This window comes from Myxocyprinus asiaticus, chromosome 4, assembly GCF_019703515.2.
Source record: "Myxocyprinus asiaticus isolate MX2 ecotype Aquarium Trade chromosome 4, UBuf_Myxa_2, whole genome shotgun sequence".
NCBI lineage: Eukaryota > Metazoa > Chordata > Actinopteri > Cypriniformes > Catostomidae > Myxocyprinus > Myxocyprinus asiaticus.
The window spans coordinates 31,308,447-31,430,342 of record NC_059347.1 but is presented as its reverse complement, the minus strand read 5'-3'; the positions used below and the strand labels follow the sequence as shown (position 1 = coordinate 31,430,342).

The window sequence follows — 121,896 nt, the reverse complement described above, 5'->3', positions numbered from 1 at the left end:
TATGTATAGTTATTTTGGGTATGCATTCATAGGTAACCTATTGCATAAATTATGTGAGACTAGGCTTTTGCTATTTACAATGAAGACAGCTAGAGGTGAAAAAAATCACGCATTGTGAAGGTGTTGCATTCAATTCGGCATTTTGGTCTTTGATTAGACATGAAATAATCTATACTGTAGACGATCCGCTGAGTAAAATATTAGCACATTTCTCCATTAACAGTCCCTCACAGAGCCTCAAACAATTCATTCACACATCTCGATATCAAGCCAAGTGTTAAACACAGAGACAGTCATCCGTGCCATCCCATCAGAGAAGAGCGTGCACGGAACGCAACTCGTTCACACCAATCATGACAATGGGATGGAGTCGGACAAACACAATGTTCGGTTGTCAGACAGGCGGATTGGGCAATAACAAACCTCCCCCTAAACCTACGGCGAGTCACGAGAGTTTGAACTTTATCATCAGTGTGACTGGGGGAGTTCCAGAGCACGAGGAAGCGCTCCGATAGATCAAAAAAGGAAAACCGTCCCTGCTCGGCTCGAAGTATTTTTTGGGATTATTGGTTGTAGTAATATTTTATCATACACGGTGTCTTCTTCATGCAAATAGAGGAAGCCAGTCAGCTAGCGAGCTGGCTATCTAAACTATCCGAAGGGGAAGTGGCAGCAGTCATCGTTTCAGAGTTTCACCATCTGGCTCAACGGCTAGCCTAGCCTTCGCCTAACACACCCACTGTCTGCCTGTTTGTCGTTCACACTGGTTTCAAAAACCTGGACTTCAACCAGCTCCGGTTTTTAACTCAACTTAAAAGCATGGTTTGGCTAAAAAGAGCATTTGGCTGTTGTTAGCCAGCTAGCGAGGCGAATGGTCTATACAGCTCCCACACTGACTTGCTAGCCAGCCGAAACTAGAGTCGGCCTGACAATACAGCGGCGTGGACTGGATCATTCGTGCTGTTGTCACTCATTAACAACAGACTGCTGCTCTAACGGGTTACTTCTAAGCAGTTGCTTCACTGGCTTTGGGAGAAATAAGAAGCATTCAGTTACGCCTTTCTGTGACTGGCGCATCTCCGGAGAGCAGATCTCTCTCAGCATGCAGGACAAAAGACTGGAGATGAGCAGATTGGAGTTTTAATCACCTTTGGCTGTTTGGAACTGTCTTAAGTGACTGTCCATTTGGGGGAAGGCAGGAACACGGAGGCAAGAATGAAGAAGTTTTCGCGTATGCCAAAGTCAGAGAGCGGAAGTCTCGGGGGTGGGTCTGCATCTGGCACTGGAAGCAGCAACTACATTGGAAAGGTGTTTGCTGTCGGTCGATACCAAGTCACGGTGGAAGAGCTGATCGCTGAAGGTAATGGATCAGTCGCATTTGGGTAGGCCATTTAAAGTGTTTTAAATGAGATGGTAAGCAAATATTGCTTGTGAAGTTTATAAGAGACGTTTACACATTTGCTCCCAACACCCCAAACATCTGTCTGTATCATGGAGTCATAAGCTGTTCAGTGAGTATCGTTCAAGGTACATCAGGCTGTTTACTGCAGGTTGCACCTCGGCTTATCAAGGGTTTAAAGGAATAGTTCACCCAAAAATGAAAATTCTCTCATTATATACTCACCCTCATGCCATGCCAGATTTGTGACTTTCTTTCTTCAGAACACAAACAAAGATTTTTAGAAGAATATTTCAGCTCTGTAGGTCCATACAATGCAAGTGAATGGTGACCAGAACTTTGAAGCTCCAAAATGTGGAAGTATGAAATTTTATTAGTTTGATGTTTTGAAAATGACCTCTCCTAGAGAGCTGTAAACACACAAATCTGGATTGAATTAGAGCCACTCTTGATTTTTTTTTAAGGTTCTGAGTTACTGCACATTTTCTTTAATAAAAACACACATTTAATTAAGGTTAAATATGTACTAGTGTATAGTATGTATTGTTTTACCCTGCTTCAGTATTCAAAAGTCTTGGATAATTCTGTTAATTCTGTCATTTCATGTGACTGTGAAACAAATGATAGATTGTTTGTTTCTCACACAAATCTGAGAGTTTCACTGAAGAGCAACTTGACAACTTTTGCTTTATTGATTTTGCTTTAAAAATGGAATTCATTTATTTAAATACGAAAAATGTAAAAGACATTTCTAAATTCAAATTGCACTTTAAAAGAAACGAAAAAGCAATTAAAATAATGAAATTATCAAAAAAATCTTATTTAACCACCTCCCCAAATCTAAACATTTACAGACAACGGCCCCATTTGCAATCACGAAAGCATCCGTCAACGACAACAGGTGGAAAATTACTAATAGACTGCATGTTAAGAACTAAAGACAATTATAAATGTAAAGATAATAAGCATCATAATAAATAAGCCTAATAAATTCCCTTGTGTTCCCAAAATAATGCTGCCAAATGTGTGTTCTTATCGAATATGTGTTTGTATTGCATTTTGGTAATACAGTTAATGCTGCCTAAAGAAAAGAAAATAGAACTCAATTTTAGGTTCAAGGTGTACGTGTCTTGTATTATTTTATGATTTAATCACTTTCGTCTTTGTTTCTTTAATACAAAGATATATATATTACTGAACCTAAAGAGTTGCGTTCACAATGCATGTTAACCGCCTGGAAATAAAGCGAACTAAACTCACAGCACCTCCTGAGATGATCGGAGATAATTTGCAATATTCTCATAGACGACATTATTCTTGCAAACAGTTTTCAGACGAATGAAACAGAGAAAAAAGAGTGAAAACTCTTTACATGTGCTTGTTTCACAAGAAAGGCTCGTGCTGCACGCCTCTGAACAAACAGCAAATCTGACACAAGTACTGACAGCTTTTCTTTTGTCTGTTCTTAAAAATATAATAAAGTGTGTTTCTTCAAGAGTGTGTCTTTGTGTCTAACAGTATTTCTTGTCATGTGTCACTCCGAGACGTCTCACAGGTCGCCTGCATGTTGCGGGTAGATGAACAAAATTACCCACGCATGAAATACGTTTGGACGAGGAGCTTGTGAACTGGATTCAGCCTCCTCTCATTTGGTGGGTAGCAGGTGCTAGTTTCACAACCTGGGCCACTGTTTAATATATTTGGCGACTTCCTAGATCCATGGTTTTGCTATTTCCCAATATTGTTGATCATCGTCTGTCAATGAGTGTCACAGTTGGCATCGGGAAATTTGTAAGATATCGTCGAATCCGATTACATCGTCCTATCGCCCAGCCTATTGAGCACTTGCTAAAAGAGTGTTGGTACTATGCAGTGCACTGTCCTGTGATGAAAGTTGCTTCTTTTGTGCCTGCTTATTGAGCCTGACTGTTTTTCCCTCTTGTATGACCACCGTGCTCTCTTTATAATATTACAATATATTATTTTAACCAATTCATTTGAGACAGATGTGGAGTTGGCCGAGTGTGGGCTAGAATTTAGATGAGGGACTCTGGTTCAATTGTGGAACAATTTTGTTTTTTCATATACCCCATCAATAGTAGCTCTCAGAGAGCTAGTCTATGTGAATGTAATGTAATGATATGACTACAGCTTTTGAGTAAATCCATTTACACTTAGGTTGAGCAGAAGTGAAATCTGCAGTGCAATGCAAATCAGCTGAATTTCACCTGTTGTGTCTGAATAAAGATATTTTTTTCCTTGAAATTGTCAGTGTAATCTATACACTGTTCATAGAGCATTTTGCCTATATTAAAATGTAAAAGGAGTCATCAAGCTTTGTGTGGTCACTAATGGCCGGCCACCTGTTCACATTTCTGTCAACAAACACTGTTAGGACTGCTTTCTTCATGTAAACATTACCTGTCATTGAGTGTTTTGCCCTGTTTTACTTACTCAGTATGTGACTGTCAGATTCAGCCTCGATCTTTGATCTTTACTAAAACACTAACTGTTAGAGATATTTGAAACCAAACCGGTTCAGAGTACTGCTTCATTGTAATGTCAGTAAGTACATTCCACTGCACTTTTGATTAGAGGGCATATCAGTAGTGGATAATGCAGCATTACTGGACTGACCTTGAATGAGCTGTTTGCTGAGGTGTCACCCCACTCACTGAGCATGTGCTTGGGGAGTGTCATTACCAAGAGGCCCTCTGATTTCCTTATCTTCCTTCAACTACACTAATCTGCTAAAGCGCCTGAATGGCTTATTGGCAGTTGAAGGGGATTTGATGTGTGTTAAGGAGAGTTCAGTGATCTCTCATGCTTTGACTGAATATCTATACTTTTCTACAATGTAGTGTAACATGAACTCTATTACAATTGAGTAGTATGTCCGAATCCTCAGTATTCATCAAGCAGTAAGCGAGAAATACCCAGAAGGCCAACTCTTACCGGTGAGATTCTGAAGTGCAGATCGACTGGGCACTTTTAGATCCCATAATCCCTCGAGAGCTGAGGCAACGTCACGTCCAAAACACTGTATATAAAGAATGGCAGAGAACTGCCATTTGGGCTGCTCTTCTCAACTGTAAGTGATATATATATTTTTATATATATATATATATATATATATATATATATAAAACAAGAAAGTTGTTTATTGTGCTTAAAGGTGCTATATGTAAGATTGACAACAAGCGTTTGAAATGGGTACTGCAGTCCAAATTCAAAATATTGGAGAGTTGTCTGCCCCGCCCCAGACTCGAAGCTCATGCGGGTTCCCAGAATGAGGACACGCAACAGAATCCGTTTTAAAGGATTTCTGGGCTTTAAGCTGTCTCCATCTTCCAAAGGCATCTCCAGTATTTATCCTTGTTTTGCTATGCCTCCGGTCATGGTGGTTTTTAGATGGATGGCGAGGCTTTTTAGGTCGGGTGGAATCTGTTATCTCTGATCCAGTTTGTTTGCTGGCTTCCATGGCTGCAGCACGCTGTGTTGTTTGCCTGCAAACTTGTTCAAATCTGGCAACCCAGCGGTGTCAATACTATTGGTGAGAGGGATCACGCAGGCCAAAACATAAACAGAAATTCCGGCCCGGAATGGAAACTTCAAAGTAGAATATACTGGCTGTAGCATTGTTATCGGAGAAGCCAGTATTTCAGCTTAGCATGTTTCCTAATTCTATAATGACATATTATGGTCATTTTATGATTTAGTACAGTAAAAATATTACATATAGCACCTTTAAATAGTACTTGTTTAACAAAACCAGAGCAGATTATTTCTGCGGTTGTTGTTCTTGCATAGTATATTTGGGTCACAGGTCTCATGAAATTTATGAGAACATGACAGCATTTTTGCAATTAAAAATTTACATGCTGTATGTCACGTTTGGCTGCAGGTTTTCAGTGAAATGTCCTGCTAGGGGAGCCAAAACCAAGTAAAATGGTGTCGTATTCAGACGCGGTTTAAAGGTGAATTTTAGATAATTGTTTTTAAAACATACCTCCCTAACCTAAAACTTTTGCCTGAACCTAACCAATAGTGTTTTAAAATATAAATGAGACATTTAAAAAAGACATCCTTATCAATGCCTAAATCTAACCATTAGTGTTTTAAAATGCAGAAGTGAAATGAAAAAGCTAATTTTCTGAAGCAACCACCTCATTTCGTGCTGCTTCTATGACTCTGTAATGTCACGTGTCAGCTCGAGTTCATGGCTGGACTTGAACTGTGGTTCTCTGACTCTAAGTCCAGCACCCTATCAGGTGAGCTACCACACAAATTATCCATGTTGGAATAGGGGTCGGCAACCTATGGCACGTGGAAGGGTAATCACTGGCACGCCAGCAACGGCGAGAGAGGAGTAGACTATTTTATTTATATGATATGTCACACCTGCATTCCAATCTACATCTTGATGTAATCCTTCCTCATGAACACGCAGCATGTTTTCATGAGCTGAATGGGAGGCTAAACAAAAAGTTACAATGTGACGAGACTGTCAGTTAATCATGCGAGTAAACACGCCTGCTTTGCTTCGGTCAGGCTGTGCGGATGACAGCCTACATTCTGTGTTTCATTTGAGTAAAAGTCTGTATCATAAAATATCAGGTTCTGAGTAATAGAGAGAAAAATAAGTATTTATAAAGTCATAGTCAGCCATTTAAATCATGATTTGAGTGAAAGTGAATAAAACACACAGTTGTTGTAGCACCTCTAGTGTTCATTTCTCCTGGAAACTGCAGGGTACTGAACCTGGAGACACATTTAACAAGTTTTGCAAAAATGTATATAGAGTCATGTTTTCACTATGGGACCAGGTTGCAGCAGTCATACAAGCCTAAAAGAACATAGTTTTACTGGATGTGAAGTGCGTCAAAAACAGTACATACTGTGACAGTACGCTGTTTACGCAGGGTCAGACTCTTCAATTATGGTCTCCTGACATATGTTGATGTTAGGGCCTCTGTTGTGTTTAGTAATTGACAAGTGTTCTCTCAGTTTCCCAGCAGTCAGTGTTCTCTATAACCTGTGTGTGTGTGTGTGTTTTGTATCATGCATAGGCATCTTTCAGTTTCAATACAGGCCTCAACAAACAGCTTCTGTAGTAGTCATTGCAATTCTTCCTTCTCAGTTTTTTTTCTTGACCAGTTTCACATGTATGCTTGTTAATGTGGATTTATCTCTTGCTTATCGGTTTGATAGAACTGCCAAAAATGTTGCTCACAATGTAGGCTTAATACTTAAAAGCACCTTAAAGGGATGGTTCATCCAAAAATAATTTAATCACACTTATGTTATTCCAAACAAGTATGACTTTCTTTCCTCAAAAAGATATGGTAGACAGAATGTTAGGGTGTTTATTCTCTGTCACCATTCACTTGCATTTCATCTTTTTCCATACTGTAAGTAAATGGTGACACACTGTCTTTCTGTCTAACATTTCCTTTTGTGTCCCACGGAAGCCATACTTGTCCCACCTTCAACAAGAGGGTAATAGTATTATGATAGAATTAAATGTTTAAATGTACAACCTAGGGCTGGGATCCCAATCCTGTGGCTTATTTAATTTCATTTCAGGCCGCCGCCTCTAAACAATGCAAGTGAAGGTGAATATCCTCCATTTTTTGATGGTCCAAAATGCATATTTAGGGTGCATCAAAATAAATAAATATGCTTTTTGGACCATCAAAAAATGGAGGAAAAATCACCTCCAATTGCATTTAGAGGAGGAGGCCTGAAATGAAATCCTAAAAGTCCTAAATTCTGTTTTGATGAAGAAAGAAACTCGGATACATCTTGGATGGCCTGAGGGTGAGTAAATTATCAGTAAATTTTCATTTTTGGGTGAACTATTCCTTTAAGCGTCTATACAGCATGAAACTGATCTAACGGTCGCCCGGTGTCAAGTTTCAACACATTCAGAATATATATATAGGATATTAAAATGAATAAATGTCTATTTTTCCAGCCTGTTGTATTAGTATGTATCACCCCTCATTTATTTTAGACACAGTTTCTATATATTATTTACACAGGGCAGATATACTATTTATTAAATCTACTTTTATTACGTATCCTATTTTAATGTCTGGAAAACCAGACTTTTAAATATTACATTTTATAAATGCAAGGACTGGAATTGTTCGGTTGAAGGGGGTACCAAACTGTGAATCCTGAACAAAACAGTTTGGTGAATACATGTTTACTCATTGGCTTCCACTCAGCTGACAACAATGAAAGTAGCTACGTGGTTAGCTAGTTAGCTATAAGCTCTTTGTCATGGAGAGTAAAAGATGGACTTTATTTACTTTCCAGCATTGTGTCTTACCAAGTAGGTAACAGCGAAGCATGAAATCAACACTCAACAGACACAATCCACCACCACACTGTTGTCTGCTGAGCTGCAAAAAGATGCTCTGTTGTTTACCTTTCAATCTGCTACATTACTGATTGCACTGACAAACTATAGCTTGCTAACATAACAAACAGATGCAATCAACATGAGTGACATGGTTGTCAGGGACATGGTTAACGTTATATTAGTTATATAAAATGATGGGGTAATTTTTTTATTAACTTTCCAGTATGTATTTCACAAACTAGTTAGCAATTTAAGGAGAAGAGATTGTTCAAATCCACACCATTTAAATCCGCCCTGTCTGCAGAACCACAGTCAGTTCAGAGTCAGCTCTGTAAATAATGGAGTCAGAGCACGCTCTGCTGGACAAACTACACTGACACCAATTCTAAAGCATTGTTTTCTGCATTATATGTTCTGAAAAAAAGTTTTCATATCGGTAAAATATACGCCGATACGATATATCGGTGAAAGGCTAATATCGGCCAATGAATGGTCCTGAAATGGTCTTGTCTCTTTAAGAAAACCGGCAGCTCTGCCAGCAAATGTTTACAGTTGAATGAGCACAGCACACATTAATGAAAGAGAAGGTGTCTGGTCATTTTTCCCTCATCTGTGCAATGCATGATTAGAGTTGATGTTTATTTTTTACTTTTTGAGGATATTAAATGAGAAATTATGAAGTTAAAATGGAGTGCATGTGGATCACGTATTTGGACACAAAATACACGTAATGAGTCAAAGCAAACTTTACTCAGTGTGTATTTACTTGAGCGTACAAATATTATTATATATTTATTAGGGCTGCCCCCTAATAGTCGGCCAAATGTTAGTCGATGAGAAGAGTCTTGGTTGACCAAGTTTTGATTGGTCGGTTGGTCGCAGAAAAAAAAAACTCCACAGGAAACCGACGAACACCGGTATTAGCGTTGGTTGGACGCTAGGTGGTACTATGGGGTAAGCCAACACAATAAAGCAAGACACCTTGATTTCAAACTTTGAACTTTATTTTTTATTTATTTTAACTAAAAATTCAAATGAAACTAGAAAAAAATGAAGTGCAATTAAAATGTGTTGTTCAACTTTTTGAAAAATGGCTTTACAACAGTTATGAAGGGTAACATCTCTTTGGAAGCTAACCTACTTTGTGCATTCTCTACCGGCTGGGAAAATACATCTTGTGTTAATAAGTTTGTTGCTCCCTCCTTCACGATATATATATATCTCACAATATCCATGTGTGTGTGTATATATATATATATATATATATATATATATATATATATATATGTGTGTGTGTGTGTGTGTATACACACACACACACACACACACATATATATATATATATATGTGTGTGTGTGTGTGTGTATATATATATATATATATATATATATATATATATATATATATATATATATATATATATATATATATATAATGATGTATGTAATCTTCCATTTACCGTCAGGCAAGTATCCGTCTAAACATGCAGGTGGAAAATGACTTACACAAATGAAGACAAAAACAATTATAAATGTAAAAATAATAATTATAATGATGATAATAATCACTGAACTATAAATCATGGTTGGAGGTGTTTTTGTATTATTTATGTTTTAATCACAGATGTATAGGCTGCAGAGTTGCGTTCACAATGAACTGCTCTGTGGAAATAAAGTGAACTGAACTCAAAGCACCTCCTGAGCTGAGATGTCTGAGGTCATCTGCAGCACTCATAGATGATACTATTCTTGCAAAAAAAAAATAAAAAAATAAAACAATTCAGAAGACAAAAGAAATAGTGAGAAACTTTTACATAACACGTGTTCCACAAGACTGCACGCCTGCGAACAAACATCGTGTCATACATGCCCATAGATGGCTTTTCTGTCATCTTTTCTTAATAATATAATAAAGTGTGTTTCTTCAAGCGTGTGTCTGTGTGTCTACGGGCAAATTATTTGTAATATTAATTTGATAATAATAATCATTTAATGCAATAATGGGAAAACGAGCCAAATATAGTTTTGACATCATCAAAGGGATTAGCTATTGGCGATCATGCTGACCATCGTCGATCCCCGAGATCATCGTCTGTCAGCACAACCCTAAAGTGCATTTCTCTCTATAAATTAACAAAATGTTCAGACAGTCTCCTTGCTGGTTTTTCCGACACATTCAGAATCATTATCACTTTTGCCGGTGTCACTGCGGCTTGCTTCCTGCGTGCGCTTGTAAAATTTATATTTTAAAGTATGGAAAAAGATGAAATGCAAGTGAATGGTGACAGAGACTATAACTCCCTAACATTCTGCCTACCATATCTTTAGGAGGAAAGTCATACGGGTTTGGACTTGGAAAATCGTTGGTTGGGGACAGCCCTAATATTTATTGTACAAGTTCTTAAATTTAATTATACATGCTCAAGTTTTTCAGCACTTTTAACCTTCTAACCGACATTTAAAGATAATTTAAGATGGTTTTGAACTAGGTGTTTGTAGAGTTGAAACAATTTGTCGATGTTATCGACAGCGTCGACAATAAAACATTGTCTAACTTTTTTTCCGTTGTCAAAGTTGTTTGATCTCATTTAACGTAAAATGAGATCAAATGAAACTAATGATGGTGCGCGAGAGGAGCACTGCAGCTTGCGCCTGATTGAGGAGGGGAAGAAGACAGCTCACAGTCCAGACACACTCAACTTTCCAAAGGAAAGGAAACACCCTGGCATTATATCTTTAATGCATCCTTTATTAAAGTTTAAATAATAAGGAAGCGGGTCATGTATCGGCCTGATCAGCCCATAGGTGGCGCTATAGTAAACAAAACAGAAAATCACATAACTCTTGAACCGTAAGGGCTAGAAACAAAAATATGATTTTTCCAGTAATTCCCTGCGTCATGGCAAGTCTTTTAATCTCTGGCCAATTTTGGCTCCGCCCCCTCGTTTTCCCACTATTTTGGGAAACTCAAAATGAACTTGTCCTAGGCCGTTCACCCAATCGGAACCAAACCAGTGCAGAAAGATTCAGCAGAGTCCCAATATGATAAGTTGTTAAAGTAATTTTTAACTTTTGATTTATCGTCAAATGGTACACCAAAACATATGTAGTGGGCGTGGCCTCTTTTACTAAAACAGTTAACACTTATGAATGGGGTCATTCTGAAGACGCACCAAAACAAAATTGCACGCCTCTGCCTCTTGGTGGCGCTATAATTAAAAAAAACTAAAAATGGCTTTAACTATGGAACCGTTGTCCAAGGTGCCATCAAGGTTTATTAGGACAGTAGCATATCTTGAGAAACATGGCCGCCATCGACATTTGAAAGGCGTATCAAAACGAAACGTGGTAGGCCTATTTGTCTCTTGGCCCTAGAGGTCTGTGCAAAATGTGAAAACAATTGGCCACCAGGAGGTGCTATTGGGTTTTAAATGCATGTAAATATTGTAATATGTAATGCATGTATATACTGTATATGGCTGTCTTTCACAAAGAAACACGTTATTCATATCATATGATAGACCTCCTCTTTCCGAACAACTTTGCCTCAAGAACCATTGGTGTGAATCAAACTGTTCATTAAATATTTGAGATTATTTAACAAAACTACTTTTTCGAACTAGTCCTAGGCAGTTAGACTGATCGGAACTAAACCAGTGCAGAAAGATTCTCTGGAGTCCCAATATTAATAATTATCAAAATAGTTTGAACTTTCGATTCATCATCGCAAAGGTAGTGCGTAGGGGGCGTGGACTCGAATTATCGTTCTAATAATCGTTAGATTAGTCGATTATAGAAATAATCATTAGTTGCCCTAGATGTTTGAAACCAGCATACAAAGCCACTGCTAGAGAAAACAGATTAGTTTTTAAATTAAACTTTTAACTAGGGCTGCACAATTCATTGAAAAACTAATGGCTATTACGATTATGGCTGTCACGATTATGTAATCGTGAAAACTGAGGATTATTCAATTTAAGTCTACTCCTGTTGCATTAATGGTTTCTATTTAGAACGTGTTTTTACAGCGGTTAAATTTCTAACCAATCCCAGACGTACGTTGAGCAATGAAACGACATTGGCCAATCAGAGATGCAGTGAGTCTACAGTCCAATCAGTCATGACAATCAATCCTTATGCGCAAGTTTTAAATGGTCTGATGTCCAGATGCTTGCTTACACTATGTTCCATCTCTGTTTGTGATGACACACGAGAATTAGTGTTAAAGAAACATCATCTGACACTCGAAAAGAAGCAGTAGAACAAAGGTGTGCAATTTAGAATTATTTTGAATTCGTTGCATGTCGCGCTGTTTTATATACCATAGGTAAACAAACCGCAAATGAGCAACGCAACAAAACTAAAACGATCCCGACCGTTATAATCAAGGTACAGACAGTCTAAACAACTGATTGATTTATTGTGTTGTTTAAATGGCTATATTTTTTATGTGAGCATTTGTGTGTGCAGAACTCTGTGTCAGTGAGCTCGCGCTGAACTGCAGGGCTCAAACAGTGAGTGACAGCTTCAGTCATTATAATGGGAGAGTTTGAATAATTGTTGCGTTGCTAAATTTTTGTGTACAATTTATAGAAAAATAATAACAGTTGTATTTATGTGTTAAACAGCTATAAAGTGGCTTGTTTTGGAGTCAGCTTGTTTTGGACATAGAAAAAGTCTTGAACGTCATATTTCACGGACCATCTTCTTTATCGCATCTGCTCAAATAAATACCTATTTGACCCACAACTGCTGTTACGTTACAGTAATTTCATCAAATAATCATCATTAATAATCACGATTACAATATCAAGGGCAATAATTGACAATTGATTTTTGTCATAACTGTGCACCCCTATTTTTAACTCTATTTAGTTACTAAAATATAGCCCTTGTGATATCTTCCCCATGTGACAATTAGCCCTGGTCTCCTATATCAAATTAATCTTGCTTCAATCCTTTTAGAGAAATAATTAAAATATTTTACATATAAAATTGGCAATCTAAAGTCGATGAATAGATCACACTATTAGGCATCATTGGGGTAAGGACTGGGAAAGACAGAAACATGGGACAAAAAGAAACCAAATATGTGATTAATAATGACAGGTATGTAGAGCATGAGCATTTGTCACTCATCCATTTACATCCAGTTTCCGATGAAAAACGCGGGGTGGATAAGACTTGTATTGGAAACCCAAAAGATTTGACTGTATTCTGAAAATAGACCCCCGAATAAAACAGCTACCCCCGAGTGCACATATATAAAGCAACTTTATGAAAAAACGAGCCAAAAGTTGCTTATAATGACTTCGCAACTATGCCTGTCAGATGCAGAAGCACTGTGCATGCGCTGCAGTTGTCAAGCACGCAGTTGGCCGCCGCTGTAATCAATCATGCTGTCGGCCGTGAGAGTCAAGGATCAATGTAGTCATTTTTGTGTTGAGACAGTTCGACATAAATAAACTCTTACATAATGACAGCATGAACTATAATATTCTTACATTTTCATTTTGTACGTTGGGATCCCAAATACTGGGGTGGCAGGCTGCAGTGCTTTTTCTCCGCCCCTGCATATCATGGCTCGACTAAATCGATGGTAACACCACAGTCCACAACAACTCAAGACCCACTGCAGCCAAAAAAGGTTAATTTACTTTTAGTGCGTGCTCATGAGATGCAAAAGGCAATAAAGACCAGGCTGAATCCAACTTCTGAATCGTAAAAGAATTGCGGTGCTTCACCACCACGCAACTCAATCACTGGTGAGTGAAATCTAAACATTTACTAGCCAGTGGCTGATAACAGACATAATTTTAGTCGCATTGCGCAAAATGTGGTTGCAAGTGATTTACTGGCAATGTAGATGGCTGGTATAGCGTTGTTAACAATAATGATACAACTATTAATTCTGCTCCTCTAATCGGGTCATCTGTCCCATTAAAACCACCACCTCTACAAATATTTAATATATAATAATCAACTACCACCCTGACCGAGTTGACCACCCTGGCACATCCCCACTTCACATGTTCATCTCCACAATCTTCTCTTGCCCGTCCCCTCATTTAACCACTCGGGCAAGTGCAGATGGAGATCTCTGCCAGATTTGGTCTACTGGTCACAAGTAATGGTGATGATTTATAATGAGTACACATGACCTTATATGACACTTCATGTTCTTTATGGCCTGGTTGGATTGGTGTAATCCGAAATGCTGCCAGTGGCACTTGTGAGAGATTGCAAAGACGTGATTGTCAGGTTTTCCACTCTCTCTTCAACATAGCTGTACCATAGACACGCAGACAAACATTTCTTACACTGCTTGGAGAAAATAGGTCACTCAAGCTCTGTGAGTAAGAGTGGGGTTGGCATTTCACATCGTGTGTCAGCTCAAAAGAGTTCCTTAAGCAATTTCTGTCAAAACACTAGTATTCTAAGATTATCTAACTGCGATTTTTAACACACCGCTCTAAATCCCTTTGTCTAAATCAATGTGTCACTGGTTGTTTCCCAACTTGTTGTGAATGGTCTTTAGAAACTGGTTTGTCTGGGATCTGACCAGGTCCACTTGTACTAAACAGTGCAGTTGTATTTGGCAGACAGAATGGGATTACAAACATAATGTTGGATGTCTTTTACATCCAATATACTCTTGCTAAATGATAATAAACATAATTTTAAAAGTGCATAGTAGGGTAAGGCAATATGGCAATATATATTGTTGCTACAGTATAAAGTGTCAAGCGGTAGAGATTTTTCTGTACTGTCTATATCATGTTATGTAAATATCTGTGTGCCCAATGGTCCACCTGGCTGCATGTGAGACTGATAGGAGGAGAGATGAACAAAAGATGAACACAGAATGCAGGACAACTCCGAAACAACAAGTCAAACGCAGGAGGAGGAATTAAGTTTTTTATTTAAAGGGTCTTTTTCTTAGATTTTTGGATGAGAGCGCTCATTCTGATGCACGTGGAGCGAAAAAGAACCTCAGATTCTAATCACTTTATATTCTGATTGAAAATGAGGAAGAGCTTGTTAATAAAACGTGTTCTCTGTGGTGTGAAAACTGACCCTCCGCTATAAGCCCCGCAAACACAAAGATAAGCGATTGCGATTAGGGATGTCAATTTTCAGAGATTTTTATAATCAGTTGTCATGGAAATTAACGATCAATTAATCGGTGAATCGTTAACGTTAATATTGCAAAACCCACGTGGGGGACCCCAAATAATATGTGCATGTATGCTGTTTAGGTATAATTAAAATTAATACATTTGGGGTGTGTTCACACGTGGCAGGTTTTGTTTGATTAAAACGAACTCTGGTGCGATTGCTCTGTTAGTGCAGTTCATTTGAATAAGTGTGAACGCTGCCATCTGAACCTTGGTGCGCACCAAACAAGTGGACCAAGACCCCCTGAATAGTGGGTCTCAGTCCGCTTCCAAACAAACTCTGATGCGGTTCGACTGATATATGAACGCAGCATGGACCAAAGACGTCTAAACGGACCATTAACAGGATGTGATGTCACAAGATGTGACCCTAAAAATCAAGTGATTTGATAACATAGAGCGGTAAGAGCGGTGTACACAAAACAAAATGAGCAGAGGGCAAACATGGAGCAATGAGGAGGTAAAGTTCCTTATTATGATTTGGTCTGATGAGCATTTTTCCAGTATACTGGAAAAAATGCACAAAAATGCTCAAGTGTTCAAAATATTCAGTGATAGGTTAAGGGAAAGTGGGTCCAACGAGCACATTTAGCCCAGCAGCCAGCATTGTTTTGGATGTTCGGCAAAATATACTTTTTAAAAATATATTTTAAAAGATGCACCCAAATTGGGATCAATCAGCAGTGGAGTGAGGGGAGAAGGGTGAGTGAACACCAATAACTTGTTGGTGCCAGATGGGCTGGTTTGAGTATTTTTGTAACTGCTGATCTCCTGGGATTTTCACGCACAACAGTCTCTAGAATTTACTCTGAATGGTGCCAAAAACAAAAAACATCCAGTGAGCGGCAGTTCTGTGGACGGAAATACCTTGTTGATGAGAGAGGTCAACAGAGAATGGCCGGACTGGTTCGAACTGGCAAAGTCTACGGTAACTCAGAATAACCGCTCTGTACAATTGTGGTGAGAAGAATAGCATCTCGGAATGTTATTCTGAGATGCGGGTTGGTGTTGTTTTGGCGGCACGAGGGGGACATACACAATATTAGGCAGGTGGTTTTAATGTTGTGGCTGGTGTGTATATGTAGTAGGCTATGTAGTTGCTAGAAAGGTTTCCACCATCCAGTGGAAGGTTAAATCCAAAACAAACACTTGATGGAGAGGTTGCTTCCTAATCAACGCTAGATCAAATATAACTTTTAATATTTATTTACTGATAAAGGTTTTTCATTCTAATGGACATATTGTTAGGCTACTTTGGACGTCGTTTTAAATCAAGAATGAATTTTAAGTTGTTACGTTTTTGCATCCCTTTCCATCAAAATGTGTGGGCTATATCGTGTGTGTGTGTGTGTGTATATATATATATATATATATATATATATATTTTATTGACCAAAAATGTCAAGATTTGATATTGCTATATAATTTCACCCACTCCTATAACATGGTTATTTAATGTACAAACCATTTTGTTTTTTGGTTTAAAAAACACACAAAAAACACCCAAATAAATAAACAACAAAACATATATTGTTACCGTGATATAAAAATGATCATACCTTGCCTGATATAGAATTATTGTCATATCGCCTACCCCTAGTATATACAGTTGATGTCAGAAGTTTATATACACTTAGGTTTAAGTAATTAAAACTAATTTAACCACTCCACAGATTTAATATTAGCAAACTATAGTTTTGGCAAGTCTTTTAGGACATCTACTTTGTGCATGACATGAGTAATTTTTTTCAACAATTGTTTACAGACAGATTGTTTCACTTTGACTATATCACAATTCCAGTGGGTCTGAAAACACTAGGTTAACTGTGCCTTTATGCAGCTTGGAAAATTCCAGAAAATGATGTCAAGCCTTCAGACAATTAGCCAATTAGCTTCTGATAGGAGGTGTACTGAATTTGAGGTGTATCTGTGGATGTATTTTAAGGCCTACCTTCAAACTCCATGCCTTTTTGCTTGACATCATGGGAAATCGAAAGAAATCAGCCAAGACATCAGAAAAAGAATTGTGGACCTCCAAAAGTCTGGTTCATCATTGGGAGCAATTTCCAAATGCCTGAAGGTAACACTTTCATCTGTACAAACAATAGTACGCAAGTATAGACACCACTGGACCACGCAGCCATCATACCACTCAGGAAGGAGACGCATTCTGTCTCTTAGATATTAACGTAGTTTGGTGCGAAAAGTGCAGATCAATCCCAGAACAACAGCAAAGGATCTTGTGAATATGCTGGAGAAAACAGGTAGACAAGTATCTATATCCACAGTAAAACGAGTCCTGTATCGACATAACCTGAAAGGCTGCTCAGCGAGGAAGAAGTCACTACTCCAAAACCACCATAAAAGCCAGACTACAGTTTGAAGTGCACATGGGGACAAAGATCTTACTTTTTGGAGAAATGTCCTCTGGTCTGATGAAACAAAAATGTAACTTTTTGGCCATAATGACCATCGTTATGTTTGGAGGAAAAAGGGTGAGGCTTGCAAGCCGAAGAACACCATCCCATCCGTGAAGCATGGGGGTGGCAGCATCATGTTGTGGGGGTGCTTTGCTGCAGGAGGGACTGGTGCACTTCACAAAATAGATGGGATCATGAGGAAGGAAATTTATATGGATATATTGAAGCAACATCTCAAGATATCAGTCAGGAAGTTAAAGCTTGGTCACAAATGGTTCATCCAAATGGTCAGTGACTCCAAGCATACCCCCATAGTTGTGGCAAGATGGTTTAAGGACAACAAATGCAATGTTTTGGAGTGACCATCACAAAGTCCTGACCTCAATCTGATAGAAAATGTGTGGGCAGAACTGAAAAAGTGTGTGCGTAACTTGACCCAAGTTAAACAATTTAAAGGCAATGCTACCAAATACTAACAAATTGTATGTAAACTTCTGAGCCACTGGGAATATGATGAAAGAAATAAAAGCTGAAATAAATAATTCTCTCTACTATTATACTGACATTTCACATTCTTAGTGATCCTAACTGACCTAAGATGGAATGTTTTCTAGGATTAAATGTCAGGAGTTGTGAAAAACTGAGTTTAAATGTATTTGGCTAAGGTGTATGTAAACTTCTGACTTCAACTAGTATTAACATGAGAAAAATTAAATTTTTTGTAATTATTTTTTTTTTTTGGTTTGTTAGTCTTTAAATTGTTCATTGTCAGTTTGTTAAAGGTAAACATGAATTGCTCTTCATAATAAAACTGATCCCAGTATTTACTATTGTTATAGCGATTCATTTGTGGTAAGGCCACACTGTGGCTCTTTAAAATGGGAGTGGCTCTGTAAGATTTCAGTTACTTTGCAATATTCAGGCTCTTATTGCTTTTGTTGTTTTTCTTTTTTTCCTTTCTATATTTAGATACAAATGCATCAAAAAAGTATGAACACTTCACAGATATGAGCAGGTTCAGGCATTTTTTATGAGATATGCACAGAAGAATGACAAACCAAATGAAGCATTTTTGCTTCCTGGTGCTGTTCAAAATGAAATAGTTGTGCTTGCACAGAGCTAGAAATAGAGGCCAAGGCTAAGATCTGGATGATATATTGAAGTTAACTATTAGAAGTTAAATTTTTGAACAACTTTACTCAAGTATATCAACAAAAACTAATACAACTATAATTTTCTCATAAATTTTTGATCCAACCTTTTTTATATTGATGAGTAATAAATATTGTATAAATATATTCTGGTTGTGTTTTTTTTTAGCATTGAAGAGTACTAACGCAAACTTTTGTGAGTTTTTTTTTAATTTTTTATTTAAGTTGAAGTTCAGGGTTTCAGTCAAAGTTCTCATAAGATTGCCCAATGAAATATGCATTTACTGTTTCAAATGGTTAAATTTAGTTGGAGGACATTTCTCTCGGGGATATGCTTTTGTATAAAAATATGCAGCAGATCTAAAAATGACAAACACAGTAAACATTTTGTGTAAATCAATTCTGTGAGAGAAAAGTTCTGTATCTGTAAAGTTCCAAAAGAATGACAAGTTCAGCCCTGTGTAGGTATAAAGGAAGTCGTCACAAAGTGCAGAATCTCTTAGGTTCTTACCAAAAGCAAACTTTGTTCTAGTTTTAGCGGGTCAGCCTGTACCACAGATAAATTTGTGAGCATCATTGTGGTGTAACTTAGAGGACCCAAGGGAAACGGACATTTGTGAGCTGCATGTGGACCACTGATGTTTATGAAAGATTCCTCTGTAAAAATAATATACGCTTTCAAACTGTGGGATGTCATGCATATGTAAAAAAAAAAAAAAAAAAAAAAAGAAGAAAAAGATGACAGAGACATGCAGAGTTGATTGAAAGAATTTCTGCATTTCAGCAGCAGTAGTTTATATGTACATGTATAATCCTGGCCGAAATGAAGTCCATACACATGACAGGGTGTTGCTGATTTAAGTGTCATTTTAACAGCCCACAGAATAGGACTCAGCATGCATTTGTTCTTGCTGAAAGAGTCCCTGCTTTGGATCAAATCTCTGTCGAGTAGAGAGCTGGAAATCTGACAATCACAAATGCCCAGCTAATGTTTTATGTGCTTGACTGGCATGGCTGTTTTGTGTTTCTTTCTGTATAATGTTAAGAACATGAAAATGTGTTCTTGTAAATATGCTCACCCTTCAATCACTCAATATGGAGGATGAATGGAATAGAGCTTTGGGGTACTTCCCAGTTCCCTATTTGATGTTTCCTCATTTCCTCCGTCCTCAAGCCTGTGACCAGGAAACCGTTTTAAATCCATCGTTATGAAGGTATTATCAATTTTCTAAATGCTTTGCAAGGGGGCAAGGACAGAGGAAGCCTCCTGAAGAAGCTTGAGCAAGGATGCACAGATGATCTGGCAGAACAGTTTTAATTTACATTTTTATTTTGTGGTTTAAATGAACCATAAATGTTGGATACATCAACAGCTTAAGATTTACTAGGAATATTTAAATTAATCAAGATTCAACAACATAATGGCAGATCACCTAAATACTTTGAAGATATGCAGCTGCTCAAAGACAGCGCTCTGATGTGACAATTTGGCAAATACATCTTGCTTCGATTCCTCCATCCTCGTTTCCTTTTCTTGCATCCTTTCCTTATTTCCTACAAGTGTAGAACCAAGACGCAAGGAAAGGAAAATGAGGATGCACAATTTCAGAAATGAGAAGCACCCCTATTGTTTTCCTTATGGATCTGATAAACTGCTGAATCGTTTCAGAAATATTCAATTTTTTGGATGGCTGTATGTGATTGAAATTTATAGTGCGTATGATTACAGTTGTCTCAAATAATCACTTTCAGGTGATTATGTAATAATCAGGAAAGGCCTTGGTGTATCACTTTTTTAAGGTTTGTGTATTAATAATGGTATGTATTAACACCCACCGAAACAATATTATTTGTGTTAAAAGTCTTAGAGGGGTAAAGCTCTCCATGAAGTATTTCAGAGCTGTAGTGTGGACTGACCCAGAACAATCAGGCAAATGACCTCTGTTTGCTCTCTTTTACAGAGCAGAATTAACATTTGTAATCGTCAGCACAGCATGCTGAAATTGGGGTGGATTCCATTTCTGGCTAATGTAGTGATATATAAGAGCATTTACTAGATGAGCCAGGGCTTTGCTTGGGCTTGATCTGAAGGAACATCCCTGTGGAAAGCCCACATGAGGGAGGAGGATGTCTTCCCTGTAACGCACAGCATTGAGATTGCCTGCAATGACAACAAGCTCAGTCCGATGATGCTGTGACACACCGCCCCAGACCATGACGGACCCTCCACCTCCAAATCGATCCAGAGTACAGGCCTCGGTGTAACACTCATTCCTTCAATGATAAACGCAAGTCCAACCATCACCTCTGGTGAGACAAAACCACGACTTGTCAGTGAAGAGCACTTTTTGCCAGTCCTGTCTGGTCCAGCGAAGGTGGGTTTGTACCTATAGGCGACGTTGTTGCTGTCTGATAAGGAACAGGCCTACAAGCCCTCAGTCCAGCCTCTCTCAGCCTATTGCAGACAGTCTGAGCACTGATGGAGGGATTGTGCGTTACTGGTGTAACTTGGGCAGTTGTTGTTGCCATCCTGTACCTGTCCCGCAGGTGTGATATTCGGATGTACCGATCCTGTGCAGGTGTTGTTACACGTGGTCTGCCACTGCGAGGATGATCAGCTGCCTTCCTGTCTCCCTGTAGCGCTGTCTTAGGCGTCTCTCAGTACAGACGTTGCAATTTATTGCCCTGGCCACATCTGCAGTCCTCATGCCTCCATGCAGCATGCTTAAGGCACGTTCATGCAGATGAGCAGGGACCATGGGCATCTTTCTTTTGGTGTTTTTCAGAGTCAGTAGAAAGGTCTCTTTAGTGTCCTAAGTTTTTATAACTGTGACCTTAATTGCCTACCGTCTGTAAGCTGTTAGTGTCTCAACGACTGTTCCACAGGTGTATGTTCATTAATTGTTTATGGTTCATTGAACAAGCATGGAAAACATTGTTTAAACCCTTTACAATAAAGATCTGTAAAGTTATTTGGATTTTTACAAAATTATCTTTAAAATACAGTGTCCAGATAAGGGACGTTTCTGTTTTTTGCTGAGTTTAGTGAGAGATAATGAATGGAAAGTATAGTCCTTAATCCAGAAATAAAAAGAGCCCTGCCATCTTAAATCATTTTAGAGGGTTTTTGACATTTTACCTCAAGGCATAGACCAATCTGTGGATGGAAGAACATATGCAGTATATTACTTTTTTTGTATTATTTTTTTTTATTAGATTTTTTTCTCCTCAATTTGGAGTGCCCAATTCCCAATGTGCTTTATGTCCTCGTGGTGGCGTAGTGACTCTCCTCAATCTGGGTGGCAGAGGACGAATGTCAGTTGCCTCTGCGTCTGAGACTGTCATTCTGCGCATCTTATCACATGGCTTGAGTACATACCGTGGAGACATAGCACGTGTGGAGGCTTTGTGCTATTCTCCGCTGCATCCACGGACAACTCACCATGCACCCCACCGAGAGCGAGAACCACATTATAGCGACCATGAGGAGGTTACCCCATGTGACTCTACCCTCCCTAGCAACCGGGCCAATATGGTTGCTTAGGAGACCTGGCTGGAGTCACTCAGCACGCCCTGGATTCAAACTCATGACTCCAGGGGTGGTAGTCAGCATCAGTACTTGCTGAGCTACCCAGACCCCCCCAGTACATGGCATTTAAAGAATATGTGAATCATGCATTTAAGCCGTAAAACACTGTTCTTTTTAGCCCTATTCAGACGGCAATTATTTTACATGGGGACGTGAGGTAATTCCAGCATTTACAGAGGGTAGTCAGTGATTTTATTGCTGTCCACGAGAAAATTCCCGGCCAAATTACCAGCTGTTTTTTGACAAACACCAAGGTCGTATGGTAATTGAATTACCGTCTGAATCCACATCTCTGAATTTATAATCCAAAAGCAGTTTTGGAAATCCTTTTTGACCACTGCTAAGTGCTGTATGTTTGTGCTGTGCTTGGTAACAGCTCTGGTGGTAAAGGACAGTTGTGAAAGTTGGAGGATTGTGTAACAGAAATGTTTTAAATAATTCACGATAATAAAATAACGTTGCCGCTCCAGCACAGTGAGTGGGAACTCTTTAAGTGGATTGGAAAGAAAAACGAGAGCCAGATCACGTAAACTTTTGAAATGGTCCATTATTATGGCAACAATGTAATAAAATTGTAATATATAAAATTTTAATGTAGAAATGTTTACTAAATACTCGTTATACGGGTCGAGTAGTCCCAGAAAAGTTGCCGGGTTAATGTCTATCTTATTTAAAAGGTTTAATTTCCACCTCCAATTTTTAAACACTGACAGATAATTCCAAATGATGTCCGTCATTTTGATAGATACGACATTTTTACCATAGCTCCTCAAATTTCATTTTAACTATCTTTACTGTCCTTGATATGTGCTGCTTCTATATCTCCTTGTGTGCGCTTATGAGAGAGCGTGAATGCGGCGAAAATGAGCCGATGCGGGTAACGAAACATGCGTACCCCCATTGACAGATTTATTTGGCTGAGTTGGTAAACCTTCTTGTCCCTACAGTTTCTTGATTTGTTTAAATGCTCTTCGCAAGAATTTTGGCTTGCTCCGTATGTGAAAATATACACTGTAAATGTCTGCAGCGCTTTACAGTGCGGTTCCCTCATGCTTTAAAAATTTTATTTTCACTTTAGCGTAATTCCAAACATATTTAAATGCGAATACAGAGGACACAGTTTGTGGATTGATGAGTTTTCCATATAAAAAAACAACTGCAATCGTGATCAACAAAAAGTCTTTAATTGTCATCCGAACGCATGAGTTTTATCACAGAGGAGCCATGAAAATGTACTTTTACAGACATCACTCTGAGAAACAATTGCAATCCGAATAAGGCAGCATTTTTAGGAGTTTAAAAGACTAATATTTTGAACTTAAAGTTTTGAGTGATGCTCTGCTTTGTAAACACAAAGTTAAACACCTGCCTTTTCATGACTTTGAGTACTAAGTGCCTTCTTAAAAAAGGGGCAATGAAAATAAGTATTGTTTTTCATGGGCAATATTTAAAACTTATGATTGGCTATTAATTTTTCTTGGAAAATCATCATGGTTTGATTTCAATCACTTACAGTTTTATTTGTCATTTCACCTGGTATTACAATCACACGCTGTTTTTAAAATTGTTAAATCTAAGAGTTTAAGTAAGTCAATCCCTTCCAGACATTTAATGAATGGGAATACTTAAAAAGCTCAATAAGCCCAAGAACATTTGCGCAAAGTATAACTCATCAAGCCCTCTCGTTGATGAGCTTCACCGCCTCTGCCAGATAATGAGCTGTGAGGAGATGCTAATGTAGGCAACACACTAAAAGAGAGGAAGTAAACCACTGGTCTGATTTATTAAGAACTTGAGCCTACAGCATATGGGCACCATCAGTGGTATCAACACCACTGACGCTTCCAATGCCTTGGCTTTCTTAAACCACCTGTCTCTATGAGCTCTTGTGTGAGGGATGAGAGGCTGCTTTCTGACAAGACAGGTGACAGCTGCTTTGTGTGTGTAAGTGCTTGTGTGCGTGCTTTAGTGCAAAATGTTTGGTCGAGGTTAGGATTTTTCCTTAGTTAGACACTTAGTTTAGACTGACATTTTTCTACCTCTGCTCCATGGCATGAAATTTAGGTATAGGCATAATAAAAGTGATTTTCAGTCATATAAGGAAGGAACACACTTTGACTTGGTTTTACATGAAAGTTGATTTAAAAAAATAAACGTTGCTTATTTTAAATGTAATGTAACTCACTCTTGTTCAGTTTCTTGACCCAAACCCGAGTTCAATAACACGCACTTCCCCTGCAGGTTTCTTTTCATTTGTTTGGTTTCAAACCGTGGTATGTCGTTTGCATCATCAACATGAATTCCAATGTGAGTAGTAGCGAGTAGCGACAGCTGTAAAGAAAGCTATGAGAAGATTCCAGTTTTTTGCCCTCTTGGCTTTACTTCCTAAACTTAAAATGCACAGAACAGCAATGGTGTCTGTCTGCCATAGATGCAATGCAAGAGATTTGAAGAATGTGAGCTGCTTGTGGAAGGCAATTTTTGTTGAGACATGGAGTAGTGATCAACCCCTTGTGCTATAATAGACAAATTTGTACATCAATAGCAGTTCAGTTCTGCAAGTAAGGCCAGATAGCATGTAATAGCGAATGCGAACCATACTGGAGTCCACATGAGCCATACACCAGACTAGAGGTTGACCAATATATCGGTTTTAATGATTAATCAGTGCCGATAGTTGTCATCAGAAAACAAATCTGTTGATAGTTGTTGTCTATTTTTGTTGTTTTCTGTGGCCAGTGCTGGAGGATTCTACTGTTAGAACAACTTAGTTCTACAGTATAACAGCGGCCTCTAGAAATTAAATAAAAACAATAACTGACTGACAATATTCATGCCTATTTTTGTCCTCAATTCAAAGCAAATTTGGTTATAAATCAAGTGTTCTAATTTGAAACAATGACATGAAAAGAAAAATGCAACTATAGTGTGCCCCATCAGCACATACATTGTGTCTCCAGCTTCATATCTTGTGAATAATAATATAAAAGTCATCTGGTGAAATATAGTTACCATGGTCTGTTCGAATACTCTATTCTGATTGGCTGGAATGCTTGCGTTAAAACCGTTTAATGCACAGGTAGGTAATTTAGAATGGGCAGAACTCTTAAGTGGTCGACTGATATATCGCAGAGGGCGATAAATTGGGCGATATTTGGAATTTTTTTGGTTATCGGCATTGGCTGATATATTTTCCGGTGTGGCTGATTTGTTTCTTAAGCCCACAAGTGCACAAAGAATTATCTGCTTGCACATAAAAGAGCCATCTGAGACATGTAAACGACAAATCACAGTTCATTTTGTTGTTACGTGCCATTGTATTATTGTAATAATAGGCCGTTTGATAGGGATGTGCATGAGTAATAGAGTACTCTTTCTGCACCAGCTACTCTAGTATTAAAAACACTACTAGAATATCGCAAATTAATTTTCCTTTGAGCGTTTGCCTGCTGTGAGCAACGCTGAATTACACTGTTCCCTCTGAATCTCACCAAATCATGCAGTTACAATTGAATCCATTGGGGGGCTCTGTGGATGTGTGTCGTTGAGGTGTTGAGGGAGAGAAGATGTAATGGTGTCTGTGTTTTCTAACAAAGCCAAGTGAGGCAACACTTGTAATTTTTTGATTCTTATTGAATTCTGCTCTTTGTATTTGGTTCTTGTTGGAGTCATGCAAACCAAAAGATGAGGATCTGCTTTTATCGTTAAAGAAAATGCTGATCAGACCAGTATGTGTATGTGTTAGATCTCTAAACACCAGCAGAGTGCATTTTATAAAAAGCAAACTTTCACCACTTGCTTTCACAACTTTGTTTTAAAGTTTTGTATAAACATTTGAGTAAATATAGTGCTAAATAAGAGTTTATTCATTTTTTAGCGATTTAATGTGTGTTATTTACTAAATTAAATTGTGTGATATATTGGCTTTATTTCAGACTATCGGCCACCCAGCTCTCTGGATATCATCATCGACCATTAAAAAAAACAAACATATTGGTCGACCACTACTCTAGATCTAATGACCCGAGATTAAGCTAACTGTTATCTTCTTCCATTTAAAGTTTGCTCTGCAAAAATCAATGACAGCTGTAACTAATCAACGCTGGCAAGTGACTATGGTGTAAGCGGGATAATCCACAGCTAGGTTGTGCGTTGACGTGCACGATGTGGAGCGAAGAACCACCCAATTTGAATCTTCATTTTTTTTTTCGGGGTACTATTGGGATTTTGGTTACACAATAAGCTATATTTGGGATTTTATTATTTTTGGACTCTTGTAGCCTCTATGTCTTGCCCGTCATAGGAAGGAAAGGCTGAGATATATAGATATATATATATATAGTGCATCCGGAAAGTATTCACAGCGCTTCACTTTTTCCACATTTTGTTATGTTACAGCCTTATTCCAAAATGGATTAAATTCATTATTTTCCTCAAAATTCTACAAACAATACCCCATAATGACAACATGAAAGAAGTTTGTTTGAAATCTTTGCAAATTTATAAAAAAAAATAAATAAATAAAAAAAAATCACATGTACATAAGTATTCACAGCCTTTGCTCAATACTTTGTTGAAGCACCTTTGGCACCAGTTACAGCCTCCAGTCTTTTTGAGTATGATGCTACAAGCTTGGAACACCTATTTTTGGGCAGTTTCTCCTATTCTTCTTTGCAGGACCTCTCAAGCTCCATCAGGTTGGATGGGGAGCGTCAGTGCACAGCCATTTTCAGATCTCTCCAGAGATGTTCAATCGGGTTCAAGTCTGGGCTTTGGCTGGGCCACTCAAGGACATTCACAGAGTTGTCCCGTAGCCACTCCTTTGTTATCTTGGCTGTGTGCTTAGGGTCGTTGTCCTGTTGGAAGATGAACCTTCGCCCCAGTCTGAGGTCCAGAGCACTCTGGAGCAGGTTTTCATCAAGGATGTCCCTGTACATTGCTGCATTCATCTTTCCCTCGATCCTGACTAGTCTCCCAGTTCCTGCCGCTGAAAAACATCCCCACAGCATGATGCTGCCACCACCATGCTTCACTGTAGGGATGGTATTGGCCAGGTGATGAGCGGTGCCTGGTTTCCTCCAGACATGACGCTTGCCATTCAGGCCAAAGAGTTCAATCTTTGTTTCATCAGACCAGAGAATTTTGTTTCTCATGGTCTGAGAGTCCTTCAGGTGCCTTTTGGCAAACTCCAGGTGAGCTGTCATGTGCCTTTTACTGAGGAGTTGCTCCCATCTGGCCACTCTACCATACAGGCCTGATTGGTGGAGTGCTGCAGAGATGGTTGTTCTTCTGGAAGGTTCTCCTCTCTCCACAGAGAAACGCTGGAGCTCTGTCAGAGTGACCATCGGGTTCTTGGTCACCTCCCTGACTAAGGCCCTTCTCCCCTGATCGCTCAGTTTGGCCGGGCGGCCAGCTCTAGGAAGAGTCCTGGTGGTTCCAAACTTCTTCCATTTACGGATGATGGAGGCCACTGTGCTCATTGGGACCTTCAATGCTGCAGAAATGTTTCTGTACCCTTCCCCAGAACTGTGCCTCGATACAATCCTGTCTTGGAGGTCTACAGACAATTCCTTGGACTTCATGACTTCATGACATGCACTGTTAACTGTGGGACCTTATATAGACAGGTGTGTGCCTTTCCAAATCATGTCCAATCAACTGAATTTACCACAGGTGGACTCCAGTCAAGTTGTAGAAACATCTCAAGGATGATCAGTGGAAACAGGATGCACCTGAGCTCAATTTTGAGTGTCATGGCAAAGGCTGTGAATACTTACGTACATGTGATTGTTTTTTTTTTTTTTTTTTTTTTTCATTTTTCTTTTCCCGTTTTTTTTAAAATAAATTTGCAAAGATTTCAAACAAACTTCTTTCATGTTGTCATTATGGGGTACTGTTTGTAGAATTTTGAGGAAAATAATGAATTTAATCCATTTTGGAATAAGGCTGTAACAGAACAAAATGTGGAAAAAGTGAAGCGCTGTGAATATTTTCCGGATGCACTGTATATTAAAAAAAACTAACAGTCAATTAATCATTCATCTGCCTTTTCCCCCACCTTAGTTATCGGTATAGGCAAAATCCACTATCGGTCGACCTCTTCCCCAGACCGCTGTTTTCAAGCAGACATTTGTGGTTCACATACTTTGTTCGCACACAAACAAAATTCCACATTCTGACGTCAAATGGACTCATTACTGACCCTTATAGAGAAGGGGAAAGGATTTGTTATAAAGTGTAAACATAAAGCAAAAACAAAAATTTATGTTTGCCTGATATCCCTTAGGTTAATGGAATGATTTATAATCAGTTTCTTGCTTCTGGTCTAGAGCAGGGAAAGAAATAACTGATACGTTGTCAGAATAGCACCTGACCTGGTTACATATAAAAATCCAGTAAAATTTAGGCCAGTCATCAATGAATGATTTTATGGCATGTGAGGCTCATTGCAAATACCAAAATAAAACAGTGCTTACACAACACGTCTTGTGATGTGATTCGAGACACTTATTTTTCTGTGCCAGTTAATTTACTGTCAGGAATTGCTTTTACATGGAAGTTTCTGTAGGTATACTGGTTTGATGGAACTGATGTTTATTTATTTTTTTTATGTTAAAATCCTTTCTCCTATTCCAGCAACTATAAGCATGCCATCTAGGTTTTCTCTGAATAGTTTACAGAAACATTGACAGATTTTGGAAATACACTATATTGCCAAAAGTATTCGCTCATCTGCCTTTAGACGCATATGAACTTAAATGACATCCCATTCTTAATCCATAGGGTTTAATATGATGTCGGACCACCCTTTGCAGCTATAACAACTTCAGCTCTTCTGGGAAGGCTTTCTACAAGGTTTAGGAGTGTGTTTATGGGAGTTTTTGACCATGCTTCCAGAAGCGCATTTGTGAGGTCAGACACTGATGTTGGACAAGAAGGCCTGGCTCGCAGTCTTCACTCTAATTCATCCCAAAGGTGCTCTATCGGGTTGAGGTCAGGACTCTGTGCAGGCCAGTCAAGTTCTTCCACACCAAACTCGCTCATCCATGTCTTTATGGACCTTGCTTTGTGCACTGGTACGCAGTCATGTTGGAACAGGAAGGGGCCATCCCCAAACTGTTCCCACAAAGTTGGGAGCATGGAATTGTCCAAAATCTCTTGGTATGCTGAAGCATTCAGAGTTCCTTTCACTGGAACTAAGGGGCCAAGCCCAGCTCCTGAAAAACAACCCCACACCATAATCCCCCCTCCACCAAACTTCACAGTTGGCACAATGCAGTCAGACAAATACTGTTCTCCTGGCAACCGCCAAACCCAGACTCGTCCATCAGATTGCCAGATGGAGAAGCGTGATTCGTCACTCCAGAGAACGCGTCTCCACTGCTCTAGAGTCCAGTGGCGGCGTGCTTTACACCACTGCATCCGACGCTTTGCATTGCACTTGGTGATGTATGGCTTGGATGCAGCTGCTCGGCCATGGAAACCCATTCCATGAAGCTCTCTACGCACTGTTCTTGAGCTAATCTGAAGGCCACATGAACTTTGGAGGTCTGTAGCGACTGACTCTGCAGAAAGTTGGCGACCTCTGCACACTATGCGCCTCAGCATCCGCTGACCACGCTCTGTCATTTTACGTGGCCTACCACTTCGTGGCTGAGTTGCTGTCATTCCCAATCGCTTCCACTTTGTTATAATACCACTGACGGTTGACTGTGGAATATTTAGTAGTAGAATAATAATTTCACGACTGGACTTGTTGCACAGGTGGCATCCTATCACAGTACCACGCTGGAATTCACTGAGCTCCTGAGGGCGGCCCGTTCTTTCACAAATGTTTGTAGAAGCAGTCTGCATGCCTAGGTGCTTCATTTTATACACCTGTGGCCATAGAAGTGATTGGAACACCTGAATTCAATTATTTGGATGGGTGAGCGAATATTTTTGGCAATATAGTGTATATCAAACAGAGAAAGTAACATTTAAATTTAGAAACCAAAGTTTGGAATGTGAATACATGGGAATTACTTAAATTATACTAAAACATGGATAAAAGGTTTTTCTCTTCTTGATTTTTAAAACTAATTAGTTAAAGATGAGATGAAGATGCAATGCTTACTTCACTTGATATTACATGAAGATGTGATGGCTATTCTTTTTTATTATACATAACTTGTAAATGAATACATTTTGTACTTTAATATATAGAATAGGTTAAAAATGTATGATTAAAAAAATGACAGCATGCGTGTAATTGTTTCTTTTTTCTTTTTTTCCTAATGTCTTTAAATGTTTTTGATGATTGGTGCATGTATGCTTTGTATGTGTCCTTAGTATGCCTCTACTTGTTGCATTTTTCCGTTTGAATACATCACCTGCACGCTGCTTGCACTACAAAATCGCGTAGAATAGTGCAGAAGTATGCAATTTGGGATGCAGCTTTTGTTGGCTTTTCTGTACCTCTTGAGCCAGTTTAGTGATTTTAAAATGAAGTATTTTAGTGTAAAACAGGATGGCAAACTAATGCTCGTATCTGTATTAGTCATCAAAAGCATGCAGCTCCTGGAGAGCTCTCCTTTTCTTGCACAATGCCATTGGTGAACCCTGACACACTTTCTGAGCTGTGTACAGTTCCCAGTGTCTTAGGTCTCTATCCTGTGCACTTTGTTTGTGTTTGCCCATGGTTGCTGGCAGGGGCGTAGCAGTCATTTTAAAAGTGGGGGGACACAGCTGTCAGTAGGTGGCTTGCACAGACCCAACACTTACAGTGCAGTATTAATATACTACAGTATATATTAATATATAAGTATGAAATGAGTATTATATTAATATATATGTATTATTTACTTTTAATATTTGTAGTATTTTAAAGATTAGAGTATTGCAAAATAATTGCAAAATTGCAAGGGCATCTTGTGGAGCACTTGCTTCTGTCTCACACATGACAATAAAAGTCTGAGCACAAGCCGGTCCTGAATAAATTATTTAATCAAGTACAATAATGTCAATCGTGCATGTGCACAATTTTATTTTTTACTCTGTGCTTGTGCATTGTGGGATTTAAATGTAGTGGCTTGAGTGTTTTGACTACGTTCACCAACATTTGTTCAGATCCATTTAATGATTCAGTGGCCATTTTTGGTGATGCCAGAAGGTGGTGACAAATGAGTGTCTTGCGTGAAATTAGTTAGTCACTGAATCAATGATCAAAAGAAAATTTTAATCCTTAAAAAAGTGTATGTCTACAGACCTACAAAGAAAATTTAGTAGAGGTTTTAAGCATTATAAGAACAAAGAAAATCTATCATTTCCCTACAGTTTGTGAGCTGCCGAGCATGACTTTTATCAAAAGACAACAATAATAGTCTTATAATAATTATGTACATTTTCATGTATAAAAAAACATGTCTACATATCTATTCACTTCAGTAAAATGCCTAAATGTTCTAAGAACACAGCAGATCTATCTTTTTTCCTACAGTTTGTCGACTGCACACCAACATACAGGTAAAAAACAGGAGCTGATATTAAAAATAGCTTTTCATATTTAACACCGATCTAGTAATCTGCTTAAATTGGTAAAAAGAACCGATCAAACTATTACCTCACAAACATAATGTAAAAAGCATAACTTAATGAAGACTCACGTGCTGATTTAAAAACTCCACTTACAACGTGTGCTTAAAAGAAGGATTGTTCTTTTTTTTTTTCCTGCAGTGCATTTCACATAATGCTTCCAATCAAGAACGATATGCCGATAAATAACTCATAAATAGATTAATAGATTATTAACGATAAATAGATTATTAATTTCGATCAACATCAATGCCGATTAAAAAAAAATATGGATAAATTAGCATGTTTGAAAGCAACTTTGTAGAAATGAATGGAGCCACGTTGATTTGACTGTCTGACTGACGGCCTATTACGTAAGAGTTTTTCGGCTCATGAAACTCACCTGTGATTGGCTGGATGGTCGCTTAATCAGCCCAAACTAACAAAACGCAAAGAATACTGTATACAAATCCACCATTTGGACTCGGTATGGGTTTAGCTTGGAAAAGTTTGGGGGACACAAATCACCTTTTTAAAGAATGCCGGGAACGTGTCCCCCACGGCTGCTACGCCCTTGGTTGCTGGGTCTGCCGTGGGGAGTAGTGCTGGATCTGCAGTTCATTAGCCATGTATGCTACAGTGTGTGAAGATAAGCATCTCCATCGAGAACAGTGCTACCTGGACTGGCTAAATAATGAGATATTTCACACAAAGGTGGGTAGTGGAAGCGAAGATGGGCTGGTGCAGAGGGGACATTGGGCTCAGAGGCAAAGAGACAAACAATTTTAATTTTAGTAGAAGTCTGACTATATCCTGCTGTACTTGGACATGGAGGACACCTGATACATACACGTCAAGTCTCACTCAGTACGTATAAATGCACTTTAAAAGTTCAATTTCAGTCGACTCAAACAATAATTTGTTTTTTAAAAATATTATGTAAATGCTTCGTCTGACTGAAATTTTATCAGTCTGAATTTTGCGAAGTCGGAATAACAGACCTATTTAATGCGATTTTAGCATGGCTGCGTCTAGCAGGTACAGTATACATATTAATCATACTGCAATTCATTGGCCTTGGCATTATGCACGTGCTCTGAATGAGAGGTGATGCGCAGTGTGTATTTAAAACAAACTCTGTTGTCCTTCCTTCAATTATTCAATTACGCATTTTGTCGTGTATACATAGGTGAAGACTTTGTAACCCGACTATGCAACAACCAGCTGTAGCTTGATTGTAACTGTGCATGTAAATGTACTGACTATTGAGTAAGGAGGTTACATCATTTATGACAGCATTGATGAGGCACAATAAGCGTTTGATGGGTCTCACTACTTGTTGACTACAAGGCTCTGTCAAGTCCCTCTTTGCTGCCCACTCTTGTTACAAACCCAGACTTGTGCCAGTGGATCCTCCATCACCAAACATAAAATCGACAACACTTGGAATTCAGCTTAATATTGCCTCATTCCCATCACCTCACAGTGTTTTAACAGAGTAGGTCATGAACACTTTGAAACACACTCTAATAGTCTTTCTAATTTATTGAGAGGGACGTCATTACTGCAACATATCTTGGTGGATTATGCATGATGGTTAATAAATATTCTAAAAACTCATTCCATTGGATTTCATCTATTTGAAATCACTGTTTCTCTTTGCATTTTCAAGGTCTCGATTAGTGGGTCTCCATGCAAATACATTTTCAGTTCAGGGTGGCTAAACAAGCATGAGTTTGTTAGGCAACAAGTGCAGCATTGTAAGTCCTCCTTTGTGTCAGGGCACTCTCTTTTTCTGCAGTCCGCTCCGTGACTCAGCATGCTGTTAATGAGAAAAGACTTGCCAGTCATACGTTGCCAGGATTCATTCACCCTGGAACTGATTGGAAAAGCATTGCGGAGGCATGGCGCCCCTTTCCGCTTCATGTTGGTGTTTAGAGCTCCTTGCCACTATGTAGGCAGTCAATACTCACATTCATTATGAGTTTCACCACTTGGCTGCTGCTTGGAAGCTTAAGCAAGGTGGCTGGATATTAAACTCTGGGGTGTTTTGAACCTTATTGCAATTGCTAGCAAAAACACTTTTAATGTGGAGCATTTTTTTTAATGAGGAGCAAATATTGTGCTCTTTGCCAAAGTACTTTAAAACTAGTCTATGCAACTTGTGCATTATATTCCAATTCTTCTGTTGCCATACTATAACTTTGTGTCAGTAATAGTCCGAAATTTGAAGTCCCATGTTTATTGTGAACGTCAATGGTTCTTGCGTATCTCGTTATTTTTAGAATATAAATATACCAGCATCATGAGCTCTCAGTCTCCTACCTGCATTGAACATGAACAAGAGTGACCCTTGAACACATTTCATTGTGCTACAAAATTTAACCTTTTTTGTCTGGTTAATCTTCATGTTCTGCTGCTCCTTCCATTCATTCTGCAGGGGAACAGGTCTTTCAGTTTTAGATGAGGAAAATATGGAATGAAATGGAATGGAATAAACTAAAAGTGGGCAGTCTCATTTCTGTTGCAGAGTGCTACCCACGTCAGGGTTCTCATCTGTTTAAACTGCATTATAGTTAACAGTCATACCTTATGTCAGGGCTTTCCAAACTTTTTGAAAGGTACTTTTCCTTTAACCATGTGTCAGGGGTTCCTTACCTTTTTTCTTTTCTTTTTTTTTTTTTTTTTTTTACAGATTCATTTTCCCTTTAACCTGAGATCAGAGTTAATTTTTACACAGTTTATTGTTTTAGTCATAGTTTTAGTCTTTTGACGAATATGTCCTTTAAAAATAGTCAATATTTCATCATGTCATATTCATTCATTTTAATACTGATGAAAATGACAATTTTAGTCAACGACAATAATATCTTTTACTTGATGATGTGCAAAATGGACAAAAAGTGTAAAACTGTAACAGACCAAATTTTAATCTTTAAACTTTAAAAATTATAAACATTTTCTAATGTAAACATGTATCAAATACAGCATAAATGTACACTGTCCTTGTTGTGAAAAATCTGAGCTCCTGAAATAACAATAAATAAACCTAAGTATTAGCTACTTTTTTTAGAAGTTAGCCTGTATTCTGAATTCTTCATGCTCTAGAGATTTAATAATTTTCTGTGAAGGAATATTTTAGGGATGTTAATGATTAATCGATTAATCAATTAATTGTCATTAATAATTTGATTAAGCTTATCGATCGTCGATTAATCAATTTCAGAACAAATGGGTTCAGTAATCATGCCAGCAGACGTTGAAAAGACTGTCAATACAGTCTTCTGCTGCTAGAGGGCGAACTGCAGCTTGCGCCTTGTCACTGCGTGTCACGCAGTATTTGCCAACTTAGCGACTTTGTCGCTAGATTTAGTGACTTTTCAGAACTGCGACTTTTATTCAAAAAAGCGCCTAGCGACAAATCTAGCGACTTCTTGGACAAACCTTAGCTACCTCCCGTAGAAGAAAGTCGCCGGTACTGCCCCGCGAGCGCGTGGTCTTGCTTTTCTGCCCGGACTTGGAGGCACACCTCTCTCTGCTTCTACTCTGTTCAGTGAGACTGACAGGGAGAGAGGTGAGAAGGCAGAGCAGCACAATCAGTTGACTGCACGGCAGCTGACATAGATGTGAACAGCGTTGTCAATGACCAATCACGAATCTGTATTGTTTTCTTCCCTTTTGCTTTAAATGTAAAGTGTTTAATTTTATTTTTTGTAAATATGCACTTTTTTTTTTCTTTTTTTGTAAACATGCACATAGTTTTTATTTTTTATTTTTTTATATGCTCATAGTTTTTTTTTGTTAATATGCACATAGTGGTTTGTTATGGCTGAGCGCTGTGTGACAGAAAAGATAAGAAAGTTTCTGTCGCTTCTAACTTTATCTCTGAGTGATTGATAGATATAGGGAATTAATAGGGTATTACAGTATGTACAGTAAGCACAGAGAAGCAAACACATGTAAAGGGCGGACACTATGCAAAATGCAAATGAGACGTGATGACGTCACGAATATGCTAATTAGCGTATGACATCATCTAGCGACATTTAGCGACTTTTCGAGCAGGCTTTAGCTACTTTCCATTGAAACTAGTTGGCAACACTGGTGTCACGTCTTGTCTGCAACACAAATAAAAAAACACAGCTGCACATCCTTCACTTCCTCTATTGTAAAGAGCATTTCTCTGTAAATGAACGTTTTCTTTCAGACATTATGAAAATGTCTGCAATTTCACATCCCTAATACATTTTTTTAATAAAATCAATCTTTGTATATCAGATCAGAGTGAAGTGATTGGATTAAAAAAATGCATTTTATTCAAATTTTTCAGGTAATGTCACAAACCCCCTTCAGTTCATGGTTGGGAAACCCTCCCCTGTGTGCTTACGTGCATATGTTCTTGTGTATAACTTAAGCAAGACATTTTTAACCATTTCAAAGTGGATAGTTTTGTATCAAATGCTCGATGATAGTCACTGGAAAAACTACTCATTCGCTGGGGCTGATAAGCATCAATTAACCCTTTATTATGTTTGTGGTTGTGTATGCAGGAGGTTTCTCCATGGTGTTTTTGGCCCGCACACACAGTGGAGTAAGATGTGCCCTGAAAAGGATGTATGTGAACAATATCCATGATCTAAACATCTTCAAGCGGGAGATCACAATCATGGTGAGTCAAGCAGGGTGTTTTGGGGTGAGGGCTATTGTTCATTAGGGCCATGTGACCTACAGATATGTTCATACAACTTCGGATCATGATGTTACTTGTGTTCAAGGATTCTGTTCTGTACTGTTTGTAATTTCCTTCTAAGCTTACTCGGTGTCATTTGCTGTAGTGATGCAAAGAGAAACTGATATTCAGTGTTATTGGTTAACTTATGTGTGCTCGTTTATGTCCCCCCAGAAAGAGTTGTCAGGCCACAAGAACATAGTGCGCTATCAGGACTCAGCCACCAACGCAGTGGGAGACAGTGTATGGGAGGTTCTGATTCTTATGGAGTATTGCAAAGGTAATACAAATCTAAACATTATATCTGTCTGTGTGTGAACGTGTGATTTATAATTAATGAGACACAAGGTCGAAGAAGTAAAGTTTAGGCTATTTGACTTTCAATCATATGATACATTATGATGTCTATATTAAACCGTAGGAATGTGACGGACTTTCTAAACGAGCTTCAGTTTTGGCTGAAATCACACTTCTATCAATTTGCTGCACAATTTGTTCCTAATAGTAAAAATATATTGGTATTGTTGTTCAAGTGAAATACTTTAACAAAAGAAGTAACTTCAACAGTGCAATATGAGAAACTATTTTGATAAAAGTAGGCTGTTGATTTGATTAAATTTTTTTGTGCTGTCCAGCTGGTCAGGTGGTGAAGCAGATGAACCAGCGGCTGCACATAGGATTCACTGAGGCAGAGGTGCTCGGCATGTTCTGTGACACCTGTGAAGCTGTTGCCAGACTCCACCAGTGCAAAACTCCAATCATCCACAGAGACCTGAAGGTACAATGCAGAAGCTATTTTAGTAATGTTACAGACAACTGGATCTAGATGATTTGTTATCGTTAATTACTTACAAAGTTAAATGTTTCATTAAACACTCGTTTACACTCGATGTGAAGCTGTAGACACAAGCAGAGACGTGCCTGCGCTTTAGTCTTGATATCATAATTGCTGGAGCACAAATACAAGGTACACTGGATGATCGCTTATTCTCTTTTGTCTGACTGTGTTTGCCTGGAAGGGTAAATTTAGGACACTCCTTGTCAAATTAGAGAACCATTTCTGTTCAACTCAATGATACCAGACAAGATCTCCCAAACCAAATACTATAGTCTCAAACATTATTGGGGCAAACATTAGTTGAAACCCAGGCAAAGGTGAGCCTGTTATGCTGTGTCCGTGAAAAGCATCAGCACTTGAAAAATGCATGGCCGTGCTTTTGATATAAAACTGTGGGAACAGTCCAACAGTGCCATTCAACAGAATGTTCTTTTCCCACCAGTCAAAACCAATCACAGTCTAAAATAATTAGGAAATCATTGAACATTGAAGCGGAAGAAATTAGTTTGTTTACTATGGGATAGCCTGTCATCATCTTCACACCCTCATGCCACTCAAAAGGAGTAAAATTGCAAAATGTCTAGGCTGTTCATTTTTATATGACAAAGATGGATAAGGACCAGTCATTGTCAATGGCCAAAAATAACTTAAAGGGATAGTTCACCCAAAAATTTTAATTCTCTCATTATTTACTCACCCTCATGATATCCAGGTGTGTATGACTTTCTTTCTTCAGCAGAACACATTTGAAGAAAAATAGAAAAATATCTTAGCTCAGTAGGTCCTTTAATGCAAGTGAATGGAGATTTCTCTTTTGAAGCTCAAAAATCACAGACAGTTAGCATAAACATCATCCATATGACTCCAGCGGTTACATTAATGTCTTCTAAAGTGATACAGTCAATTTTGGTGCGAGAAAGATAAATAATTTTTTTTTTTTTTTAATCAATATTTTAAGATAAACATTTTTATTAATTCCAAGGAGACAAATAAAACAAAACATATATACAATGAATCAACAATTAACTCCCTCTACTACCCCTTCCCAATCAAGAACCCCAACCCGACCCCAAACGAACATCCCAGTGGTCTTACATAAGTACACACACACAGAGAAAATTAAATAAATAAATAAAAAATAAATAAAAATATTATAATAATACAGCTCTAAAAATACACCCCTCTCTCTCCACGGTCCCTCTCCGAGAGTCCCCCAAAAACATCAAATAACTACCCCATTTCCCCTTAAATGAATCCCAGATCCCCAGCCTTCTACATGAGACTTCTTCGAAGGCTGCCACCCTCCCCATCTCCTCGCACCACTCCCGAATTGAGGGTGCTCCAACCGACTTTCATCCCCTTAAAACAATCTGCCTGCCTATCATAGCGCTGGTCAGGACCCAATTTGTTATGTATTTATCTCCTACGTCGATGACCACCTCATCACCCAAAACACTGAGTCTGGGGCAAAACTAATTCCGAATGCCCAACACGTCACACACAATACTCTGTACCTTCAACCAAAATTCCTGGATCTCAGCACACCACCAACAAACATGGGCCGTGTCTCCATCCTCCGATTGGCAATGCCAGCAGGTGGGTGTGTCTTTAAGACCAAGCCTATATAATCAAGAGGGGGTCCAATAGAATCTATGTAAAATCTTGAATTGCATAAGTTGTACCCTTGCATATTTAGATACAGACTTGAAGTTTTTTAGAATCCCAGCCCACACTCTCTCCTCCAATACCAAATTAAAATCTTTCTCCCATAATCTCTTGATAAAAGTTAAAGCTCCATCCCCCAAACTCTGAACTAGCAGGGAGTAATACACTGATGCTTCATGACCTTTTCCAAAAGCAGTAATCACCACTCCCAGAGTGTCTGCCGCTTTAGGAGGATGTATGCTACTCCCAAAAAATAGTACAGAGCAGGTGGCGCAACTGTAAATACCTAAAAAACTGAGATCTGGGAATCCCAAAATGTTGAAACAAATTATCAAAGGATCTCAACACTCCATCCCCCTCACAATCCACGCTGACCAGCAGAAGGGGAACTTATCGAAACATAGTTTTGGGTTCAGCCATGTGCTCGAGGCAGCATTCATATAAATGTCCGAATCAAACACTCTGCACACTTTTGTCCATTCCAAGTGCAAATGTGAGATTACGGGGTGTAACTTCTCTGTTTAGTTTGATAGAAAGCTTTGCAATAGCGAAATAGGGGCAAGAACTTCCTGTTCAATACAAAACCAGGAAGGGGCTCTCTCAGGTGGAAGCGGCCAATGAGCCAAATGTTTGAGACCGAATGCATAATAATAAAACAAAATCTTGGGTAGGCCTAGCCCACCTATGTCAATCGGCCTGTGTAATTTGTTGAAATGCAATCTTGGATGTTTACCATTCCAAATAAAGGTCTTCGCTATGCTCTCAAATTGCTTGAAATAAAAGAGGGGTCATCTACAGGGAGAGACCGTAGCAGGTTGTTGAATTTTGGAATAAAATTCATTATAATAACATTAACCTTCCCAATCATAAATGTAATGAAGCACACCTGCCCACATCACTCGAAAACCTTTTATAAAAGGGTCAAAATTAACTCTAACTAAATCGCACAAATTTGCTGGGAATAAAATGCCCAAATACTTAATGCCCTCTTTGGGCCACTGGAAGGTGCCCAGTTGAAAAGCTGTTACTGGGCAGTACGCTGTCAGAGCCAAAGTTTCAGATTTAGACCAATTGACTCTGTATCCTGAGAATTTAGAGAAGGAATTAATAATCCTGTGGAGGCAAGGCATAGATCTAGTAGGGTTGGAGACAAATAACAAAATATCATCTGCGTAAAGCTGCGTTATGCGCCACCCCTCCCGCCATCACCCCTGGAAAATCGTCCTCCTTTCTTATCGTGGCTGCTAATGGTTCCAGGGCAAGACAGAACAATAATGGGGAAAGAGGGCAACCTTGCCGGGTGCCCCTATCCAGAGTAAAATAATCTGCAATTAATCCATTTGTTTGTACCACCGCTACCGGGTGTCTATAAAGTAACTTAATCCATTCAATAAAAGTATTTCCGAACCCGTATATTTCCAAAATCTTAAAAAGATAATCCCATTCTACCATATCAAATGCCTTTTCGGCGTCAAGTGAGATGGCAGCGACCGGAGTCTGATCATTCACCACTGACCACATGATATTGATGAAACACCTAATGTTATCAGAAGAGCTACGACCCCGAATAAACCCCACCTGATCTATATGTATAAGAGATGTCATAACTTAATCGGTTAGCCAAAATTTTTAACAAAATTTTAGCATCTAGCTGAATCAGAGAAATTGGACGGTAACTCTTACACTCGCTTGGATCTTTGTCCTTTTTAAGTTTCAGACTGATCCGGGCTTGTGTCATGGTTGGCGGAAGCTTTCCATTCTTTAATGATTCAGTATAAACTTCTAACAAAAGTGGAGCCAGCTCTGTAGCATAAGATCTAAAAAATTCAGCAGCAAAGCCATCTGGCCCCAGAGCTTTGCCTGTAGGTAAAGCATTAAGTACCTCATCAAGCTCCTCCAAGGTTATCTCAGAATCAAGAGAAGTTTTTTACTCATTTGTCAGTTTAGGGAGATCTAATGGTTCCACAAAGTTTCTAATATCTTCATCAGTAGACAAAGACGTGGAACTATAAAGCTCAAGATAGAATTCTTTGAAAGCATTATTAATATCAATGGCTGAGGTAAATATTTCCCCACTAGCAGTTTTCACTGAGGGAATGGTAGAAAAGGACTCTCTCTGCTTTATATATCTAGCCAAAAGCTTCCCTACTTTATCCCCCATCTCAAAGTATGACTGTCTTGCCCTGAATAGCCAAAACTCAACCTTCCGTGACAAAATAGTATAATATCTATATTTCAGTCGGGTCAATTCTCTGAGGCCATCGGACGACGTTTGGTGCTTCAGCTCTGCCTCAGCATTTTTTATATTCCCTTCTAACTTCATGAGTTCTCATGCTTTTCATGATTTTTTGATGAAAGAGGCATACTATATGATCCGACCCCTAAGAACCATTTTAAGTGCCTCCCAAGCCATGCCCAAAGAGGATACTGAGGACCAGTTGGTCTCCATATAAACATTGATTTCAGCCTTTAACATTTGTTGGAATTCAGGATTTTGCAAAAGGGATACATTAAAGCACCAACTATATGATTTATTTTTCTCCGTATATGGCAACACCTCTAAACTCACCAGGGCGTAATCTGAGACTAAGATGTTTCCAATTGAGCAATCCACAACAGATGAAATGAGGGACTTGGATATAAAAAAAAATCTATTCTAGAATAAATCTTATGGACTGATGAAAAAAAATGTATAGTCCCTACCAGATGGGTTCAAAAGTCTCCAAATATCTGTGAGTCCAAGATTTTTACACATCCTGTGAAGTGTCATTGTTGCTCAAGGGGGCTTACACACATTTGCTTCACTATGATCAAGGACTGAGTTCATCAAAATATTAAAGTCTCCTCCCAATATTATATCATGAGGGGTGCCAGCGGCTTGCAACATCCCTTCAAGATCTATAAAAAAGCCCTGATCATCAGCGTTAGGTGTGTAAATATTAGCCAAAATCAACCTTTGCCCCTGAATTTCTGCTAAAACAGTAATGACTCTTCCTAATTTATCTTTAATCTGTTTGAGACATTTGAATTGTAGATGCTTACCAATTTAATGACTCCCCTGTTCTTACTTGAGCCAGCACTAATGAAAACATGCCCACCCCATATCCTTCCAAATTTTTCAGCTTCCTGCAGGGAAAGATGCATTTCTTGAAGAAACACTATATCATATTTCTTACATTTAAGAAAAGAAATAACCTTCCTTCTTTTTATGGGGTGCCCCAACCCATTCACATTCCACGTGGAGAGAGACGATCCACTCATATTAACATTGACATAATTGAAAAAATAGATTGTGTGTCAAAAATAAAATTATAAAGACCACATTCCACATTGGTGCAACAGTCAACCCCTGAACTTTCCCCAGAACAAAACAAACAGAAAAACGTGCGCATTAACCCCGTGCACGACAGTGGCAACCGGCGTCCATCCCTCTAAACTCAAACAGTCCATGTACGCCTACGAGAGCCCCCGTGACAACTTTGCCATTGGATTGCTCAAGTCCGGTGTTTCTATACAAAAATTTGTAAAACAGAATTACACAACAGAAGATAATCTATAAAACAAACTCCATCCAATAAGCGAATAAACACACACACAAAAAAACATGTAGATTCATCCACTTAACTGTCTCGAAGGTGTGTGCTTCCACAAAACAAGCTCCAGCTGCAAGCGGAACAGCACAAAAACAAAAAACAAAACAGGCCGTTCAGTTCTTCGGGCAGTCAAACTCATTCCAATGTCCTGTAAGAAATATTCCACAAAACCAACTCCAGCCAACAGGAGGCATAAGCACCCAAAACGAGCAGATTCATCCACAAGCTGTCCCGAAGAAATGATATTACACAAAACAAAAAACCTGCGTAACCTGCACAAAAAGAATCGAAGAAGGCGCCCATCTTCCTCGGGCAGTCGGTTCACTAAGCAGCAACATGAAAATCACCAAATGGCTTACTCACTCCAATGTTTTTATGAAGGACAGTGCTTGCTGTGGGCATGTAAATTCTCTGTCATCCTTAGTATCTATTCTCAGTTTGGCCAGAAACATCAGAGCAAAAGCAACCTTCCGTGGAGTTTCTTGCATTCCCTGAATCGTTCACATTTCTCTCTTGTCAAATTTGTAAAGTCTGGGAAGAAGAAAATGCTGTGGTTCTTCCAAGAAAGGCTTCCTTTACTCCTCTACTCACGTAACACGAGATCTTTATTGGATGATCTCAGAAATTTGGCCAGAATTGATCGGGGCCTGTCTCCTTCAGCGGATCTCCGAGCCAGAACTCTGTGAGCTCGCTCGATTTCCAGCTTATGGCCTGTTATGTCGAGCAGGCTCGGGAAGAGCTCGTCTAGGAATTTTAACCATTTCTCGGCCTTCCTCATGCTCAGTAATTCCAACAATTCGGACGTTGCATTGTCGATTATGATTCTCCAAATCCTCCTGTTTTTCCCAAACACGTTCCAAATCTTGGTCGCTAGCGGGTTAGCAGCTAATTCCCTCGAAAGTCCAGGGCTTTCGGCCTGTTTCTCAAGGGAATCAGCCCAAGCACGTAAGTGTCTTTTAATATCTCCAGAGCCCGAGGATTTTGAATTTTTTGACATATTGTCTTCCAAGAACAGTTAAGAATCAGGGTGTATCGAATCTCACGGGTTTATGACACAAATAGTATTAAAACTAACAAAGTGCGCAGAGCATGCCGTTCACACATCCACTCCTCGCATGGCGTCGTGTGACTCTCCTCATTTAAGTACTTTTTAACTATAACGCTTCAGAGAGGGTGGAGTTCAAGCAGTCTCTCATGTGACGTATTCGCGTTGCCATGATACAGAGGTAATCTCATGTTCTCCTCTCGGATGGGGCATCCAGGATGAGCACACAAATGCACCATTGTGAGTAAAGAAACAGAGAAATACAGATCTAAACCAAAACCAACCAAGCTACTCTATAGTGTTTCTCCTTCTCACTTGTAAACAGCATTGCTCTTCCGGCTGTGACGCACGTGCCTCAGTTCTCGCGTTTCAAATGCCAATGCGATTACATCACACGCGTACCGCTGCCGACTGCAAACTTGATTTAGAGTTTAAAAATGTACTTAAATATTTATCTTTTCACACCAAAAGCGATTGTGCCGCTTTAGAAGACATTAACCGCTGGAGTTGTATCGATGACGTTTATGCTGACTGTCTGTGATTTTTGGAGCTTCAAAAGAGAAATCGGCATCAACTTGCATTTTAAGGACCTACTGAGCTAAGATTTTTTTTTCAATTTTTCTTCAAATGTGTTCTGCTGAAGAAAGAAAGTCATACACACCTGGGATATCACGAAGGTGAGTAAATAATGAGAGAATTTTCATTTTTGGGTGAACTATCCCTTTAAATGTAACAACAGTTGTTCACACTACTCTTGTGCTTTATTACAAGTCTTCTAAAGACACATGGGTGGGAAACAAAAATTGTACTTGTTATTCACTGAAAATATTGCCTACATATTACTCATTGAAATTTGCCTTCATATTGATATTTTATGTCAATATTATATTTGACTTGTATACTTATCACGTTGACATACAAAGATAATGTGTTAGCGGTTAATTTTCCACATGATCTAAGGAGCGTTTACTTCATATTCTTTGAATGCTTGTTCTTTTGTGTATTTTTAGCTTTAATGACAGGAAGTCATCAGAATACTAATACTTTTTTTTTATGGGTATTGATTATCTAGAAGATGCTAAGAAGGTGCTTGACAAACACAATTTCCTTCCTCGCCTGCCACTCTCTTGTGATTGTTGGAATCCAGTTGAGTCTATCAACAAGGTCACTAAGAGTGGTTCGAATATCTGTGTATGTGTGTTGGCAGGTAGAAAACATCCTCCTAAATGACCAGGGAAACTATGTCTTGTGTGACTTTGGAAGCGCCACCCATAAAGTGCTGCTTCCACATAAAGATGGAATAACTGCCGTGGAGGATGAGATCAAGAAGTAAGACTCTTTCTACAATACTGAGAAGAGTTATGGCTGTGCACCTTGCTCAAGGGCACAAGGGTGATGGTTCATGGCTTGTTCTTTAAAGTGTTCAAACCAGCAACCTTCCAGTTCAAACCAACAACCTTCTAGTTATCAGCCCTAAGCACACAGTATTTAATCACCTGAGAGTGTTCACTGGTAGAAAACCATCCAAGGTGCTGCATCCTGTGATAAAAATGCCTCTCTGTCTTACACAAGCAGCAAATTTACATTTTGTCAGCGCAAGGCATTCTGGAGATGCATTTTCTTGTCTAGAACAACCTACAAAATGTGTTAAACCTGTCAAGATTATGTCATTTCTTGTTACTTAATCTGCTGCAATGCTTTTAAACCTTCCATTGTTTTCATTTTTTTCTGCTTAGATACACGACTCTGTCATATCGTGCCCCAGAGATGATTAACTTGTACCAAGGGAAAGCCATCACCACAAAGGCTGATATTTGGGTAAGCATTAAAGGACACAAGCACACGTACAAACAAAGTATTCTCAAAGACACAGACATGCTGGAGAGCTTGTTTGGTCAGACTGACTTGGCAGGAACAGATGCCAAACTGTTTTTCAAATCTGGTCCTTTGTTGATGTTGTGCTCTGATATAGATACTGTATATTATTTATATAAAAATAACTGTATAGATCAAGATGCGATCAATCATATATCAAAACGTGTTCACTAGAGAGAGCATATGGGGCTAATGGAAAGAAGAAAAGAAAAGACTGGCTGTAGCTTCCTGATTTCTGGCCACGTTGTAAAGACATGAATGAGGGCCTCATGAAGGCAAATTTCCTCTTTAACTCTGACATGCTGTGAAAGAGGTAGCCTAGCCTCATTTCACAGCTCTAACTCCTAAACAGATGCTGGGCGTTAGAACAGAAAGGAAATTGTTCTCCCTACAGTTCCACCGAAGGAAAGGTCTCTTTGTGATGAATTTCACTAGTGCAGATGGTAGCAGTTCATGGTCATTGTGTCAGAACATGCTCCGGTGGGAAGAGGAAATGTATGACAATACTTCCTGCCCATTTGCTTCCTCTGAAAATAGAAAGAATTATCAGCAGCTGTCAGCTCTATATTAAGTGCTGTCACTATGTAGTATTTACTCATTGCAGCAACCTGTAATCATTCAAATGAACTGAATATGTAATGTTTGGCTTGTTTTTTGAGTGGAATTACTGATTCTTGTTTTTCCTCTCTCTTTCTCTTTTATTTTCTCACTCTTTCTCTCCCAGGCACTTGGATGCTTGTTGTACAAGCTGTGTTTCTTCACACTTCCATTTGGGGAGAGTCAAGTCGCCATATGCGATGGAATCTTCACTGTTCCGGACGGTTCAAAATTCTCTTCGAAATTGCACTGTTTAATCAGTAAGCATAAGATTCCCAAGATATGTGAAATTAATTATTTACTGGAATAAAATGGTTTAACATATGAGTGTGGACAGAAGGGCTAGTGAAACTTTATGATTTTTGAAACTATGGTTAAGTTAAACAACTGCTCCACCCTCTGGTTTTACAGAGCTACTGCATGCTTGTATCTTTGCTCACCTTAGTACAAAGTTCATTCACAACCATCTCTTCTCATCCGTCTTCTCTGCATGTACAAGTTGTTCTGGATAGATTCTGAGTGCCTGTAATTATATTTGTATAGTTTCTATAGGTCTAAAGTTAAAACCTGATGTGGATTTAGACAGAATATAAGCACCATTCATTTTCTTTCTTACAGGATACATGTTGGAGCCTGACCAAGATAAGAGACCTGACATCTATCAAGTCGCTTACTTTGCCTTTCAGTTAGCTGGAAAAGAGTGTCCAGTGCCAAATCTCTTTGTAAGTCACTCTCTTTGTAAGATAAATGAATTTACAATGTTGTTAAAGGAATAGTTCACCCAGAAATGAAAATTCATAATTTACTCACCCTCAAACCATCCCAGTTGTGTATGACTTTCTTTCTTCTGCAGAACAAAAATGAAGTATATATTTGTTCTGTAGGTCTGTACAATGTAAGTGAATAGTGACCAAAACTATGACGTTCCAAAAAGCAAATAAAAGCAGCATAAAGGTAATCCATACAACTCAAGTAATTTAATCCATGTCTTCTAAGGTGATCCAGTCGGTTTTGGGTGAGAACAGACCAAAAGTTAACTCATTTTCACTACAAAACTTGATAACAGCAGTCTCCTTGGAAATCATGATTTTAAGCTTGATTACACTTGCTATAGCACCATCTAGCACTCTAAGAAGTGTAATCAAGCAAGAAATCATGATCTTGCCTAGAGACTGCAATGGCAAGATGAACAGTGAATTTTGAGTTATATTTTGGTTTGTTCTAACCCAAAATTGATTTAGATCACTTCAGAAGACATAGATTAAACCACTGGAATCTCATGGATTACTTTTCTGCTGACTTTGTGTTTTTTTGGGTTACAAAGTTCTGGCCACCATTCACTTGCGTTGTATGGACCTAAAGAGCTGAAATATTCTTCTAAAAGTCTTCGTTTGTGTTCTGCAGAAGAAAGAAAGTCATATATACATCTTGGATGGCATGAGGGTGAGTAAATGATGATAAATGTTTCATTTTTGGGTGAAGTATGCCTGTAATCTATTGCTCTTATTTTCCCTTAGCATTATTTGGAATTTTGAGGATGAATGTTTGGTTTTCTCCCATACAGAACTCTCACCTTCCCAGCTCCTTGCCAGAGCCCTTTACTGCTAGTGATATTGCTGCTAAGAAGAGCCTGATGAAAGCCAGGTATCATTTTTAGAGTTGTATGTATGAATTTTAGATTGCTTGTAACATTCACCATTTAAGTGGCTTGTTCTTAACTTGGATTTTTTTTTTTCATCAGAATAACAGATTCAGTTGGACCAACAGAAACATCAATTGCACCCAGGCAAAGACCAAAAGCTGCAAATAGTACTGTTTTGCCTTTGTCCAGCTCTGCAACTCCTGTGAAAATGACTGTACCCTCAGGTACGGTCAGTAATGGCCAGAAAGGTGAGTGATAGAAGAGGTACCTTCTGTTTTTCTGAGATATTGTCTATGTGCATTTGGAAAACTCAGCTTTGACTGCCTATGTGTGTGCTTGTCTCAGATCCTGGAAATGGGCAGCAGTCAACTGCACAGATGCTGAGCAGCAGTCAACAGAACAGAGTATTACAGCAGCTGCAGCCTGGAGACCTCAGACTACAACAGTTACATCATCAACAACAGCAGCAGCAGCAGCACAATATGCACCACCATCAACAGCAAGTCACTGCACAGCAGCTACAGTACATGCAACAGGTAACAGGTACCTCAGGAATTCAGGACACCTTTTCAGTGCACCAGTGTGCAGCACTGCTAGGACTTATTAAAGGTTTCAAGCCTCCCTGGAGGAGGAGGGTGGTCATGCACATCCTTTGTAGATAATATGTCTGAAATATAAACCAATCTCATACAGATCTTTTAAAAAGATCTATGTTAGGTGGCACAAGTTCAATTTAAAGAGTTTGTTTTTCCAAGCCAATGCATATGTTTTTATTTGGCCCAGTTAAGTGATTACAGAAGATCCATGTGACAGCAAATGTTTTTTTGTATTAGAGCATGACTTGTGACAGTCAATTGGTCCTTGTTTGGATTGAACATTTAGGTCTGCTGTTAAGCACATGATGACTGCATTGTTTACACATAATAAACACAACCTAGAACGTGGTGGCACTGTTTGAATTGAGCATTTTTAGGTTTCCTTACAAACTCTAATAAACATGCTTGTAGTGATAAATATTTTTCATGTGTTTTGTATGAGGAATGATCTACTGTTTGAAAAAGATCATTTGAATGGCATAAAATTCCTTAAATCTGAGCTATGAATCTCATGATATATAACATAATTTGTTAAAAGCACATGATGTGATTGGCAGACATGTATATGATAGTTCTTGTGAAATTCCAAGTTTGTCGGTATTAACTGTTTGGATGAAAGATTATTAAATTTTTTTAAAAAAAAGTTTTTTTTCTCATTTGGTCATCAAACTGTAACAAAATGAGCAACAGTAAACTGTAGATTGAATCACTTTCTCAGTGTGCCCAGAGTTCGAAAGGCACTTGAGTCATTCAAGCCCCATACACACATGCAGACTTTCAGCGACAAAGTGACTAGATCTCATTTATGTACAGTGTGAGCTGGTGACACGAGTGAAAGTGACCTCTGGTGACTAGATGTGGGTGTGTCCAGCGACTTGAGAAAGTTCAAATGGATAGTTCACCCAAAAATGAAAATTCTCCCATCATTTACTCAACCTCATGAAATCCCAGATGTGTATGACTTATTTTCTTCTACAGAACACAAATTAAGATTTTTAGAAGAATATTTCAGCTCTGTAGGTCCATACAGTGCAAGTGAATGGGTGCCAACATTTGTATGCTCCAAAAAGCACATAAAGGCAGCATAAAAGCAATCCATACGACTCCAGTGTTTTAATCCATATCTTCAGATGCTATATGATGGGTGTTGGTGAGAAAAGAAATAGAAAATAAATTATCGGCAGTCCGAGTGAGTTTGTTTCGTACATTTATAGACTCTGCATCTTATTAATGATATGATGCAATGAAGGCTGCTGCAGTTCATTTAAAAACAACTTCCCCTACAGAACGTGCATTTTTAGGGACAAGAAATTCAAATTAGAACGATATCTTAGTTTTAATGGAAAAATGCCTCGTCTGTCATCAGATTTTCAAGAGATATGGTCAGACGTGCAGTCCACCAATAACGTTAGAGCGACAGCTGTAGAATAGCGACTAGCGTGAGTACAGAGACTAGCAACATTAAGCGATAAAAATGCTGCATGTTTAGGGCACCCCTGGTTTAGGGCAATAGGCGTGACCTCTAGACAACAAGATGTCAAGAAGTTGTTTAGAGCTATTATAACACTACAGTATTGCCAGCCTTTTGAAATATGGAGACTATGACTGTCTAAAGCCACGTGCATCTGCAAAATCAGATGAGATATATATAAAAAGCTTTTTTCAACTAATTTTGAACTTTAGGGGATTTTTGGTCACTTTTAGAGGCATTTTTGCCCGAGCCCCCCTAAATTTCAGACCCTGCATCACTGTTCTATTACAAGCATTATTGGTGAGAGGAAATGTCCTTTATTGCATAATATTAAGCATGCAATATTCAGATGATGCAATAGTGGCATCTAGCCTTTTTTTATTATTACAACGATGCGGCCTGTGAAACACCCTTTCTTTTTGCATCTGACCCCCAGTAGAATGCGCTTGGACACCCCTGCCCTAAACTATAAATGTATGTTATGAAATTGGATAAACCTTTTGACGGCACTGTCACTCAACATTTTGACAGCTCCTCACGAATATCCATTGACACATCTCTCTGTCTACTTTTCCCCCCTCTTCATCTCCCACTTTCTCTTTCACAGTATCATCAGGCCATGCAACAGAGTCTTCAGATGCAGCAGCAGCATATGCTTCAGCAGCAGATGATGATGCAGCAGCAGCAGCCCATATATCAAGCCCAGCAACAACAGCAGGCTCACTACACTGCCCTGGTGAGACCCCTCCGACACATGGAACAACAGTGGAAGGGCCATTTATTTACTTTCTAAAGAGGGATTTTAATTAGATGCATCTCTAATGGGTGATGTGCCTGACAAAGTGAGACATTTCTTTATTTGTAAAGAAATGTTAAAGATTAAACGCTGGAACATGTGGCACTCTGTGTCCTCAACAAAACATACAAATGGTGGCACTTTTTCTCAATTTAGCCTCCATGTGAATGTCGGTAGGCTATCTAGTATATTGTATTTTAATTAATCCTTTTTCATAGAAGTCTGAAATTAGACCGTGTTTGCCTTAAATACTAATTTGGCCTCTCTCACTGAAGCAGGTTTCTGTGCCAGACAGTTTCCCTGTCCAAGTGCATGTCACCTAGTCATAACTGTCAACAATTCCTTTGAATTGTACTTATGCTAAACGAGGAAATGTTGCTAACTGACTTTCACTAAACACAATGTTAAGGCAGAGCAGTTTTTAGCTCATTTTCCACCGAATGGTTACCATCTGTTTAATTTCGGATGCAATCTGCTCCATGCAAAACCATCAGGGGATTGAATCGGGTGGTGAAATCGACCGATTCTCAGTGTTAAATCGTAACATATGAGGCAATTACACTGTAGGGATATTCTAAGGCCGCCGTGTGGCATCTTTCTTTATGTCTTTGTGTCTTTTTCTAACTCCCTGTGTCCTTATGGTCATTGTGTATGGAGAAAACACACTTTAAGTAAAGTACAAAATGTAGTACCTTTTTAAATACTATTGTGATGTATTAATTAGGTTTGGTCATTTTGTTCAAGTCAAAACTTAAAAAAAAAAAAATCCAAACTTGTAGTAAGATAGCTTTGGGTTAATATAATGGTAAATATCTTCACTTAGAAACAATAGTTCTTGGCCCAATAGCATTATTGTTGCTATTATTTGCTGGAGAGAAAGTGTGTATCATCTATTCCTAAAGCCTTAGAGCATTCAATGTCTTTGCTCTTCTTTGAAAGGCATACAAGTCTGCCTGTTCTTTTTTATCTTTTATTTACTGATGTTTGGCTGGATGAAGGCCATGGCTTTTGAAAGTGTCATAAGGCTCCGATTTACACTGTAGTACAAAAATCATTGTTTACGATCGGTCAGTAAGCCTCCTGTCAAAGAAAGCAAGTGGAGTTCCGAAGATGAACGAGCACAAGCACACCACGAGCATGGTTAAAACCGGTAAAATTTACACTCATTCCTATACAGTAGGCTGTTGCATTTTAAAAGTTTCTCTTCTTACAGATGCATCAGTACCAGCAGGCCTTTGCCCAGCAGCAACAGCAGTGTGCTTCAGTACAACAGGTGCCCTATATCTCCCCTCTGGAGTTCCAGGCCCCAGTGGGCTCCTATAACCCTGCCGGAACTTCCCCAGTAGAGACCCCCTTTGCTAATATCAGGCAAGCAACTTCTGTACTTCATAGACACAGTGACATTTGTACAACCTCTGTACACACTGGCACCGAGTCAGTCACACTAAATGTCCAGTAATTACTAGAGGGAAATTTTGGTGCTTAATTTGGCCTTTTGATGCTGCAGAAATGGCAGGAAGTTTGAATAGCACTATGTGTTACACATGCTGTTTATAATACAGAACCATACTTGTGCGATGTAAGTCAGCATAGGTTGTAGTGTGCTGTACAGTTTCAAAAATTTACATATTTTATTAAGGGATGATATTTGCCCCCTGGAACTGATTTTCAGAGTAATGACCATTTATGTCTTTAGTAAAAAGAATTTAAATTGTGTCTACAGTGTCTAAACCCATAAAAAGATTTGGTGGTAAATTGGTGGTAATTTTTCCTCTTTATTTTAAATATATATAAATACATTTTAAAATATATAAATATTTTTCCTCCACATTTTAAATATCTGGGGCCTTTTCCACTCTTTCTGTAGCATTTTACCTATTATTTTGGTGTTGTATTTATTAGCCCATTGAAGTATAACTATTTCAGTGTCTGTTTTTTTTTTTTTCTGTTGTAGTAGAAACCCAGTGTCCACTGTTGATGTCATGAGCCCTCCTCTCCAGACTGTCAGTAACCCTCCTGATATGTCTGGCTGGAACCCATTTGGAGAGGACAGTTTCTCCAAACTCACTGAGGAGGAGCTGCTTGATCGAGAGTTTGACCTTCTCAGAGCAAGCAAGTGTCTTGTTTCTTTTTGTAAATCCTGATCACTGAAAATGTCACCGTGTCCTTCAGTGTTTGAATGTTTGTTCACTTCATCTCACTCAGCCACATAAGATTTCAAAATTGAATTTGCATCCATAGGTCTATCCTCTTAGAATATTCTGCATGTCCTCCAGCAGAGGGCATACACACCCTTCTTTATTCCCACACTAACACCTCCTATTTGTCTCCCACCATTCAGAAAAGCCAGTAGAGAGATCTGTCAGCATGGTGGCCAGCAGCACAGACAGACAGCAGCCGGTACTGCAGCCCTCACACCCCGAGGATCCTTTTGGCTCTGTGCCCTTCCTGGCCAACGCAGGCAAGTTCTAGCAGCCGGCTTTCAAAGGACCCTCACCAAAGCTTCATGTTTACCGTCCTCTATCCGTCTCTTCATCCCCGTGCTCCACTTTTTCCTTCTCTCCCCGAACCCTTTACTGTTTCTGTGGATGTGGCTGCTATACCACAAATTACTGTCACATCTGGAGCTAGGAGAAAAACAAAATCAATGTTAATTATGATTTATTCCTTTAGGAACTTTACACAGGTACATTTACCACAGTTGTGGTCTTGTCATCATTTTTTGAAGACAGGTTTGTTTCTCACCAATCACAAGGTATAGATAAGATAAGCATATAATAATACAGTATATATCTAGTATACACATACAGTAGATTAAGATATTCCTAGTAGCCCCCAATAGGCCAGAGATAGTAAATAGTAAAATACAAGCATAGAGGTAGAGAGAGAATCAGCAATTACAACAATAATACCCATATAAGAGATATAGACTAACAGGTTTTAAATGTTAATTTTCATTCTAGGGATTTGTATTTACTAAAGCTCTCAAAACCATAGCTTTATATCACTTCCATGTTTGTTGCTGGTGCCTTGTGTATTTTCTTGTATTTTTCTTCTGTTTTTTTTATTTTTATATATACATTTTTTTTTTTTAAAGTTTTGACTTTTGTTTGTCTTTGCACTTTCAAAATATAGTAAATTCTTTTTGTGCTGTGCGCTTGCTTTTCAAATCTGCATTTTGTAAATTTTAATTGATTTAGTTTTAACAAAATTGTTTGGGCCAACTCTTATGTGGTGGTGCAGTTTTACTGTGATATGTATGTGTGCAAGTCTAATCTCCATGTCCAGTGATAGTGACATATAAGTACTTTAGAATTTATTTGCATTATTGGTTTAATTTAGAAATTGGTGGCTGTTCTTTTGTGCTTGTTTTTACAGATTTCTGCAAATATTTTAGCCAACCAGAAACTGTTTTTCCTTTTGTAAAGAAAAGAATATACAGTATACAAGGGATATTTTTTTTTTTTCTTTTTTACTTTTTTTAATTTTGGCATTAACATATTTTTGTAAAAGGCATCAGGTTGGCATGAGAGAGTAGCTTTACAGATTCTTGAGCAAGGATTTTTTATTTTATTTTTTTATTTTTCAGTTTGCTTCATTTTGTGTTTGAGTTGTTCATAGCAACTGTTAGTGCCAAAAGTTCTCAGGTACAATTTGTATGGACCTCAGATAACAGAAAATTTGCGATCCTCATAATCACTTTGTTTACTTCTAAACATGCCAGTTTTTCTTGGAGTTTAGCACAAGTCTCTCTCCAGTGTTAGAGTTGGCTTTAAACTCCTCATTGAGCCTTGTTTTTCCTTCTTATAATTTACTGTGAATATACTTTAAGTTGCCAATTTAGGGAACATTGGCAGGTTAACTTGGAGTGAGGTTAGCTGAATAAGCAGAACTGTTGCATCTACAGAAGCGACTAAGAGTTGGCAGCCCTTTTTTCTTTTATTTACCCTTATTTGCCCTAATTTGATGTCTTATTATGTAGCCTATGCTAGAACTTTTTCTGGTTACAAATGATGTTTTCCATAGAAAACGCTATGTCTAAAAATGTATGAGCCATTTTACATGTTAACACTGGTAACCTGATCACAGACATGTCACTTATCATTATTGTATCATTCATAATGGCAGCATTGAACCTTAATTAATAACAAATGTTACATTAATTTATTGTCATTGCATGCATTTAGAGGTACTCATTGTGCATTTAGTAAGGGTTAACGTAAGGGCTTGCCATAATGTTTACTCAAACTTAATTTTTTCAAAGGTAAGTTGATCATAAAGTTTAGTGAATCTGTGTTCTGGCTTCCTATTCTTTATGTACTCATTCATCTCATCACCCACTCAAGTTCTGACTTTATCAGAACATGTCCGGTAATTTTTTTTGTGTGTGTTATATTAAATTTTGAATGTGTTTGTAACCATTCTGTATTAGCTAAAGACAGCCATTCTCAGAAACATCTTGATTGAGTGGGATATTGGTGGACAGTTAAGCTGAAATTCAAGTAATTAACAGACTTGTGTGGGGAAGAATAAATCACAAATCTATGTATTTAAAGACCTTTGAGCCATATTGTTTACTGTTGTGCAAGTGTAAGCTGAACAATTGTTGAGAATCTGACCAAATCCACTTATAAATAAACTGGAGTTCAAGGTTACTTTTTATAGTGTTTCTTATTTGTTTTATTAGCACTAATACTAAAACTACATGGTAGACAATTTCTTTATGAATATAATCAGCTTTCATCTCAAACCTCATGTTGCCCCAGAATACACTGTACAGGTGTCAGAGGCTTAGCTGTTTAACAAACTGTTTGTTATGTTGCATATGTTTCACATTTGGAAACAAGGATATAGATGACAGAACAGAAGTTCATAGCTCCACCATTCCTCAGTGATCTCTCATCTGGGCATACATACAACATCAGTTAAATAAGCTGTTAATGTTTGGTCTCCCATTGACAAACTGATGTAAATACGCATGTATCATAATGTATAACTGAATGTTTCTTTATAAAATGCTAATTATTAATAAAGCTTATTTAAAAGCAATGCTATATTTGTTGATTTTTGTTATAGTAACTCAAACCATGAGTGTATGTAAAATTCTTTATTATTGTTGAATATAAGAAGTTAAAATGCCTTCCACCTTTATACCACAAGAGCAAGATGTTCCTCTTGTTAGATAATAGCATGGCTGTCTTTGTCTAAAATCTATATATTTTAAACCCTAAACATGAATTAAAAAGGTGTCAGATGAACCGTTGAAATATATAATTTTTTGTTTCGGGCAACACGAAAAGAACAAATGTTCTGTTATTTTAGAAACATGTAATCTACTTTTATGTTTCCACGACTTTCCAAAGGAAGAAACCAATAGAGAGAAGTGGGTTACAGTAGTCAAAAGAGAGTAAACAATGCAGAATTTACCATCACTCACTTAGCAGCAGCATTTGAAACTCCATTGCTGCAGTATTGACTTATTGAAAATACATCAATAATGCCAGGGTAATATAACAGAGTAATGTTATAATTGTAAAGAATAATTAAATCAAAACAAAGTTTGCTGTAGGTTTATGCTGCTAAATATGGTGGAAACACTTAATCACACTCTGTGAAAGGGGTTCATTTATCTAAATGAGGTCCCAAAGATTGAATACAATTTAGTTTTATATTTTGAAAATAGCGTAATGCCAACCTCATGATCATGTGAAAATTTGTGTAAGGGAAAAAGACTTAATTAGTGTCACTTAAACATACAGACTGTCTTTGTCACCGACCTTTCTTTGGGGGCAACAAGTGTTTGTTTATATCAGTGGCTAGTCACATGATTTAATTTCAACATTAATGCTTACATTGAAGTATCAGTATTAAATTATTTATTTGCTCATATTATGTGAATTACTTGTAAAGCAAGATAAAGTTGTACTGTAAATCTTTCAAAGATCCAAAGCCTCAAAACCCCTTATGACATGGTTAAAACAAAGCTGGCGTCCATTGAAACCATTGTGGCTGAATTAAATGGGACACTTATAGAGTAACTCTTTTGTTTTAAATGTGACGGTGAAAACAGCTTATAGTCTACTTTAAGAATGTGGACCAATAATGTGCTGTGGCTGCCCTGTTGTTTTGTCATTTGTGTGCTTAATCCCATTGTTAAATCTTAATTTAAGCAGCAAAATTGGTCGTTGGGGGAGAAAAATAAATAAAATGGTCCTTAAACAATAGAATAAACAATCTCTCTTTATACACTGAATTCAAGAATTAACACATGAATATCAGCCTGGTAAAGTTGCATGGAAGAAAAACACTTGCTCAAATAATGAGGTAAGAGAAAGGGAACTGTGGCTTATCACAAATATGTGACCTCTGCCCCGAAATCATTTGCATGTACTGTTGAGACAAAAAGGACAAACAGCTTAGCATCTGTTGAGCTGGGTGAAGGAGGTCTGGATAATCTGTTGGATGGATATGTGGCTTTCAGAGCAATATGACATTTTCATTATGTTCCCTATTTAACCAAAGCAGGGAGAGGTCTGGGCATCCACATGGTCAGACATTACATGTTATGGGCAACTTTACTAGAACAGTCATCAGAGTGTAATCGAATGGGCCTGGAAAAGAAAACTCAATAAATATCTGCTTCTGGTTGCGATATTATATGATTAAAGATGTTCCATTATGCTGCCCTTTAGACTGTTGTATTCCAAGAGGTGGCCATGATTAGATATTGTAATCCAGACAGTCTAAACAGATGCTGTGTTACATTTTTTCCTCCAATTTTCAGACTTCGTTGCAAAACCACCACAATTACTTTTCCTCCCTTGATGTCCTTGTTCTACCCTCACCCCTTCCCCAGCCACATCTATCTTGCATCTATCTTGTTATTATTATCAATAGTAGTAGTAGTAGTACTTGTTTATATAATTAGTTATTTAAGTTTGATTTATTTATATATTTTTGGAGTTGATCATATACATAACACAGAGTTTGGCTAATCATGTGTCTTTTGCTGCCAGTTTGGATGGATTTGATGATAACAGATCTGCATCTCTTCCAGCTCAGCAGGGGCAGAATGGCAGTGCCTAGCCATGTTGAGAATTTCAGGCTTTTAAAATTAGTGAAATATCTCAATTATGCATGTTGACAAATATTGTGATACACCATAGAAAGTTATTTTAGCTTAAGAGATTTCGTTATTTCCAATGTAATTTGATAATCTCAGTTTTAATGACTTCAAAAATCATTTACAAGGACGTATGTAAATGTCTGCATCCATTTTTAAATTGACATTAAACATGTCTTTTCTAAAGATATCCAAATTTGACCTGAGGGTTAATTATTCGTTATCTTTGGGCATTTAAGTCGGGCAAGAATTTGCAAGTAAAGTGCAATTGTTTAACCATATATTTTTTTTTCCATCTTTGCTACGTCTATTTCAATGCTTAAAGTAGAAGAATTTTTAGTTATCAAGGGAGTACCGTGTGAATTTCTGTTTGAGCAGTGTGTTAGTGCAGTGACATGCAGTGATTTATCAAAGCTAAGAAGCATAATTTCACAAATAATAAAAATATAAAACCATTGTTATACCATATGTAATTGTAAAATTATGCTTTTTAAACTCAACATTTCACTGACTGTCTTCCTTAAACTGACACTTGTAGGTTTGTAGGTCTATCCCTACTGTAGCTTCCTTTATAGAGCTCTGTGATTTTAAAGTGAAAAACTTATTTTGATGATTTATTTTAGGTTAAAGATAAATATTAAATATACTTAATTTTTGTTGTTTCAAGAAGTTGAAATGCCTTTTAAGTATCTGGATTTTCTGTTGGAAAGCTACAGGTACTAGATCTATTAAGAGTATTTTTAAAGTCATATGCAGTGTAAATTAGCCATTTACCATCTACCTTGTGTTTTCATCCAGCAGGAGCTGGTGTGCACACAGCGGAGCATCCAACTGAGAATCCCAGTGTTGCTGTGGCTGCACTAACAGCCATGCCAGATGCAACCCTGCCATCTGTCAAGGAACACAAACCTGCAAAAAAAAGTAGCTCCACTAGTTTGCTGCTTCAGAAAGCAGGGGAGGAATCGGATAGTGATTTTGAGTCCGACCCACCCTCTCCTAAAAGCAGTGAAGACGAGGAGGTAGAAGAGGAGGAAGGTCTTAACAGTGAACATGAAGACACTGAGCCTGAGAACCTGGGTCAGAGGCCATTACTCATGGACTCTGAAGAAGATGTAGAGGAAGAGGAGGACAAACCTAGCTCAGACTCAGACTGTGATCTAAGGAAAACAAAACTTCAGATGTCAGATGACAAGGCTGCAGTTTATTTTATGGGAATTGTGAAATCCGAATCTAGAGCCAGTATGATTACTCCTTCCGATTCGCCGAGTCTCACCGTACCTGCTGCAAGCATTGTGGATGTATTTGGTGCTATTCCTTTTGTTGGCAGCGGTCAGCCCAGAGTGTCACCAGAGAGCATAGATATTTTTTCCAAAGCCCCTTTTAGGCAGGCAAGCCAGGACAATGCTGTGGAAGAGACTGATGTATTTACCAAAGCTCCTTTTAACAGAAACCTCTCCAGGTCCAGCAGGAGTGGCGATGGTCCCAGCAGCCAGACGCCACCCGTTTCCCCTGACAGTGTGGATGTATTTGGCTTCTCACCTTTCCAGCCCAGCCACGAAATACCCACCTCTAGAAACCAGGAGGATATTTTTGGCCAAGCACTTTTTGAGGAAGCACCAAGCCCCCAGCAACAGAGGCAGAAACAGCGCAGCCTTCAAAGACTCTCTTCACGGCAAAGGCGCACCAAGCAAGAGGCCAGTGGCAACAATGGGAAGCGGCACCATGGCACACCCACTGGTGGCAGGAAGAGCAACAAGCCCAGTTTCCGTACCCCTGAACGGGTGCGAAGGCACAAGAAGGTTGGCAGAAGGGACTCGCAGAGCAGCAACGAGTTCCTCAGTACCTCTGACTCCAAAGAGAACATCAGTATTTTGCTGGGTGAGGTGAGGGAAAAAGGGGCTGCACTGCCCACTGAGGAGGCCTTGTTGGATCCATTTGGTGCCAAGCCATTTCATCCACAAGATGGCAGTCGATACAGTCAGCAGCAGAGCTTGGGAGACAACAAAAGTGGGACCAGCTCCCTACATGTATTTGATGGAAATAAAATAGATGACTTTGGAGCTGTACCTTTCACAGAACTGGTGATACAAAGTGGAGCTCAGCAAACCCCACAGATGGATGTTGACCCTTTCGGAGCTGCACCTTTCCCCTCAAAGCAGTAAATGTCTTGTCTTCCAGCACACTTGCAGAGATAGTCTGCAAGGATGCAGCTATATTTATGCAAAGTCCAAGCAGCCTTCTGAAGTTTACTGAATCGGTGGCAGCTTCTCTGTTTATGTGCAGTCATTAGCCTTTCAATTAGATAACATACAACTTTTGTAGATTTTGAAGTATTTTAATACTTAACTGGACAGCTATAACACCTTTTTCATTTTGGTAACTTAAACCTGTGGTGTATATGGATGTTTTTGAATAGGCTTTTGAAGCATATTCCTTGGCCTTTACTCGCAAGTAAGCCTTCTATGCTGCATCTCAATATGCGCTTAGTCAAAAGAAATGCTGACTGTGTATAATCCTTCATTTGAATAGAATGAGGAGGAAAACATTACCAATTTAATACGTTTGTACTCCATCACTGACCTGTAAGCTAAACTCCGAATGTAGGTAATTCCTGCATGATCCACCATTAAACACCACGAAGCCTTATATGGGTATGCCCCACCCTGCTTTACAGTACCTTTTATACACAGTGGCTGTTGTAGCCCATTTGTGTCAATGGAATCATCTGTGTAGGCCTTCTCCATTTTAATGTCATTCACACAGACCATTTTTATGCAGATTTTTATGCATTTAATGTTTTAAATCCTTATGTTGTGACAATGTTCTTTCAACATACATGCATGGAAAGGGAGTTAAAAAAACAATATGGCCATACCAGTTAACTTGCCATTCATCTTACAATGTTGTTGAATATGATGAAAACAATAGACTTATAATTAACATTTTATTAACTATGCTCACAAGTTATTCCCCAAGCTGACCTTTAAACTCTGATGATGTCTACATCAATAATGCAGATATGTTTCATAGTCTGTACATACCATCAACCTACAATCATGAACCTGTATATGCCTCGTAGAAAGGGAAAATTAAAGAATGTTCTCAGTGCAATTTTATATTTATATACCAATTGTTTGTTTGAAGCAAGTTTTAAAAAACAAAGGGCACCAAGTGTATCACACATAAAGGGTGTAAGATGAACTGGAAATCAGATGAAAGGGCCATTTGGAAAGTTACTTCTGAATAACTAAGTGCAGTTGAAACATTCAAGACTGTTTCAAGACTATATATATACACACACACACACACACACACACACACACACAGTACTGTGCAAAGGTTTTAGGCACTTGTGAAAAATGTTGCATAGTGAGGATATCTTATAATGGCATAAATAGTTTTCATTTATCAATTAACATCATACAAAGTCCAGTAAACATAAAAAAGCTAAATCAATATTTGGTGTGGCCACCTTTGCCTTCAAAACAGCACCAATTCTCCTAGGTACACCTGGACACAATTTTTCTTGGTTGTTAGCAGATAGGATGTACCAAGCTTCTTGGAGAATTCACCACATTTTTAGGCTGCCTCAATTGCTTCTGTCTCTTCATGTAATCCCAGACTGCTTCGATGTTCAGTGGGGGCTCTGTGGGGCCATGCCATCTCTTGCAGAGCGCCCTGTTCTTCTATTGTAATCATCTCTATTTGCAAAAGTAATGTTTGGGAGTCTAAAATATATTTTTCCTATTGAAACACTAAAGCTGAAGATATAAATAACCATCTTAAGACAAATGTTTTTGTGAAACATCTTAAGTGCCTAAAACTTTTGCACAGTACTGTATATATATATATATATATATATATATATATATATATTTGTTTTTTACAAAAAAATATTTTTTTTTTTAAACTCTGCAAGACTTTTTTTTTCTCATTTCTTTAATATATCTTACTTCACTCTAATAATGCAATAAAAGGTTGATTGGATGTCAGTGGCCTGTGGTTTTATTTTTGGGAGACAATACAAAAAAATTAATAAAATGTATATATATATATATATATATATATATATATAAAATTTTAAGACCTACTGAACAGCTTATACCATTTTTATTTCTATAAAATTAAATGAGCAGAACTGTTAAAATGTTTAAAGGACAAAATGAACATTTATTTAGATCTCTTTGTGGGGAGGCATATCCCAAAATATAGTACAAAAGGAATTGTGACATAACTCATGTAGTTTCATTATTCAATAGCTGCTCACAAAGAGACACAAACATTGCAATAAACCTGCCGATATACAGTATAAAAAGAAAAAGCAGAACAGACATTGTGCTATGGAAAACAACAATTGTACAGCCTTCCAGTACATTGCTGTAAGGCAGAACATTTATTAGTTTTTCTCAATCGCTTTGGCTCATTTTTAGAAACAGTCATAACATTCTCTAAACTGTAAGTGCAATTGTCACAACTGTTTTATGGGACATTACAACTCTATTGCATGTCTGCAAAATGTAACTCACCCAAAACATTTAATTCATGCTTCAAAACCTAGTTATTTTGTCAGTAAATTGGCCAATGCTACCAAAATGTAAAGTTTTTTTTGTCATTGTGTGAGCCATACTGGTCAAAATGTCTAGATGTTTTTTCACCATGTCAGTCAACCCTGGAAATATCGGTTATACACAAATTTCATTTTTGTTCTACTTTTTTGTTGACACTGATTGCTTACTGTACTATACAAGAATGTCAGTTTTGTCTAGCTGAATACTATTGTGTATCACACTGAGCTTTTTAGATACCAATTTCAACAGTAGGTAAAAGTTTACTGGGAAAAGTCAATACTGTACAATACTGTAGTACACAGAAAAAGGATATGAACATTTGTATGTATACAGTAAATTTATTTTTGCAGCAATGTGTTACATGTAAACAGAAAATTCACATTTGCATGTACATATTTACACATTTCTTACATGTAAAGTCATATATAGTGAACAGAAAATTGCCACAAAATGACATCCATGCAAAAAAAAAAAAAAAACCTGTGGTAGTTCTGTAGAAAACAAATTGTACCTCCTCACAGTACATATCATTACGAGTTCCCAGCTTCTTGGTGGACATCCTATTGGTCTTGTTGGTCTGGCCAGAGATTTAGCAGACATCACAAACATTCCATGTCATAGATATTTATGGAATACACATGCATGTCTGACAGATATTGATAATTGAATGGATCATTTTGCATGTGATGGCTCACACGATGAAAGAATGTTTAGAAGTTGTGAAGAGTATGACAATTTCACTGAGAATCAACTTATCAGTTTATATCAGCAAGACATGTGCATTTAGTTATTGTGAAAATTGCAGACAATTGTACTTACTCTTTTGCACAGGTGCCAAAATGTGCAATTTGCTTAAATGATAAGAAATTCAAATCTGGTGTGAACAAGATTGAATTGTTCAGAGATTTTAACTTATTGTTTTGAAAAAAAAAAAAAAAAAAAGATTCTCATTTGAGAACTGAGCCAAAGCAATTGAGAAAAACTAAAATGAACACTAGCTGTATTTCACAAATTCTTAACTTGGTGTCCTAGAAGGATGTCAGATCCTGACAATTTGACTCCACATGATTTCAACTGATGTTTCAGTTCCACTGCGAACTTACTAAGCTTAAAATACTGAATAGTCTTCCAATACATTTTAAAATTGTTAGTGGTAAACTGAGCAAGAGCACAACTTAAGCAAAAGAAAATGGTAAACAAAGGCATCTGCCTTAATAGAACTAATTATTATATGCATTTCTGCAAAATTGCAATGATGTGCAACAACCTTCAAAATATAAATGTCATTGTTTTTGCTTAACATTTGATCAATCCTGAAAAAGCCCTACAAATCCTCTTTGGTTTCTGCAATGTTATAAAGGAGACTTTAAGATGAAGCGTCTCATTTAGACTAAATATTATGTAGTGGACATGTCACTGAAGTTTATTTAATATAGAAATGCACATAAATTGAAATGTAGTACTATTCAGTTTGTGAGGAGGGCTGTACACTAGCTGCAAAAACAAAAAAAGTGAAAAACAAAATAGTATTGAAAAGAAAATACAATACTGAATGCTTAACTATTAGTATATAACACTTTTTTCCAGATAACTGATAAATACTGCATGTTACCCAAACACAGACACAAAGAAAACATTTTGTACTTGTTTTAAGATGTAGAAACCCACCTCAGGCAGATGCTGTGAAGCGATGCTACACCTTAGCTTTTAAAACTTTTTTTTTAAAGCCTAACACTTTACCCTATCAAGTGCCTTTATTTTGAAAATATTTAGACTGGAACAGCTAGGCACTTATGTAAAATTTACATGAAAAAAAGCCTATAACAACAACTCAATTAAAATAACTCCATACATATAGCGATCATATTTTATAAACACTGAATGTGTTCAAGCTTCAAGACAATTCAAAATGGTAAACAACAGTCCACGGGGCTGACCCTCCTACCCCAATGCTCTAGGAATGAAGATGGTAGTCAGGGCAAGGGTGAGAATGACGATAGTTGGTTATGAAGAGTGCAGATTGATGCCACCAGTAGAACATGAGCACCACCAGTATGTGCCAGACTTGATGGCTGGAGCCCAAGTAGTTCAGCTGACCTAGAGATTACAAAAAGAGCATTAAGCCTTTAATTAAGATGTTTTTGCATGGTCCTCTCTCACTTTTCAGTCTGTTTAATTAAAGCAGACAGGTATGGTCTTTGGTTTAGTCCACCTTTAAACCATCTCTCTCCTTTAAAGTGTTAGTTTCAAATTTGAAAAGAAATTTAAATAGCTGGCCTCTGTGCTTCTCTTCTGCTATTCAACAGCGACGACAAACTGCAAAACTAGGTAACATTATCTTAGAGATGGAATCCAGCAAACATTCGGCTCCCAGCACAACACCGACTCCTACACTAACTCAGAGTAAGCCCAAAAAAAAAAAAAAAAAAAAAAAAAAAAAAACATTTATCTACTGAATCCCGTCTGGCTAAGCAGAAATGTGATCGTGGTTGAGCAAAAACTAGAGTGAACATCGGCAGGGCATTTGATTCCTGGAGGAACCTTCGTTTGGTTTTGGGGATCAAAACAGACCCTGAATCGGCATTTTTCTTATTGGACAGGTAAGCTTACATTACTGCAAAGCATGTGCAATATAGTGCCATAAGGACTGATCTGTGTCATTTTAGCTAACTTGATCTTGCCTGCTAACGCTGACGAATTGCAAGCTACCTTGCTTCGTAACTTTCAAATAATTTCAACGATCTTCTCATTATACTAAAAGTCAGGTTAGCATACACCATTGTTTAACAGCCTGTGAGCACACGGTAGGTCCGTCTTTAAAGGTTTATAAGTTATTGTTAAATATCAATTTGTCTACGCAGAAAATGAATAGGATTTTTACTTCGGAACCCCACTGTTGCACTCAATTAGTGATGGGAAGATCAGATCATTTTACTGACTTGGATTTTTGAATCTCATTCAGCAAAATGAACGAAATTTTATTCAAAGTCATTTCGTTCACTAGACATGTGACAGCCGCATAGGCTCTACAGGAAACAGAATTGATCAGTTCACTCCCGAGTACCGAATGGGTCTTTGGATCCGAGTCTTTCCTTCATCTGTCACGTGACCGCGAGTACGCTCTGCATAGAAGACAGAACAATTCATTCACAAGTGACAATTACTGTTCTTTCGTTATTTTTTCTCCTCTTTATGGCTTACAGTTCTGTGTGTTGCAGTTGTTTGTTTCGTGATCAATACATGTCAGCGTGACAATAAATAACATTTTTAAAATCATACAAATTGTCATGATGAATTATTTTCAGGTATTTAATGCAGGAAGTGTTTAAAAGGTTGTATTAAATGTGCTTACTAACAAGGACAAAATCATCTTTTATAAATACCTTTAAATGACATTCCCTGAATTAAAGGGGAAAAAATACTTAAATTTAATTCAGTAAAGAAATTCACTGCAAAAAATCCTATTGTTATCAAGTGTTTTTGTCTTGTTTTCCATTTAAAATTGTCTAAAAATCCTTAAAAAAAAAAAGATACTTGAAGCAACATAAGATATTTAGGCTTGCTATAAGAGAATATCTCTCAAATATAAGTGTATTTTTTCACTTGTTAAATATACTTATATTCAAGATCTCTAAAAGCAAGTCTAAATATCTTATATGCTGCTTCTCAGGTGAATGCATTTTTTTTTTTTTTTTTTTAAAGGATTTGATATTTTAAAATATTTGTATTTTTAATATTATATTCAACATTCTCAGATAACAATTTTTACTTCTGCAGTATAGCTGCTAAAGTGAATGTATGTTGTTTTAAGGGAGTTTTAGATATTTATATTGGAAAACAAGCCAAATCAAAAACAAATCAAAAACGTATTTTGTTGCAGTGTATATAATGGGGCGAAGACTTCCCTCTCTCACCTTTTTGTTCACTTCAATCCATCTTTAACTCAAAAAAAAAAAAAGCTGCGAATTGCCAGTTCTTTACGATAAGAAATGCACAGTGACAAATTATGATTCAATAAGTCACGAGATGTCACATTATAATCTAGCTATATTAAACGTGCGCTCGAGGGATGAGCGTCCCTGCGACAGAGTATGCCTCAGCCGGGTGCAGTTTCAATCTCTCCCCTTTGATCGGGACATTCGCGATCATAGAAGATGCACTGACCGCACAGAGAAATGCCAGTTTCAGAGTTTGTAGTTATTTACATGATCTGCTTCTGTATTATTTGAACTTTAATAAAGCTATAATGCATTAAATATAACTGCATTTAAGATGTAACATTGTTTCAGCCCTAGTAAATTCAAAGGGAAATTCTTTAAGGCACACTTGATTTGGGTCTACGGTTTACAAAAACATCACATAAGGAGGACATAAATCAAATACGTAAATCAAGGGGATGCATCATGAAGGAAAAATAAATTACAGTTTATTCAAAATCAATTCAAAAGTCAAGTAAATAATATGGGGTATCCTCATAGCTTTTGTCATCTATGATATTTTCTGAGGAAAAGATAAAAGTTGTAAATCCATTATAAACAGTTAGGACTGGTCTGAATTTAAGGCATCTTGCTTTATGATTTTGATTTTTTCCTATCATATAAAGTTTAAAGCTAACACTTTATAACCAGATTCAATGTTATGGAAAACTATCTTGAGAGAAATATTCAAAGTTATAAATTGCAAGAAACAAAGATCAAATTTGAGTCCAGAAATGCTTTGTGTAACTGTAAGACAAATAAATAAAATACAGCTGTCACATGTTAAAAATGAACGTAAGTACCCGAAGATCGACTTGAGGTGAACTAATTTATTTTCCCTGTACCGATCCTATGGGTACCAATGCAGCTGTCACATGTCAAATGAAATAAAGACTCATACCTGAAGACTCGTACGGTGAACTAATCATTTCTGTTTCCTGTACAGAGCCTATGAGGCTGTCCCGTGTCAAATGAATGAAACATGAACACGGATTGAGCATGCGCAGCCATGACAAAATGAACAAATCACTTTGAGACTACTCGTTCTTCCAAGTCATAAAAGATTAGTTCAATATGAACGGATCATTCATGAATGACCCATCACTACACTCAATAGTACAATCATCACCTGAAAGGGTAAAATTAGAAATATTGCCTCTACCTGGAAAATAACGCTCTGGAACTTTGGACATGTAGAAGATGATAGCAGCTATAGCAAGTACATACATTATCAGCAGTCTGGCAACAAATTCCTAAAAAAGAAAAAAAAAAAGAAAAAAAAAAAAAGAGAGATTATCTGCAATATTGAGAGAACTTGGCATATAATATTCCAAACATTTTGCAGGAATCTTGCCTGGACTACATCTGAGCTGAAACCCCCACTGAGCCATATCCAATGAAAGGTGGGAATAAGGCCGTATCCTGCTACAGTACAGAATATAATGGAGCGCAGCTTCTGCCACTTCTTGGTCAAGTAATGAGGGTGTATCTGAGCAAAGAACACTGCTAGCATCATGGCAAGAACAGTTAACAGATACATCTGCCGCCAGTACTGCAAAGACAGACACAAAAATCAGACAAAACAATCATTAGAGGCTGCCTTTAAACTAGCTACATGACCTGCAAACACATGGAGGTCATCATTATGGGCACAACACAGACAGACAAAAACATCTACTGATTTACAAACAAATTTCACTTGTTCTGCAGGAGAAAGCTGATGCAAGAAAAAGCAATGGAGAAAACAGTCTCTCTTTCTCTTGGGGCACTTGGCTGATTGAGTAGTCATCCAAAAAGCAAAGCTAAACACTTGGCAGGGGGAGAGTGGAGATGGCTCACCCACGTGTGAATGTCATATGGTGGGGAACAGAAGTGACAGAGTGGGTCCACGAACGTGGCCATCTGCTTTGGGCTGGAGCAGATTTCTGCCGCATTCTGGGGCACAATAAGCCAGCACTTCCAATATGCAGGGAGAACCATGTGGAGCAGCGTGGCCAAAAGCGGCGGTGCTCGGCAAATAGCAAGTGGGAGTGGAGAGAACAAGCGCAAGCAGCTTGCTCAGGATATTCAAGATCCAAGTTTTCAGAAAACTGCACCGAAATCTCGAAACAAAGATTGAAAGCCAAGCGGCACCTCTTCGTTTTATACAGGCAGTACACAGGGGGTCCATTGTGCAAACTAACAGGAATGGAGAAACCAAGTATCATACAACAAAATCAAAGACGCACTACTACAGTGTTACAGTAATCTCAAGGGGAATGTCAACATGGTACACCTCTTAACAGGGCTCCAGCCTGCGACTAAAAAAAAAAAAAATTGATTGCGACAATAATTTAAAATCTAGACGCCATTGGCGACAGCCGGGTTGGGTGCGTTCATCTGCGGTTTTGTCAGGTATTATCTTTTGAGTTATTAAATACATATTTAGAGCGTGCACTAGTGGTCTCACGCCGCTTTTCTATGGCGTCATTTTTATATCACCAGAACTTGAATTTGAAAAAGCCTCCAAATTACTGATCTTGAAAAAAGACTGTGTAATTTGTTATTGAAAAATGTTGCTGTTAATTTTAAATATTTGAAAATATTTTGTGTGAATTCACCTCGAACAATTTCAGGTCATGAAATTCAGGTCTCAATATTCAGGTGGCAAAATTTGAGGATGACATCTGGGAATGCAAGGAAGAGCAAACGAGCGTCGATGTAATCCATCTCTCTCTTGGACAAATCGCAAAGCGATGGAAACAGATCAAAAGTCATTTTAAATGTATATATCGTCGCTGTCTGATAAAAAACGCATATCTCCAAAAACAAATTTTTCAAGAGCATGGAAAAACTCTCAAACAATCTTACAAGATACTTGTTAAACAGACAGCCTGATTAAACATCTTTATTTTTCATTTCGATGCACAATTCAAACAGTAGGAAGAGGTCATTCGGTGCATTCAGTCTATGGTAAAACGTCAAAATTGCCAAAGTGGAGATTTGCGTATTTCATTGGACAGTGACGAGATATAGTCACTGTCCGATGAGAAACTATGATCTCACAACCACTTAACAGACGTATAGAAATATATCTTTTATTTTTAGATTATTTAATACTTAGACTACTAAAATGTTATTTATTTTTTTGCAGACTTGCAGTTTAAAAAGAAGTAGTTTGATTATTAGTTTCCACTGGTAAATGTCCTTTGCCCATATCATTATGAAATAAGGTTCATGATGCTAGGTGAAGGATCCAATTTACTGATTAAGTTTATCTTAACTTCAAAAACATTAATGAAACATTATAAGTATCCCTAAAGTATACCTTTTTGTATTTTCACAATGTTTAAAATTACTTTTGAGCTCTTTCCATTGCTTTGCGATTGTCCGAGAGAGATGGATTACATCGATGCTCGTTTGCCCTTCCTTGCATTCCCGGATGTCATCCTCGAATTTTACCACCTGAATTTCTCAACCCATATTCAACAACCTGAATATTGAGACCTGAATTTTACAACCTGAAATCCACAACTTGAATAATTAAAACTTGAATTTCACAACCTGAATTTTTTTTAGCTGAATTCACACAAAATGTTTTCAAATATTTAAAATTAACAACAAAATTTTTCGATAACATCAAATTTTACCTGTTGTGTTTCTGACGAGCTCGCTACACCGCACACAACAACAAACCCAGCGCGGAAGAGTTGTGACCAAATGACTCTTTTGAACTGAATCACCTGAAAAGAACTGAGGGTTTGAACTCTTGAGCTCAGGTTAGCAGTCTGAATCAAGAGTCACTTTCTCAGTGAATCTGCCATAGTGTCAGTGAGTTCACAATTAGGAGTGCAGACATTTCAAAATAAGAGTCTGTTTTTCTGGCTTCTTTATAATTAAAAGTCCTGCATTATGTACCACTTTTTTTCCCCCCTTCTGGTTATTACTGATTGAGATTGGAGTAGCACAAACTGCATCTGGGATTTAATTCAGTTTGCACTCTTGTAGTCTGTACTCTGTGTCTGGTCCATCGGTAGCAGTAAAGAAGGACTAAGGCAATATTTTAAAACAATTTAAATTATATAAAACCGTGTTTCGGATGAGACGTTAAACCGAGTTCCTGACTCTCTGTGGTCATTAAAAATCCCAGGGCACTTCTCGTAAAGAGTAGGGGTATAACCCCGGTGTCCTGGCCAAATTGCCCTCATTGGCCCTTATCTATCATGGCCTCCTAATAATCCGCATTCCTGAATTGGCTATATCACTCTACTCTCCTCTCCACCAGTAACTAGTGTGTGGTGGGCGTTCTGGCGCACTATGGCTGCCGTCGCATCATCCAGGTGGATGCTGCACACTGGTGGTGGTTGAGGAGATTCCCCCTATACTATGTAAAGCGCTTTGAGTGCCTAGAAAAGTGCTATATAAATGTAAGGAATTATTATTATTATATACGAGATCAAGCTTTTGACACTTAGGACAGCTGAGGGACTTGTACACCACTATTACACAAGGAGCAAACATTCATTGATGCTCAAGAAGGCAACACACTACTATATGCATACTATACTTTATGTAAATATCTGTAATGTACTTTCCTTCAGAATGTACCAGATAAAATAAAAATCTTTTATCTCTTATATTTGCATAGATTATTAAAGGGGTGTGAACATTTGAGACAAAAGGGAATACAAACTTATCTTCTGAACTATACATACTGTAAATTAAACCTCAGATTAATGGGTTATCATCAGCAGTTTTCCTTCGGCTTTCTATCTAAATTGAACAATTCTGTGATTTGGCAACTAAAAACAGCCATTTGGCTCCTTAATGTTTTAGTTTAGGAGCCAATGGCTCCCAAGTCATTTTTTGTTTAGTCTGGAGCCCTGCTTAATGTGTGAGCACTTCTAACATTCATATAATTAATTCGCAGTAACACTTTAAAATAAGGTTGTATTTGTTATACATTTGTTAACAAACTAAAAATAAAAAATACTTTTACGACATTTATTATCTTGGTTAACGTCAATTTCAACAAACTAAAACATTTTGAAAAGTTGTATACATTACCATTTATGCATTATGAACTAAACTGAACAACTGTACTTTAATAAATTATCATTGTCCAATTTTTATAAATGCTGTAAAAATAGATTGTTCATTGTTAGACAGAGCCTTAATTTAAAATGTTACCTAAATCGCTTATTCCTCACTTGCACGCCATTTTCAATAAAATCATCTAATAAATGAATCAATCTCTTTTTACTAAACAAATATAACAAGTATTCACAGCACACATACACACCAGACTGTTGTACCCCAGGAAAAGGTAAACTCTTGCTCTGTATTTGTTGCACAGGTAACATATGCCCACAACAAAAGCAGGCCAACCATCTGCTGCTAGAGACCACTGTGGGATGATGCACCTCAAGCCACCTAATTAATCTACCCGTCCACAATTGCCATTACCTCCTAATGCACAAAACACACACACCACGTAGATCTCTCCATGTCATTCATTTGAGCCTTATATGCTTGGATCAAACTCTACCCATAAACATTTATTACCATGCTTATGAATGGGAGGTTTACTGTACCTCCAGCCACCACACCCCTCCCTTGACCTAGAATGGTTTAACTGGAGCACCTGGTTACCCTGCCCTTACTCTGTCCCCACTGTCTCAAACTGCACGTACGTTATTGCAGTAGAAGGCATAGAATACTCCAGGAACGTAACAGCCTAGAATTCCGACAGAGATTCCAGCATAGTCCAGCGTCATCCAGCGCCGGCTGGTCTTTTCGGAGCGGTGGCAGCAGAACAGGTGATAGCCCACGGAGCACAGCATGCACACCTGTGAAGTGTTGAGACAGAGAAGCCTTTTTTTAATCCACCGAGCCTCATATATGCACAAACTGTTCACAATCTACTAGCACCAGTAAAGGAACAGCTGAAACCTGCATTGTGAACCTATACAGTTTTTTTGTCTTTATGTAATTCGGTGTAGGCCATATATACATTTTGTATGCAATTCTTATGGCTCTATAAAAGAATACCCACCACAATGGCCTTGGAAAAGCAGTAAATCGGTTATCCTAATAGAGAGGGTGGTAGTGGTACTTTGCCTAATCCTAATGTTTAAGAGAATAGCTGCCAAGGATAGAAGCTACTACTTTCTGTCTATTACCGATGGCACTATAGCAGCCTAAAACAGATTAAGAATTAGATCAGACCATTTTTAATTCAAATATTTGGCAAAAGTGAATGCGAAAAGTTTGCAAAAAACTGTTTAGCGTATCACAACCATCATTTATATATGTTCTGATTAAGAGCACTGATCTATCATCAGTTTTTATTCAAAAGGCTGGACCCGATCAAACAAGCACCCAAGGTTACTCATTCTTCATTCTTACAAGTTGAATCATTCATACTGCTGTAAGCTACATACTGTTTGTCAAAGAACAGTTTTACCCACTGATAACTACAGAGTTAACAAATCAGATTTAAACAAAGACTATAAATCTGAACCTCTTAAACATTAATTTATATGACTAGAGTTTCTCCTTTGTTAAGGGGATAGTTCACCCAAAAAAAAAAAAACCTCTAATCATTTACTCACCCTCATTCCAGATTTGTATGACTTTCTTCTGCTGAACAAAACAGAAGATTTTTAGAAGAATATTTCAGCTCTGTACGTTCATACAATGCAAGTGAATGGGTGCCAACATTTTGAAGCTCCATAATCCACATAAGGGCAACATAAAAATACTCCAGACGACTCTGGTTTAAGTCCTTTTTCCTTCACTTTCTCCTTCTGTTTTTGGTGATTTTTGGTGCATATTGCCCACTACTGGAGAGAGAGGAAAATTTATGACAAACAATTACTTAAATATTGATCTGTTTCTCACCCAAACCTATCATATCATATCTGAACACATGATTTAACCACTGGAGTCATATGGATTACTTTTATACTCCCTTTGTGTGGATTTTGGAGCTTCAAAATGTTGGCACCCATTCACTTGCATTGTGAGGACCTACAGAGCTGAGATATTCTTCTACAAATTGTCATTTGTGTTCTGCATAAGAAAGTCATACACATCTGGGATGCCAGGAGGGTGAGTAAATCATGAGAGAATTTTCATTTTGGGGTGACCTATCCCTTAAAGAGCACATTAACTAAATATATCCACCCCAGTAGTTGACATACAACTAGATGTTATTTCACAATTCAGTCAATGCATAAGAGTACCTGGAAGCAGAAGAGACCTATGGAGTAGATGACATAGTCCTCCCTAGAAGCTCCTAATGAAGGCAACACTGCCAGCAAATCATAGACTCCCAGTGTAAAGAACAAGAAGAATCCCAACATATGACTCCAGATGTTTACTGTCTCATTGGACAGAATGAAAAGGCTAAAATAATAAATAAATAAAATTAAGGATGGGCATTCTGTCACAGGTAACACCATTCCATCATTTTACCATTTCACATCTCACCTAAAAAATAAATACAGTGTTACTCTCTCAACAGACTGATATTATGTCATGCTATTAATATTACGCACAAATATTTGTTCACTCAAATGTCGGCATGCTATTTGAATAATTCAAAGACACATTTTAACAAGAATGTGAGTAGGACCTGCACTCACCTTTTAATGCACAGTCTAGAGGTCAGATAGGCTCTGTAGCCATCAGTGATATAAGGATTTTCCCTAAGAAACCCAGGCACCTGCTCATAAGTGTACAGGCGGATTCCTCTGGGCACCAGAACTGGCCAATACTGGTAACTGCCCAATTCAATATACTGAGCATTTTTCAGCACCTTTGCTGATGGCATGATTATATCATTCAGTCTCTCACTCAGAATCCTAAAGATATACATATGCAACAAAATACACACGTAAAACAGGGTAAATCCTTGACACAATATATACCTATAAATATTTTAGAGTAAAAAAATCCCTTCAATTATCTGTACTACAAAACACAGTATATGGATTAACACTACGCTGAAAATAAGCAGCGGGGTTGTATTCAGATGTAAATTTCTTACATGTAATTTAGAACTGAAACTTAAAATGACGTAAAACTTTGAAGTAAACTCAATGTCCAACAAGTTGTCGGAGTAGACAGCGAAGCACTGAAGTACTTTCACACAAACAGATATACACAACGTAGTAATCTCCAGAACGCTAAACATATTTATTCTAATAAACGATTATTAATTTGATATAGCTAGATACATACCTTCATCACCAAATAATCAATTTCACTGTAGTGAATGTAAACTAGGTAAACAGCTCAATGCTAATCACATCTAGCTAGTGGGTTATTTCAGAAACGGAAAGAGATGTTCGCTTAGCTGTGAACGTAAACTTACCATTGAATGTAATAAATATTAGCATTGAAAAATCTTTTGTATAAATAAGGTTCATGAGAAAAAATAATATTCCTTCCTCAGACTCATGTTAGCCCGATAAGAAGACGTGCTGTCTTGCTAGCAGCTGTCAGGCTAACAGGCTAATTTAGAGATTAATTCATGTCACATGTAACCTGAGGCTTTAATCCCGGTCTGTCTTCTATTGTCCTGTGATAATTTTATCAATCCTCTCAAGTCCTATAATAATATGTCGGGTATATTATAATAATGAAGCTAAAATAAATTCGAATAAATAACATTTTTACACCTAATTTCTAAGACTGGCATCCTTTGTTCCCCATTTATTTGTTTATTTAGCTTCAAGATGCAACCTATGAAAAGAAAGGGGTTTTGCCATTCATGTTTACTCAATAACAAATACGTTGATTGGTTGTTTTTACACTTTGATTAGCAATAGGCACATTAAACACTCACTATGGTTCTCCAGCATCGGTTCTGGATATTGTTCCCAATACTGATTCAATGTTATCTAGTGAAATGATTCCTTCATGCTAAATTATAAATTTGGACCTTTTCCCCCACAGGAAATCTAAGTTAAGAAAATACTAGCATGTGGCTGCAGCATCACCCATTTTTCCAAAGCACTTATTTTATTTATTGTTTAACTGAGTTAAGACCTGTAGGTGGCAGACTGCTGTCAACACGTTTTGAAGAAGACTTTATTATTATTATTATTTTAATCTCAGTTGTAAACTTGTGTGATACTCCTCTGGGGCTAGAATCACACTAAATCTTTCCTCAGCTTTTACACCCATGATAATTACCTTCTCAAGTGGGAGTGTGTTCTTCATTAGCACTCCTAATTCACCTTTCAGCATTTCTTTTCTTGTTAACAGGCTGTCATCGGCATTGCCAAGGCAATTTGCTTGACTCCAGCAAATCCACCATGTCAGTGAAAGAGTGGCATCACATTTTTGGTTCCAGTGTCTTTCATCTAAAATATTTGTACTAAATGTTATTGTCCAGTGAAATGTGGGTTCACAATCACTCATTAAAAACATTTAATTATTTTTATACAAGTTTAAATCATGTATACTCTCATGAGATGTAGAAGCTAGTCAGTAGCCTAATGAAAGTCCTTTTGTTTCACATGGAGCGGGTCACCTCATGGGGGCTGATATGTTGAGATCTTATGACCAGCCGAATGTTTGCATTATCTTGGTAACACCCCTGTAATTGGACCCTTTTACTCATGGGGTAAATGAATCATGGCTGACTGCAAATAGCACCTTCCTATGGCTGTGTCTAGAAGGTAACATCCCGACAGACTAAGTCTCACGAGAGTCTCATTCGCTGTTACTAAGGTTAGGTTTAGGGTCAGAATAAGTGGTAGGGTTAAGGTTAGGGTTTAGTTTAGGGGTAGAGGTTGGTGTAGGGTTTCAGTAGGACTCCAAATAAAGTGTTTAACAGCTCTCATAAGACTTTAGGTAACCGGACGGTTAGGGTTCTAGACAAAACCCCTTCCTACAATGGCATCGCAACTAAAAACTTTTGCTTTTGTGCGATTCTGCATCCACACCACTAGGTGTCAGTTTAAGTCCAAGACGACTGTCACATTAGCTAGCATAAACAAAACAAACAAAAATTTACAGAGGACACTTTTTTCAACCTCTCCACACTAGAACAATGTATTCAATTTTTCATTATGATTTGCTCCCTCATCTTCACCCTTTCTAAACCTCTTGTTTCTCGGTCCAAGCCAACCCCCACACACAGATATCCACTGGTGCCCATGATATGGCCCCCAACCAAGAGCAGACATCAAGTCCAATAACAAGGAAGCAGTCATTGTAGAAGAGGTTGGCCAAGTGTCTTGCTGAGAAACATTCCAATGAGTAAAAGACATTGCCACCCTGACAGTGGCTTCGCTAAGGCCCGTCAGTGCTCCCCTGCTCTGGTCGCTTTTATTTATAATCTCCGCCACAAGACATCTGCTGCCGCCGTGCCTCTATCCTTGCCGTCCACACAGAAGGTGCACATCAACGTTTCCACCACAACCTGCACCGAAGTCCAGCTTGCAGGCGGGAGATGCCACACTTTGCTCCAATAGGATGTGTGTCATATTCGATCCCGCTCCCTGCCGACTGATTAGCACGATACGGGGACGGAGGGAGGCTTTGCGAGCACTCAGAGTCTCAGACTGATACTTACAAGATCAGAGTGCCTTTGTTTGTTTGGTGTCTGTTGTCTGGTCATGAGTCTATTTTGGGGAGCTGACACTTTGAGAGAGCTCTGGAGCCATCTGAAGAGGTCTAGTTTGCCGCCAGTTCCTGAACAGTGGGAAGTCAACAAGGGTACGTACTGCACCGGCCTTGACACAAAATGGCAGAGGCAGTTTCTTGCTTTTGAGGGGAAAAAGAAGACCACATGCAGTTTAAAATGCCACTTGCTATGTTTTTCCTGAAAAGAATAACTAGAACAAATACAATATTTTTTTTGCAGTGAGGATAGATGTCCTTAGAATACACATTTGCTCTCTTTGTATGTATTTGCGTGTGGTGGAAAAGGTATATTTACACTATTTCCTTAAACAAAATGAGAAAGACGCACCTATCCACATGTTAGATCCGGTTGGTTTCACATGCACATATCTTAACTGACAAAATGTGGTTTAATGACCGATATTATCACTGCACCTACTTACACCTGCAGATGTAAAAAGTGAGCATGTGCATTTATGCAGGATTTCTCCCTAATCTATCCCTAAAATGACTTTATTTGAAGTATCCCAATGTACTTTATTTAGTTGCAATATATAATATTTTTGACTCAAATAAAAACCAGTTACTTTGTATTTTACTACATGAAGATAATTTTTTACAGTGTATTAACCATCTTCTGTTGTGTTCACCATATTTTTCTGCTTCACAGAGGTTCATATGAGTTTAAACGATGACTGGAGATTTCAGCTTAATCTTATTTCTCTATGTGGAAGTTCCATCTGCATAACAATATTGGGAGGAATTGAGCTTTAATTCACTTACAATTATATCTTCAATAAGATGTACATCTGGCTCCAAGACTATAAGTCCCTAAAGGACAAAAGAAAGGGAAAACAATTTCCACAATAAGCAAGAGATTATGTCAGATCATGCAAATGTTCTTCTGCATTTAGCATTTGCCGGAACGAGATTAAAATCTTGTGATATTAACGACTGTTTGCCGAGTGTCACTTTTGCTGTCAGCATGAAATACTCGAAATCCTCATTTATGGGAAAAATCATAAGCCCGACTATGGGACACAGACATGCTAAGCTTTTTGGCACTGATTACTTATTTTTTAAATACGCACTTTTGTTATAAAACTGATTATTATTACAGTTTAATAATAACACACACACATCTGTTATTAGAGATGTATTTTTGATAGTCACAAAAAATAAATTAAAACTGCACTACGTAACTGTGCTCTCTAGCAACATCTGTGGTTGAAACTTAAAATTGCAAGCAATTTGCGGAAGAATACATTACGGCAGTCGTGTTCTGGCACTGCCCTTCTGGTGGATGAATCTCCCAATTTGAGCTTACTTTAACATCACCTGTATGTGATCATGACTGGAGCCGGAGTACTACAATTTTCTACAATTATACTACAATTTTCAATTTAAGAGGTTAAACTCGTGATATGGCTGATACGTGTTCAATAGAAGACTTTATTATTTTCATACTATATTGTCCAGCCTCATTTACTAAAATAGCATGTCTATGCAATGCACACTAAAAACATAAAACGAGGATTCAATAATGATGGGCATAAAATATACTTTATTAAATGTAAAAATAATTTGCTTACATATGCAATATAACAATTACAAGAAGCATCGGCGTCGCCAGGTCATTATTTCCGGGCTTCAGCCCCGAATGTTTTGACTGTAGCACGAATGTAATTTTAAATGTAGGCTACGCAATAATATTGCTACATTTTGTTTGAAGTTCATGTGACGTGACCCCCCCCCCCCCCAAGCCCCGAACCTCCTCAAGTCCTAGAAATGCCCCTGACAAGAAGTCAGTATCAGAAGTCATACATATTAAACATGTCACAGTAACTTAACCGGACAAAGTAGATACACTGCGATCGATTAACACACGAGTATTGTTCGATTCATAAAAGCATGACATGCAATATAAGCTTCAACAACCCTACCAGAAAACATATCCAAGCATTATAGCAGGTAAACAACTTCGCCAAATGGATAACAGATAAACATCCATCTAAAATGCTGTCCTGAACTGTGTGAGTGTGACTGAACTGAGTTGAACAGCGTAGTTAGTTTCTCCAGCCGGAACATGAGACAGCCAGCACTTCTTTCCTGGGTGTGCGGACATGACGTAATGACGCAAGGATGAACGTCATAAACCAGCCATTTTGCGCCAAATCAAATCTGACAGCTCAAAATACAAATCATTTTTGTTAACCTTATGCGCCAGAGAAACTAGCCATCTTGAAAATGTTGTCTCGGAACTTCCGTTCTAGCAGCTGCTATATAGATATCTCATCTATATAGATGTCAAAGTGTAATTAGCTGGTGAAGTGGATTTACAAGTTATAGAGTTGTCAAAAGCTTTCATGAGTATTTTAAGGTGTTCAGGGGATGTCATAACAACTGGAAGTAGAGCGGGGAGATTCTAAAACCACAGCGGGGAGATTTTGAAACAAGAGTTCTTCATTCATAAATCCACAAGATCCTACCTTCATGCTGTGGACCTGCTGATATGCTTCTGTGTTCATGAAACTCCAAGGGTGCATCTCAATCAGCTCCCTTGTTCAGTAGTCAGGGCACTGATCAGTGAGTCGAACATTTTTAGGGCTGTCTCATTCGCAAAATCGATTCACTCCATAAAAAAATCCCACAATGCACCATAAAAACCAGGGAGTATCATTGCTCACTGTTCCCTTACCGGAACATCGTCATGTCTTCTGTAGGCTTTCAAGTGTAAAACTATGAAGAACAAGCCTTATTTTCTCTTTAAAAGAGATGTTGTTTGTAATGTCTTTCATTCAAATTACCATGAAAGTGAAACAATCTTTTTAAATATTTGAGTTATTAAAAGAATGTTTAAAATGCACTCATATATATATATATATATATATATATATATATATATATATATATATATATATATATATAATTTGTATTTATGCCATTTATATGTTATAATAACACTGTACGTTTGAATACCTTCAACGACAATGAACAATAGTGTCATTTATACAGCAAGGGTGCTGATTAATAACAGCTGTGCTTCAATGCCCGAGCTCGTTAACGTGTGGCAGGTGACTGAGTCATAAGTGTCCCAATGTTCAGTGGATGAACACCCTTGCCATGCCCGAATTCGTGTTCACGATATAGTAATTCACGACATAGGTTGCTGATTGAGACACAGGGCAAGAGACAACACAAAATCATAAAAAAAAAAAAAAAAAAAAAAAAAAAAAAAATATATCTCTGTTTGACACCTCGGGCCATCTTTTCGTGTCATTAACCCATCGTGTTATTGTTAAGGTGAGCAGGTTTTTTTGAGCGTTAAATCGGGATGGGGGAAGGGTGCAACTATTGGCCTATTTATACATACACACAGATATAGGCCTACACACATACATGTGAAGGTGCATGTTTTATTTTATATTCTGATTACAACAATTTTAAATCACATTTTAAGCCTCTAAAAATGTAGGGTGACAAGTTCATTTTAAAAAGTACAATTGTAATTTTCTTTAATGTTGAACTTGCATGTGTAACGAGCTGTCACTGTTTGAAATTTCATATCAACTACACATTTTAACACAAATCATTAATAAGTTGAAACCTAAAAATTAAGCAGAATTACACGTATAATAATTAAACATTTGTATTATGAAAAAGTGCAGTGTGTCATAGCTGTCTGAATGTGATCTGCCAGGTCCAATTTACCTCCTTGGGTGTGAGAGAAAAAAACACCTCACTAGCACTGTCATGTAGTAAAGGTCTGCTGCTCTTGGTGGAGAAAAAAAAAAAAAAAAAAAACTTTCTGTGCTCCCACACATCAACTCTTCTCAGTAGCTTCAATACAAACAGGAAGTTAAATGACACAATTCGGAAGAGCGGAGCGCGGAAAAGGGGCGGTGCTGAATAAGATGCATGGGCTTACAGAAGTGAAGGTAAGGACATTGTTTTCAACACTGATTTTTGATGTACTCAATCAATAATGGCAATTTGTTAATTTTTAACAAACCAAAAAAATCTTACATAGTGCAGCTTTAACAATAAAACAATTAAAAACTGTTTAATATTGGCTACCAAGTACAATTCTCGGCTCTTTACCAGTAAAAATACATGATTTACATAAAGGCTACATACTTTTCAGTCTGTGGGTTTTGTGAATATCAACGGTTTAATGTAAATTAAAATGATATATTGTACCGTTTATACAAGTGCAAATAATTTTCATCCTGTAGATGTCACTCTATATCTATTTCCCATCACACAATAGGCCTAAATATTTAGATTCATCCACTAAATTGCTATCAAATCCACTGTACAGTTTGTGTTTTTAAAATAAATTAATGGAGAAGAAACATCAGTAGACATTTACTAAAAATTTTGCCTTTAAAGGATCATTAAAAGCGAATACTCTGAATGGATATTTGATAAGAATGTGAAAGCTTTAAAATGTAATATACAGTGTAAAAAAAATTAAAACAGTGAAAAGAACCCATAGACAAATAATAAAATGAAGTGTCCTGATTCAGATGAGTACCCCACCTTTTGCTGGGTCCTAAAGTGCGCTGTGGTGGTGAATGATTGTCGATAATAGATCTAGAAATATCCACTAGATGGTACTGTGGTAACTCATTTTGTTATTACCTGCCTTCACAGCTCATGTTCGCTCAATTGTCCAAAAGTACTTCCTTCCGTCGCCTTCACTCTTGAATAGAATAATTTTCATATATAATAAAACCTGTTGAAACATTATCAAATGAAGAACAGCATGAGGAATCTGAAACTAATGTATTAATTAGCTTGCAATGTGATAAAAACAAACGTGAACAAAAAATTGTTCAGATGAGTTCAATGCAATGTATGAGGCCATTGTCAGACTCATATCCTGATATTTAATACATGAATAGTGAGACTTATTTGAGTGCTTTTGGGGGACTTTTATCACAGTAGTGTATTTGGTCATTGTGGCCCTGCGGTTGAACAACATTCAACACTGCAAATGGACTGTTGTTTTTATTCGATGGGGTACCATCATGTTGCGGTTGTACAAATTAGCATTACCTGGCAACTTCACAATAATGGATTTCTCACATCTTGAGGGGGTAGTCAGCATAAATTGTTTTCTTTTTTCATTTGTGTTCACCTAGCACGATGCCAATGGAAATTACAATCCTCTCATCACAAAATTAATTCCACTGATGTTTTTGATCCCTCCATGGACTCTGACTGTTGATGATTGATGGTAGATTGCCTAGGATCTGCTGCTTTTCCCTGATATGGTGAGGGGAGAAAGAGATTGTGTGTCATGGACAGTGCAGTGGAAAGGAGAGGAAACCAGGGAGGGGTGTCTGCCCTCCACAGCGCTAACCTCGGCCCTGAATCTCCTCCCCACCACAGGACTACCACACGCCCAGGCCTGTCTGTGGGATTGGCACTAATTCAGCAGCACTAGAGTCTAAACGCAGTAGTCCTCCGAACTCTAAGAGGACCCAAGGAAATGCGAGGGATTCACCTCAACCAGGGCGGGGAGGGATGGCTGGATATGTGGGGGTGTCTCAAGGTCATTTAGGGGCATCTGGGAATTGGGGTGGAAGGAGAGAATAATGAGATTTTCATTCTCCCTTTCTCTCTGTCGCTGGTGGCATCACCTTGCAACCCCCTGTCAATCTAGCACCTTTTATCAGCTGAGAAGGACAGAGGGGTGTAGTTGGGCAGGAGAAAAGGAAAGAGGAAAAATACTGTTTATTTTTTAACAGGACTGTTAATCTATTTGGACCGGGGTAATAGAACATTTGCCAGGCACCTGCAGAGACGCGTCTGTGGGAATGCGGGGTTGTGACATTCTGCCTAAATATGCTGAGCTTTCTCTCACCTCTCATCAAACAGTGTGATCTTTATGGACTGTATCATATTGTGCCATAATGTGCTTTATTGTCCACAGAATAAGCTTTTCTTAAAGGTAATTGGAAACCTGGAAATGGCTGCTATCGGTGGATTTTTAAATACATTATTTCTGAAATGTGGCCTGTGTAATGACCCTGTCGGTGTAAAATGTAAGATTTATCTTGGCAGACAAAATTGATCCATTTCACCTTTGTCTAATGGAAATTTTTATCAGGGATTATCTGTTTATGTAAATGAGCATTGCCCTGGAACAGGGAAATAAAAGGAGCTTGATAGGACAGTTAATCTAACACTTGACACGTCAATGTGGACTTAACACACACAGAGCTCTCTCTCTCTCTCTCTTTCTTTCTCTCTTTTACTCTCTGTCCCTGTTATGGTTGGAATTATTGGAGGGAAATAGTCAGTCCAGACTTCACCAGGCTGCTGAGATTATTTAAATTGGGAACTTCATTACCATATTAAGAAATGACACAATGGCCACCCGCAGGGAAGCAACATTTGATAAAAACATTGATAAAAATAAAATGCAGAACATGTGGATTCTAATTATGATTATTTATCCACTGTATCTATATTAGTTATAATAATATTAGACCTTTTTGGTCAGTTTAAAATGTATGTAGGCTATTTTTTATGTATAGAAAATGTATATTCTTTTGAAATATACATAGGCTTTATACAACAGTTTTGTATAACTGTTTGTGTCTCAGAACTTTGGTTAACGTTCTATAAAAGTCTCTTAATATTATTAACAAATGCTCTTGAGGTAATGTTAATAGAATATCCTTTCAACATTTTCTGTCGTTGATAAATTATCAAAACATCAGCATGAAAGCATTATTCATGCATTGTTAGTGGAACATTCTTTAAACATTACAGCATTGTTAAAAAAAAAAAGAACTTTTAAAATAACTTTTTCATAACCTAATGGGAATGTTAGGAAAACGCTCTGACAACATAAAATTGTTAGCCTTGGCTTCTTTTGGAACTATTTTCTTTAGCGGAGCAAAAATAGACAAAATAACTTGTGTGTAACTGCCAAATGTAAGTTAGTTGTTATGAGGCTGCAGGCAATCACGGTTGCGCTCATATATGGAACAACAGCATGATTGCAAGTGTGATATTGTTTTTATACAACAGTTCAACAAACAAGTGAAAACTTTACATTTCAGACAACAAAGAAAGGCCAGTTAGTTTGTGCATTTCTTCACCACCAGTGAAAATAGTTTCAAAACAGGCCAAATCATCAAGCCTCACTCTCTGCATTCATACTCCGCTTTTGAACTAGTGGTGTTTCTTTCATAAACAAATCAGTGTTCTTGAATTAATTGTTTAAGTGAACAAATCAATTTCGTTCACTTATATTATTTCGTTGGTGATCGGCTCCATGTTTTTAATGAACCTGTTGCATCAATGATTGAATGACTCACTCATTACATAAAAGATGCTGATTTGTTGCCCTCTTCTGGCAGAAATATGTAATCTCCGGATATGGTCACTGAATGAATCGAGAAAAGAAATCAAAATTGACTGAGAATTGGGGTGAGACAAAAAGCATTGTGTCGTAGTGCTATCGGACTGTATATTAGCACTCTTGGAATGCCACTCATCCAATCAGATTTCAGGACTGGAACAAACTGTTGAATAAAAAAGCAATATCTGACTTGCTGTTGTACTGAATATCACCATGGCAATGGTTACCTGCAGCATTGTGCCCATGGCTGAATCACAGCCGTGTTAATAGTCAGTACAACAACACTCTTGCTTGTGCGAAATTGCTTATCTATTTGATTGTTTGGTGGCTAATAAGCTGATAAACTGAGCTGTCAGTTATATGCAAAGTATGCAGTATCTTTGATAAACTAAGAGATTCCAGTGTCCAAATACAATGTTAAACCATCAGACAATGAAGTATGTTTTCTTTCTGAATAATTTAGTTTCCCAATATGGGCCCATGTATCTTTAGCAACATTTTCTTTCTAGTTTTGAAATGGACTTTGGACACAAGACACTTCAAAACAACCATAGTGTTGCTTTTATAGCTCTAGTAGCCTCTGTGCAGCTTGTATCATGGTCTATGTTGCGTTTTCAACAGGACAACCTATTATTTTCCCCTGAAATGTGTTTATGTGGTGGCTGTCCAGTCTTTGACAGAGCCGTCACTTAAAAGAAGGCCATTTGGATTGATAAGACCTCCTTGCACGCATTTGTGGCACTCCTTCAGATATGATGTTTTATGAGGGGTCTCGTGTTGTTGGTAGCATCTCAGTGTGACAATGATGCTATGTTCTGAAACACAGCCCAGGATCTCCACTGAGAGAGACAAATGGAAATTTAGCATGTGCATGGCTAGTCCCAGGGTGGCCATGTTGTCAGCTTTACTGAGGCAAGCCTAGCCCTGACGGAGTGTCAGACATGCCAGTGTACAGTCCACTATGGGGAACTCCATCACTGTTTCAACCATTGACTGGTGTCAAGGGCCCCCCAGACAGACCTTGTCCCTTAGCCTCTCTAAGGCTATCCACAAAGGGTCAGCAATAATTGAACAGGCAACAGATGCGGAGCAGTGCATGAGGAGCCATCATGGTCGCAGTGCTATAGGGCTGGAAATGATCTGAAATATGTCCTGTGGTGATCTGTGCTGTTGTGTAAAAGCTCATGGCTGGTGCAGTGAATGTTGGATTTCTGGCCAGTGGGTCTGCTCTAAGCTTGACTGCTGGCCATAGTATTGGCTTAAAGTTTTAATGTTTTACTGATGATGAGAGAATAATGAGATATATTTAAGATATGTAAGAATACTGACACTGCCTTCTCTCAATTAATGTAAATGGGGATTAATGCTGTCAGTCCTTAACATTCTGTCTGACAGGGGGCCTGGGTAGCTCAGTGGTAACCCCTAGAGTTTGCTAGTTCGTTAGTTCGAACCCCAGGGCGTGTTGTGTGACTCCAGCCAGGTCTCCTAAGCAACCAAATTGGCTCAGTTGCTAGGGAGGATAGAGTCACATGGGGTAACCTCCTTGTGGTCACTATAATGTGGTTTGTTCTCGGTGGGGCGCGTGGTGAGTTGAGCGCAGATGCCGCGGTGGATGGTGTGAAGCCTCCACACGTGCTATGTCTCTGTGGCAACGCGCTCAACAAGCCACATGATAAGATGCACGGGTTGATGGTCTCAGACGCAGAGGCAACTGGGATTCATCCTCCACCACCCAGATTGAGGCAAATCACTACACAACCACGAGGACTTAAAAGTGCACTGGGAATTGGTCATTCCAAATTGGGTGAAAAAGGGGAAAAATCAAAAAAAAAAAAAATTCTGTCTGACATCTCCTTTTGTGTTCCACACAAGGTACAGTATAGGACATCATGAGGGTGAGCAAATGATGATGGAATTCAGATTTTTTTTGGTGAACTATCCCCTTAAATTGATTTTACTTAAATACAATAATCCATTCCCCTTTGTTTTGCCTTGTATATATTTTTTTGAAAACAAACTTGATAGATCAAGTCAATGGATTTTGCTTTAAGGATGTGGCAGTTGGTTGGCATGTATGCCACTCTCTGCTTTTGCAGTCACACTGTCACGGAATCAGCGGATGCAGCACCCAAACACAGAGTGAAAAAAAAAAAAAGTATTTATTTAAACAAAAATAAACAAAAACTACCCTGTAGGGGGAAAAAACACAGTCCAGGGAAAAAAAACTAGATGATGGGCTGGGGGCAGACGAACTGCGTCCAGGACCAACTGAAACTGACAGACTGGAAAACAAACAGGACCGACATGAACATGAAACAAGATGAACTGGCACTGGACAGCACACACGAGGAGACTAAAATAGGGAAAGAAATCAAACAGGTTAATGGGCAGGGCAGGTGTAACACATAAACTAATAATAGGCAAACAAAGAGGCGGGGTATGACGCAAGACTGAGAGACACGTGGCAATACAGAAACAAAACAAAGCCATGTGCTCTCACAAGACACAGACACCCAAATGGCAGTAGCGCATTTTGCATCATGCCAACCGACAGATAAGAAGAGAGAATGCACGGCAACGCTGCTTCGTTAATGTTCAGACACATCTGCTTACTGCTCTGCGCTTTGCTCCCTTACTTTTGCATTTTAATCTCTAATTTTCATATCTGAAGTTCAGCAAAGTGCTCATAAAGACATAATTTGGCACCCACTATACAACCAGAGATTTTGGGACTGATATTTTACTACAAAAAATGAGTTTTTCTGTGAAAGCGTTCTACCAGCCTCCTACAACTGGCAGTCTACATTCCTGAAAAGGGACAACACAGCTGCCTTCACACAGACAGACGAGAAAGAAAATGCCTCCTTTCAGATCAAACTCCACTTGCTGCACAAACTGCCATAGACTTCAAAGTTCTTGAAACAAAACTACTTGCAGTATTGCCAACCTTGACGGAATACAAAGGAGAGTGTCACCGCGGACCTCCTCTGCCAACAGCCGGTGAGTCCTGTAATCAAACTTTCCTCAACAGGCTATACTCAGCTTAAAAAACCCAGCAAAACAGATTGCAAAAGTGACTGATGAAAGTGAGAGCAAAAACCAATGGCATAAACCCAAAGGTACTCGACATATCAAACAGTCACAATCATTGTATATTGCAGCACTGGCATCTTCCAATTTAGTTATGACTCGACTAACCAATACTGGTATTCTTCCAGCCCGATACATCTTGAAAATATATTTGAACCATTAATGAATGTGGAGGAAGAAACCCCAAATGTGATCAGGCTTAGATCACAACAGCCAGTAGCTAACACCACAGCTGGCAGGCGCTCAAGTTTGAGCAGGCAGCGGCATTCAGCTGAGACCACAGCCGAGCCCAGCACTCTGATAGTGGGGGACTCCATTATCAGAAACATTGGTAGTGGTGCTACTACCACTTGCTGCATTCCTCGAGTAAAGGTTTTTGAGGTAAATCAGGAACTTATGAACATTCAAATGAACCATAAGACTGTGAATTGAGTTATTATACATGTGGGTAAAAATTATATTCAGAAAGAACAGTCAGAACTCCTTAAGAGAGATTTCAATGAACTCTTTGAAACACTTGGGAGATTGAAAATTCAGTTGTTCATCAGTGGACCACTCCCAGCCCGAGGAACAAATATGTTTTCTCGGTTGCTAAGTCTAAACACTTGGCTGCACAAAACCTGCAACATGAGAGGACTGAACTACATTGATCATTTCAATCTTTTCTGGAGTCAAAGAGAATCAGATGGCCTTCACCCAAACAAACTTGTGCAAAAGTGCTAAAGGACAATATCATCTACTCCCTCCTTCATCCATATGCAACGCGCACAAATCCACTCAACCTGGATGGCACACAAACACCACCGCAGTGTCTGAATAACCACAGGATCGCACTTCAGCACCTGGATGGACATTTGATCAACAAATACAACAATAACACAGCAAAGACACAACAACATGGGGCTGAGCCCCACACACAGAGCATACTACAGTCAGACTGTGACAACATAAACTGCTCCAAGATACAGGACCCAAGGACGATTTCCGGGAAAAAAACCAAGGGAGCCAAGACAACAACAACATACATCAGCCTCCAGAAACACCAGAGCCACAGTCTCTGTCACCACACACCATCTCCCTCGTCAACATCCCCACTCCTGAGCTTCTCTGAGAAAATGGAGGAACTAGTGTATGCTGGTAGAAAGCTCTCCCACTCCATTGCTGCGAGCCCTTAGATACAAATCAAAAAACGGCATGCCCCTCTACCACCAAAGCCTGCAGGCCCAGCTCACCCTCCCTCTGAGAGAGCTCTCCGGCCACTGCCATAACGCAAGGGTACATCTCGTCATCCTTCTGCTCTCGATGAACAACAAACAACTGATAACCACTCTAATTTATGTGTATCGGGTCCCCGCTAAGGTAGCAGCAACACTCACAAATGTTTACAGTACAGATAACAGAGAAAAGCAAGATATATATATATATATATACACAGAATCAACAATTAACCCCCACTATTACCCCTCCCCCTTCCCAATCCTCAACCCCACCCTGACCCTCAACAAACATCCCTGTGGTTACATAAGTATACACACAGAGAGAAAAAAAAAAGATATATAAAATCACATTTAAAACTATGCTTCCCTCTCCACTGCCCTTCCATGAGATACCTCCAAAAATGCCAAATAGCTGCCCCATTTCCCATCAAACGAATCACAGATCCCCAGCCTTCTACATTACACTTCCTCGAAAGCCGCCACCCTCCCCATCTCCGTGCACCACTCTTGAAATAAGGGCACTCCAGCTGACTTCCATCCCCTTAAACAATTTGTCTGCCTATCGTAACACTGGTTAGGACCCAATTTTTAATGTGCTTATCCCCTATATTGATGACCGCCCCATCGCCTAAAATACAGAGTCTGGGGCAAAATGAAATTTGAGTGCCCAATACGTCACACATAAAACTCTGAACCGTCATCAAATTCTTGGATTTTAACACACCACCAAAAAACATGGGTTGTGTCTCCATCTTCTGATTGGCATCGCCAGCCTATACAATATAGAGGGGGTCCAATAGAATCTATGTAAAATCATGAATTGCATAAGATGCACTCTTGCATCTCTAGATACAGACTTGATGTTTTTTAGAATCCTAGCCCACACTCCCTCCTCCAATACCAAGTTTAAATATTTCTCCCATAATCTTGATAGAAGTTAAAGCTCTGTCCTCCAGACTCTGAATTAGCAGGGAGTAATACACTGATGCCTCATGACCTTTTTCAAAAGCAGTAATCACCACTTCCTGAGTATCTGCTGGTTTAGGGGGGTGTATGCTACTCCCAACAATAGTACAGAGCAGGTGGTGCAGCTGTAAATACCTAAAGAACTGAGATCTGGGAATCCCAAAATGTTGAACCAAATTTTCAAAGGATCTCAACACTCCACTCTCATATTAGTCACCGAGTGTATTAGCCTCTCACAATCCACTCTGACCAGCAGAAAGGGGACTTATTAATACATCATTTTGGGTTCAGCCATATGCTCGAGGCAACATTTGAATAAATGTCCGAATTAAACACTCTGGACACTTTTGTCCATACAGAGTGCAAATGCGAGATAACAGGGTGTAACTTCTCAGATTAGTTTGATAGGCTTTGCAATGGCAAAATAGGGACAAGAACTTCCTGTTCAATACAAAACCAGGGAGGGGCTCTCTCAGGTGGAAGCAACCAATGAGCCAAATGTCTGAGACCGAATGCATAATAATAAAACAAAATCTTGGGTAGGACTAGCCCACCTTTGTCAATCGGCCTATGCAATTTGCTGAAATGTAATCTGGAACGTTTAACATTCCAAATGAAGGACTTCGCTATGCTATCAAATTGCTTGAAATAAGAGAGGGGGACTTCTATAGGGAGAGACTGTAACAGGTATTGAATTTTGGAATAAAATTCATTTTAATAACATTAACCTTCTCAATCATAGATAAATGTAATGAAGCCCACCTGCCCACATCACTCAAACCTTTTCATTAAAGGGTCAAAATTAACTAAATCATACAAATTTGCTAGGAATGAAATACCCAAATGTTTAATGCCCTGTTTGGGCCACTGGAAGGCACCCGGCTGAAAAGCTGTTACCGGGCAGTGTGCTATCAGAGCCAAAGCTTCAGATTTAGACCAATTTACTCTATTAATTGCCTCCAGGATTAATAATTCTTTGGAGGCAAGGCATAGATCTAGTATTGTCAGAGACAAATAATGAAATATCATCTGCGTAAAGCAAAAGCTTATGTGCCACACCTCCTGCCACCACCTCTGGAAAATCATCCTTCTTTCTTATTGTGGCTGCTAATGGTTCCAGGGCAAGACAGAACAATAATGTGGAAAGAGGGCAACCCTGCCGGGTGCCCCTATCCAGAGAAAAATAATCTGAAATTAATCCATTTGTTTGTACTGCTGCTACCGGGTGTCTATAAAGTAACTTAATCCAACCAATAAAAGTATTCCCGAACCCATACATTTCCAAAATATTAAAAAGATAATCCCATTCTACCATCTCAGACGCCTTTTTGACATCAAGTGAGATGGCAGCGACTGGAGACTGATCATTCGCTACTGTCCACATGATACAGAAGAGCTACGGCCCCGAATAAACCCACCTGATCTATATGTATAAGAGATGTCATAACTTAATCGGTTAGCCAGAATTTGACAATATTTTTACATCTAGCTGGATCAGGGAAATTGGACGGTAACTCTTACACTCGCTTGGATCTTTGTCATTTTTAAGAATCAGACTGATCCCGGCTTGTGTCATGGTTGGCGGAAGTTTTCCATTCTTTAATGATTCTGTATAAACTAATAGCAAAAGTGGAGCCAATTCTGTATCATAAAAAGCTGTAGCATCTAAAAAACTCTGCGTCAAAGCCATCTGGCCCTGGAGCCTTGCCTGTAGGCAAGGCCGTAATTACTTCACCAAGCTCCTCCAAGCTTATCTCAGTATCAAGAGAATTTTTTCAGTTTAGGAAGTTTAGGAAGTTCTAATGGTTCCACAAAGTTTCTAATACCCTCATCAGTAGACGAAGACGTGGAATTATAAAGATCAAGATAAAATTCTTTAAAAGCATTATTAATATCAATGGCTGAGGTAAATATTTCACAACCAGCAGATTTCACTGAGGGAATGGAAGAAAAAGACTCTGTTTTATATCTAGTCAGAAGTTTTCCTGCCTTGTCCCCCATGTCAAAATATGACTGTCTTGCCCTAAATAGCCAAAACACCTTCCGTGACAAAATAGATTTATATATGTATTTCAGTCGGGTCAATTCTCTGAGGCCATCAGATGACATTTGGCGCTTCAGCTCTGCATCTGCACTTTTAATATTCCCTTCTAACTCCACGACTTCTCGTGCTTTGGATCTTTTGGTGAATGAGGCATACTGTTTGATCCGGCCCCTAAGAACCGCCTTAAGTGCCTCCCAAGCCACGCCCTCAGAGGATACTGAGGACCAGTTGGTCTCCATATAAACATTGATTTCAGCCTTTAACATTTGTTGGAATTCAGGATTTTGCAAAAGGGATACATTAAAGTGCCAACTATATGATTTCCCTTTCTCCAAATATGGCAACACCTCTAAATTCACCAGGGCATTATCTGAGGCTAAAATGTTTCCAATTGAGCAGTCAACAACAGATGAAATGAGGGACTTGGTTATAAAGAAATATATACATTCTAGAATAAATCTTATGGACTGATGAAAAAATGTATAGTCCCTACCAGATGGGTTCAGAAGTCTCCAAATATCTGTAAGACCAAGATTTTTACACATCATGTGAAGTGTCAGTGTTGCTCTAGGAGGCTTGCACACGTTTGCTTCACTATGATCAATGACTGAGTCCATCAAAAGATTAAAGTCTCCTCCCAATATTATATCATGAGGGGTGCCAGCAGCTTGCAACTTCCCTTCAAGATCTATAAAAAAGCCCTGGTCATCAATGTTAGGTGCGTAAATATTAGCCAAAATAAGACTTTGCCCCTGAATTTCTGCTAAAACATTTATCTTAATCTGTTTGAGACATTTGAATTGTAGATGCTTGCTTATCACTGTAATGACATGAAAACATGTCCACCCCTTATCTTCCCAAAATTTTTCAGCTTCCTTCAGGGAAAGATGTGTTTCTCGAAGAAAAACCTATATAATATTTCTTACGCTTAAGAAGAGAAATAACCTTCCTTCTTTTTATGGGGTGCCCCAACCCATTCACATTCCACGTGGAGAGAGACAATCTGCTCATATTAACATTTGACATATGAGAAAAAATAGATTGTGTCAAAAACAATATTACAAAGACCACATTTCAACATTAGTGCAACACTCAAACCCCGAACTTCCCCTAGAACCAAACAAACAGAAAAAAATAAAAACGTGCATTAACCCCGTGAACGACATCCCTCTAAACTCAAACAATCCATGCACGCCTACGAGAGCCCACGTGACAACTTTGCCATTTCTATACAAATTTTGTGAGAGAATTACACCGCAAAAGATAATCTATAAAACAAACTCCAGCCAACAGGTGAAATAAACACAAAGAACGTGTAGATTCATCCACATAACTGTCCTGAAGGTGTGTTATTCCACAAAACAAACTCCAGCCGCTAGGTGGAACCAGCACAAAAAAAAAAAAAAGACGCTCAGTTTCCTCAGACAGTCAAACGAATGTTCAGTGAGTCGGTCCATTCGGCTACAACGTGAGTACCACAAAATAACTTGCTCACACCATTGACTTTATGAAAGACATCACTTGCTGGGGACATCCTTAGCATCTATTCTCAATTTGGCTGGGAACATCAGTGCAAAAGTGACCTTCCGTTGATGTTTCTTGAATTGATCATGTTTCTCTCTTGTCGAATTCACAAAGTCTGGGAACAAGAAAATGCAGGATGTCTTTATTGGATGATCTCAAAAATTTGGCCAGAATTGATCGTGGCTTGTCCCTCTCAGCGGATCGCCGAGCCGGAACCTTGTGAGCTCGCTCGATTTCCAGCTTATGGCCTGTTATTTCAAGCAGATTTGGAAAGAGCCCATCCAGGAATTTCACCATATCCTGACCCTCTTCAGCAATAGGAATTTTGATGATTCGGATGTTTATGGTTTTCCATGTCCTCCAATTTCTCCCAGACGCACTCCAAATCCACCTTGTTCGCTAGCGGATTAGCAGCTAATTCCCTCTCCGTTGACTCCAGATAATCAATCCGTTTCTCGACATACCCCACTCTTTTATAACCACCTCAGAGAACTTCGTCTCCATGGCAGTAATCGATCAACGTATTACAGCAAGATCCTCCAAGTCAGCAACGACCTTCATCAGCATTGCTGACATGTTCAACATTTCTCGCCGAATTTCCCACATTTCTCTGACCAAATCGACTCCCGGGCTTGCGGCCTTCTCAGGGGTATCAGCTTGAGCTCGTAAGTGTCTTTTAATGTCTCCAGAGCTCAAAGATTTTGAATTCTTTGACATATTGTCCTCCTAGAACAATTATGGAACAGAGTGTATTGAATCTCACCAGTTTATATCATTAATAGTGTTAAAACTAGCAAAGTGTGCAGAGCTCGCCATTCACATGTCCGAACCTCGCATGGCGTCACATGACTCCCTCTCCTGGCTTTGTTGATGATTTTACAGAACTGTTATCAACAACTTCCTCTGAAATTGACTGTTTTGTTATTGCTGGGGATTTCATCATTCATATAGATAATCCTGAACACAACATTGCCAAAGAACTCAAAACAGTTTTAAACACCTTTGATCTGACTCAGCATGTAGACAAACCCACACACAATCACGGACACCCTCTTGATCTGCTCATTAGCAAGGGTCTAAACATTTCGTCCACTATTATTAAGGACGTTGTGCTAGCTGACCATTTCTGTATTTTCTTTGAAATATTGATTTCTCCTGCCACTGAAGTTAGATCTGTCTCTGTCAAAAAGAGGTACATAAATGAGAACACTAGTGTGCAATTTATCAAGGTTCTATCTCTGAAACAGAGTATATCCGTAGACTGTGTTGATGATCACCTCTAACTCAAAAGTTGAAAATACTATTGATGGCATTGCTCCTGTAAAGGTCCGGACGATCACTGGCAGGTGTAAAGCACCTTGGAGAAATGCAACAGCAGTGAAAAACATGAAAAGAAAATGCAGGAAAGCATTGAAGTCCATTGAAGTCCATAATAATATCTACAAAGACAGCATTCATGCTTTCAATTTGGAATTAGGCACTGCTAGGCAAACCTTCTTCTCAAACATTATTAACAGCAATATAAACAACACCCGCACTGTTTTTGCTACTGTAGAGAGACTAACAAACCCCCCAACACAAGTTGCCTGTGAAAGGCTCTCTGACAGAAAATGTTACGAGTTTGTATCTTTTTTTCATGAAGAAGATATATTAGATATTAGAATGCCGATCAGCTTGTCCTCATGAGGTCAGATAGCACCCACCACAAAAACTTCAGAAATTAGTCACTATGTCCGATTTTGAGGGAATTGATGGCAAAACCCTGTAAGAAATAGGACAGCATCTTAAAACTTCAACCTGCTCTCTTGACACACTCGCCACATTTTTCAAAAATGTGTTTAACTGTCTGGAAAAAGATGTTAGAAATAGTAAATGCATCACTCTTTCAGGCACATTTCCGAAGGGGCTTGACAACTGCAGTTGTCAAGCCCCTTCTTAAAAAGAACAATCTAGATCACTCAATATTGAAAAACTACAGACCAATTTCAAATCTTCCTTTCATAGGCAAAATCATTGAAAAGGTTATTTTCAACCAGCTGAACAAATTCTGAATCTTGAATGGCTACTTGGACAATTTACAGTCTGGTTTCCGACCACATCATAGAACAGAAACAGCAGTCATAAAGATCCTAAATGATATTCGGCTAAATACTGATTCAGGCAAAATATCAGTGCTGGTATTACTAGATCTCAGTGCTGCTTTTGACAAAATGTTGATCACAACATTCTCCAAGACCGATTGGAAAACTGGGAAGGGCTCTCTGGGACGGTCCTCAGCTGGTTCAGGTCATATCAAGAAGTTAGGTGTTACTATGTGAACATAGGCAACTATGAATCTTAGTGGACATCCATGACGTGCAGAGTCCCACAAGGCTTAATTTTTGCACTGCTCCTGTTCAACCTGTATATGCTCCCACCAGGCCAAATTATGAAAAAGGAACAAATTGCATACCATAGCTATGCAGATGATACCCAGATCTATCTAGCCCTATCGCCAAATGACTACAGCCCCATAGACCCTCTGTTGTGCCATGAGCTGGATATGCCAAAACTTCCTTCAGTTAAACAATAAGACAGAGGTCATTGTATTTGGCAACAAAGGTGAAATTCCAAAGGTGAATACATACATTGACTCCAAGGGCCTAAAGACAAAAATCAATAAATCTTGGTGTCATTTTGGATTAAGACCTTAGTTTCAGTAGTCACATCAAAGCAATTACTAAATCAGCCTACTATCATCTAAAACACTGTTTCCCAACCTTTTTTCTGCCATGGCACACTTTTTACGATTAAAAAATCCCACGGCACACCACTATCCCACATAACCATCGTCGATAGTTTTACTGTTCAAGAACTTGTCCATGTATTCTGTCGGTTTTAGTAGCATGTTTACTTGTAATGTTTGAAATTTGGCTATGCAAAAAAATGCAAGTCACATAGGCATGCGTAATGAAGTCACAGGTGACGAGCGCTAATTGGGTAATAAAAAAAAACAACTAAATTACGTCTTTTCCAATTTGTAGATTTGTTCTTGCAAATTAAATCTTGCAATGCCACAGCAAATAATTTTTTTTATTTATGTATTTATTTACCATATTTTCCAGAAATAAAGTCGCACCTGACTATAAGTCGCACCGGGTCAAAATTGCATTGTTGAGAGAAAAAAAAAAAACACAATATAAGTCACATCTCTGTATAAATCGCACTGACAGAGGTTGGATACTGCAGGCATTAGGACCTGGGAGTAGCCACCAGACTTCCCATCAGCAGTTCAGATGTCAAACGTGCTCTGTGAAGATTACAGTATCTCAGAATCTACACATTGTATCAGTGTTTTTGGGCTTGTTTTAAATGGGAGAATTTGCTTTTAGTAATCGTGTGTAACAGTTTCTCATATTCGGTTTATGTTTGATGAGAGAAACGCGACAAGTAAGCCACATCTGTTCATAACATCTGTAAGTCTATGCTATGCCAAATAAACAGCTTTTAGTCTGTGAGTACAACAATACACCTGTTGTATTCTATTCATTCATTAACATTAGCAACTGTGGATATTTCTGATATTTGCAACCCTCTTTGCAATGTATTAATTATTTGTTTCACTGACTGAATGTTTTTACTACAAGTGTGATGAAACGTCATTTTGTGGGCATGTGAGGAGTTGCGTTTCTGAATTGGAAAATTTAAAATGCTTCTACCGCCTCTATGCCTTCTCTATGTTTTCATCTGTTTTGGTGCATGTGTTTGACCAGCCAACATCAGTTACGTTTAAATTATGTATATAAATCGCTTCGGACTACAGTATAAGGCGCAGGACCTTTCAGATGATGAAAAAATCTGCAATTTATATTCCGGGAAAAACGGTATCTATCAATTTAGTGGAATTTGATAAATTTCCATGGCACACCTGACAATCTTTCACGGCACACTAGTGTACCGTGGCACAGTGGTTGGGAAACACTGATCTAAAAAATATAGCCAGAATTAGATATTTTGTATCCAGTCAAGACTTGGAGAAACTTGTTCATGCATTCATCACCAGTAGGGTAGACTACTGTAATGGACTCCTAACCGGCCTTCCCAAAAAGACCATTAGACACCTGCAGCTCATTCAGAATGTCGCTGCCAGGATTCTCACCCGAACCAAACAAATATGAGCATATTACTCCAGTCCTCAGGTCTTTACACTGGCTTCCAGTTACATTTAGAATTTATTTTAAAGTACTATTACTTGTTTATAAATCGCTCAATAGCCTAGGACCTAAATACATTACAGATATGCTTGTTGAATATAAACCTAACAGACCTCTCAGATCATTAGGATCAAGTCAGTTAGACATACAGAGGGTTCTCTCAAAACAAGGTGAGACAGCATTTAGCTATTATGCCACCCGCAGCTCGAACCAGCTTGCAGAAGAGGATAGATGTGCCCCAACAGTAGCCACATTTAAATCCAGACTGAAAACACTTCTGTTTAGCTGTGCATTTTCTGACTGAGCATTGTGCTGCACTTATTGATTTCACATTTTGCTTTTGTCTTCATTTTAATTATTTTATATCTCATCGACTTGCGATGCCTATTGAACCTACAGAGAACAATCAGTAAACTCTCATTTGATTATTGCAAAACCTGACTCTGAGTTTTTATTCTTCAATATCCATATTGAGGACCCAGCTATTGCCCCCTACAGCTTATGGTGGAAGAATGTGGTCAATTTTATCAGTGTAAACTTGATCAACCAACAAAAATAAGATAGGTAGATTTTATTACTTTGTTAGGGACTGTCTGGTTGAGAGATTAAGTGAGGCGCTGCTGTTAGTACCTGAATAAAATAGGCCTAAGACACCGTACCGAGAGTGGGCGTGAGTGGTTCTGACAGTCCACGCTTATGTTCTAGTCCTCACTTGGAGTCTTTATTAAGAATCTAGCAGTGGCTAGATATCACACATGGATGTAGTGGTATCTTGATTAGAATGTGAGGACATCAGAGACATCTGCAGAAGGATGGCACAAATAATAGTCTGCTGACTTTGAATAGGAAAACCTCATCTCTCTTTGTGTCTCCACTCAGACAGGGTTGCCCAGAGTTTAGGAAAAGATAGATAGCAGATTCTTTTAGTTCAGATTAGATATTCATTTTTCTTTTATTTTCTTGTTTTATATACACTGTGTAGGCATTAGTTGATCATGGGAACACTGAGATCTGCCTTTTAGACAAAAATTAAAGGAAAATAAATTCAATAATGATTTGGATCATTTCATGTTCTCTGCTTTTTCAATTCAATGAAGTTGTACTCTTAATACCTGTTCTCCTGTTTTTTTATGCTATTATTTTATTTTTATATAACTTTTCCTCAATGTATTACTTTTTATTCTTATTTCATGTTCTTAATTGGTTTTTGTTTTTATGTAACTTGTATTTCCTTAAAAATGTATATGTAAAACACTTTGAATTGCGATTGTGTATGAAAATGTGCTATATAAATAAACTTGCCTTGCCTAACAAAGCAATGCCTAGCATGCATTCTCACACTAGATAAAGCCTGAGGGTACATCGCGAGGCAAACACCACGCGATGCACGCAACAGGCAACAAAACGAGACAGGACACCTGTGCGAGAGTTCGGTCACACACAAACCCGACACCTCAGACCCAAATGACCGAACCTCAGCACAACGTGAAGACAGCTCATGACCCAGGCGCACAGCGCAACGTGAAGCGCATCCGTGGTCATGAGAAACAGACATAAACGGCTGATGTGAGTGCATGCAGCCAAGATGACATAAATGCAATGCACTCACGCCAATAACAGACAGAACATGGAGCATGCATGTCCAGATCCCGACACCAACCGAAACCGAACCAGACGGGGAAGTCAGCATCCAGACACCATACTCCGAACACGAAACATGAGACCAACTGAGGAGTGCATGGCAGGGAAATCACAACTGAAGCCGTGCAATCACACAAAGACAGAAAACGAAACACAAGACAAACATAGAATGACGATGTCACGGTTCTGCCTCACAAAAACCCAGATTGACTGTGACAGGACCGTGATACACTCACCCACCCAACAGTTAAGTATCTTGATGGGCTTCAAATAGTACAAAAAAATCACCAAGGCACTTCCAACACTTCAGCTCATATTCTGAAAAATAAGATGAAAAGCAAAGTGCACTTCTCCACTCTAGGTGCAATGGGGCTTTTGTGCAATTAAAACAGTTTGAGATCACCAGAGGCATTAAAAATGAATCCCAGGCACTAAATGTAGTATCCCCACTCATCAAAGATCATACGGCTTCTAAAGGACTACTGTGACAGCTGTTAAGAAAAGGTTTCACTTATACACTCAAGCATACGTACACAGATTAGAATATGAATGTGGCAGAGTGACTGGTTTTGTCTTTATATGTGAAAGTTGTATATATTTTTCAACAAAGGCCTGAACAAACTGGATGGGCAATAATTTATTGAATTGTCCCCTGACACTCCTCATAAAGCTTCAAACAGTGCTAGACTGATTCTAGAAAATCAACCAAATTAATGACATCCATCTATCCTCATTTCATACTGTTTGTATAATACATGGGTCGCTGACAAATAAGGTTGTCTGAGATAATAAAAATTAGATTTTTAAAAAAAATGTAGTTTTAAACACACGTATCAAGGGGTCTAAATGGGTCTGCTCTGTTTTGTGGTTTTCTGTCTCTATTTTCATTCAACAAAATGTCAACAGGCTACCTGCATGTTGGTCACACCACATGACTTTTTTTTTGTGGACAAGAGATTGTTCTTTTTAATGTTATTTTTTTTAAGATTATTTCAAACTACTTATGTCAACATTCATTTTTCAAGAGTTTCACCTTTTATTTTTATTTTTTATTTTTACTGTCTCCTGAAGTTTACACCAGTTGAAAACATGTTCATAGAGATGTATTCTAGTCATTGTTTTGTATGAATTATATTTTTAATGTTTTATTATTATTATTTCTTACTAAATCAAAAAAATTTGTACAATAAAATAATAATAATAAAATAAAAATTTGCGGCATTTAATTGAAACAAATACAATGTGTTTCTCTGACCTTACCAGCAACTACAACAATAATCCTGAATAAATGCTAATTTCTCCTTAGCAACTGTATACAATACAAGACAGACATCTTATATTCATTTAAAGTAACAATAGCACTGCTTACAAGCTCTTACTGTAAACAAATGACATCACAAGATTCGTGTTTCTCTGCACACAACACCTACTGCTGCTGCCCGGATGTATCCTATTACTTTAGACTGTTTAGTTTCTCAACTGCTCTGTTCCCCCCTGGATGTCAGAGCGCCATCCTGATGGTAATTTGTTGCTAATCAGCCGTCAGCTCACAAGTGATGATGAGGAGATCATGTTGCGGTGGCGGTAGGTAATGGCCTTAAAAGTCAATGTCCATGGGATCTCTTAGATTCAATCAGGAAGCAGGCATAACGGATGGCCCCTGCTGACATAACCACTCATTTTGAGCCCAAGCATCTGGGCCCTAGTAAATAACCATCAGAGGGAGGGTCCAAGGGACAGGTCATTAGCCCTGAGATAAATAAATATCTCTTTTCTTGAAGGCTGCAAGCCATTTAGCACAGACCTGGAAATTTCACTCAAGATTAAATATGATGAGCTAATATCAGTCAGAGGAGGTCTTACTGCATGGCGTTTTGATGAGACGGAGAGGAAATTTATACGCAGGACTTGGCTGGTGAATGTGATTTTAAAGAGCTGATGTGTTGGCTTAGGGGTCAGATAAATATCTTCTTTTCCCCTGCCCCCAGTGCAATGTGGAGACCTAAGTCTTAATGTACAGTACAAGCTTTTATAAGTGTATAAGCTTTTAAACATGTGAGACTATACTAGCTCCTAATAAGTGTTGGTGGACATCTGTGTAATACAGTACCAACCACGCTATCTCTTTTTTTCCTTTACGTTTGGTTTAATGAAGTAGAACTTTAAATAACTAATAAAGCTTTACTGGAACAGAAATTCCCACCCAGCAGATTAAACGTCCAATAACTTTGCACTATCATTGCACTAAGTGCTTAGCAAATTGATCAAATGCATTCAGAGAAGGCCCCATTTAGCTAATAGAACTGTTCAGTTTGTATTCTTAAAACCTGGTGGAGAATTGGCATTTTTGAACCATGGGTTCCCACATGGATTTCCAATGGGTGTTTAGAATAGGGATTTTTACTTTATGAGTAAAATAAGGTATGTGGTTAACATTACTTGAAGAGACTTTCACATTTTGTTTTGCAACATACAGTACAGTAAATTACACAGTCGTACTTTAACCATTCATTTTAAAGCTGCTGTGTTTTTTTTTAAACATAAGTTGCTAACAAGTTACAATACAAGTACGAATATGATAACTGCTGTAGTCCATATGTAGGAACTTTTTAGCAGCTTTCATTTGTAAAAAGCACAGTGGCTTCACAGTGGACTGACTGTGTGTAATTTATGTTGTAGAACAATGCATAAATGCTTCTTCAAACTAAATACCTTATTTTACTTGCAAATCCAAAATCCCATTTCTAAAAACCCATTGGAAATTCCAGAGGGAATCCATAATGAATTAGCCTTCTGAGCTGGTCTACAACTTGATGTCATGATGACTGCAACAGCTCTATAGAGGTCCAAAATTTTGCATTATATAGAAACTCTTCTGTCTTTCCAAATTGTACACAAATAAACTGCACTTATTTAATCACATAGCAACGTACAGTATAAAATACAAAGACAACTTATAAATGACCTTAGTGGATGTGTTGTCATTAATTCAATTAATAGTAATGACTTGTATCCATCACGTCACACTCAGTATAAACATTATCATATTAACCTCCAAAAATCTATTCTCATTCTATCAACATAATTAATTTAATCTGAGAATGGAGGTTATCTGAATAATTGACACCAACTCTAAGATATCAAATATTCATATTCTCCCTGCGTGCCTATAATATGATTGTGAATAGCAGGTGTCTCCTTCCAAATTACTTTTGGACCGGGCAGAAGGGTGGCATGTCTGCAGTACAGCAGGACCTCCAGGGTTGAGCACTGACCTTCATGCTGTGGTCCGTCTTCACAGATGAGTTCATGCATTTTCTCAGTAACACCGACACACTGGCCATATATCTCTGTTTCATGCCAGATCTCACACTCAGCAACTCTGAGGGAAGCATCATTAGGTATAATGCTCTTTCTCTGTTTTGGCAGCAAATTTCCAATAGAGAGAAGCACAATGGTGAGAAAGTGGTAGGGAAACAACGCCCCCCCTCCTCCCCCCCATTAGAAATGATGTTATTGGACACCTGAGTAATGTTAGGTGGAATGAATGTTTGGCAAAGCTAAATGTTAGGCAGAATGACAGCCTCAGACACCATTCCCTTTCAATGTATATTTCTCCAATGTAAGTGAATGGTGACTGAGGCTAACATTCTGCCTAACTCTGAAGATTCTCATGAGAAACGTACAGTACATTCATAATAGGCAAGGAATCCGCATGCAAGGCCTCCTCAAAAAAAGAATAAAAAAACAAAAACAAACAAACAAAACAAAACATAAAAACACCATCTACAGGGCAGTTGTGCAAATATGATTTATTCACTCTTTTCCTTTGCTTTATCCCTCCCTTTTTTTTCTCCAAATAAATTCATACATCATCATCATCGGTGATCACTTGAGATCAAGTTTAACTTTCCTCCTACTTGGTCCTTATGGTACTTCAGGTCAGTGAAGAGGCCAATTCTGGAACCAGAATTTTGGGGCAGTGAGGGCAGGGCTAAAATGTAGTGTTTTGGCCTTTTTGGTAGCTCTCTACTTTCTGAGTCTGCACCTGTCTTCAGCAGTACGGAGGAGGTTGTTATTGAAGAGCGTAACACCTGTTTGAACAAACTTGCTCCAGACGTCTCTTTTGGTGATGTGCTCCCAGGTATTAAGGTCAGTGTGGCACTTTTTAAGGTTTGCTTGATGTTATCTTTATATCTTTTCTTTTGACCTCCTGGGGCCCCATGTCCTGTCAACAGTTGAGAATACAGGACTTATTTTGGAAGGCCTGAGTCAGTCATTCGGATAAGTTGGCCAGTCCATCTGAGCTGTTGTTGTGCAATCATTGCAGTGATGGTGGGCATGTTGGCCTCCACGAAGACGCTGATGTTGGTGCTCTGTTTTCCCAGTTGATTTTGAGGATTTTCCTGAGGCATCTCTGATGTATGTTTCTAATGATTTTAGATGCCTGCTGTACGTGGTCCACGCTTCTAAGCCATATATTAGGGTGGGGAGCACTACTGCTTTGTAGACCAGGATCTTATTTCTCGACTGCAGGTCACGATTTTCAAAGTCCCTTTTCTCAGTTTTGAAAAAGCAGCACTAGTACAGCTGAGGCGATGGTGTATTTCATTATCAATGTTGGCTTTAGAGGAGTGAAGACTTCTGAGGTATGGGAACTGATCTACATTGGCAAGTCTGGTGTTGTCAACATATATGGCAAGAAACGGAGCAGAAGTGTTTCCATTTGGTGGTGGCTGGTAAAGGATCTGGGTCTTTTTGATGTTGAGGGCCAAACCAAGTTGCTTGTATGCCTTTGCAAAAGCATTCAGAGCACATTGCAGGTCAAGCTCAGAGAGGGACACTAGGACATTATCAATGGCGTACTACAGTTCTACAATGGATGTGGTGATAGTTTTGCTTTTGGCCCTGAATTTGTTTATGTTCAGAAGATTTCCATCTGTTCTGTACATGATTTAGACTCCCTGAGACAGAGTTTCACCTATAAGGTGGAGGATGGCACAGCTGAAGACAGAGAACAGGGTGGGGCAATGATACAGCCTTGCTTAACCTCGGTTTCAATCCTGAAAGTCTCAGTTTCTTCGCCACTCCTGCTGAGAACTGTGGTTGGCATATTTTTATGCAGTATTCTCAGTATACGAATGTATTTGTCAGGGCAGCCTATTTTTGACAAGATCAGCCAGAGAGCATGACGATTCACAGAGTCAAAAGCTTTGGTGAGGTCTATAAAAGCCATGTACAGTGGTTGATTTTGCTCCTGGCATTTTTTTTTTGGAGTTAGCGAGCAGTGAATATCATGTCCATGAGACCCATGTTGGGATGATACCCATTTTTCTGACAGAGGGAGAAGTCTGTTTGTCAAGACCTGGGCTAAAATGTTCCTGGTTGTGGATAGGAGGGAGATGCCAAGGCCCGCTGCCTTTAGGACTTCAGCTGGAATTCCATCTGGACTGGAGGAATTATAGTTTTTCAGCTTCATAATGGCATCTTGCACCTCTCTCAGTTTGGTGCAGCCATTTACTCCTCTGCTAGTTTCTGTGGAAGTCAATGAAGAGCCTCCATCTCGGCAGTAGAGTCCCTGTTTAGGAGATCCTTGTAGTGCTCTACCTTTTTTCAACAATTCATTATCCTTCAGCAGTGTTAGCTGATCCTTAGAACGGAGGGGAGTAACACAGTAGTGGCTGGGCCCATAAACTGCTCTTGTGGTATCAAAGAAACCTCTGTTATGTAAGATCCACCACAGGTTTTTTGCACCTTAAGCCAACTCAGATTTGGACAGCAGCCTTTGCTTTTGCATGAGCTGTTCTTTTTGTTTTGCTCTTGATGTCATTTTGCCAGGTGATGAATGCCTGCCTCTCAGAGTCAATGAGCTGCTGAATTTCTAAATCATGCTCAACAAACCAATCTTGTTTCTTAGATTTATGTCCAAGGGCATGTTTTCAAGAGTTGAGTACAGCAGATTTGAGCATGTCCCCATGTGTTTCCATGTCTACCGTAGACTGCTTGTGCATTGTCGTATTGAGCACATCCTGTAGCTGTTGTCAAAAGGTGAAATCTTCTAGCTGTTTGATGCTGAGCTATGGGCAGCTCTGCCTTTCTGTTCACTCATTTTACTTTGGAGGTGGATAGACATGATGGAGCAGATAAGTTGATGGTCAGACCAGCAGTCATTTGCACTGGTCATTGCTCTGGTGTTATGTACCTCACGGCGATCCTTTGTGCAGACAATTATATAGTCATTACATAGTAAGGTGCCAGAGATTAGAGCATGAAGAGATCCAGGATGTTTTGAATTTATTCTTTTGCCAGAAGAGTTTGTTGGTGATGGATAGGCCATGTTCTGAGCACTTTGTTAACAGCAGTGCACCACTGGAGTTTGTATTGCCAACTCCTCCTTTGCCAATTGTGCCTTTCCTTTGGTTTTGTTTATGTCCTACCCTGGAATTAAAATCTCCATGCAGGATTATCTTATCCTCCTTAGGGACACTTGTTAGAGCACTGTCCAGGTCAGTGTAAAAATTCTCTTTAGTTGTATCTTCTGCATCAAGCATTGGAGCGTAAGCACTGATGACAGTGGTGCTTTGGTTGCTTGCATGCTCCAGGCGTATGGTCATTAGGTGTTCATTTATACCCACAGGGAGTTCAGCAAGGTGGCCAATGAGACTGTTCTTAATGGCAAAACCGACACAGTGATTTCTAGGTTCATTGGCAGGTTTTCCTTTCCAGAAAAAAGTATAACCGCCTTTCTCCTCTTTGAGTTGTCCTTCACCAGCCAGTTGTGTTTCAGAGAGTGCAACAATATCAATCCAAAATTTCTATAGTTCCCTAGCAATGATGGTGGTTCGCCTTTCGGGTTGATCACTACGTTTGTTGTCCATGAGTGTCCGTATGTTCCAGGTTCCGAAATACAAGTTTTTCTGCTTCTGACCACGTTGTGTTGTTCCATCCGAGTGTGGTAGTCCAGACAGGAGGTTTGAGGCAGGCTATGTTTAGGACACCTTTTCTAGCCATTTCCCTAATTTGGGGTGAGCAGAGTGGATCCTAAATAGGGCTATTCATTCATGGATGCAGCTGCTGAAAAAGCCCTTCTGCCTCAGTCCAGGGCTCAGAGACTGAAACAAGCACCCATCACCTTTGTGCCAGGCTGTAGCTAGAGGCGCCGCAGGACTTTGTTTAAATCCTTTCTCGGAGGACGCCTGCGCATAACATCTTTTAACGTGGAGAGGCTTATGTGCCTGCAGCCACCACACGATCCTTGGCAGGGGGTTGCCAGAATCCAATGCCATGGAAATCAAGATGATTGGGGACATTATCTGTTATAGCCTTCATTCACCTTCATTGCCATTGTGACTATTTGTCATACTCCACCAATTCTGACATTGAGGTCTTCATTATTTGTTGGGCCGCACTTTGTCTGGAACCTCTGGATGGCATAGCTCTCGGGATAATTGGAATGCACAAGCTTCTCTACCATGGCAAGTTGGCAACCCAGGGAGAATAAAGTCATACACATATTTGGTGGCATGAGGGTGAGTAAATTATGAGAGAATTTTCATTTTAAGATAATAATTGCAGGTTACCACTTTTTGCAGTGTGATGTATAAGTCAAATGACCCTTTGTTTGAGTTGAGAGAGGATAGGAATATGACCTGGTCCAGACAAGCATCACTGCCATATATATATATATGTATATATATTCATGCTTTATGTATACGTGATAGTAATATCAGTGTATTTGTTGCCACCAGGATAGCGTTAGTGCATCCTCCTTTTCCCTTTGCTGTGCGCTGGCTGCTTCTGTTTTCAGCTTCTCGATGTGTAAGTAGCTGCAATCCTACATGGTGAGTGACCATGCGTAGTGTGGTTTGCTGTGAACATGTCTTTGTATGTACGATTGTAGTTCTTGTTTATTGTTTGTTGTGTTTGTTTATTGTTTAGTAATTTTACTGTTTCATGTTTGGCAGGTTTAATGTGCACGTTCGAGGGTTTCCTTGGCTCATTACGGGGCTCAATGTACATCTACTGATATGACTACGCTGCTGTTTTGCCTGAGTCTTATGTAACTACGGGCCCAATATTGTGTTCTCCCAAGAGTGGGAGTTCATTGGGAAACCAGCGGTAAAATTAGTTGGCTGTTGTTTGGCCATTCTGTCTCCTTCCGGCTGTGCCTATAATGCCGTTATGAGTATGTGACTGTTTGCTTTTGTTTATTTGTTTTTTTTCTTGTTTTGGTTGTATTGTGATTTGTACACTGTTATTGAATTAGTTTACTTTTTGTATTTGTATTTTTACTTTATAGTTGTGTTTAGTTTTCTTTGAAGTGAGTAATCACATTTACCTTTATTTGTTTATTTTGTTAAATTGAGATCGTATTTGTGTAATTTGGTTTGAGATTGTTTTCTTTCTTTAAACCACTGATTACTTGGAGCTTGTTAGCACCGGCTAATCATTGGTGCTCATGTGTGTGACTGTTTTGTTCTTTTTGTATTTTTGTTTGTGCCTTTATAGGAGAAGGTTTAGAGTGGGAGGGGTTGGCTGCTGTTATCCTTTGGTGTGTCCCCACTGAGTGCTGTGTTTAATTTTGTATTTAATTGTATAGGTGTGTGCTGTGGGTATTAAGTGTGGGGTGGAAATTTGGGGGTCACAGCTAGCCTTCCCTCTCCCTTTACCTTTTGTTTTTGTTACTGGTGAACTGTGGTTTTGTATATGTGATGTCTTGTACCAGTCTTTTGTGATTTGTGTGTATGTTGAAACTGTTTAAATGCAGGGACTGAATGGTTTTTATTAATTTTTTTGTATACTCAATAAAGTGATCCTCTCTGTATACTCTCTTGCCCACGTCTCTGTGCTCACCCTACCTTTGGCTAACAAACCTGTGTGCCCCTTTATAGGGCTGTTATTTCCCGGTGTACTCCGGGTGGCGTAGTCGACTATAGAGTGTCATTCATAGGTTTCTCATTCGTTCCCTTTATTTCTTTTCCTTTGTGTCCTATCTTGCCAATTGTTTTGGTTTCCCTAGAGCCCGCAAGAGCGTGGCCTGGTCAACTTCCACTTTGTTTTCTTCCCTGTAATTGCCCCTGTCTGACCGCCCTGCCACACACACATCTATATATATATATATATATATATATATACACACAGTACTGTGCAAAGGTTTTAGGCACTTGTGAAAAATTTTGCATAGTGAGAATGTCTTCTCACTTCTCAAATTTTGCATAGTGAGAATGGAGTGGTGGTGGTGTAGTGGACTAAAGCACTGAACTGGTAAGCAAAAGGTTGTTGGTTCAATCCAACACTGTTGTGTCCTTGAGCAAGGCACTTAACTCCAGGTTGTTCCAGGGGGATTGTCCCTGTAATAAGGGCACTGTAAGTTGCTTTGGGTAAAAGCATCTGCCAAATGCATAAATGTAAATGTCTTCAAAAATAATGCCATAAATAGTTTTAATTTATCAATTAACATCATACAAAGTCCAGTAAACCTAAAGCTAAATCAATATTTGGTGTGGCTACCTTTGCCTTTAAAACAGCGCCAATTCTCCTAGGTACACCTGGACACAGTTTCTTGGTTGTTGGCAGATAGGATGTACCAAGCTTCTTGGAGAATTCACCACAGTTCTTCAATTTAGGTTCTCATTTGCTTATGTCTCTTCATGTAATCCCAGACTGACTCGATGTTCAATGGGGGCAATGCCATCTCTTGCAGAGCACCTGTTCTTCTATTGTAATCTTTTCTAATTGCAAAAGTAATGTTTAGGAGTCTAAAATTTATTTTTCCTATTGACACACTAAAGCTAAAGATATAAATAACCATATTAAGACAAATGTTTTTGTGCCTAAATCTTAAGTGCCTAAAACCTTTGCACAGTACTGTATATATACAGTATATATCTGGCAGCATATATATTCGATGGCAGCAGCTGTGTGTTATGTAATTACTTCTGAACATGAAACGCAGATTTTTCTTGTCTTTACTAAAATTAATGAAGTTGATCTTATCAATAAATGTGTAAAAAAATTGTTGCCAGTCATAATTTTTTTTTTTTTTTTTAGTTAAACACATTAAAATTTTTGCTATTATTTAACCTCCAGCTCTTGCTATATTTATATATGATATGATGGAACCTCCTGTGGGCCGCAATCCTGAAGCTCTCTGTAAAATGTAAAGTAGTCTCCCAATCTGACCCTGATCACTGCACAATATGTAAAAGCACCTACATTAAACACAAGGCTGCAACTCTGACAGTCAAATAACTCTAAGAAGAAATTACTTAAATACTGGTATAAGAAATAGGGCTATGAATCGATTATCTTTTTTTATTAATTATCACAAATGTTTTCTGTGATTAATCATGATTAATTGTGATTAAATTATGGTACATACTATTTGGGCAAAATCTTCTGGTGTTTTCCAGTTTACTTTTTTTAATAGGATCAAATGGGCAGATTCAATTCATATCAAATGTTTTTGGAAAGAGAAACTTAAAGGAATGTTCTGGGTTCAATACAAGTTTAGCTCAATCGACATCATTTGTGGCATAATGTTGATTACCACAAAAATTAATTTAGACTCGTCCCTCCTTTTCTTTAAAAAACCAAAAATCAAGGTTACAGAAAGTGGAAGTGAATGGGAAAATTTTTTGGAGGGTTTAAACAGAAATGTGAAGCTTATAATTTTATAAAAGTACTTGCATTAATTCTTCTGTTAGAACTTGTGTATTATTTGAGCTGTAAAGTTGTTAAATTGTCATTTTTACTGTTGTTTTAGGGTTTTAGAGTTTGTTGACATTACATCATCATGGTAAAGAAGTAGTAAAATTGCCTATAACTTTACACAGAAAGGGTTGATAAGTGATTTATCACACTAAAATCATGTTTACATGCATATTGTTTATGTCTTGTGGCTATATTTTTGAAACAGTGAGTATTTTAACGTTTATGGATTGACCCCCATTCACTTCCATATTAAGTGCCTCACTGTAACACATATTTATGGTTTTTTTTTTAAGAAAAAGAGGAACGAGTCAAAATACATTTTTGTGGTACTCAACATTATGCCACAAATGCTGCCAGTTGAGCTTAACTTGTACTGAACCTGTAACATTCCTTTAAGAGTACATTGCCAATGCATTATCAGACACTATACATACAAATCTAAAACATATTGAATGCTGATGTTTAATTTGCTGAAGTTTAAAATCTCGAAACTATTATTTTCTCTGGCTGTCATTCAGTCTCTACAAGTATACCTGGCTGCAGCTTGCTGAACAGCCAGGTCCTTCTTGCGCACACACTGGGTCTTTCTCACACGTTTTCGCTTTTGAAACTGGTTCAGATGAAAGTGTGTGAACGTTTTCGGGCGATGCAAAGAGATACAGCAGCTTGCCCATATTTCTCGCATGCCTGGTTCACCGCTTGTGAGTGAAATCTTCATTCTCCGTTCAGTAAATCCGCTCCAGTGTTTATTATGCCTGGGATATGCATTGAGCATATTAAAGGAATAGTTCACCCAAAAATGAAAATGTGCTGATAATTTACTCACCCTCAGGCCATCCAAGATGTATCTGAGTTTCTTTCTTCATCAAAACAGAATTTAAGATTTTTAGGATTTCATTTCAGGCCTCCTCCTTTAAACAATACAAGTGAATGTCCTCCATTTTTTGACGGTCCAAAATGCATATTTAGGGTGCATCAAAATAATCCACATGACTCCAGTTGACAAATAAAGATCTTCTGAACCCAAACGGTTGATTATTTTTAGAAATAAAACAATACTTATATACTTTTTAACTACAAATGTTCGCTTCTGTACATCTCTGTGACACGCGCTCATGAGAGGGATGACGTAAGCTCGTTGGTAAGGCCACGTGTCACATGGAGGAGGAGGCAGGAAGCGCATCATCAACGAGCTTACGTCATCCCTCTCATGAGCGCACGTCACTGAGATGTACGGAAGCGAACATTTGTAGTTAAAAATTATATAAGTATTGTTTTGTTTCTAAAAATAATCAACCGTTTGGGTTCAGAAGATCTTTATTTGTCGACTGGAGTCATGTGGATTATTTTGATGCACCCTAAATATGCATTTTGGACCGTCAAAAAAATGGAGTACATTCACTTGCATTGTTTAAAGGAGGAGGCCTGAAATGAAATCCTAAAAGTCTTAAATTCTGTTTTGATGAAGAAAGAAACTCAAATAGATCTTGCCTGAGGGTGAGTAAATTATCAGCAAATTTTCATTTTTGGGTATACTATTCCTTTAAATTAGCATGCACTGCTCCACACAATCAGTTTCAGTGCTAGTATGTGCAAATGAGTCGAGTGTGTACCTCCTGAAAATTTGTAAATACCAATTTTTGTCACAGAAAGTGGGGAAAAACATTAATGAAGTTCAGGCCTTTGTACAAAGGTACCTGGGTTTGTTCCTGGCAGGCAGCAGATGCCCTAACCCTGCCCCAACACTAATCGGAACCTGTGAGGCTTAGCAAGAAACAGCTCGGGACACCTTTCTCCTATCGTGTGGTTTCAGAAAAAAAAAAAAAAGATACTGTATTAATTGCATTTTTTTTACACGTTATACAAAAAAATGATAAGTGATATTTCAGATGCAGTACAACACATTTCAGAAACTCCCACTCTTTCTTCCACAGTCCATCAGAATGATGCACTGTTGCTGTAGCTCCATCTGCTAGCGTTAATGCTGTCCATATAACAAGCGCTTGTCAATTTAAGCTGTTTTATTGACTCATCTGTTGAGTTAGGCTTTAAACACAATAATCTTTCTCTTTTTTTCCCATCTTCTGCTCTTTTTTTTAATAAATGCATTTTCATGAATATATCTCACCCATGTGGTGGGGTGTTGTTTCTCACAGTTAATCACTGGGCAGATAAATCATGCACATATTTGGTGTCCATCTGCTGGGAAGGTACTGCAGCCTTTCCTCCTTTCCATTCGGCCTGATGGACAATAACACCAATGGAAGGCAATGAGATTCAGTGCCAGTAGGCTACACCTCTGCGCTGGAACATGTTTCTACCGGGCCAGGATGTACTGATGCTGGTGCTGTGTAGGGGGGTGTTTTGGTGTGATAGAGCAAAATGTTCTTAGAAATTAATTTCCCTGTTCAGCACTATTTATTTACTTGTTTGTGTTCATGCATTCATTCACTGGTAACACTTTACAATAATGTTCTATATTTTAACATTAGTTAATGCATTAGGTATCATGAACTAACAATATTAATTATTTTATGACAGCATTTATTAATGTTGGTAATAATGAAAGAAAATACACTTGTTTATTTTAGTTAATAATTAATTAACTAATTTTAATGTATACTGTTAATGTACAATGTATTTTTTTTAAACGTATTAGTATATGCTGACATAAATGTTAACCAAGATTAATATGCATTTTAAAAGTATTGTTCATTGTTAGTTCATGTTAAGTAATGTAGTTAACTAATGTTAACAAATGTGACATGACCCAAAGTGTTACCCATTCATTTATTCTTAATTTGTTTATTTGTTGCTTGTCAGTCTATTCTTTTAGTTAATTGTCTGTTTGACTCTTTGATGGACTTATTTCTCAGTAACTCTTTTTCTGCAACAGTGCATTATGAATATCCAGAACTTAGGTCTGAGGCAGCTTGGTAGTTAGCAAATGTACTTCATGTGAAAGTATACCCTGGTAGCAAGAAGGGCATTAGTCCATTTAAATCAGTCATCAACTAATTGAGCTTTAGATATTTACAATAATACTTATTATTCTCCTCTTGTGACGTGGAACGGCTCGTTGAAACAAACCCATTATCACTCTATGATGCTCACACCATAATTGCTTTTTAAGACTAAATTTGAGAGAATGAATCAGTTACTGATTACTGAGAGATCTCTGTTATGCTGTCACAGTGTTTATGACTTACTAAAGATTGAATGATGCATTACATTAGAATGTCTCCTTCAGTGGATGCTTAACAGCTCTTCTCTTTAAAACTCCTGAGCACCCCATCAATTATTTCCTAAGCAGCCATACTGAAGACATCACTTAGAACAGTGTGAGGGGACAGGACTGTCACCACCATGACAGATGCACTGGAGGCAGAGAGGTCCCCACAGAATGCACTTTGGACCATTTGAGACAAGCCACTTCTGTGGGATGGGAGAACAGATGAGGAAAGTGATGTGAAGAGTTGTAAGCCATCCTGAAGTGATGCCCCTTCAAGCTTGATGGCATAAAATTTACCACAAATGCAGGATGTTCACAATATACATTTAGATTTAAAAAATTGAAAGCAGAAATTTTCAAGTCTATTTTTAATTCCTGCAGTCCCTTAACAATTACAGCTGTGTATATGCACACAGAGAGGGAATTAGTACACCGGGTTAATTTGATTCAAATGTCTTCTAGTGTATGGAGGCATACAGGTGTTAAGTGCAAAGAACTAAACAGTGCAATGGCATTGGACAGAACTAGATTAATTTAGTCATATGCATCTGCTACTATGGGTCAAACCTAACACCTGGTGACTGATGGCCCACTTCTGAACTTATAAGCAGACTAACAATTTAACTGAAAGATTATTAAAAGTAGACAAAGATTGATAACTAATTGTGCTGTTACGGCCTGAACAAAAGGAGAGTACATCTCTAAAAGTGTTTATTTGTATGTAATTATTTTATTCATGGTATTTTTTAAAAACATTTTCTAATTAAAAAAATCTTTAATTTAGATTCATATAATTTTGTTGCTTTCTTTTCCATTGTATATAAACCTATTTGATTTTTTAAATTTTATGAATGACTCAAAAAAAAAAGAATAAAAAAAACAGAAAAAAAAAAAAAGCCTTGAGTCACTAATTATACAACTGGTACTTTGATGTCCAGTAGTCATTACATACTCATTTGTGTCTGGAGAAAATTAATAGTACATTAATCAATATGGACTAATTAGCTAATAACATGTTAATTAAATGCCTTGTTTAAAGTTCTGAGGCATGAAATGCCTAGTCTACCGTGCAAGCCAGAGTTTCAAGCTTTGTAAAAGGATACTTAGTGTTCTCATATGTGAGATACAGGAAATGAAATGTGATGCTTTATGTAACACTTTCAAGTATTTTCTTTATCTCATTTACTCACATGATGTTAAACATTCTCAAGCCAGTCCTTCCTCTGAAGTGTGTCACCTGGTTTCTTCAGCTCTGATCAATCATAGTATATTAACAAAACAAAGTGGTAATGAAGATTTGATCAGTCCTGCAGATGGGCATTTAAACTGCCATATGCTTCCTGCTTCTTTCTGACACAAAGATCTAAACACATAGTGTTGAGCAGGATCAAGAATGGCAGAAAGCCAATACAAACTCAAGTCTTGAGTCCCAGATCAGTGAGTTGTTTTACTGTGGGCCATTATTGTTCCTTTATGTGAAATCAATAGGCCCCTGTGGAATAAAACGCTTGACCTAAAGATTCGTTTTCTTTCTCCTTTCACTACCTTGGGTGGAAGTGCACCATAAGCTACATGCCAGTTTTTATTTTCATCTGATTGTAAAGAAAATGTTAATACATTAGTAAGTCACAGGACTTATGTTTGTTCCTTTTAATGCATTCTACTATTTTTGTCAAAGGAACACTGTCACATGCAGTTGTTACCTTTAGGATCTATTTCTACTTGATCTAACCCATAAAACTACTTTTGTTGGTGTAACCTAATATATTCAAGTTGATTCAGTGACGTTAAAACATATTTTTGACTTGAATACAACCACTTAATTTAGATGTTACCTCACAAAGCACATTTTAGGTTAAACAAAAAATGTTTCAGTGTACACTGTAAAAAGTGGGAATATGCAATTTTTACCTTAAGGAACTATTTCTAGTCTTTAACCTTCAGCCCTGATCTACCTGTTTTGTTGGTGTAACCCAGTGCATTCAGGTTAATTTAGTCATATTCAATAATATTTTAGACTCAATGAAAATAGTTAATTTAGACGTTACCACATGAAGCACAATTTGTTTTTAGGTTACCTGACTAAATATTTTTCACAGTGTAAAGTAGTCAAGTTTTTATTAGTCATGTTGCAAAATAATTTTAAACTTGAATAAAACAAGATAATTTAGATGCTACCACATAAAGCAAATTTTGTAGGTAACCTGACAATAATTCTAGTGCATCACACATTCTGTTCAATATCTGTAATACTTCACCTTCTTTCATTTCTGCTTGCCTCTTACAATTTTGATCACCTATCATCAAGGTCCGGAGCCCCAGATCAATACTTTTGATGAAAAGTTAAAATCAGCCCTATTAAGTGACAAAGGTTCACTCTGTAACAGCTGGGCTGGCGAGAGGCTGGAGCTTGTCTGACTAATGAATCGTGAAACAATCAGGCAGTAGCCATTTGTGTTTAGATCTGTAAATATGGCACGGAACAAGTGCCAGACCATTGCCGGAGCTCCAGCTGGGGCCACAGATGGTCTGGATTCAAAGCAGCGCAGGAGCCGTTAGCTCCTACGTCCCACACTGCACCTCTGCTGTCGCTGAGTGACAACTTCACTTTCGCACTAACTTACCCATTTGCCCTGCATTGGGCGCCAAGCATTCTTAAAGTGGCTGACAGGTTCTCTGAGTGGGGGCTCCCCGAGCTCTGGCATTGGCCAGGAGAAGAAAGAAGAAGAGAGAAGAGAAAAACTGAGGGGTGAGAGAGGGAGAAAAGAGCTATGACGAAGAGCAATGTGATCTTGCTATTTAAAGACATGATCACCTAATTAACCTTGTAGGGCAATGACTAATTCTGACATCTCACCCACTAAAACCGTGGCGTGGTCTGCAATAAATCTCATTAAACAGCTCTTTTTCAAATATGAACACCAAGGCTAGACGCAGACTCGCTGATGTTTTGATTTTATTTTTGCCATAGGATTTTAAATATGCACTCTGTTTATCAGTGCATCCATGTAAATGGGCTCGTCATTTGACTTCCTGCCTGACAGCTGAATAAATATACCGCAACATTAAAACAGACAAATAATGGCTTTTTTTCAAAAGATTCTTGACATTCATCTGTGCAAATGATAGAAAAGGTGACAGAATGCATTTAATCTGAGAGGCAAGGGAGACGTCCTTGAGGATAGAGCCATGAAAGGAGATGAAAGGTTTATTTAATCTATTTCCAAGGTAAATGATCCTGCGTCACTGCTCCTCTCCCCTGTGCGCCACTGATTTTGACTAAAAGCTGTGCCATGCCATTACATCTTCTCAAACGGTAGCAGTAATGCTAAGTGGACTATCTTTAAAATAAATAGCAGTACATAATAGGTGTAATTCCTTTTGGTTTGTTCGAATCCATGCTTTTATATAAGGCGTGTACGAAAAGTTGTTGTTGGCATTGTTGTATTCCATTTATTTTAAAGACTACAATGACTACATAAGGTTTTCTTTACCACAGCATAACATGCAGGTAAATGTTCAGCATGTTGTCTTTATGGTCATGAATGAAGTAAAAAGTACATTTAAAGTGTGTAATTTCTGCTCTACCAACACTAGTAAACAGAATTGCAAAAATAAAACGGATTGGTAAATGGAATGGTGTGTCCATTTCGGAGGGTACTGGACTTGAGCTCTGAGATCCCCCCACCCCTGGGTTATCTGACTAAAGAAACAAATAGAAAGACATTTTTTAAATAATAATTGGTAAAAGAGTTATGAAATATAAAGGTGGAGAAGGTGGACGGATGCTGGAATTCTAGTTACTGGTGTAAGGAAAGCAGCAGCTCATATATCCTTGCAATATGATTGGCAGGCCAAGATGAACAAGCTCCTACTGAACTTTCTTTTGGAACTTCATAATTACACACATCAGCTTTAATGTAATCATTGCAGAATCCTATTACTAACATTACACTTACTGACATTCAAAACTGTTATTTAGTCAAGATGCTTATGGGATATTTTTTATGTAATTACACCTTGAAATAACACTTGGAAACTGCAATGTCCTATTCACGCACACACACACACACACACACACACACATGCAGCAAAAGACGAGAGCAAGCATCAGGTGAAGATGAAAGGCTATATTTATTGGCATCTAAATGAATATGACCAGGTCATGCAGCTCCTTCAGCCCATTTCAGTAATAATAGAAAGCAGGGCCAGTGTCCTTGCCTTTCTCTCTCTCTCTTTCTCTCTCTCTCTCCAAACTTCAATGAATACCAAACCTGGCCAATGGAACTTATCGCAACGTTAACTGTCATGACCCTGCATGGGCAGGCAAAATGGCTTAACTAAGCTGTCATCTCTAATCAAGCCAATAAAAGGATCAGATAAATGTTTATTACATTGTGGGAAAAGATTATTTCTATACTGAAATTGAGGATGACCTTTCCAGATAATTCTTAGTTGGCTTTTTTAAATGGTGGATAAATCACAGGCCCTTTGTTTGAGGTTGATGTGGTGGAACCTCACTGACAGAGGGTGTAAAACATGTAGCTAGTACTTGCTCTAAACCAAGGACCAATTTAGTCATACAATCAAAACTGTAATCTCAGCAAAGATAATGGTGAATCAGGGACACATTACATATACAGTAGGTCACTCTGTATTATGTAGCTTACACTGTAGCTGAGCTGTTAATTTGAGAGTTTTGACTCAATCCTCAGGTCCCACAGCAACAACTGATTAACTGATATTTGCCTGGGGGAATATAAGAATTACATTAGACAAAAGTAAACATTTTCACTCTATTAACTGCAGTATTATGGGTTCCGATAGGATTACAAATTACGCTCAAGATCACCATGATCATCTATCATTGACGGAAAATTGCCTTGGTTTCCCAAACCATCATGAAGTTCTTTATTGTATAGAACCTACTGAATAGAAAGTGCATTATGACAGTTATCATGTCCAAAGGTGCTAAATTAAGGCCAAAACTTCACCAGTATCTCCAATAGTGTGTCTCCCCAACAGCTTAGCTACATGGATATTAATGTAAGTGGCCCAAAATAAATGGGTTGGATTTGTAAGTGTGGACATTGTGAAGTGCAGTAGTGTGGCTTTGTGCATTGGCTTTGCATTAATAAAAATGCAATAATAAACTTTCACATTTAGCTTGGAGCAGTTCTAGACTGGGAAACTAGACAACGATACTCTCAATCACTGAAAAGAGAAACACTGATAAAGACTGAGGAAATAGGGGGTGTGAGACTGAAAGAGGGTCTACACTCTGCCACACAGGCCATTAGATGTGTGCAGTGGCCTGTGAGATGTTGTATCACTTTAATTAGTAGGAGACTGAAGAGCATGCTGATGTGGGATGATGTGGAGAGGTTGATTGTGTTTAGTCGCACCTCACAGCAGGACATCTCCTCCAAGTGGCTTTTGTCAAGCTTGACTTGCTCTCTTGCTACATGGTGAAGTGATTTGAAATGAGATCTAGTGAGTCTGCATGTGTCAAAATGTCAGGTTTCTGCTGGATTCAGATTTTGGAGTATCTCTCAGTATGCTGGATGAATATGGGGTAAATTAAAGGCTTTAACTTTATCCCTGGACTAACTGAGCCAACCCATCTGTTACCTAAATAAATACTAGGCAAGATTTCAAAGAAAAACACATATAACAATCATAAGATAATAGTGCATTTGAAACACACAAGCCTTGTTGCACACAATAGTGGTACAAAACATTATCGGGTCAGTTTATGATACATAATTGGTTCAAAATGTAGATAAATGTGATTTATAGATTTATCGGTCATAAATTGCATACACTTGTCCACTCAATTAATTGATTCTAGTAGGTAATACATATAATAAGTAACACATATAAACTAACAGGAAATATATTGGCTATATATACTGTATATACTGTAGATGTACACAAACAAGGCTATATTATTTTTGGACTGTAAAACCTTGTGTGGCTTAATTTTAAGATTAGATAATATTCAGACAAAAACACTCTTTCGGAAGGCCATGACTATTGAACATTCAATGGCTGAGATCATATTTAATATCTAGAGAGTACTGTGCAGTCATCTTCAATGCAGACATAAGCATGCTATCTCTCTCTCTCTCTCTCTCTCTCTCTCTCTATATATATATATTACAGGTCACATATGCAATGGATTCCACATGCTGAAATGAAAACACATTATCTCAGTAGCTACGCTATAGAAATCTGTAAAAGGGAAGGGAAAATAAAGACTTGTGTAAAATCAAATGAGGTATGAACTGCCATAAGCACAAAGAAAATTATTCCCTTTGGAAAATCGTGTATTTGCAGAAGATAATTTCTCGGAACGAAGAGTGTCTCAATGCACTTGACCCTCTGTGATTATCTCCTTTATGCTTGAACTCTCCTTGAACTTAGAATAACCATCATACAAGTGGGATATGGCCATCTCCTTTGCATCTGGTTATTCTAGCTCCAATTTGCAGCCTAATACAGCAATTACCTTGATCTATGGCTGAAGTCACCCTTTCATGTATTAGTATTAGAATCAGCACATTTACTGAAAGAAGCACCTGACTGTGACCCTGCTTTTGCTTTTTAATGTCCTGATTAATTAAATAGTAATTAATTGACTTTCCAGGTCGGATATTACTATTGGACAACCCCTGATACTTAATCTTCTCATGTGAAGAGTTTTAGGCCCTCTCCCACCTACAGTCCTGGTATTTTCCCTCAGTAACTTTCTAGATGAGAACTCCTGAGGAGACTTTTCCCCTGTTGCATTCGCATCCACAAAAGGAACCACCGTAGTGACGTCATCTATTATTAACCATTTTTTCTGACATTATTTGCACGTGAATTTCAATAGCAACAACAACAAAATCAACAACACCGACGGAGGATGCCGGGATTGGAGCTACACTTTTGTTTGTTTAGGGCTGTTTTATATTAAATGTGACTGCATCGGAAAACGTAGGCAGCAGCCCTATCAGTTGATGGGTTACACAACAGTGTTTTTGGATGAATGGAACTCTCTGAACAGTTTAAAAAGCACCATATTTCATCCTACCTTCATCCATCTTTATACAGCCTCCGAAGGCAGCATTTTCCAGTTTTTGGACGCAGCTTGTGTCTTCAGTTTACAGTTTAAACTGGGCTTGCGAGCCACGCATGAGGTGCTCCATGCTGCAGCTGGAGTGAGAGGAGAGACGAGGCGGCGAATGCGGTCTTTAACCACGGATCACATGCTGAACTCAGAGGACAACATGTTGAAAATGCACTATAAACCTATTTATCAACACAATCTTTTACAATAAAGGCTTTAATGACTCACATTAACACACACACACACACACATATTCTCTCAGTAGGGCATATATTCATTCACAATTTTATTAATTTTTGTCAAGTTAAAAAATATTATTTTCTTTTAGCCCTAATAATACAATTGTCTGAGATAAAATGAGACATGCAATTCTGATTAGATTATCAAGAATACTGTATACTTTATAGAACACCACAGATACAGGAGCATGTCCAAATTAATTCAGCTATATTCAATCCCTAGTACTATAAGCACTGTCAAACACACAAGCAAACATTTGCTTCTGTCTCTTTTTGCAGCTCGCCAGTCCAGCCGATAATGTCAAGTCAAGTAATTTTTATTTGAATAGCACCTTTCACAACACACATTGTTTCAAAGCAGCTTAACAGAAAATGAAACCGTAATATCTATAAAGTCTTAGAGTCATCATTGTGTAGTTTGATTAAATACGATTATGAAGTGTGCATAAAAATAAGTAATTAAATAATAATTGTATTTAGAAACCCAGTGAGCAAGCCGAAGGCGACAGTGGCAAGGAACACAAAACTCCATAAAATTAATTAGGTTAATAAGGTTAATGGAGAAAAATAACCTTGGGAGAAACCAGGCTCAATGTGGGGGCAACTCTGGCTAAACAGCATGAATATAATGCCAATATTATTTATTTATGTGGAGTGCAAGTCATGGTTTAAAATTATTAAACTAAGTAAGTGTTAAGGGCCAGTGTTTCAACAAAGATTTTGTAAGAACTGTAAGATTAATGACTAATGTCTTTGAAGTTCAAACTGGATTAACTGCAGAAGTTCATATAGATGCATTGCCCTTTGTTAGTTGGCTGATGAAGGCTTTTGTTGGCAATTTATTGATAGTCTATGTATTCCATTTCAAGAGTGTAGTCCATCATTAGACCAAGGTGACGCTGGCCAAGATCAGTGAGGTGCTTCGCAGTTCAACCGGACGGTCATTTCGGTGAGGTTTATCCTAAGTCCAAGGTTCAGGCAATGGCATATTAAGTATCCCATGTCTTATGGTTGGCATCAGTTCATCCACTGAGGTCCATCGTAATAGACTGAAGTGATGTCTGGCTGGCACCGGCTGCATTTAAGAGACACGTAGCAGTGGAGTCTGATACCAAGCAGGAATGGAGCTGGATCCGGCCGGTTCTGGTGACCTCGGGATAGGAATCCCAAGGTTGAGACATGGAAACAAATAGAATAATATTAGTGTAGATACCATTAAATTTTTTGCAGAGTTATAGATCATGATCAATGTTTCAGGTTCTGCCAGACCTAACTAAAGCAGCCTAATTTTGTGATGAAGAATAAATTAGGTGTTTGCCTGGCTAAATAGACGAGTCTTTAGTCTAGACTTAAACTGAGTCAGTGTGTCTGCATCCCAAACAGTGTTAGGGAGACTACTCTTGATAAACATCTGATTATTTAAATTCGTCATCCCAGGAAAAAGTCGATGTAGTAATCTGTTAAGGGAATTGTAAAATTAGCACAATCCTCTGAGTAGCAGGCTAGCAGCTAGTTTGTTTACTAATGGTGGCTGTGGAGCTCCTCTCTATTCTCAATGCAGGTTTTTGACCAATCACAGGCTGCAGCACCTCCCACAGTTCTTATGTGCCCCAAAAGTATCTATTCCGGAGTAGGAGCTAAAAATGTCCCCTAAAATGGCTTTGAGGAACTATAGTTCCTTAGGTGCGAAAGCAACGAAAAGCACTAGACCCGGAGAAAAGTACCTAAAATGGGCTTTAGTACCGCCAG

General features: G+C 38.3%; 2 protein-coding genes across 9 annotated transcripts; one reads left to right on the top strand and one right to left on the bottom strand.

The window, feature by feature from the left end:
- Nucleotides 1–455: 455 nt before the first annotated feature.
- Nucleotides 456–61,609, top strand: LOC127438123 (BMP-2-inducible protein kinase-like). Of its 4 annotated transcripts, none has more exons than XM_051693444.1 (16): nucleotides 456–1,360; nucleotides 36,209–36,327; nucleotides 36,562–36,667; nucleotides 37,023–37,165; nucleotides 44,736–44,857; nucleotides 45,265–45,346; nucleotides 46,128–46,260; nucleotides 46,619–46,722; nucleotides 47,565–47,644; nucleotides 47,742–47,890; nucleotides 47,988–48,178; nucleotides 50,317–50,445; nucleotides 51,719–51,873; nucleotides 52,463–52,617; nucleotides 52,847–52,966; nucleotides 58,430–61,609. In XM_051693444.1, exons 1-16 carry the CDS (start codon nucleotides 1,216–1,218, stop codon nucleotides 59,788–59,790), a joined length of 3,294 nt encoding a protein of 1,097 aa, XP_051549404.1. In that variant the 5' UTR covers nucleotides 456–1,215; the 3' UTR covers nucleotides 59,791–61,609. The 4 variants fall into 4 exon arrangements, with proteins under 4 accessions (XP_051549404.1, XP_051549396.1, XP_051549386.1 ...); XM_051693436.1 differs by having other exon boundaries at nucleotides 58,427–61,609; XM_051693426.1 differs by having other exon boundaries at nucleotides 52,460–52,617.
- Nucleotides 61,610–63,101: 1,492 nt separating this feature from the next.
- Nucleotides 63,102–75,170, bottom strand: paqr3a (progestin and adipoQ receptor family member IIIa). Of its 5 annotated transcripts, none has more exons than XM_051693468.1 (7): nucleotides 75,007–75,170; nucleotides 73,802–74,020; nucleotides 73,400–73,562; nucleotides 71,846–72,001; nucleotides 67,528–67,725; nucleotides 67,336–67,426; nucleotides 63,102–64,293 (listed from the first exon to the last, which is right to left on the bottom strand). In XM_051693468.1, the coding sequence occupies exons 2-7, from the start codon at nucleotides 73,987–73,989 to the stop codon at nucleotides 64,151–64,153; spliced, it is 939 nt and encodes a 312-aa protein (XP_051549428.1). In that variant the 5' UTR covers nucleotides 73,990–74,020; nucleotides 75,007–75,170; the 3' UTR covers nucleotides 63,102–64,150. The 5 variants fall into 5 exon arrangements, with proteins under 5 accessions (XP_051549428.1, XP_051549419.1, XP_051549437.1 ...); XM_051693459.1 differs by lacking the exon at nucleotides 75,007–75,170 and adding an exon at nucleotides 74,533–74,908; XM_051693477.1 differs by lacking the exon at nucleotides 75,007–75,170 and adding an exon at nucleotides 74,400–74,418.
- Between the last annotated feature and the right edge of the window lie 46,726 nt (nucleotides 75,171–121,896).

Bases quoted from the DNA above. Each gene is read 5' to 3' on its own strand.
- LOC127438123 (XM_051693416.1), top strand. From the start codon at position 1,216: ATGAAGAAGTTTTCGCGTATGCCAAAGTCAGAGAGCGGAAGTCTCGGG. The intron at 1,361-36,208 runs GTAATGGATCAG...TTGTGTATGCAG, and splicing joins GGAAGAGCTGATCGCTGAAG to GAGGTTTCTCCATGGTGTTT. The intron at 36,668-37,022 runs GTAATACAAATC...TGTGCTGTCCAG, and splicing joins TCTTATGGAGTATTGCAAAG to CTGGTCAGGTGGTGAAGCAG.
- paqr3a (XM_051693468.1), bottom strand. From the start codon at position 73,989: ATGCCATCAGCAAAGGTGCTGAAAAATGCTCAGTATATTGAATTGGGC. The intron at 72,002-73,399 runs GTACTCTTATGC...AACACTTCACAG, and splicing joins TAGGTCTCTTCTGCTTCCAG to GTGTGCATGCTGTGCTCCGT. The intron at 64,294-67,335 runs GTAGAGGCAATA...TGTAATCTCTAG, and splicing joins TCCAGAGCGTTATTTTCCAG to GTCAGCTGAACTACTTGGGC.